Raw genomic sequence first — 144,179 nt, forward strand, 5'->3', positions numbered from 1 at the left:
TAACTCTGTCAGTATACTCCCCTGACCTGCTATTAGTATTGATGTGAAAGCACCTAAATGGCTCCATCCACTAGAATTTTTAGTCTCATTGTGAGAATAATAACCTTTGGAAAAAGGCAAAAAAAAAAAAATGAGGGGAGAGTAGAAGGAAGGAATGAAATATGTGTACTTCTCATTGTGGATATTTTCAACGTAAAGTCATCAGTCCTTTCCTCCCATTTCATTACTCAGCCCAAATGCCATCAAGCCAAGTTGAGTGAGAATTGCATACAAGGATGGAATTACCATGGCAACCAGATTAAAAATTTGTTTCCCTGCTGAGAATTTAGCTCGCTGAATAATACTTTGTTTTTACCTTTCTGGAAAATTAGATGGAAGGTAATTCTGGAACTATGCATGACCATGAAGAGGTTCAAGCTATTACTTGGCTTACTTTTCCTAGAGCTAAAAAAAAAATATTAATAATATATAAATATAATAATTTTGGGTCCCCTACAAAATAAAATACAGACTTTCAGGCGGCTAGAAATTCAGACTCTTATGATCTTTAAGTCACCAGTGTTCGGATGATATTTCAAGTGCTGTTTAGTTACTTATTGAAGCCCTCAGTTTTTGAGGATTAGGACATGGGGTTGTGAGCAGGAGCTCAAAGAATCATGATATTAGAGAGCATGAGCTGGCCTTTTGTTTCCAGTGAGTTGGTGGAATAGACCCCCTGACACATCTTCTCATTACAGTTCTCTAAAACACTAGGAAAATGTTAAAAATTTTAAAAAATCATTTGATGTGTATTTAAACATAAATTCTCCTATAACAACTAATAACCTCCCCATACACACACACACAAATAAAGTGCTCATTATTTTAAAGATTTCAGAGAGCTATGGACATAATGTTGTCTAAGGAAACTAAACTGCAGAGAGCAATGATCTCTTCCCAGAGGAACGGAGATCTGTCACCTCTGAGAGGCATTTGTTGAGTGGGTACATTAACAGAAGAGTGAGCCTGCCATAGGCAGAGGGATCAGCTGGGCAGAAGAGAAAAGAGTACACTTTAAATGGTTCTGGAATAATTAGCTGTATATATGAAAAAAAAAAAATAAACCTGAACACTTTCTCATACTGTCCACAGAAAAATCTATGAGATGAATCATAGACCTAAATGTAAAAATCAAAAAGTATAAAGCTTCTAAAAGAAAAATATCTTTATCATCTATAGATAGGCAAAGACTTCTAAACACATAAAAGCATAAATAACAAAAGAAAAAATATGTAATTGATGTTAACACATAAAGAACTTTTATCAAAGGACACATTTAAAAGAGTAACAGATGAAGAAAAATATTTATGCTATATATACCTGACAAAAAAGAAAAAAGATGACTCTTATATGAGAAATCATATATATATAATAAAGGATACATTTTAAAATAATTTTTAGATACATTTACATATGATAAATGTTTTTCATATATGTAATCTATAAATCAATCAAAATACATAAACAACTCAATAAAAATTGGCACAAAACACTTAAAGGCACTTCACAAAGGAAGATATACAGTCCATGATTATAGATCTGGGAAATAGAATAGCCCATAAGATGAAACCAATTTTGTCTCTTTTAAGAGTACACTAATTAAAATCAATTTCCCTTTGCACTCTACGTGGAGAAAGGTCTAAGCAAACATAGACTATGGGCTACTTGATAGTTTAAATCAAATAACTTACAGATGCACAGTGATTTTTTTCAAACTATTTTATTTAATACTACTTTTGAATACTACCTTTTAAGGTGAATATCATTTTTATATTGTAGATGTGAAAAGTCAGGCTTCAGAATACCAAGAAATTTCTCCAATAAAATAATATTAATTAGTGTTGGAGACACAAGCCTCCAGCTTCTAATTTTAAATTATATATACCTTTTACAAAATGTTTGCTATGTTCTAAATTAAGATGAGTTGTCAGGAGTGAATTTGATGCTGCATTCTGAAAGCCTTCCTTTTTATACTGGTTTTAGTGAGCTGTACTTGGAGCCGAAAGGCAAAAAGAACCTTCTGTTTGTGAAAGAAGGAAACATAGCAAGGGATTTTAGAGCGTTAATTCCCAAGGCTGTTCATAGCTGTGTTTGAATTCCATCTCCACAATTTGGATGCTTTGGACTTTGGAATAAATTACTAAATATATATAAGTTTCAGTTTCTTCATCTATGAAATAACAAGAGTATATTTGATACAATGATACATGCTTTAAAGTGATGCACAAAAGTATGAGTCAACCATAGAAAAAAAGGCTGGCTATTGTTTAAGTCATTAATAAGAATTGGAATAAGGAGCCAAAGGGGCATGGGAAGGGAGATTCTTGGAGCTACTGTTTCATTGGAAATCTGGGTTCACATAAAGTATCTCTCTGAGAAGATGCCTCAGGAGAGGCTTAAGAAACTTGTTATTTAGTACTTGGGGAAACCTTTCCACCCTACTTACTGTTATCATCTTGATTCATGCTCTTGGGCTTGTTTGTTTTCCTTTCCTGCCATTTTGGCATTTCTCATGTTTGATGCATCTCACACCGCCAATGCACTTGACTGCTCAGCCTATGCATCAGGGAAGGATTATTTATTATAACCACTCATTTTTGTTTCAGTACATCTGAAGTCAAAAGTCTACATGTGCACCAGCATACTGATAGATGTATATTAAACAAAGGAGGGACTTCAACAAATCGAGGCTTCTTCCATACTGTATCTGCATAATTTAAGCAAATTGAAGGTGGTGGATGTTTCCCATAAATGTTATCAAGATAAGAACTTCCTTAGACTGTACTATTTTTATTCTGTAGAAGCAGTTTAGGTACTTAATTGTATTTCTTTTTCTCAAGAAGAAATTGAAGAATTTACTTTTGTCTATAAAACAACCTCCAATAGGAACCCTGAAATTGCCATATTTCAGTTATAAAATGAATTGTTTTTTAAGTAACTCATATTTGTTTTACATTCCTGTATGTCTTGCTCATCTTCAAAATACAGACTATTTCATTTAGTCCTATGGAACAATCAGATAGATGCATAGTTCCTGCATATGCAGCATTTAATAAATGCTGAATGAAAGTTTCATTTAACTAATAGACTAATTATTTGATTAAGCTGATGATTTTCTCTAATTTAAGAATACCAACTTAGGGGCACCTGAGTGGTGCATTGGGTTAAGCTTCTGACTCTTGCTTTTGGCTCAGGTCATGATCTCAGGGCCCTGGTCTCAGACTTGTGAGATTGAGCCTAAGTCTGCTTCATGCTTAGCAGGGCGTCTGCTTGAGATTCTCTCTCTCTCTCTCTCTCTCTCTCTCTCTCTTCCTTTGCCCCTCCTTCTCATGCTCTCTCTATTTCTCAAATAAATAAACAAACAAATCTTTAAAAATAAAAAAAGAATACAGACTTAAATTGACTTATTTCGGTATCATTGAAAACTGACATGAACTAGAAAAATAAACAAAATACATGACAATTTTACACTGCCTCAATTCTAGTAAGTGCCAATTTCTTTTAGATACTTAATAAATGAATGAATGAAAAAAATATACACATATATATTTTGCAGAACATAAAGAGGATACTAGTACCAAGTAATGTGTACAAGTATGAATAACTAATAGCTTCTTTAACAAAATAGAGACAAGTTTGCTAACTATTCTATCATTAATGTTAAATCACAATTATATGTAATTAATATTAAAACTTTCAGAAGCCTATAATTTATTTTTAATAATTAATTTTTAATTTTGAAAATGTTTACTGCAAATGAGATCTTCTGTCAAAGATTCCTTATATGGCTACAACTCTTTGAAGAAGAAATGCTTATGAAAGGAATATCCTGGTTTTAGGGTTATCAATAGAAGAATGATAAAATTCCCTTTCTTGTTCTCTCCTGTTGTAGCAGTTAGTTGGTATTTGGTCTTTCATAAGCCACATGACTGACTAACTTCTTTGATCTAGCCTTGCAAACATATATATTCTAAGGATGCAATTATAGTCAGTGAATATATAAAGATAAAAACAAACTATGTGTTGTAGAAAGGAGATCATAGAGAAGTATGTAAAAAAAAAAAACATAATTTAAAAAAAGGTATTTAACTTTTCTTCTACTCTACTCACAAAATACCTTGCAAAGTTTGGACACAAATTAGGTGACCTATATTAAATATTGATTGATTCATCTTTAAGTCTAATACTATTTTAGGTTTAATACTACTTTAGAGATGTTTATTAGAATTGGCATTAAGCTCCCTCTTGCAATTGAGTTATCCTTCCTTATTCTTCTCTCTCCTACTCAAAAATCAAAATTTTATTTGAACCCAGCAAGATCTGAGCTTCTGTGTTGAAAGGAAGGAAGAAATTTTCCTCAGTCCAAAATTCTTCTGCCTGGACTAAGAATTAAATTTACATGAAACATTAAAAGGAGAAGAAAAGTTTTATTATGTGTGTATAAAGGCCCAATGATGAAATTGAAACCTAAAGAAATGACCAAGGCAGGCAGTTTTTCTATTTTTCAGACAGACAATAATTCTATAAGAAATTGACAGGACAAAAAAAACTTAACTTTGAGAGCTTCAATTACTAAGGAGTTCTAAACAGCATTTGGTTTTGGGCAGTAAAATTACTTTAAAAAAAAAAAAGGTTTTTATACATATAACATTCTCAGCCTTCCATTTCCTACCTCTGGTGATAAGGATGTGTAAAGGGAGGGTATCTTTCAGGAAGACAGAACCCTTCTTTACACAGGCTCCCTTGAGTAACTTTTATTTAAAATAATCAATATGCCAAAATGGAACATTTTCAGTGGGCTGCCCGTACCCCCTACAAGGTCACACCAGAGACTAAATGCCAAGGTGAATGTACCAGTTGGGAAGATGATTAGAAGTTTTAAGAATCTACTTCTTTTCTATATCTCAAAACCCAAATCTAATTGTTTATTTCATTCATTGTGCTTTGACTATTCATCATTTGTGGTTATTAGCAAGTGAAACTAGGCTTACATGTTATAGATAAAAATACATTTATCTGGTTTTGAACCCAGTGTTAGTTAGTGACAGATCAGATTCAAACATTTTACTGTTCCATTTAACTTATTAAGGGTATTTTAAGATAATGTCCCCAAGTACTTATTGAGAGTTAAATTATGTCCCTAGATATTTATTAGCACTTAAATTATTTGCCAGCTTCATATCTTCATAACCCCTACTTAAGTGCCAAATCATTATCATTTGGTTCTATCTCTACTGAAGCTACAAGCACAAAAGTACACAGAGAGCAGAAATATAAACTAAATCCCTAAATTAAGTGTTAGCTCCAGGGCGCCTGGGTATCTCAGTGGGTTAAAGCCTCTGCCTTCAGCTCAGGTCATGATCTCAGAGTGCTCAGTGGGGAGCCTGCTTCTCCACCACACCTACTTGTGACCTCTGCCTGTCAAATAAATAAATATAATCTTTAAAAATAAATAAATAAATAAATAAATAAATAAATGTTAGCTCCATACTTGTCAATACTAATGACTCACTTAACATATCAAGACATTGTTCAACAGTTACGGTGGGTTCCAATTATGCTATAGCTTGGATAATGAGCTAGAAAATTACTAATAAAAGATTTTGGCATACATGGAAACAATGAATGACTTGAATAGCCACATAAAAGGGTGATCTTTGGCAAGAACATATTCTTCAACTTCTAATTCTCATATTAGAATTAAATAAAGATTTCCAATGCATTTAACCTGAAGACATTCAATTAGATAATCAATAGAACATTATATGAACATCTTACTACATAGTAGCCCTATGATGGTGATTTAAATAAATAGTAATAGAGTATGGTTGAAATGACTACAGCTTTAAGAATTCTTTAGACAAGGTATGCAAGTTTCCTGCCTGTCATATTTATAAATAAACATTGAATTGAATTGCTTTTATAATATTTCAGCATTAGATGACATTTATTCCTACTTGAGATTTCAAATGAGCTCAAAGAATGACTTCAGAGTCAAGCCTTGACCATATAAATATAAGCTTTGGGACAAACAAGTAGATTTCCTCTCTCTGTCACAGGATTATATATTTTGTCATTGCCAAGCAAAAAGACCTTGCATATGCCAGTAGAAACTCTTTTTGTAATGGTGACCTTATGTGCTTTTGACATCCTCTTTCCATTTGATGAAGGGAAGCACTCAAGTCAGCTTTGGAAGAAAAAAGCCTCATGAATAATAGCTTGATACAAAATCTTCAGATCTAGCATATTATGCTGTGATAATCAAACCCCCTTGATTTGCATCATCTTTTGATTTAAAGTAAAGCCTACACACCAGAGAGAAGATCAAACTCTAGCACAAGTTATTCATTCAATTTTTTGTCTTCCATATGGTCCTTGCATAAAGTGACTGTTTCTTGCTCTCAGATTTAAACATTCTCTCCATTTTTCCATTAACTGATAGAGACTCAAGCACATTATGCATCATATTCTGCACTAGGTACACTTGCTTTTACTATTATCCATAATTATCTTAGCTAATTATTACAATTCTCATTTTACCAATTACAAAACTCAACCCTGGTCTGCATCTTTCCTGGGAGCTCTCTGATCTGCCTTTTGGGAAACTCTCAGTTTATATAATTTTGGAGGAAAGTAGTGAAGAGATTCTTTACTCTTATGATCAAGGTTCACAAATCATTATGAGGTCTCTAGTAACTCCAAGTCTTGTGCAAGAACATGGGGAGAATTGATAATCCATCCTTGCAGTGGCAGTATCAAACCGAATTCTTGTTGACATTGGCTATGATTCTTGCGATACAATGTTTCCCACACTTCTCATCTCCCTTTTGCCTTCCACCTATTTAAACTGACTTCTTGGTCTCTTGACTGCTGAGACAAATTAGAGCTAATGTCGTAGGTCTAAGGAAGGTATAACTGTTCCTAACAATGCATAGCTGGTAAGGGCAGAACAAAATTATGCCCTTAGATCAATTCTGATAGGGAGACTAGTTCTGTTTCCCTTATACCAAAGTTTCTTTCTTCTGATAGCTAGAGTCTGAGTAAACATATATATTTTTTAAGCCAATAGCTCCTTTTTATTTGGTGTATTTAGTATGTACAAAGTAGAATGCCACTTTTATTACCTGACCAAAGAAAATCTATATTTTCCTATATTTTCTATATCTTCAAATTTCAGTCATATCTTTAGAAGACATGAATCTAAATTCTTGAAGAAAATATTTGTTTTAATTTATTCTGTAATTACATAACATGCACAGTAACTTTAAGAAGTTTATGTGTCTTTCAGCTGAGGCCAACTTCATTTGAAATACCTATCTGTTAAGCTTCTAGAACTTTCAACAGTTCTAATGTTTTGGGTACATACAAATTGCAGCATCTTAAATGTATTCTATTTCCTTTCCACTATTAATTTGATCATATTACAAATTCATGTTCACTAAAGGATTTTAATCCATTCAAATTCAACAAGATTTCTCCATCCACACAATATTTCTTGATGTAAATAAATTCCCCTAAAGTAGGGACTACCAAGTCTTCCATCTCTCCAAAAAAGAGACATGGAAGCTTAATCTAGTACACACTTCCTAAGATTTCTGAATTAACAAATGCATTAAAACGAGCATATATCAGGGCCTAAAGGATCTGTGAAAATAGAATTAGTCTCGTAAAATGACAATAATCATGATTCTCACTTCTTTTGGAAGTCTAAGCTATATGATTACAAAGAATGTCTAACTTAAATTTAGAAGACTTAGCAGTGAATTAACTCAAACCTGAAAACTTTAAGTATACATTGAAACAAAGGTTAGGTTATTATAAAAAAAAATCAGATAATAGATTATAAATAAGTAGACAGATAAATAATGTGAACAAATCAGATTTTCATAACAAGGTTACAACTTCCAATTGACATACTAATGAGTTTAGATTTTAGAAAACTATTTATATACTTGAATTACCAGTAAGCATTTTAGTTTTATCCCAACATTTCCCCAAAAAAATCACTTCAAAATTTATTTTTTATATTTCTAAAATCTACCTTTTTTTAAAAAAAAAGATTTTATTTATTTATTAGACAAATGGAGATCACGAGTAGGCAGAGAGGCAGGCAGAGAGAGAGAGGATGGGAATCAGGCTCCCTGCTAAGCAGAGAGCCCAATGTGGGGCTCAATCCTAGGACCCTGGGATCACGATCCGAGCCAAAAGCAAAGGCTTTAACCCACTGAGCCACCAAGGTGCCCTGCTGAAATCTACCTTTATCTGAAGTTTTAAGTCCATAAAAAATGACCCTGTTCCTTGAACATAAAACCACAATTATTTATTGAAACCTATCTTGCAAAGAATGACTTGGATCATGTTATCAGTCTAGTTGCTGCCCTTGAATTGTAGTGATTATAAACCACAATGGTCAAACTAGTTAAATCTGGTTCTATTTGTGAAGAAGGTAAGAATTCTCAACAGCTATGGAACTCCTCAGAATTTTTTTATGTTTCATGTGTCAAAATTTTGTTTTCACCTGAAATTAAAGATTATATAATATACTAAAATTTGGTAATCAATATCACATTTTTTAAATTTTTTTAAAGATTTTATTTATTTATTTGACAGAGAAAGATTACAAGTAGGCAGAGAGGCAGGCAGAGAGAGAGAGGAGGAAGCAGGCTCCCTGCCGAGCAGAGAGCCCGATGCGGGACTCGATCCCAGGACCCTGAGATCATGACCTGAGCCGAAGGCAGCGGCTTAACCCACTGAGCCACCCAGGCATCCCAATCAATATCACATTTTAAATAATCATCATTTTATGCTTTGGTTAGCATTTGATCAGATTTACATAAAGTAACTGAATTTCTCTAAAGTTGTCTCTTGCTCTTTCTTTCTTTCTCTCTCTCCTTTCCCTTTTTCTTTTCTTTTCTTTTTTTTTTCCTCTTTCCCTCCCTTTCTTCCTCCATCCCTCCTTTCCTTCTTTCCTTCCTTCCTCTCTTTCTCACTCTCTTTTTTTCCTTCTTTCAACAGCAAAATTACATGTTTATCATTGATTAGGTCTATGTAGAATAAAACACCAGGTTGCCATAAAATTCACAAATTTGTACATGTCAATATAAATGATCAATACCCATTAATTGCTTCAAAATATGTTGCTTTTCTTAAGGTACTTTTTATTTATAGGCTCAAGAAATGGTATGGCATAAAGTAAGCTGTAAAACAAAGTAGTTTGAAGAGGTATATATTTGTATTTAAGATGACTATGTTAAAGACATAGTTAAAAGGTATATATTCCTGTTCTGACAACAACTCCTTTTAAGGAATGGGCTAGCAATAATCTCTAGTTTATACATTGAATCAAGCAATTTTCTTGAATGAGAAATAAGGGAGCAAGAGGTAGCAAATTTCAAATTTTTTCATCAAGACACTTTGTTCAAATTGTTCATGCTGTACCTTCGTGTCTAACCTTCCTGAATTTAGTACGACCCCTATGAATGCCATGTGATGTACAAACAGGTACAAACTTTTCTTAGTCTCCTTCCAAAAACGTTAAGATATGTAGGGTAACTGTGTGTTACAAGATGTATCAATCTGTACAACTGAATATTTCCCCCTAAATCCCAAGCAATACAATGCCTCACAAGACTGGAATATTTTACTAGCTCAGTAGACAAGGTGAGCTCAACACCCTGTCTCCTTGCTATAAAAATGTTTTGTTTTTTAGTTTCTCCTCCCATTAACTGGTGGCATGAAATAATCAGTCATAATCCTTAAATTTCAATTTATTCACACATCACCTGCAAATTAAACCCCCAAGGCTGAAATGAATAGAGACGTGCCTTGCCAATACAGAATAGAGAGACCTAGTATGTACCATGTATTGTGTATTTAGTGAATGGAATTTGTAGCAGTTGTATCTAACCAGTTCTCTTCTCTTCTCTTTTCTTAGTTGTCTTCTAGGTATTCCAGATCTTTAGTGAAATTGGTTAAGTCTTTATAGCCTTTTGTTACACATTTTGAAAAAAAGAACGTGGAAGATACAATACTGCTTTAAAGGAAAGCATGTAGAAATGGTTGAAGGACTATGTGGCACATTGTTGGGGAAGAGGGAGTGAAATCGAAGAAAGACCTAAAACATCTACACAAACTAAAAGGTGGTCGCAGATAAGATTTATTGGCACGTTCCACAGAGGCTTTGAAAATATTTGACAGAGACTGTATTGAAGTTGCGTGAGTACTTAAGCAAATACTGTTCTTAGAATAATGCTTGACACATAGTGAACACTATGTATGTGCTAGCTACTCTTAATATATTGTTATTTTTATTAGTATTATGTTTATTCTGGAGGTCACCTTGTATGCTCAGTTTGCGCCTGTGTCTGTTTGTCTTGTTTTTTTGGATACTTAAGTAATGGGGTACCACAGAAGACTGGAAAACTTAGACACACTTAGGCTACACATACCATAGAGTATCACAATTTCTCCCTCCTAAACTAGCAAATTCTACATTTACAGAGATTAAAAATGTGTATGTATTAAACATATACCCACGCATATAAATAAAATCATGAAGTGGGTAAGAAAAATGATCTATGCTAGAATTGTAGTCACAGCTTTAACCCTCATGAGATTTGTGCCTTGTCAAAATAAATAAATACCAAAACGAAGGGAGGGAAAAAAAAAAAAAAAAGCTCTTAGAACCTTGGTCTCTGTCTCATAGGCCTATTGTGAAAGTTAATTACATTAACTTAATAAAATCCTTTTTATCCGTGTATTCATTTATTCATTAAAAATTAATTATTTTCGTGGCAAGCATTATCCTAGGTACAGGAGATAAAATTGTGAAAAAGATGATGTCTGCCTCCATGGAGCTTTTATTCTTGTCTTTAGGAGATAGAGAATAAATCAGTAAGTACACATAAATAGACAATATAATTACAAACTGTGGTGGCACTAATAAGAAAACAAATAGGCTTATCTGATAAAGAGTCATTAGAGTGTTTCAGGAAAGTAGTTCTGAGGAGGTCGCATTTGAACTGGAACTTGAGAGATGAGTAAATGCCATCCAGAGAGAAACACAGAAAGTGTCAAGAGTCTGAATGTGGAACAAATTTGACATATTTGAAGATCAGCAAAGAAATAAGTATGCCTCGAATGAAGTGACTAGTGAAGGAGATCAGATGGGAGATGGAGGCAAAAGACAGAGCATTTATGAACCTTACAGAGTTTGATATTATTCTGAATTCAAGGGGAGCTACCGAGAGGCTTAATGAGAGCAGTGGTGGGTGACGTATTTGATTTTCTTTTTAAAAAATTACTGGCTACTATAATGAGAAAATATTATCAAGAGACAAGCACAGAAGCAGGGAGACTGGCAAAAAGTCAGGGGTTAACCAGTCATGTAGTAGCACTAGAGATAGAAGTAAAAGAAGTCTATCTTAATTTTGGAGTACGAACGGGATAAATGGGTGGCTTATGAACGATGAGAAAAAGGAAATAAAGATGACTCTGGGTTTTTTAGCTTAAAGATCTCAGTAGGTGATGCTACCACTTACAAAGGTGGAAAAATCTGTGGGAGGAACACGTCTTGCTTGATATAATTCATTTTGATGGGGGTTGGTAGGCTTGAAGACATAACGTCGCTGTACTTATGATGTTATGCTTCAAAGAGAAGATGACTCTGGCACTCTAGGTTATCTTAAAAATGATGACATGGATTTGGGAGTCAAGAAAAAATTGCTAATATTCTAAGTATAAAACTGAATGAGATTGACTAAGGAGATTATACAGAGAAGCATGATTAAAAATGAATTTGGGACCATTTCAAAATTTAGAGACCAACTATAGAAAAAGAGAAAAACAAACAAACAAAAAAGAATAAAACAAAGGAGTATCTGATAAAAAAAAAAAAATCAGCAAACTGGTAACATGCCAGAAGTGTTTTTAAAAAGTGAAATAAGGGTACCTGGGTGTCTCAGTTGGCTAAACAACTGTCTTCAGCTCAGGTCATGATCCTGGGATCCCAGGATTGAGTCCCATATTGGGCTCCCTGCTCAATGGGGAGTCTGCTTCTCCCTTTAACCCTCCCACATCTTGTGCGCTCTCTCTCTCTCATATCCTCTCTCTCTCTCAAATAAATTAATTTTAAAATCCTCTAAAAATAGTAAATAGTTATTTAAATTTTTTTTAAAAAGTGAAATAAGTCAATCAGAGGAAGACAATTATCATATGATCTTCCTGATACGAGGAATTTGAGAGGCAGAGTGGGGTTTTGGGGGGTAGGGAAAGAAAAAATGAAACAATATGGGATTGGGAGGGAGACAAACCATAAAATACTCTTAATCTTACAAAACAGAGGGTTGCTTTGGGGAGGAGGGATGTGGAGAGGATGGTTGGGTTATGGACATTGGGGAGGGGATGTGATATGGTGAGTGCTGTGAAGTGGATAAGCCTGATGATTCACAGACCTGTAACCCTGAGGCTAATAATACATTATATGGTAATAAAAAATAATTAATAAAATTTTTAAAAAGTTAGTATAAGATAAATGAGAGGAAAGTGTGATGTAAAGTTTAAGAGGACAGACTGCAACCAAGATGTCTGGATCGTAGTCCAGTCTCCACCAAGCAGCTGGGTGGTCATGGGAAAAATATCTTCTCTCTTGTGGTACTCAATTTCTTCTTCCATAAAGCAACCTCAGAGTATGGTTGTGAAGATTAAATGAACTAATATACCTGAGGCACTTAGAACACATTGGGTACATAGGAAGCTCAGTAGAAGAGTTTGCCCTTAAGAAAAATATGAAAAACTACTTAAGTGCAGCTGAGAGGTTAAGAAGAGGATCTGATGATGACGTTGACTTGTGGTTTGTCAGCATGGTGGTACTTGTTGCATTAATGAGAAAACTTGAGCTGAGCAGCAAAGGTATAAGTAAATTGGAGTGGGCTCAAATGTGAACAAGAGGTTATTAGTTGAAGAAATTATATGTAGAAAATTCTGCTGAGGCGTGTGTGTGTGTGTGTGTGTGTGTGTGTGTGTGTGTATACACGCATAAAAACAAGCAACTAGGTGGAGGCTGGAAATGGGTTTGGACATTGGGCTCAAAGAGAATTTTTATTAGATGGTAGACATTAAAAGAAATTGTGAACTCTGGAGCAAAGCCCTGAAGAAGAAAATAAAATACCCATTACATAGTAGGCTTTCAGTAAAGCAGATCTTGTTTTCTCATCCATGTATGTTATCACCATTAATCACCAAAATATCACTAAGTCAGTATACTTCCAAGAGCAAACTTAAGAACTAAATCTATGCTGTATCAAGTTAAATGAGAAAGAATAGATCAGCTCACATCACTGAATTTCCCACGTAGGACAACTTCAGGTATGAATCAAAAGTCATATATAGGGGTGCCTGGGTGGCTCAGTGGGTTAAAGCCTCTGCCTTTGGCTCAGGTCATGATTCCAGGGTCCTGGGATTGAGTCCCACATCGGGCTCTCTGCTCGGCGGGGAGCCTGCTTCCCTTCCTCTCTCTGCCTGCCTCTCTGCCTACTTGTGATCTCTGTCTGTCAAATAAATAAAATCTTTTTTTAAAAAAGTCATATATAATGACATTAAATCCCTCTTTTTTTGTTTCCATTGTTCATACATATACTCTCCAAGTCTTATGTGCTCCCAACATAGAGAAGGTAGAGAAAAAAACATGGTTGTCTGGATTAACAATTCAAGTGAAAACATTTGCAGATTTGTGACTTCGCTGGCTAGAGTCCCACACCAATCCCGGAATGCAGTCAGGAATATAGAGGGTTTAAAATGGCCAGCGTAAGTTTAGGGACTTCAGAAAAGGTGGAGTTAATACTGAACTCAATGAATAAAGAGTAAAACACATTTATTTTGGAAGGGAGAGGCATGATTTCCAGAGAGGTATTGGCAGATCAAACAAAACAAAACAAAAGTTCATCTGTTCCAGCCGTTCAGTAAAGAACAGTTTGTCACCTTAGTTGTACTCTCCTGCCTTCTTTAACTTGGTTTGTGATGCTTGAGGTTCTTTCTTAGAGTGACTAGAGTTCATGTCACCTCACTCTTGCTATTCCAGTTGTAGATTACCAGGGCTTTGGCCCATTGACTACTAATCATTATGCATCTGAATTCTAGGTCTTTCATAAACAGTGTTGTTTTTTTTTTTTTTTCCTCTCCCTTTCATTATTTTCTCTCCTTTTGTTTTATATGGTTGATGCTTCTTCCTCTACTCAGTAATTATCCTTGTTTTTTGAACTCCATCCTGATGAGTTTCTATTTATTATTCTCTTCTTGCTTCTCCCCTCTTGGCTGCTAACTTCCTCTCTCCTATTACATTTTCTAAGGACTACTCACTTCTAAGGAGAAGGTACCTCTCCTTCGTCAAAGTCATACCCTTTGACTTCCCGGTCAATAATTTCCCTGAGTCAGTAGAGACTTCGGTCTACACAAGACTAATTTTTCATGTTTAAACTACCAAAAGAAATTATGCATTTCATGTGTGAAGATCACGATTTCTCTGTTAAAGAGCTTCAAGGGAAGGAAACTTCCACATCCACTTTGAAGGGAATCTTTTAGAATAGAAGAGAATTTCCTTTAACTAACCTTTCCTATTTTCTTCATTTTTATACGTTCTACTGTAACAGTAGAAAACAGGGAGTCTGCTTTGTTTTCAAGGCTTGGACAGAAAAAAGTTATCCTCTTTTTGCTGAATATTCAATAAATTTCTATGACCTCTCTCTTCTTCAGTGCTCCAGTATATTCCTCATGTAAGGGGAATGCTGGTGACTGCAGCTGGACACAGGCTTCACATTAAACTTTCAATTTCTGGTCTCTGCAAGCGACTCAGACCCGTTCTGTCCAAAGGTCAAAGTACTGTCATTATGAAACAAAATGCTCAAAAATACATTAAATAACTACCTCAAAAAATACACAGTTGGGAAAAGGTGTTCAGCCTATTTCTGGGTCGCATTTACATTCTCTACAGGGTAACCCCAGTCTTATATTTTTAGTATTCACACCTTGTGATTATATCTGACTTATGATATCATGGTCCTCCTTTAAAGCAACTTGCCAAAAGTGGGCTTTTACTGATTCCTCAGTTGGGGGTCTTTTTAAATGTAAGTCTGCCTTCAGTATAGTCTTAAGGCATTTATTCATTTATTCAGACTTACTCAGATAATGTGCCTCCAAAACCTCTTTATGCACTTAATAGAAGACAGGAAAATAAGATATTATCTTAAAGTATATTTACGGAAGGACGGTGAGAGAGAAAGATGAAAAATCTCTTGGTGATTCACATCTCTTCCTATCCCTACCAAGGACACCTTCTCTTGTCCTCTGCTTATCATACCCTACGCAAAACCTCCTCTGCTTATCCCGCCCTAAGATAATGATTTGCATTAAAAAATTATTAAAGCATATATGCTCACTTTTACCTCTTCCCACCTTCTCTCAGTTCCTGACATTAAGGGAACTATAGAGAAGGTTACAGTCCAACACATTTTTACTTCAGCTCCCCAGAATTGACAGAATAAGGGAAGGATGGTGGAATATGCACGCCCCCCAACTGTGAGACTCCAAGAAGTCAGTTCTGTGAAAGGCTTGAGAGAGCATGGGCCTTGCCATCAGGAATTCTTCAGACAAGATTGCCCTGTTCCAGACTCAAGGCTCTGTCAATGTAAATGAGTCTCTTTGACGGAGGCGAACAGGATCTCTTGTAGAGGCATTTACAAGATTAACTGATGTGCACAGAGAGACAGATTGGCAACTGGGAGTTTCAGGGAGACTTCTCTTCAACTCTGAAAGGCACATTATTTATATCTTTCCATATCTGAAAACTAGATGTATCTTAAATGTGAAGATACTTAAAAATATATTAACCTATTTACTTCACTTGCTTTTCCCTTTAATATGTACAAGAGGGATACATAATAAATCAGCGTTCAAGTGAATCTGACCCAGCTGATTTTATAAGAATAAAACAAAAATTCTAAATAATCATAAAATTTATAGTTTAATATATTGGCAAATTTTTCATTGTCATTGGCAATTAAAATAATAATGCAGGCTTCTAGGGAACAATTGCTAAGAATAAACTGGTGTTCACATCCTACCTTGGCAGAATATTAGTAGTGTTTGGGACAGGGGTGTGAAGGTAAGATATTACAAAGGTTTTAAGGAAGGGCTTAATTAGAATTGATTAAATCAGTGTATAAGAGTTGAAGATTAGTAGACAGATTGAAGCAGGGCTTTTTTGGAAGTGAGCCTTGAAGAGTAGAGAGTAAAATTAGCTATTGCTCTGGGAAGGGGATATATACTTTGATAAGAGTAAGATGAGTTATATAGTGTTCAAAAATGGATTTTTGAAAAAGTCTGGAAGCAAACAATTAATTTGATCCTCACTGGTAGAACTATGTCATAATTCTTAAACAGATTAGGATTATAACATGCCCAAGTAGTATCTTCTTAAATTCCTCACTTATACCAATTTTTAAAAACAACAAACAAGCAAAAAATAGATATATAATTAACAATATTAACATATAATAATATATAATTATATATGATTAATATATATAAATATATAATATTAACAATAATATTTTTCTTATCATCTTCAACCTAACTAGACAATCTTGCTAAAAATGAGTGGGGGTAGAGTAGCAGGCAGGAACTGCAATTTTTATACTTTAGGCTTAGCTAACAAGGCGGAGAACACAGTTACTGTCATATATCATGTCCAGCACCCTTGCACCCCAAAGTTTGGTTGGGTAAAATATTTCTTTTTTTTTTTCTTTTTTTTTTTTTTTTAAGATTTTATTTATTTGACAGACAGAGATCACAAGTAGGCAGAGAGGCAGGCAGAGAGAGAGGAGGAAGCAGGCTCCCCACTGAGTAGAGAGCCCAATGCAGGCTCAATCCCAAGACTCTGGGATCATGACCTGAGCCGAAAGCAGAGGCTTTAACCCACTGAGCCACAGGTGCCCCAGGTAAAATATTTCTTAATGGTACAGCCTTTTATGTTCATATACCTTCCAGATAAGTCAATATAATGATGAATTTACTTAGCAGGACTAAAAGATAGTGTTAAAAACGAACAAACAAACAGAACTGGTCCAAAATGGAGTCACTTCTGCTAACTCCTACCAAGGACTGATACCTAACCCCACCGTAGTAGTGACTTCTCCCAGGAGTGGAATTTTAAACCAGTCAGTCTGGAATTTCCTGATCAGCACCAGTGAGGTAATCTGCATGATTAAGGCACCTGCCCTTTTCCCCTTAGGGAAGGTGACCTTATCTGAACCAATCCTTCATTTTCTTTTGCTAATAATGTTCTTGTCCTGCCTGTTTCTGCCTATAGAAGCCTTCCATTGTATACAGTTGCTCAGAGTTATGTTCTATTTGCTAGACTGGATGCTGTTGATGTGTGAATCTCTAATAAAGCCAATTAGATTTTCAAATTCATTTAGTTGATATTTGTTTTTTTAACAATATTAAGCAGGGCCCTGATGTTTCAGGATTTCTTTTCCTTTAGTGACCACCGTTCTTTGTCATGTCCCTTCAAAGAATAAAGAGGTAGACCAGAGGAAGAGTGATGGGCAGCAAAGCAAAATTTATTGAGCAACAGTACAAAACTCCCAAAAAGGAAGGGGATCAGAGAAGGTTGTCATGAGATTATTGGCAAACTGTTTAAATCTGATTAACCTTCCATGTACCTGTTGCCCAAACGGGTTTTTATCCACTAGCTCATCTACCTATCAGGTAGTTGTTCACATGGAAAAAGGAGGAGGGCTCTTCCAGAGTAATGTAGGATAACAGGATGGGGTCTTTTCCCTTTTAAGGGTAGCTTCCTCCTTGAACAGGAGCCCCTAGCTCCCACCTGCATTTCTTTTGACTATCCTCCATTACTGATAATGTCAGAAAATATTTTGATGGCTCTGAAGGTTTTATCATTCCTTCCTATTATTGTACTGTAGTGAAGGGGAACAGATTTTGCCACACCAAAATATACCTCTTTGGCATAAGGTTTATCTGGAGTTGATTAATTTTGAGAAAGAGACTCAGGAGAAGCTCAAAAAACCAAGTAGAAGTTAACCTTCTGGGGGCGCCTGGGTGGCTCGTGGGTTAAAGCCTCTGCCTTCCGCTCAGGTCATGACCCCAGAGTCCTGGAATTGAGCCTGCATTGGGCTCTCTACTCAGTGGGGGGAGCCTGCTTCCTCCTCTCTCTCTGCCTGCCTCTCTGCCTACTTGTGATCTCTGTCTGTCAAATAAATAAAATCTTAAAAAAAAAAAAAAGAAGTTAACCTTCTGTAAAAGAAATTTACATTTGTGAGGGAAATCTCCATGTATAAGATTGTCTCCCTCTCTGTACTAGGAAAAGGAGAAGGACTAAATCTCTAGAAACTCTTGTCAATGGAGAAGACAAGAACCTAAATTTGCATCACAAATTTACCCTTACTTACTGTGCTTGTCCTGATAACCTTCCATAACTGAATCCCTGACTCTCTACAACATCTTCTTTTATCATTAGCTGGTAATGGTATTTAAAGTGGTGGCTTGGACCATAGCAGAGAGTTACTCATTTTCCTGGGCGTCTCCCATGTAACCAGGAGTATACATGTTATTAAACTTCTGTTTGTTTTTCTTCTCTTAGTTACCTTTTTTTATTATGGGGGAGGGAGTCCTCAACCAAAACCCTATAAATGTAGAGAGAAAATTATTTTTTCTCCCTCTACACTACTGTCAAACTGTCTACTCTTGAAAGGTTTCAAGTTACGGAAACTCTGAATGTTAATCTAAGCATCGAAATGTTACCTTGATCTCCCCTTCAAAGACATACTTGAGCACTGGGCACCTACAAAAGTGTCCAAATAATTATTCACTTGACACTCAACGAACATTCCAATCTCTTTATCTTAAATTCTAGAGCATATAAACATTAAGAATAGCACCATAGAATACTAAAGATTAAAGACAAGCCTAAAGGTTGACTTTGTAACAGAATTACAAATTCTCTAGGGTGTAACAAATGATGAAAGGAAAACTCTCTAAAGGTTTAACATGCAAGGGAAGCCATTTTAGATTACTTCCTAACTCAGCATGACTGTATATAAACTTTGTTCAAACCAAGAGCCCAATTTATTGTCTACCATTTATGCATTGTACATACGCTTTGTGAATGAGTAGTCTAAAGGAAAACTCTCTTGTCCTTGAAATATCAATCAATTCTCCTACTACCTACATTCCTTTATGATAAAACCCATGATTCCTGCCTATATATTAATCTATCATCTTTTGAACTTCTATAAGATGCAAAAAGTACATATGTCTATGAAAACCATCCATTCCCCAGAACAATTTCTTCCCTGTGAAGAACGTGTTTCTCAGGCACCTGTTTCAACCTGGGTTCAAATAATAAACTCTCTTTCTTACTTTTAGTGGTTCTAAAAGGTTTGTTCATTTTGTGTCAACAGAAGTGGGAAGCAGAAAAGGGACAAAAGGTGTTTTTTTTTTTCCCTCAGACACAACTTACTGTTGAGCAAACATTCCTCGTTCATCTAATTAAAATTTATTGAGCTATTATGCGGCAAGCATAATTCTAGGTGAGAGTTTTACATTTGGGTGCAAAATAATCGAATTTCCTGTTCCAGGATTTTACATTCTGAGTCACAGAGAAAATAAATAATTGGGTTACTATATAAGATCACAGATGGTTGTTAGTGCTATAGAGTGAAGAAAAATAATGAAGGGAGATTAAGAGAAAAATGATGAAGGGAAGGAAACCAGAAAGAAACTTTTATTCTATATTTCTTTCCCTGTAAATTTTCTTTTCTCTAATCTTTCAGTTTTCACTAAAACTGAATATTCCTCCTGAACTAACCCACCAGTTGTCTGAATATTTGGTTTTTATTTTTCATAGCTGTGTCATTTAATTTTATAGTTTAAGGAAATTTCTCAACTTTTATCCAATTTTTTTTCACTAGTGAATGTTATATTTTTAATTATTAAGGACACTGTTTTACTTTGTGATTGCTCCTTTTTCATTTCAGTCTATTCCTGTTTTATGATGCCATATCATCTCAAATTTTTTCTAAAAATATTGTATTTACATATATAAAATATGTATATGTATGTATTTAAATTGTGCTTTATGAATTATTTGTTTTCTTGTCATCAATTTTTTTAATTTATTGACTTAGATCCTGATATTTTCAGTCTTATTTCCAAATAATGTTCACTTTTATTCATGTTTAATAACAAAGTACAAGGTTAGTTTATTAATTTAGCTCTCATGGCAGGTAGAATAATGGCTTCTGAAAGATGTCCATGTACTAATCCATAGAACCTTGAATATGCTATAATACATGATGGCAAAGGGGAATTAAAGTAGCAAGTGTGATTAATATCGCTAATCAGCTGAGCTTAAAGTATAGAGATAATCCTAATTTTTCTGGTAGGTCCAGTGTAATTATAAGGATCCTTAAGAGTAAAAGCAGAAGAGTATCAGAATGATATAGGATAAAAAAGACTTTACTGGCCATTGTTGACTTTAAAGGTGGCAGGGTGTCATAAGGCAAAGATTTCGGGTGACCTCCACAAGCCAGAGAAACAACAACAATAAGAACTAGTCAAGGAACCAATCTTCTAGAGCCTCCAGAAGAATTGCAACCCTGTTAACTTCTTGATTTTAGACCACTGAGATCCATTTTGGACTTTTGACCTTAGAACTGAATGATAATAATAAATGTGTGTGGTTATCTTAAGCCATCAAGTTCATGGTAAGTAGCAGCAGAAGCAATAGAAATCTGTTAAAGCAATAGAAATAGAAATCCTCCACTGGAGTTTCTCTATGGACTTTCTCTATTCATCTTCAGATCTTTTACTGAAGAGCATTGTAGGTTTTAACTTTTAGGTGGGCAGGAGACAGACAGACTAAATTATAAGTGATTCTATTCTCAGAAGCTAAAAATCTACACTAGATATTTGTTAGCCTGGTCCAAGTATATCACTCAATTTTTATTTTTTTTTTTTAAGATTTTATCTATTTATTTGACAGACAGAGACCACAAGTAGGCAAGAGAGGCAGGCAGGGAGAGAGAGGAGGAAGCAGGCTCCCTGTGGAGCAGAGAGCCTGATGTGGGGCTTGATCCCAGGACCCTGGGATCATGACCTGAGCCGAAGGCAGAGGCTTTAACCCACTGAGCCACCCAGGTGCCCCGATATCATTCAATTTTTAAAGTATATTGTTCATTTTAAGTGGACACAAATATTGCTATTGCAATTACAACATGAAAATAGAGCAGTTAAAATCCATTTGCATAAACATTCTATAGATGTTAGCTAACAGTCACTAATTTTTAATCTTTGATACATTCTATCTGCTTTTTGTTTTTAGGAGTCACCAAAATTTCCAATATTCTGATGTTCCATTCTCCATGTCATTTGTTTAAGATTTTATTCCTATTTGTACATTTTTACTCTCATTCAATGGGATTTATATGTGGAAAGATAGAATGTAAAGGCATATACCCAACCATCCAACTTTCAATAGAAACTAAATTTAGCTCTTATATTCTTTTCTTTTTCTAGAAGTAACCACCTCTAGAATGAAAACTAATAGCTGGCTGTAAGAGCTCAAGAGTGGTTGGAGTTTTTTGGACCAGATACTATTCAGTGCTCAGAAAACAAGGCGAAGTATCTTCTCTAGGCTCATCAATCTAAAGCAAGTGCTTTTATTACAGAATATTAGCATCAGAAGAACTCTTGTGCCTGAATAACTAGCCATAAAATGCAAGGCTTCTGCCTCTCCTACCCTCACTCTGAGAGCGCTGCTTACAGATCTCTCTACATATGCAATTACCTACGGATCATGGTTTGTTCTGCTGTGTCAAATTTCCAGTCCCAATCCCTGCCATTTTCCTGTAGATTCTATCTCAAAACAATGGCTACCCATCTTCATCCTGCATGTGCCACCTGGCTTTGAAATGACTGACCTGTCTTATCCTCTATTATTCTCGTTTTTGTTACAATGTTTAAGACTTCCTGAAGAGAAGTGGTGGTCCTCTTAAAACATTACTAACTGGCTGACTTTATCACAGCACTTATAATCAACCAAGAGATTGCCTGCACATAAGAATAAAGGCGTTTTTAAAAACACCAATAAAATGTTATTCTCAACATTTCTCCTGATAGCAGAGCTCTAAGTGATGGCAGATTAAAATAACTCTATTGAAAGGAGGACTACACTAGCAGAGTTGGTCCAGAGTTTACAAACACAATAAAACCTTATTTAGATCAGTTTTCTCCGTTACACTAGTTCAAATAAAAATTTCTTGACTTTTTTCACATGTTTTCACCCATTTTTCTGGATGCTGAGTATTACATATATACTTGCCTGAGAGCATTCTCTGCCCAAGGCAAGTTTTTCTCCCAGTGGGCCATAATATCAAATTCTAGAATGAACTCATTCACGTGCCTTGAGACCTCTGAAACCAAACATTCCTATGAACACATCCCACATTGACTGCACTTTGCAAAAGAATATTTACTTGATCCAATCAAATGGGTACAAGTAATTATAAGCAAGTAAGATTTGCTTACTTGCTGAAAATTTGCTTACTTACCCTGAAAATAAACCAGCACCTTTGGCCTTTTCAAACATTTAAAGAGCCAAATCCTTGATTTTCAACCATGTAAAACCTGACAGATTAAGTCTGCCTGCCTGTCAGAGAACAACCTGGGATGTTAGAACAATACTTCAGAGATATGCCTTACATTGTGGAAATGTAATTGATATTCAAGCTAGTTAATAAAATAACAGATATGCTAATTTCTACACAAAAATGGCATTGCTAATTAGTCTCTTAAGTCAGACCATTTAAAATGTAAAAATGTATATGCATCTTTCCTGCAAAGTCTTTGCAGGATGGAAGTCATTATCTAATGACTCCAACATATGGTGAAGGTACAAACAATATGTTGGAAGCCAACTTTTAGAACAGTGTAGAGTGAGAGATCACTGCATACATAATAAGTTTAATTTTTAAAGGAATACTAATTAGATAAGGATCTAATGAAGGGTACCTGATTGGCAGCACCAGGGAAGAATGTCCCTGCTGTTCAAACTTAATGCATAGTTATAGTTCTCTCTTATGGGGGATTAAAAAAAAAAAAAAGAAAAAGAAAAACAGAAAGAAAGAAAGACCTCTGAAAGAGAGGTCAATGTCATTCCTTGCATAGGTGTTTCCAATAGATCTCATACTCAGACTGAGCATACAGATGACGGTAAGGGCTAACAAGAATCTTTGCAATATAGTAAAGAGTTACAATTCATTGGCCTTTTACTGTATCTGGCTGTAATGTCATTGAAGCCATTGTTATGGATTTGGACTATGTAATTCTAAGAAATTTAGGACAGATAAAAGCAGTGTATGTATGATGTGTAAATACGACAGGAAGGAGAGAGAAGCTGGGTAACTGAAGAGAACTGACAAATAGTAAGGCCAAAGAACCTTGAAGTATATTCAAGGATGTATGACAATTGTCAAGAAGTGCCATTTCTTGGAGATACATTAATCAGTTCCCATTATTTAAACTTGTCCCTATTAAATACTACAGAAAAAAAAAAAGAAAAAAAACTGTCATGAGAAAGTAATGTGAGAAGCCTACAACTAAAGAGATTACCCTCTTGAAGGCAAGAAGCCAATTTCTATTAACTGTAGAAGGAAAGAAAAAAAGAGTAGCAGTTCTCTGTGATAGGAAGCTGATTGCACAAGAAGATAAAAATTCGGCAGTTGCAAAACCCAGACATGCATCTGCTGACCGGTAATGGCTGAGTAAGCACGTGACATTCGAATGACTGTACTATCCGAATGAGCACATATTGTTATGGGGAGTCAATAAAGTTTTAAACGTGTATACTGTGCTAATAATAATTTAAACCAACTCTCCCTCTTCAATCACCATGAAGTAATTTGTTTCAGCTAATGGTATCCTTTCTTGTGGAACTGATATCCTAAAGAAAAAAAATCTGGATTGCTGCCGTATCTTTAAGTGGATACACTTAAAATCAGCAGTGTTTCTGGATCTACATTAAACATCAGAAAACTCTAAGGACCCCTTCTCGTTTTCAGTAACAATAGGTAGTCATGGTTCGCCCTCTTTTTAGAAGCCACGTGGGTTGTGATTAAAGATGACAAAAAGAACCATTGGTAGCGTGGTTTGGTTACTGAATCATTTTAATCACATCTATCCTCTTTTTTCACTTGTCTAAGAGAAGTAGTCCTTTCTTTACCAGTGAAGACCTGTTCTTATCCATAATATTACCTTTGTCTCCAGAGTAGTCCGTGACTTTTAGAGCATGACAGTTTCATCACAGTTTCTCAAATTGTATTTTTTTCCTTCCTTTCAAGAGCAGAGCAGGTGATTCGTACCTACTTCTAATTGGAAGTGAAGCTGCTATGTTACCTAACTATATTTGACAAAGTGGACACTGTGATCCCGCTAGAGTTAGAAATCTAATCCCTCCCCCTCCTTTTTTTCCTTCCTTGCCGGATACAGATACTAGAATTAGATGCCTTATTTTTGGAAATAAAGGAAAATCGTAAAAGATGAATTCAGAAATAGATCTGAAAGGGGATTAAGAGCTCATAATTCATAACATAATTGATCTACTGCAAAGATTTTTTAATTGATGTGAAAATGTTTAAGAATTTTCCACCTAGAACGAAGCTGGGTCTTATGGGTCTTCTGACACAGTGATCCTCAAAGTAGATCCCAGAATTAAAAAGCTTTATTTAATAAGTGCTGGATTTTTAAAATTCCTTATCAAACAATCTTTATTTTGGTTTTCCTATCAGATTTACCCTGGTATCTTGTCTCTACTTCGTTTGTTATTATCTCTGAAAGGGAATGTATTCCTTTTAAATCATAACTAATAATTATTTTATATTAATTCATACATCAGATTTTTATCAGTAGATGTCTAAAAATCTAGTCACAAAGTAGTTCACAAAATGGAGTATCCTATCTCCCAATTTTAATACTGCATTGGGGGATCAATATAAGTAATAAATGCTATTTTCAGAAAACAATCTGTGTTATGAAAAATTAAAATAATAGAAGAGAGACTGTGTGACAGGTGACATTAACACGAAGTCTCTCTGGGGAGGTGATACCTGAACAGCATCAGGAATGACCGAAAGAATCAAAGATGCAAACATCTAGAGAAAGAGTAGTTCAAGCAGGCAGATAGGAAATGTAAGTATTAAGAGACAGGAATGAGCACGGTGTGTCCCAGAAACAGAAAGGAGGGTAGAATGACTGAAAGTTAATGAAAGAAAAAAGAGAAAATGTGGAAGACAAGGATAGAGAATCAATAGAAGCCGGATCTTATAGGCTAGGTTTAGGAGGGATCCTTTAGATGAAGTGTTTATCATTCCACGAAAATTGGATGCAGGGCTAGGGATTAATTAAAAAACCTTATTATTCTTCTGTGTCCTAGACTCTAGAGCAGAAATAAAATGAAGAAAGAAGAACATAGCTTAAATATCTGCTATGTACGAAAACGTATTTGGCTTATGACTGGCTTTAGATAAATACTTTAGAGAAGGAGCAATTTAAATTGATTGAGATATTAAGAATTTCCTTCTTCCCTCATGACTTTCTTTTATTGTACCCTACCTTTTGACTGGTCTCATTTATTCTATTTAATTTTTCATTTTGGGGTCCCATGCTACAGTTCTAGTCAAAATTCCCAGCAACAGGCATTGGATTACTGCTGTTTCATTAGGACAATGTATTCCAGAGAGTGAACGTTCACTCAGTCATGAGAGTAGCTGTTAAATTTTCCACTGACTAAAGGGGTTTTTGTGCTAAGTGGGCAATCTTCTCAAAAATTCAAATCCTCTGTCTACAGCCAGCTCAAAGAAATGGTCTTACCGGCAGGGCCTTTCTTATCACTTCTTCATTGCACATTTTACCCTCAAGCCAAGAATCTCCATTCCAGCCATGTGCAAGTAACCCCCCACCAACATACTCATGGCAAGTGACTGCTATTGTGATACAGGTAAAATAGCCTTCAGAAATAAATTCGCACCCTGGAAGAAAACCAAATACTACTCTGATTTGGGACCACTGGATCGATCCTTTCTCTCAAACTGGGAAAGATCACATATTTATTTTTAAAGATGGAACATCATGGTGTGTTTTCAAAATGGATTTTGAAGTGGCTGTGTGGGTGATTCCCCTGACAGTATGTGACAGAGAAGGCTTTGTCAGTTTGAGGTTTCATTTCAATATAGGCAGACTCTTAGTTCTTTGCGGTAATTGTTTGGGGAATCATACACCATCTGTAGGATTTAGTTTTTATTCATTATTTTTATAACAAATACATTGCATTTGTTTGCTTACTGTGAAATCATTTAAATGCTATGTAATGAATGGATTTAAATGTTAAAGCCCATTTTCCCTTCCACATGGATCACCCGTCAATCCTACTATCCTCTCCAGTGGTAGCCGTTAGTTACGGTTTGACGCTTCCTTCTAGATCTTTTCATATACACCCACAAAGGCATTTAAATACACACACCCACACATACATACACTGTTTTATGTCATTATTTTTGAACATCGATTGGAAAGGTTCTCTGCTTCATAAGAGCACATTGTGAAGATCTATGAAAGTGAATACAAACTTTGTTTAAAATTTAGCATCAAATTTCAGGTGTGGATGTCCCAGAATTTCATTTGTTAATTAGTTATCCTTCCATTGGTAGACATAAGGAAATGTTTTATGTTTTTCTTCGGGGAAGATTTCTAACTTCATGCTTTTATGTAATTTTTTTCACTTCACTCTGAATTTCTAATTCAGTGGTAGTAAAATGATACTTATAACTCATACAGATTTCACATAGCAGATCTGCAAAAATATATCACCCTTTACTAATACATGTTATAAAAATCTTATTGTAGAAATTCTGTATCTCAGTTATTTTAAATTTTTCATAAATATGCTTCTTACAGACACTTTTTTGTTTTACTAATGTTTCATGGATATAATGAGTTGGGCTGGAAATATGTACTACTCTTTTACACAAGAATTATTTTACATCTGTTACTCTAATGTCCAGGTAATGGAAGATACAGGGCAATTCATTGAAATGAGAGGACATTTTGTTCAATTTAGCAGCAAATGGAGAGGTGACATTCTCCCAACATTTGCCAGGTAAATGCCAGTCGTCTATTAAAATAAACATAGCTAATTAATTATGAAAGTAAGAAGGCTATATAATTAATATTCCAGAATACAGAAGGGAAAATTTATGTGCTACACGATCTCAGTCACCGGAAAAAAAATGAGTCTTAGGGTTTTGTTTTTGTTTTTGCAAATACCTGGCTTGGTACAAAGCATAGGCATGAGTGCATAGCCCTCTAATAAAAATTGAAATGATTATAGTAATAATACATTTAAATAAAAAATACATATTATGATATAGAACTTTTATTAGATATTTAAGGAACGGCTTATACTTTCTTTCCTATCCCTTGTTTTCAGGTTCTCTGCATCCACAATAACCACCCATAAGAGAAAGTTTTCATTTATTTTCCGAGAAAAAAAGATGTAACAATATTAAAATATATTCACTCATATATACACAAACACATAACCAAACACATACACACACAAATCAAATGTATGTATATGGTTAAATGTGTGTATGTATTAATATTCCTCATAACAACCCCATCAGAGAAATGTTATTAGCTCATTTCTTAAATGAGGAACATTAGTTTGGAAGAGAATATGATACTGGCCCCAAATCATATAGGTAGCTATAAGATTGAAATACTATAATTCAGTCTGATTCTGAACCAAGATCTCACCGCCACTCCACTATACCAAATGCCCACTTGGTTTAAAAGTCTTTGTCACAGAAACCATTATAATCAAGAGCTAAACCAAAGTAACTATAGAGCAAGTGATATTGGGCTGATAGATGAAAATAAACTGGAGGAGACACACAGAAATAGACTTCTAATCACAGTAGCCTAAGTATTACTAGTGAGAAATTATTAGAATTACGTGTGTGTGTGTGTGTTTGTGTGTACATCATCCTAAGACTTCTCTTCCCAAGACCTCCTAAGACTTATTTTTCCACATTTTTCTACATTTTTATCATTCAATCTTCACTGTGACCCTGCATGTCAATCTCCTAGGACTAGTATAACAAGATACCACAATCTGAAGGGCTTAAAACAAAATAAATTTATTCCCTCATAGCGCAAGAAACTGTAAAATCTGAAATCAGGTTTTCACCCAGGTGTCCTGCTCTCTGGAGGCCAGGGGAGAGAATGCAGTCTTTGCCTCTCCCAGCTCTAGTACCCTGGTGGTTCCATCACTCCAGTCCTATCTCTTGTGGTCACACTACCTCACCTTCTTCATTTTTTTAAAGATTATATTTATTTTATTTGACATAGAGAGATCACAAGTAGGTAGAGAGGCAGGCAGAGAGAGAGAGAGAGAGAGGAGGAAGCAGGCTCTTGCTGAGCAGAGAGCCCGATACGAGGCTCTATCCCAGGACCCTGAGATCACGACCTGAGCTGAAGGCGGAGGCTTTAACCCACTGAGCTACCCAGGCACCCCCACCTTCTTCATTTTATATCAAATATCTCTTCCCATATTCTTATAGGATACTTGACATTGCATTTAGTACCTAATCAAATAATCTAGGATCATCTCATCTCAAGATTCTTATTTTAATTACTTCTGCAAAGACTCTTCTTCAAAGTAAGATAACATTCATAAGTTCTGGAGATTACAAATGAACATCTCCATTTAACCCATTAAGTAGGGAGGTAGGTTAAATTATCACAATTTAATGTGGATGAAATTGAAGTTTATTGTAGTTGTGACTTAAAGATTTCATAGTTTTTCTGTGGCAAAATCAGGTGTAAAGTCTGCATTTGTCAAACTCCAAGCTTATTAAATGAAATGCCTCCTAAAGGTTCTGATCACCACATAATACCAATGTGTGTTGGTGGGGGCGGGGTGAGGGTGAGGGGTGGCTGCCTCACCAACAAGAGATTCTTGGACACCAGCTGAGTGTCCTGCAATTCAACTCAATTCTGATACCCTCTACCTGGAGATAGCATCACATCCTAGTCCTACAGTACTGTCCCTCCCACCCAAAGACACTTCAATTGCCAATCACAAGTCCAGATTGTTACCTGTGCTTCTGACTGATCTGCTACAGGTTAGATGGTCCAAAAACCCCTCCTCAGGTTTGATTAATTTGTTAAAGCAGCTCACAAAACTCTGAGAAACATTTTACCTACTAGATTTCTGGTTTATTATAAAAGGATATAAAATGGGAGAGATGCATAGGACCAGGTATGTGGGAAGGGGTGCATGTCCTGTCCAAGCACGCTATTCTCTGTCCATCTGCATATGTTCGCCAACCCAGAAGCTCTCCAAACTTCATCCACTTGGGTTTTAAATGTTTTAATGAAGGCTACATCATATAAACATGGTTGATTCTATCATTGGTCATCCATCACTGATTCAATTTCTTGCTCACTCCCCTCCATGGGGACTGAGAGTTCCAACCCTTTAATCACATGATTGGCTCTGCTGGCAACCAGAACCCCCAATCTTTATATGGTTACTTTATCCACATAATAAACTACAACTTTATTGTTCTCATTGTAGCAGATTCCAAGGGTTTTTGGAGCTCTGTGTCAGGACAGGGAAGAAGACCAAGTACATATTTCTTATTATAAACCACAATATCAAAATCCTTATAAAATATTTTATGTATGTGTACTTATTTTTTTAAAAGAAATTGAATATAGGGGTGTCTAGGTGGCTCAGTCATTTGGTGGTCTGCCTTTGGCTCAGGTCATGCTTATGTAGTCCTGGGATCAAGCCCACATTGGGCTCCCTGCTCAGAGGGGAGTCTGCCTCTCACTCTCCATCTGCCTTTCCCTCAGCTTATGCTCTCATTCCTGCTCTAATAAATAAATAAAATCTTTAAAAAAATGGATATATTCTTGTTCCATAGATTGGATTAGTCTCTGCAAGTTAATTCTTGGGGTGTTTTGAAGAACTGATGATGATGACAAAAGGGCTATCTTTATAGCCCTATTGAGTGATCCCATTAGTGACAACTGGCTAAGTGTCTATTGTCTAGAATAGTGATCTCGGACAACATAAAGTCTATTATAACACTAAAAGTAAAGTCACTTCCATTATTTCACTTTATCATTATTGCAGTTTTACAAGAAACTGGATATGTCTTTAACTTTCCAAGAGCACCTTCACAATACATTTATAATGATCTATTTTTTAAAATTCCTTTAAAAATTGAACATATGATGGGGCGCCTGGGTGGCTCAGTGAGTTAAAGCCTCTGCCTTCGGCTCAGGTCATGATCCCAGGGTCCTGGGATCGAGCCCCACATCGGGCTCTCTGCTCAGCAGGGAGCCTGCTTCCCGCCCCCCTCTGCCGGCCTCTCTGACTACTTGTGATCTCTGTCAAATAAATAAATTAATTAATTTTTAAAAATTTGAACATGTGAAAAAATTTTAATCATAAAATAGTTACCCTTAAGTACTGATCAGTTGTTAATGCTGAGCTATTACTTAGGCTGAAATGCAGACAGTAGGCATTGACACAACCACATACATTGTTAAAACGATAAAATACCTCTGATCGGGCAGATAAACAGCCAATAACCAAGCATCCAAGCGTTGCCCATCTGTCTGCCTCAGATCTTGATCCATCACTTGGAATTCCCCAAGTCTACCCAATATTCAGAAAACAAATTAACTGACAGCAGCAGGGGCTTGTTTTCTGCTCAGCTGCTGTCACTGCTGAACAGCTGTTAAGCATTTTGAATATCACCCGTCAATAATAAATAGATACATATATAACATATAGACGTGTCATTTGAGTTGATCCCCACAGGCTCCATACATTTCTTAAGGACTTTATTTTTTGCTCTTCTTCATGTCTTCTACATGGACAACGGTTCTACATGGACAACTGTTCATAAGTCATGCAAAAGGAGGAAAAATAATTTCCCTTATACCCTTCAAGGTTCTTACGCAAGATGCCCCCCAAATAAAAAATGGATTAACAGGAGAAAAACAAATTTAGTTATGTAATACCCAGAGGAACCCCATAGACAGATGAGACACAAAGAAGTGACCAGAACAGGAAAGTTTTATACCTTTTAGACAAAGAAACAATACATTTGTGAAGAAATGGCAAGACAAAGGGGTTTGGGCTAGAGATCGTAAACTAGTGAAGAAATAACAATATTTGCTTTGTCATCCAGGCCCTATATTCCCTGTCTCTGGTGAAAAGGAAAGGTACCCTTCACAAGTGAAATTCATCTGCTTTCAGGCGGACAAAGGACTACCAGATTGTCCTTTATATGTTGGCTGTTTCTAAGTTTATTTCCAAAATAACCAGTCTGTCAACATGGAATATTTTGGAGTGACATACCTCAGAACCCCTATAGCCACAGTACCAAAAATTACTATTTCTGACATGTAGTAAAGATACTATTATTTACTAAATAAAGGAATGCCTAGAAGATAGTATCTACCTTAAAAAAGAACCTATTGCCTATCCTTATTCACTTAAGATTTTTATTATTATGTATTTGTATTCTTTTTCCTTTAACTTATGTGTCCTCCTGACAATTTTACTATTCTGAGTGATTCTTTTCTGTTGTAATTCACATTTAAGCCTAAGTGCTTATTTCCAAAGCACTGATATTCAAAGGAGATATTCTGGAAGATTGATTCTATGTCTTTATTTAAAATTCTTTTATCAACAATTTTGGTTTAATGGATAGAAAAATATGTGAACTGGCAAAAAAAGAAAAAAAAAAGAAAAAGAAGAGCACTGGGTTCACAGTGTTCAGCAAATTAATGCTTGTCATGTGATGAGCACATGAATACCATCAGCAAAGCCAAACAAAAAGGATGCAATTTTAGGTATGTGGTCAACATATCAATAACTGGATGATGGATTCAAAAATATTATACTGTGTAATCAACAAAGCATTCTTGTTGTTGTTGTTTTTTTTTTTAACTCCACCTTCTTTGTAAGACTTTAAGATCCAAGGAAGCTTCCCAGAGAGAGAAATCTATCCCATCCTTGCCCTTCTTTTCCCCAAATTTGTTTCCATTAATAAATAACTTAGAAGGTATAAATCTCACACCACTAACCAGGTATAGAAATAAAATTATCCCTCCCCCCATAATTAATTTTAATTTTTATTATTATTATTTTTTTTTCAGCTTCAGCTCCAGCAGGATTTGAGAATTTAGTCTTGGTGTGTTCAAGGACTAGCGACTGAATGTTTTCCCTTGCCTCACACTGGGTTTTAGTCTAAAGTCTCTTGGAGGCTCTTTGGTTGCTAATGAATGCACTGGGTAGGAAGGCAGCTGTCTGGTCTTTGCCACCTCTCCATGATGAACTATACTGAGAAAAACATTGTTCCTTTAACAAACATTTCGTCCACCCATGTAAATAACTGGGACAATCTATGTTTTACTTGCTCTTTAATCATTAGTCTGTAACTACATTCTTTTTCCTCAAGATTGTATTTATTTATTTGATACAGAGAGACAAGCAGGCAGAGCGTCTGGCAGAGAGAAGGAGAAGCAGGCTTCCCATTGCACAGGGAGCTGGTTGTAAGACTCCATCCCAGGACCTTGGGATTGTGACTGAGCTGAAGGCAGACTCTTAACTTACAGAGCCACCCAGGCGCCCCTACAGCTACATTCTTGACCACAGGCCTCTCATCTTGGCTCACTCTTGAGTACTCTGCTTTTCTTGAGCACTCAGGTAACAACACATCACTGTTTTTACACTCCACTGTCCAGGGAATGCTAAGTGTATCAGAGACCCATTGACTCCATATCTAATTGGGTCATCTAATCTCTTCCTGCTCTGAAACCATGACTGGTAGGCAGGTACTACGTGAAGTTGGCTAGCTTACTGGGTTCTCCCATGTTGTCCCCTGCTTTTATAGCCTTCGAGCCTATTTGGAGTTTCCGTTACCTGTCAAGAGCTTCCATTTCACCTCATTTGGAAAGCAATTTTCATCTAACATGGGTCAGATAGTCTTTGATAGGTTGTTAAAGGCAAAAATATAATCTGAATCTTGCAGGACTTAGGAAAATGAATCCCAGTAGTTAAAATTCTTGCATTTTCCAGTTGCTTTTTCTGCACAAAACTATTATCATGCTATTTGTCTCAAAAGTCAACCTAAAAACCCCAAAACATATGGTGATGGTTCTATGAGTGTATACATTTGTCTAAACCCATTGGACTATGCACTTAAAAAGAGGACATTCAGGGAACTTGGGTGACTCAGTGGGTTAAAGCCTCTGCCTTCAGCTCAGGTCATGATCCCAGGGTCATGGGTCCTGGGATCAGGGTCCTGGGATCAAGCCCCACATTGGGCTCCTTGCTAAGCAGGGAGCCTGCTTCTCCCTCTCCCACTCCCCCTGCTTATGTTCCCTCTCTCACTCTGTCTCTTTCTGTCAAATAAAAAAAAAAAAAAAAAAAAGGACAGTCTATCTCATTTAAATTATACCTCAATAAAGTTTATTTTAAAAAACAATAAAAACTCAAAATTTACCAAGTCTCTATTTCTTTGGTATTTTCTCTCAGTCAATTAGCAGAGAATACCCTAAACACCATCTTACTGGCAGAGTGTATTAATTGAATAAGAGGATGCAGGAAGGGGGAAAAATTCAAAATAATATCCTATAGGATATTAATAACAGCAATAATAATGGTGATAAATACTAACACAGGTTCCTACTCTGTGCCAGAAAACACAGTATTTATATCAGCCAATCCTCACTATACTTCTATAAAATCACTCTATGATTAAGCTAGATTTTAAGAGAACCAAGTTCTAGGAGACTAAAAGAAGTATGTATGATCTTGTTTGTGGTGAGGAGTGATTTAAAAGCCTACAGTCGAATTTCCAAGTCCTCACTCTTAACCACTAGTCTACACCAATAGTTAAATGTACTTCTTCTGGTCAAAGCTATGATCATAATACAAGTGCAAACGGTATTGGTCGTGTGATGATGACGATGATATGGGAAGGATACGCTGAAACTGGCCATTTTTAGCATCGATGTCTGTCATGCTCAGTGTCCAATCTGCATTTACTCATTTTCTACTCCCAAAAGTCTTATGACAGTATTATTTGTATTTTCTCCATATTAACAATGAGAAAACGGAGCCTCAGGGAAGGTAAATAACATGCTTACAGTCTTACGGCTAAAAAGTATTAGGAGTTAGATAGGATTCAGCTTTGTTTGGCATTAGAGCTCACTCTACTACTTTGGTTCAATCCCGTCAATAGCTTGCTTCTCTCTCTCTCTTAAAAAAATAAACATATTATTTCTACTGTTGCAATGTTTGGTTCCTGTACCGAATAACTTAACAAACATTCCATTATTGTGATTCATTTGGGATTGTTGACTAAATAATTAAAGCCACTGATTTTCAAGAACAGTACACACTGTCATCTTGCAAAAAGAACTAACCCCTTCTTCAACATTGGTTGATATCAATACCTTCGCATCTATATCTTCACATTCACCTATCCATCTCTCTCTTATTTTTCTCTCTCAATAGATTTGTTCAATTTATATGTTATTTTTATTTAAGGTAACATGTGAAGATAGGATGAAAAGCAGGTAGATAAGAGCAGTAATGTTTATAGCTCACTTTTGTTCCTTCTCACTACCAGTTGAAAATTAATGCATTATAACCCCTTCTTGAATCCACGAATGCACATAAACTCACAAGCAATTATTTACTAGACTCCTGTGGGTTCTTAGTACTTAGTGTGAAAATACATTGCTCTACAAATTCAAGAGGTTCAGGGGAAAAGGGAAATGAAAGGCTAATGGAATAACTTCTGTCATGACATTCAGAGCCTTGCATGAAATCCATTCTGGAAGCGAAAAAATTTTGGCCAGCGCTGAAAGACCAAAATAATATGAAATAAGCAGGAACCCACAATTGGACCTCTAGGGTGGACATGTGTATTTAGGACTGAGGAATTAGAAAGCCCTTGAGGGTAAAACAAGGAGAAAAAGGAAAACTCAAGAAACACAAGATGAGCTTTAATGATCTCCAGACAGGCATGAAGCTAGAGGCAGTGGTAAAGCTCCATTTAAAGTTGTATTTTCAGAGTTATTTTCTTCAATACTGCTTAACACTGTAATTTTATTAGCCACTGGACTGAGACAAAGATGACTTCAGCAGCTCAATGTAAACTGAGCATATCTTAGCAACTCCCATGGAAAGTCACCGCATTCTAAATGACATGCTGCTATAGACAGCATCAGAAAGAAACATAGTTTTGCTTTAGGGAGAAAATCATGCTCATCCAAGAAGATTGAGTATTTACATATTATTGGAAAGTTCTCTATAGCCTCAAAGGTTAAGACCCTTTTCTTTTTCCAGTAGTTTTAGAGCAATTTGTAACCCTAAAAATATTTAAACAATTTAATTTGCTTCAAAATGTGAAACCCCACAGGGATACATGGTTTGTCCAGCTATCGCGATTTACATAACAATATACTGACTATATAAAGAACATAGGTTTACATTGTGAAGTTAATTTTGTTTATTTTTTTAAAGATTTTATTTATTTATGTACTTGTCAGAGAGACAGAGAGAGAGCACAAGCAGGCAGAGTGGCAGGCAGAAGCAGAGAGAGATGCAGGCTCCCTGATGAGCAAGGAGCCCGATGTGGTACTCAATCCCAGGATGCTGGGATGATGACCTGAGCCGAAGGCAGTGGCTTAACTGAGCCACCCAGGGGTCCCAAACAGTATTTATTTTAAATAAATAAGTTTCACCTGTGAAACACTAATGCAAGCACCCTAGTGAAGGGGTGATTTGCAAAGGCAAATTTGTTCAACTATTAGTGGAAGCAACCGAACAATAGAGGGTTCAACGCTTTATTCTGGGATATAGAAATCAGGCAATTCCCAGGTACCCCATATTAGATCATACTAGTTCTTTTGAAATTCAAAACAATATCCAGGGTAAATTAGAATTATAGGTTTATTAAAGTTGATACACTTTTCTACTTCATCAAGCCGTGTCATCATTTAATGAAGCTGTTAGGGTACAGAAACTGTAAGAGTAACAGGGAGAGGTGGCTGGTGGCCCCTGAGACATAGTGAGAAAGGGAAATTTTCTGTTTTTATGACGTTGACCTTTGACCGCCCAGGAGCCCAGTAAGTATATGAAGCAAATAGGATATGTGGTTGGAACATTTAGGTAAAATTCTATCATGTTCAGCATTTTGAAACCAACACCTAAGCCATCAAATTGTACAATGCACCCTATATGCCACTGCAGCTATGCAGTATGTCAGTGCTCAAGGAAAAAAAAAAAAAAAACACAAACATACAGATAACATGACTCACCTAAGATATGGACTGTTAAACTTATGAGGCCCTAGAGGCCATAGAAGGAAACTGCATTTTTATTGCTCTCTCTTGCAAGGTTTTCTTTATTTATACCTTCCTTTTCTTCCAGACTGGGAAAAATTTAAAAAATGGAAGTAAACTATCATGGTCTCATGAATCCTTATGCCCCCTTTAAATCTTCATAAATAAAAGAAAACAGATATTTCTCAAATAAAAATAGCACTTCAATAAATAGTCAAGGGGAAAACAGAAATATGTATCCTTATGAAATTATTGTTTTATGTTGAAACAACTTTTTTCCTTTCATCATGTAATTACCTTCAAGAGTCTAATGAAGAAAATATAAAAAATGGCACACAGTTGCCACAGCAAAATTTTTTTTCTTACATATAGGCAACTTTTCTTCCGTTTTCCATTTCCTTTGTTTTGTTTTTAATAGGATAAAAGCCTTTCTAATAAATGCAATTTTGCAATTTCACTAGTCCCAGTTTCTAGTTTTGCTTCATTATAATGAATAAATTTGAAAAAGGATATATATCCCAATAATGGAATATGTTCATACTTAATTAGTTGGTGGCATTATTTTGAAGACACAATGCTACAGACAAATATAGTGGTTTCCTGCTTCATGAGGTAATTAATAGTGTTGTTTATTGTTCTGTAAGTTTCCTCTTTTGTCAGACATAATTTGTTAAGTAAATTAGACGCTAAAATGCATATGGACTTAACAGATACCAAATAATAAAGTATTATCAAGGATTTAATGATACAGAAATAGCTCTGGGAAAAAATAGTTATTCTGATGCAAATAGTTGCTATGGTGATAGCTTGAAATCACTGTGTGATTTTTTTTTAAATATATTTTAAGAACATGTGAATTTTACTAACATTAAAAAAAATCTAGACTATACCAGATTTACCAAAAACTAAAAATAAATTTAAAAACCCCCCTAGCTTTGTTTTTCCAAGTTTTCATATGCTTCTATTTTATATCAACCATTTGAATATCACCTTATCCCACCAGGGAGATGTTTACTCACAAATATGAAAATCATATCAAATGGAAGAAGAAATTCATGTATTACTTGGGGTAATTGGACTAAATGAACTTTGTATCATAACCAAAACCAAGGCCATGTGATTTATATATATGATTGTATATATACATACATATATATATACACACATGGATATATATATATATATATATATATATAAAATTTAATAGATAATAAGCAGGAAAACTAGCAGTGTCAAAGGTGAGATTAATCATTAGAAATTCCTACATAAATTATGAAGTGTAACTAAAAGCTCCACAATGACTCAGTGTCAAATATACAGTATATACTCAACAGTTTGTTACATGAGCAAATTAATACTCTAATTATGCCACTTATCCCACCTTCATTTCAATAATATATGTTGAATCCCTGATCTATATGTTTTCAGAAATATCTCCCCACAATATGTAAAGTTTAAAACAGTAGAAGACATATTATCCAAGCCTAATGAATTATACTCATGGGGATACAAATCCTAGTGTTTAAAAGCAAGCATTACTTATACAAAATAATAAAAGACAATGGATGATTATCCATTACTTTTCAAAATGCAAGGTGGTATTTCTTAAGTCAAATGGAGACTGTTGGAAAGGTCATCTAAAAATACTGCTCTACAAAGAGGAATGATTCAGTGACTATGTCAAATGAGTTAAATTAAAATGAGGCCAGGGATGTACTCTCATATATTGGTGCTTAGAATGTCATCAGTCATGACTTTTTGAAAGAATAAACAGATGAGAGGAGACTATCTTCATTCCCTTTCAAATTTATTTCTCAATTATTTTATTCTATGTTATCAGTCATCAATAGATGACCCTCAAATAATCTTGAATTACTAATGATTGGGTCAGATATCTCTGTGTGTGCAAATACATGCACAAACACATACGTATAGCTAAAACACACACACACATAGCTAACCTTCATTCATAATATTATCTGGCAACCATTTATTTAACTGTTTAGAATCTACCTATCACATTCTGATTGATTATTTTATCTCTGTAGTAATTCCGAAACACGTCATAACTGCATTTTCAGAGGCTGAGACACTGAAGCAAAGTAGAAAAGGGTCTGAATCACGGTAAGGACTCAAATCCAGGCTTTTTGATTAGAGACCTTACACACTTGCAAATCTCATATTTTCTTTCATGTTGCTTCAGTTTCACATATTGTATTTTATGATTTGAACATTTACTCCAAAATCTCCTGTGCCTCTTTAACAAAACCACTGTGTAACAATCTTTTAGACAGGTACCAATATGTCTGAGTCAGTGCTGACATGTTGCTGATTCAGTGACAAGTGCTGAAGAGTTGTCCAATTTGTGTGAAAGCCTATAGTTCTTGGTCAATTAGGCAGTCTACCCAAATCTTCTCAAAAAGATTTATTATTAAAGAAAACAATATTGTTATTAATAATAAACAAAAAATTACACAGAAATAAAAATTTTGAGATTCTAAAAATTTTTATTAATTGAAACTTTTTCCTTTTACCTTGTACAATCTCAAAGGCAAGCCTCAGATATGGTGTTTGGGGTGAGAAAGAGGTGAGACTAATTTTGAAGAAGAGAGGAAAAAAGCAATATTTATTGGATATCTAATATGTGTTTTTCATAGTGTTGAGCTTTTCTCCACCATTAACCTTTGAGGTATTAATTTGGATACCCATTATACAGATAAGGAGAATAAATGGGGCACAGAGAGACAAAAGTCACTCAAAGTATCATCCGGTTAGTAGGTAACAGCCTTGAGATTAAACCTAATTTTTTTATATATATATTCCAAAGCTCTTACCAACATAGCACACTCACATTTCATTATTTACAAAACATAAGTGTGTGCGGTATGTGTGTTGGGGGGTATGTCAGAGTTGTTTATAATCTATTTAATCTTCACAATAATACTGAGAAGTAGGTATTTCAATTATCATTCCCAATTCATAAATGAGAAAATTCAGTTGCAGAGATAATTATGCTGCTAATAAGTTACAAAACAACTAATAAACATTCTCAATCTATTAAAAAATGTTGATTTCTGACCAAATCTGGAATAGTAACATACAAGAATGCCTAAGGTTTACCAACTAACAATAAGCATAGACAGAGCAAGATGGCAACAAACAGCAATTTATTAAGTTTACATCTTGATCTAGAAGGGTTTTTGTGAATTTATATTTTTATAGTCTACAGACATTTGACATTAAAAAGTGAACAAAAAAGCTGGAAACACACTTTTCATTCTTTCTTTTCCTTTTTCCTTTCCTTTTCCTTGTTTCCTAGAAAACGTTTAAACTGATTTCTGATATACTTCTGCATATTTATTCATTTATTTCATGTTCAAGATATTAGGGATATGTAAGTGAATAAGTAAGTGAATGTGGTAAAGGTAGGCTCCTAGAGCTTACATTTTCAACAGAAACAAAATAAACAAGTAAATAAATAACAATATATAGGATGTTAGGTAGCTATTTATGAATGGAAATATACTAAAAGAGAGAACATGGATGGTGAAAGCCAGAATGGGGAAAGGATTGATGCAAATTTATGTATAAAATCCTGAAGATGACCTGAAAGAATGTGGTGGAACAATGCTTGCAGGTGTTTGAGCAGATAGTTTTCCCAAGTAGAAGGAATAGCAAATTAAAAAAAAAAAAACAACAACTGAAGAACAAGGAGAAACACAGAACTCCCTGAGTACCAGGAGAATGAGCCAGAGAAGTAATTTGGAGGAAGACAGAGCTTATAGAACCTCATAGGCCATCTATTCAAGTTTTCTCTGAGTGAGACGAAAAGACAATGGAGTGTTTCAAGCAGAAATATGTCACCTGAACATGTTTTAGAGGATCCATTCTGGCTGTTAATTAAACAAACAAAACAAAGAGTTCATTTGAGAGAAGATAGTGACTGGAACCATGGGAGTAGTGTGGAGGCTGTGAAAGGGAGAGATGATGACGAACCAGCCAAGTTAGTGACAAGGAGGTCATTAAGGAAAAGTCCTGGGTGTGCACTGTCTTGGAAATCTAGTGAAGGAAGTATTTCATGGGGAGCCAAACTTCTCGCCTTTGCTTTTTTTTCCACAATGTTCTTTCTCCTGTATTTTTCCACGTCGTATACATGTATCCACCTTATAAGACTCAGACTAAATAAATTCTCTGCTTCATGAATTGAATAAATTCATTATGCTCAATAATTCCCTCTGTGTATTTCTACTAATAGCACTTATAATACTTTATTGTATTATCTCTTTACCTGTTTATCTCCCTCTATGAGACCATAAGCTCTTGAGAGAGACTCTTAAGCCATCTCAGTTTCCCCTCTGCCTTAGCAGAGTACATTAAACATGCCAGATATGGAATAAATATTTTGATTAAATGAATCAATACATGAAGTTAATAATTATTAAATAACTAAAACTCTCAACCCTCATAAACCTATAATCATGATAAATATAGATGACCCACCAAATTGCTGTAATATTGAAACACCTTTGTGTTACAACAGAAATTTTTAGTTATAGGTGTATATTTAAATAAGACACATACATTTAATATATGATTTAATCAGTAGTTTCCAGATTAATCTGTACTAATCACTACCTCATTTTCCCATTTGTTATTTTATAATTGTCTTAGACTACCACAATCTCTCTCATCTAAATTTGTCAAGAACTTACTCTCTGTATTGCTCACTTCACTATAAATCATGTACTGCCTTATGATCTCTCTTATACTGTTGTATTAAATAAGTTGAAATAGTTGAAGGGACTTAAGAGGTACAAACTTCCACTTATAAATGAGTCCCAGGGAAATAATTTCAGCATAGAGAAAATAGTCAATAATATTGTAATAACACTGTATAGTGACAGATGGTAACTAGGCTTATCGTGAGGATCATTTTACAAAGTATAAAAGTATCAAATCACTATGATGATATACACCTGAAACTAATAGGTTTTGTTTGTCAGTTATTAAGAAATGTTAAGAAAATCCAGGGAGAAATCCAAGGAAACTTCACAGAAAATGTGGGATCTGATTTCTATCTTAAAGGGTAAGTTAAAGTTTTATAGTGAAGAATAGAAATAGGAGCATTCTTGTCCAAAATAGCTGAATATGCACACTAACTGGGTATTAGAGTAACTAGGCATATTTTAACATGACAGGAGCAATATAACATTAAACTAAACCAGTTTTAATTATCAGTTGAAATTAGGCTCAATTTATCAGTCTGTCACCCCCCCCCCCAGCTGTGGTACACACAAAATAGTAACTGGAAAGCCTTCAAGCTAGTTGACCTAGTCCCTAGTTCAAGAGAAATATGTGACCCTTTAGTATCTAATATTATCCTGAAAGACGTTATCTCATTCTTCAGCTAAGATCACGTGCATTAGCACATCAAGAAACTGATATTAAAAGGCTTAAGTGATAGAGGTCTCCCTAGTCATGAGAAGATAACTTGTATATCTTAGCTGGAGAAAAGAACATGATACAAGATGGGGATGAGGAGAGGCGACAGCAGAAGATCCCCCTTTTTTAGGCCTATGGCAGTTGGGAGAAAATAAAAAGAACAGGTAGGCCAAGATGTCAAAACTAAACTACTGATTTCTGCTCTCTGAGCACCTGTTTGGTAGATATGGATAAGTATACCAGCTAGTTAAGCCTGTTCAGGCAAGACATAGTGATCGAAGTTTAATGATAAGGGTTTGAAGATAGAGGTGATTAGCCTTGATAGTTGAAGGCCAAACATCAGACCTGCAGGCTAGAGAGATAATGGCTGGATCTGGAAGTCTATAGACACTCATTGGTCAGGTAACAGGGGAGGGAGATCTAGCAAGCCACAGGAGATTAGAGGACAGTTTATTTCAGCCACAAATGCCAACAGGACAAACAACACACAGGTGGACATGGAATGAAGTCCCAGAGATCACGAAGGTATTATGCCAAGGATTGTGACTCTTCCGTTATTGAGAAAAATTCCCTTCATGGGGATATCCTATACTAGAGAAGGCAACAGGTGACTCTGAGGGAGGCTGAACACTGGTATCACAAAAACTAAAGGCTTCCTGAATGGAGTATTTAAGTGATAAAATCAGACAAAACTTTAAACAGGACTGGAGATGGTAACTGGATTCCGTAGCTTTTCTTCCTGTTAATGAAAAGGATGAAACTTAATATAGGGAGTAGGGGGAAGATTCTTTTAGGGCTGGATGGATCATGAGAAAGTGATGACTAGAGGTCAACCTGTTATAAAACAATAAAAAGGAAAATAATAGGGTAACTAAAAGAGGGAAGGAAAAGACAAAGGACGTTAGTTAGTTGTTTGCTTACATGTTTGTTCATGTAGGAGGCTGAGAATATCTGTATACTGAAAGTTCAAGCAAGAGTCAATGAAGAGAGATTGATAATACAAAAGAAACTCTTGGGACTTCGTACCTGGAAATAATAGCTAACACCCAACCTTTGTTGAGTGGTTACTAATGTTAGGTACGATTTGAAGATTTTACATGTATTAACTCATGTAACCATTACATCATCACAATCAGCAGATCAAGTGGCACCCAAAATTATCTATATTTTGTAGAATAGGAAACCGAGGCACAAAGACAAGGGTGGCAAGATTGGACAGCCCTGACCAATATTTTTGTTATTACTCCATAAAACACAGCCAGTGTTGATGCAATGTATATCATCAGTGCATGAGAAATGGACAGTTCCATAATAAACATGTCATAGACATACTGGAACAACACTGACAAATGAAGGTTGACTCCTGATGTCAGTTTCCCAGCCAACCCGTGACATCATCGTAGTAGCACAGACACAACACTGAACTTTTATATATCATGGAATTTTATATGTTATTATATTAAGTGGCATTATTGCAAGTTGGATTCTCTGGGAGCTAAGAATGCAGGATGTTTATTCAGAAGTGCCCTTAGGATGACTTTGTGGAAGAAAGGAAAAGGAAGCAGGACCAGGGAGAAATAACTGTAAAGTTGTGATGCAGGTCTCATAACAGCAATAGCTCAATTCATAGGAAGTTCTAGAACTAAGATGACCTTTCAGAGGTGTCCCCACTTGGGACGAGATGGCCTAAACTCTACACTCCTGCGTTGGTCATTGGATCTAGGAGCTGTGTGACTTCAGGCAAGGGGTTAATATTCAAGGGCTTACAGCACCTTCAAAACAGGGCAGCAAGCCGCACCTGGGTGGCTCAGTTGGTTAAGTGCCTGACTTTGCTTCAGGTCATGATCTTGGGGTCCTGGAATCCAGCATCCTGGAAGTCTCCCCACTCAGTGGGGTTCTGCTTGTCCCTCTCACTCTGCCCCTCCCCTGCTCATGCACTCTTGCCCTCTCTCTAATAAATAAAGCAAATATTAAAAACAACAACAACAAAAACAGGCGCCTGGATGGCTCAGTGGTTTAAAGCCTCTGCCTTTGGCTCAGGTCATGATCCCAGGGTCCTGGCATAGAGCCCTACGTCTAGCTCTCTGCTCAGCAGGGAACCTGCTTTCTTCTCTCTCTCTCTCTGCCTGCCTCTTTGTGTGCCTCTCTTCCTACTTGGGATCTCTGTCTGTCAAATAAATAAATAAATAATCTTAAAACAAAAACAAGAACAGGACAACAAATCTCTCACTGAGGGGGCAACTGGTAGTACATTACAGTGTCGGCCACAGACATTTATAGAATTGAACTATATAAAATTGCTATTTCCACATTTCAGAAGGTATCAGATACTGGCTATTTCACATGATCCAGATTAATATATAGTATTTAATTTATGCCTATATTGCTTTATGTAAAAATTAGAAGGGTGATCTATAGTCATTTGTAAATGGCTAGGGTAGGGTAGACCAAATATATTCTTAAAGGGTTGCAAATTTGAGAAAAAAACCATCATATCGTTAAAAAATGGCAAAAGTGTTTTTGGTTTGAGCCTTGAAACAATAAACATCTTAAATTTAAAAAAATAATAATAAAATAAAGGGTCATATAACTAAGATTCTCAATGAAGTGCTAACAGCCTAGTAAAGATACCTAGCTTGTGCAGGCTCTAAAGGAGAGAGGATTTTATGCTATTACATTAAATGGCATTGCTATAGGTATGATTGTTCATATGTGTAGATATATTCCTTTTCATATCTGTTCTCATCTAGCACCTGGTCCTGAAAATTTCACATAGCAAGGGCTCCATAAATGTAAGTTAACTTTGGATAAAATGTTGGTTAAGCAGCTGCCTTCGGCTCAGGTCATGATCTCAGCGTCCTGGGATCGAGTCCCCCATCGGGCTCCTTGCTCGGCAGGGAGCCTGCTTCTCCCTCTGCCTCTGCCTGCCTCTCTGCCTGCCTCTCTGTCTGCCTGTGCTCGCTCTCTGACAAATAAATCAATAAAATCTTTTTAAAAAAAAATGATCTGGTTAGAACATTATCCATGTGTACTGATAGGTACAGACCGGCGAGTACAATGTGATATAGTAGAATAGCCACAGAACTTGAGTTTAGGACCCGCTGTTTTTAGACTTGCTTATACAACCTCACTGTTGGGGATATTAGCTTCTTATTGCTGCTATAACAGGTCATCACAAATTTAGTGCATTAAAACAATACACATTCATTGTCTCAAGGTCAGATGTCTTCAATAGATCAGCAGGACTGCATTCCTTTTTGGAAATTGGAGGGGGAATCCATTCTGAATTTTCTGGCTTCTAAATTCTGCTTCTGAAGTCCTAACTCTCCCTCTCTCACTCTGCCCTCCTGCCTTTCTCTGAGTAACTCAGAATAATGTGACCATCTCAAGTCCTCTATCTAACCATCTCTGCAAAGACCCTTCTGATTTCAACAAGATTTTTTTCAGGAATTAGGATGTGGACATCTTTGGAGACCCAGTATTCTGTCCACCACACTGGGTGACATGGTGCAAACTGATTATCTTTTTTGAAGGACATTTTATTTCATTTAAAGTATTTATTTATTTATTTATAGCATAAGCAGGGGGAGCAGCGGGCAGAAGGAGAGGGAGAAGCAGGCTCTTGGTTCAACACAGACCCTGATGTGGGGCTTGATTCCAGGAACCTGGGATTATGACTTGAGCTGAAGGCAGATGCTTAACTGATGGAGCTACCCAGGTGACCCACCGATTATCTTTTTTGGACTCATTTTCCTTACCTGGCAAATGAATAAAATCCCTCTCCCCCCACGTTAGAAACCCCCCTAGCATTCTGGGCTTATGAATTTATGGCTAATAAATAGCAAAAAGTGCTTTAAGTTTTCTGCTTTACAGAATTAATATGATCTAAGAAGGGACACGTCACATTGTGACGTGATAAAGAATAGCAATGGCAGCAATCAAGATATAAATACTCCATAATGGAATATTAGCTCTAGAAAGAATTGAGAACGGTGATTATCCTCCTCTCTTCTCCCACCCCTACATGACCTTCTTTTGAGTATCTAGTCCTTTCTGGATGTCTCATCAATCACATGTCCAACTCATATCTGAAGTATTACAAACTCCAAGATGCATCATACTCCAGAATATGTTACAAATATATTTTTTTATAATTTTAGCCTAATCGAAGTATCGTTGACACGTAAAATTTAAGACACTTAAAGTGTACCCTGTGGTGATTTGGTACCTGTATACATCATGAAAGAATTCTCCCACTGAGTTAACACATCCATGTCCACCACCTGTCATATGCATCTTTTTATAAAATGAGAACATTTGAGTTCTACTCTCTTAAGTTTCAATGATACAATACAGTGTTATCAACTGTAGTCACAGTGTTATACACTAGAACTCCATTCTTATTCATCTTACAACTAAAAGTTCGTACCCTTTTACCAAACTTTTCTTATCCCTCCCCCCCACCCCCCAAGTCCCTGGCAAACACGTTTCTACTCTCTGTTTGTATGAATTTGCTTTTTTAAAAAAAAGATTCCCCATATAAGTAATAACATGCACTATTTGTCTTTCTCTGTTTCTCTGTATGGCTTATTTCCCTTAGCATAATGCCCTCAAGGTCCAGCCTTGGACCTTGTTACAGATGCCAGTATTTCCTTCTTTCTCATAGCCAAAAAACGTTTATAATATATCAGCAGCGGGAATTGCTTAGGCACACATGTCTGGAAATAATCAAAAAGTTACATTACTTTTCATGTAAGTGTCTTCTACATGTGAGTTTGCTAACAAGGGTAGAACTACAAGTTGTTGCTGTTTTAATTTGTGTGTTTGAGTGTATTGTGATTGTGGTTTTGTCATTCCAGTGGCCATCAGTCTTCCTAACATCTTATTCCTAACACTTTTTTCCACAAGGACAGTTCTTGGAGTTGAATATTCGCTGGCTTTCTTTTTTTGTGAAGTAAATTATTTCTTCTACCTTCAAATTGGAAAGAAAACATTTTTTCCCCTTTGACTGAAAAAAAATGTTATACTTCAAAAAGGAGAGAAGCAATTTTATTCTTATCTTAGCCCATTCAGAGAAAAATACCAGAGACCCTGTGGCTTAAGTAACAAAATTCAACCTCACAGTTCTAGGGAATGCAAAGTCTCAAATCAAGGCACGATCAAATTTCATATCTGGTGAGAACCAGCTCCCTCGATGGCCATCTCTCCACACGGAGGAAAGGGTGATGGAGCTCAGCACCCTCTCTTTTATAAGGGTATTGCCATATATGAGGGCTCCAGCCTCATAACCCAAGGGCTTTACCTCCTCATACAATCGCATTGAGGATTAAGTTTCAACATAAGAATTTTGGGGCAGACACATTTTGTATATGGCAATTCTAAAATCCAGGTGAACTAAAAAATGTCTCTTGTTAGTAGGTCTTTGGTATAAACACTTACTTGCTCATTCATGCTATACTACCATGTGGTAACTGGGCTTTCCCATAAATAAGAACTGTATTTTTGACTTGGTGACTAATAAATTAAAGGTGGCTTCACAAAGTATTCATTTTTTTTTAAAAAGATCTTATTTATTTATTTGACAGAGAAAGAGCATGAGCAGGGAAGGGGGCAGAGGGAGAAGCAGACTCCCTGCTGAGCAGGGAGCCCTGACAGTGCCTACCCAGATCTCAGAACCCTGGGATCATTACCTGAGCTGAAGGCAGACACTTAACCAACTGAGCTACCTGGGTGCCCCAAGTATTCAAATTTGAAATGAGAATTCATACAACGTGTTGCTTGCCACTCCTTACCACCAACTGATCTTTTTTTAGAAATTCCCTCCAATCTAATCCTCATAACCTGCCTATTAAAGCACAATGACAAAAAAGGAATAAAAAATTAAAAAAAATAATAAAACACAATGACTGTTGGCCAATATGCATATGTCTTCTACACAGGTATAAAATACTACACATACATATTACTTATGATCTATAACATTGCAGACAAATAAATAAACAAAAAGGCATCTATGATTTTAATCATAGGTTTTCTTTTCATTGTCATTTCAAGTCCTCAGAAGTAATGGAGTTCCACAATAGTATATAGACCCCTTCCTCAACTCCCAATTTAAGATGTATCCCTACACTAACAAAATGATGTTCCCTGAAATGAAGGAGAAATGAATATAATAATAAGATTCAAACTGGATGATGAATATACTTAAAACAATTTTGCTTTTGTTTGAATTTAATTGGTTTTAATTACACTCTGCCTTGCTTTATCTATCAGTGATGCTTTGAAGTCAGACTTGAAAAGAGAATGCTGAATTATTCTTTTAAGAATATCCTGATGCGTATATCAACTCCAGTGAATTAGGAGTTTTCTCTCTCTCAGAATAATAGATGTCCTACGACATTGGAAATGCAATTAAATTACATATTAAATGCATCCTATAAACTAACTGAATCCATCATGGTGTCTGATTTTTGTGGGTATCAAATAGCAAAATGAATCAAAGGTTACTGAACAAAAGTGACATTTTTCAAAGTTTTTCCTGATGTTTTCTAATTTCCTTTTTGTGCCTAATTTTCACGTAACATTCTGATTAAAGCACCTTATAATGTGTTGTCTTGTAAGTTTCTTGTCTTGGGACCCATTGCTCTTAAGATCATCTTTTCCTTTTACGGTGAAGATGTACAAATTAATACTTGCAGTTGCATAGCAGAGAAACCCTGGTGATGACTTTGGATATAGGCATTAGTAAGTCTTATAGTCTTTGACAAAATGTCTCCCTGACATTTTGAGGGGAGCCTTCTCTTAGTCTCTAGTCCTACAAGCCATTACATGACTATCCATTTAATGAAAGGTCTTATCTTCTAAAATGTAATTGGGCCATCAGTTATTAAAGCTACACAAAACAAAACGATAGGAAAAAGACCCTGCGGCAACAATAGCCAAACTGTGGAAAGAGCCAAGATACCTTCAACAGATGAAAGGATAAAGAAGATATGGTCCATATATACAATGGAATATTACTCAACCATCAGAAAAAATGAATACCCAACTTTTGCATCAACATAGATGGGACTGGAGGAGATTGTGCTGAGTGAAATAAGTCAAGCAGAGAAAGTCAATTATCATATGGTTTCACTTACTTGTGGAACATAAGGAATAACATGGAGAACATCAGGAGAAGGAAGGGAAAAATGAAATGGGAGAAATTGGAGGGGGAGATGAACCAAGAGAGACTGTGGACTCCAAGAAACAGGCTGAGGGTTTTAGAGGGGAGAGGGATGGGTGAGCCTGGTGGTGGGTATTAAGGAAGGCACATGTTACATGGAGCCCTGGGTCTTATATGTAAACAATGAGTCTTGGAACACTACATCAGAAATTAATGATGTATTGTATGATGACTAACATAACACAATTAAAAAAATATGTATATATTGCTGTTGAGAAGGGTCTCTCACCTTCAGAAAGGGCACACCTTTCCAATTACCACAATTCCTCATTTTTCTTAAGACCTTATTTATTGGTTTGAGAGAGAGAGAGAATGAGAGAGAGAGAGAGAGAGGGCATGAGATGGGGGAGGGTCAGAGGGAGAAGCAGATTCCTGCCAAGCAAGGAGCCTGATGCAGGACTTGATCCGGGGACTCCAGGATCATGACCTGAGCCAAGGCAGTTCCTTAACCAACTGAGTCACCTAGGTGCCCCCAGTTACCACAATTCCTACCACAATTTACGTCCTCTCTAACACTGAGAGAGAATGCCAACCGCCACTTGTCATTTTATTCACGGCCCCTTTTACTTCTCGTATATTACTTCTCAGACTTTGTAAGCATCGGAGTTTATGATCCCAGGTTAATACTAATTAGTCATTCACAAATGCATCAGGAAGGAAATAGTAGCATGCTCCAAAACTTGAAGTCATATATTCTGAGAATGCAACAAGACATAATTCAACTGGGAATGTTTTTCATTCATTCATTCATTCATTCACTCATTCTCTTATTTATTCTTTCAATATTTATTGACAACCAGCTACATACCTGGCACTGTGTTGGTTATTAGAAACTATAGTAAAGGAAGTGAGATAAAACATACAAACTTGATAAAGGACATAAAGAAAAGCACAGGGTGCTATGAAATCACATGAGAGAAAATGGAGTTTTTAAAAGAGGGAAGAAAATCATCCAAGTCCAAACATAACCGAATTATGAACATGTGACTAAAGCATGATTGTTGAAAACAGATAGAAGAAAATGCTATAATAATAGATCTGAAAAAGAAATTAAAGATGCACTAATACAAAAAGAGAACATTTATTATAGATCATAAAAGATACCATAGATGAAGAACTTTGTTTATGCCTATGAAAGGAGGTAGAATACATAATTAATTATATATATATATATATATATATATATATACACACACACATATTTATATATACACATACATATAGATACAATTATCATTTGGCAGGCACTGGATTAAATACTATGATATGTATCATCTAATTCTCTTAAAAACCTTATGAAGCAGATTGTATTATTCATGTTTTAGAGATGAATTCATTGAAATTTAGAAAAGTTAAACTTACCATAGTTTATACAGCAAATGGCAAGATCAGGTCTCAAACAGAAATTCTCTGATTCTAAAATAAAAGAATAAAACAAAAATAAAACATTTCATCAGAGTTTTCCATGACCCAGATAGAATATCCCTCAAGATCATCTAGTTTGCTTTGTTTAAAATCAGACCCATCAATCAACCTCCTACCTAATTTTTCATATGCTCATGGAGCCTTATCCCAGAGAACATGGTGCCCTAGATAGTAGACATGCATTACTGTCCATGAAAAAAGCACCCTGCATTTTAAATTCCAGAACTGGCATTTGTTTATTTAACCACTATTGTTTGTTCTTGGATGCGTGAGTTGATAGCACAGAGTTTAATCAACTCTGGATGGACCAAAACTGAGCTTCGGGGGCTTGTGAAGTTTGAAAGTACTGGGCTTGTTGTGAGCTCAGCAAGTGAGAGTCAAACAGAAGAGGGGAGAGTACACAATGCCATTTAATTACCTGTAAAGACTTTTCAAGCATGTAGCTTTCAATCTGCAGTTAAGTTGGCTTGCTGTCCCTTTGTCCTGCTGTCCCTTTGTCCTGAAGTTGACAGATTGCTCCATGCTGTTGCTGGGGTAACTGAGCAATCACTGGGCTTCCTACAGCCCAGATTCTCTTTCTGCATGTTGAAGGGTGGTGGGAAATGCACTCCTTATACAGCGAAATAGCTCTGAAAAGTAGAACCAAAAAGGGGCTCAGCCATGCATGCTACTTTAGGCTCCCACATTCTCAAGAAAGCCTTTACCTGCTACAGTTCACTTAAAGGTAGAGGGGGCCACATGGACCAGATGAGAAGGAAATGAATTGTGCTAGAATCCTGAAGGAGCCTAGAAACAGATGATCTCCCAGCAGCTTCAGATAAGTACCCGGACTTGTTCAATATCTAGATTTTACCCTGTGAGAGTCTGTGCAGAGAACCAAGTTCGGCTCATCTGAACTTCTTACCTGTGGAAACTGTAAGCTGTTAGATGAATGTTATGTGGAGGTGCCAACATTGTGGTAATTTGTTACCACTGCCCCTTCTAGAAATGTGGCAGACCAAACAAGGGAAAGTCAGCTGGAGGATCATGACTGAGCAGGCTACCTACCATCCTTCTGCTTTCATTTTACATATATTTTGGATATCAACCTCTTACCAGATATATGGTTTGCAAATATGTTCTCTTACTCTGTAGGTTGTCCCTTCACTATGCTGATTGTTTGTTTGCTGTGCAGAAGCCTTGTCATTTGATGCAGTGCCATTTGTCTAATTTTGCTTTTAGGCATGTGTTTTGGGGGTCCTGTCCAAAAAACAATTGCTTATACCAATATTAAGAAGCTTTTCCCCTATAGTTTCTTCCAATAGTTTTAAGGTTTTAGGACTTACATTTAAGTCTTCCATCCCAGTTAAGAGAGCAGGCCTGGCTCTGGGGGGTTGGAAGTCTGGGCCCTTCTGAGCTGAACTAGAGGCTGTGTCTTCAGGAGCCTGACTGGCACTGGGTGGGCCAGGTACCTGGGGCAATGGGACTCTGCCTAGAGGTTAGATGTCTGAGACCCTCCTAGTGCTGGGGCAGATCAAGAGTCTGGACTATGAGGGTCTGGTACCGGTGTCTGGGATGAAATCAGGTGCTCATTCCTTTCCCCTCGATCTATGGGGAAACCTTCTATGCTGCCTGCCCAGATTTGGGGGCAGGGGGTGATTGGGATAATGCAAAACTGCTGTCCCTATTCTCTCAAATGTATCTTTTCTTGTTTCCGCACTCCCCTTAAAAGCTGTAATCTCTCACCTGGGTCCTTAGACCTCATGGAGGGATTTTCATGCATGGATAATTGTTTAAATTAATGTTTCTGTGAGAGGAAGAACACTGGAAACTTCTATCCCACCATCTTGCTGATATTTTACCAAAAATTCTTCATAGAATCTACTGTTTTAGTTTTGGGAAACTTATATTTGGACTCCAGATCAGAAATATCCAAGTAACTTTATATAAGGAAAAAAACAAACAAAAAAAAAGGACTTAGCTATTTGAATTCCAGACTATAGATATATGGCTAATATTATTGTTATTATTTTAAATCTCTAAGGTGACATGTCTGTCAAGAGGGGGATTTAGGTGTTTTCTTAATGTGCACTTGTTGATAAAATGTGTTGTGCATAGCAGAATACCTGGGGCAACATTATGTTTTATTGATTGACTCAATTATGTTGGCACAGAAAATAAATCTTTCACAAAAGAGATATTTACTGTCCCATCTACAGAAAGCAGAATCAAAAGGATTAAAAAAAAAAAGAATCAAAAGAATTAGCAGCATTAGAATAACTTTCATGGACATCATAGAAAAGAGGATAATACATTATATATATAAGTCCAAAACAAATTTCTTGAGCATCATTTCTTTCTGATAAATACAGATACATATTTTAAAATGACTTACTATGCTTTATCTGATAAAACAGTCTATTCTCATATAGGAGGTCAATATAGTGCTAATAAATTAATATATATTTGATATATTTGAATATATCAGGTATATTTTATAAGAATATTTATATATATCAGGTATATTTTATAAGAATATTTAAAATTCATAATTCCTTTCGTCAAAACACATAGATTTATATGAATATCTGAGTAAGGTCCCTAAGTCAAATATGCAGATTAAAAAAATAATGTAGATACAATAATTTCCATTATTGATTTCTTTTTTTCTTTCTCTTAATGGAATTTCACTAGCCAAAAGTACCCAGAAAAGATGAGATATCATTAATCAGGACTTTAAAAAGTAAAATATGTTCTTCCTTCATTTATTCCCATAATGTAGTCACATGAAGAATGCTGTAAGTATTTTTAGCATTGCAATTCACAAAATCATGATGGTATATACATGGATTTACAACAAGAAATTATGATGAAGAGGATAGAAAAGATACGCTGTGACTTCCAACTAGAGAAAACACCAAGAAAGAACAACAAAACCTCAAATAAGAGAATAATAGAAGAAAGGAAGGAAGCAGGAAAGTAGTAAAAGGAGTGAAGACAGAGAAAGACCAAAAAAAAAAAAAAAAAAAAAGGAAGTCCTATCCTTAGAATGATAATGGTAGATATGTGATACTCAAAACTTCAAACATTTTGAAAGTCATGTCAAGGATGAAAATAATATTGTACCTAATCTTGTAATTAAACTAGAGCAGCACATGAGATGTTTAAGCCCAACAGAATCTTTTCTGAACAGTTTTAATAAAACACTTAAAAAATCCTTTATTCTAAAACAAGCCCAGAGGTTGAAAATGTACATAGGTTCAGCAACATAAGAGCAAAATTCAGATTACAACCATGCAATGCACCATTACGGGACATAAACATGTTTGCTTACATTGCAAGCCTTAATACTACTAGGTATGTATTTTCCCATGTGTCAGTGTTTCTGTCAGAGAAAGAACACAGAAGGAAACAGAACTTTGTAACAGACCTGGAGCCCATAATACTCACACAGAAGTAAACTATTCATACTTTTTTACTTGATTGCTATTTTGACCAATAATATGTATGTAAACAGTGCCTGGCTGGGAACAGATTATAAATTATATAGATAAGAAAGAGTTGTTTTTTTTTTTTTTTTTTCTCCTGTGCAAATTTAATTATCAATTTATCAAGACTCTGCAAAGAAATAGGTTGTGGTAAATATTGGTGGAAAAGCCTGACCCAGGTAAATTCAAAATGAAAGGGGCTAGGACAGGGGGAATTAGGATTATATACTGTAGAAAAAAAAAAAAAATTTTTTTAATTCTGGCTTTTTAAATTTTTATGCATTCCAGAATTTCATGTTATAAAAAATAAGCCTCTATAAGTCAGAGTTCAAAGAAGGAGAACTCACAATTATTATGGCATGAGGGATTTATTGCAGGACTAAGAGGTTACATAATTATTAAAGAAACTGAAGAAATGAGGGTCAGAAAAGAAAAGGTGGAGGCTCAGAGAGAGGTTCTTTTTAAAATTTTTTAAAAGATTTTATTTGAGAGAGAGTGTTTGTTAGCAGGAGCAGTGGGGAGGGGCAGAGGAAGAGGGAGTAGCAGACTCCCCACCCAGCAGGAAGCCCATTTCAGAACTCAATCCCAGGACCCTGAGATCAGGACCTTGACTAAAGGCAGGTACTTAACCATCTGAGCCACGCAGGCCCCCCAAGGAGAGGTTCTTAAGCAGTCTTCCTTGATCACTGATGTAAGAGGACAAAAACATATGTGCGACTACAGTAACCAGCTGCCATAATGGGTTTCAAAGGAAAGCTGGTTTCAGCTGCCCATGAAGGGCTGTTGCCTCTCTGTCTGCTACTGAGCCTGGTGTTGCTGGCTCTCTACAGAGCCCTCCGCAGAAAGAAATGGGGGGAAGAGAGCACAAGAAGGAACCAGCCAGCACCTCTTCATCTGTCTCCTGTCACAGGAAACACATCTGAAACACCTGAGGGTTTTGCTTCTCTCCCTTTTTGCACAAATAACACCAACAATTTCTCATTGAGACAACTTTACCTGCGACTATTCAGAAGTGATTTGAGAAGCCTTGTTTCCACCTTAGGCAAGTGGATATAACAAAAAACTCCCACAAAACATCATAGGATAATTTGCTTCCTCACTTTCTTCTTTGTTTTTTTGTTTGTTTTGTTTTGTTTTTTAACTCTTCTTAAAAAAATTAAACTAAATATTAATCACTTCTAAATATCAGGACTATGTTAGGTGCTCAGGTATACGGATAAGCCATATATACAGATAGTTACTCACATCATGTAATTTAGTATCCAGTTTTGTGCCTTACTTATTTGAATCCAATCTCCAAAGTGGTTTGCAATGCACAGGGCAGACCTACCAAGAGAATAAAACCAAGGGTAACATGCCCAAATACTTTCAGGGACCGACCACATAACTAGAATGTGTCAAGACTCTTGGCATAATATCAGAGAGAATAAAGGGGTTTTAGGAACTCATGAGTATCTCTAAGGCTTTCTAGTATAAAGCTTACTATGGTTTCTAAAATCTGCAACAGGGTAGAACAGTATCCTTTGTATTTTCTATGTTAAAGAAAAAAGATAGGAACTAAAATCATCAAATATGATACAGTTTCTTTGGATACCATGGTTAAAATTATCCACGAAGGGAGCCAAAAATTGTGGCAAAATATAAATTTTGGCACTAGACACAAGATTGTTACAAGCCCGTCATGAGAATATTTCTACAAACTCTATCAATAAAAGGATGGAAAGCCTTCCTTATGTATTTAAACAGTATTTGATGACAAGTTAAACCAATTTAGCAAATTAAGGGTGAAAAGGCATAACACACTTTTACTACCCTCATTTGACCGAAAAAAATCATTAACTGTTCCCATTACCAAAAGTGGTATTTCCTCTACCATATGTTGAAGCATGAAATTGGGATGCAAATCTCTCTTTGCTTTCTCTTTTACATTTACTTTCTGCCTAGTGATCAGATCCTTCCAAGTCTAAACAAGGGACAATGTCACTTTTTAAACCCACAGGCCTCCTGATGGGGAAAAGAGAAAAATCAAAAAAATGTTGGTTCATAGATTTGCACTTTGCCATTAAATCTTTGACAGTTACCCAGGACCCTCGAGGGGGAGGAAAAAAAAATCCTAGCTTTTTGTTTACAGTGAGAGGTTACTGAGGTGGAAAAAGCTATTAGGATCCAAATAGGGAGGTCCGATGTCTCTTACTTATTCCATGGGGCCTTGACTAGATCTGATTCATAGTCTAGTGGGTTGGCCTTTTGTGGCCTGCTGGAAAGCTATGAAAGCCTTGACAGCAAGAGTGACTGCATCACAAATGAGCCTTGGAGCACAAAGATATCAACTAGTGTGGGGCCTCTCGTCTCCATCTCAGTGTCCCCTGAGACTGACTTTATTATGAAAACTCAAATGCGCTAGCTTCAGGTTCTCCTTTCTTCTTGATTCTATGGTGCCTGCCTTGACTGGCATATTCCTTCTACCTGGAGCTTCAAGGGGCAACCGTCTTTGGTTAACACTCTTTGTTCATTTTCTCATACTGATAGGCTTGAGGAATCTGTTGGCTTTATCTAGAGTTTGTGAATGGTATCTTGATACCGATTTAATTTGTCCATCAGAACCCTATATAATCCTCCAACCAACTCAAATACAGCCCCACTCCCCCACACAGGGTGGTTTCTGAAGAGTTATGGTCAATTTACATTTACAAATTGGGGTGCCTGCTTGGCTCCATTGGTGGAGTGTGTGACTCTTAATCTCAGGGTTGTGAGTTCAAGCCCCACACTAGGAGCTTAAAATAATAAACTAAAAAATTTACATTTAGGATGTCTTCTCTTTCTTGAGAGGGCATCATTAAAAGTTAATTTTGTTTACAATAAATATCTTTATAATTTTAAAGGAGTACTAGATTTTGTTACTGTTAAGAAATGATGTATAAAAATTTTATATTTGATAAAAAGTCATGCATAAAATGTAAAAATAAAAATTTACCAAATCCCATCATGAATAACCATTACTGACATTTGGTTAACAATGCCCTAACAACTTGTCTATGCCTATATACACATGCACAAGGTAGAAGGAGATATATACTTTTAAAGTAGCAGCATACATTTAGTTTTACTTAAATGTAACCAAGTGAGAAGAAACTGAATGGAACCAAAGATACATGCATGACTGAACTCCAAAAAAAATTTTTTTCCTCCCAAGAAGACAAGTTGTTCTTGTCTTAGTATAATATTTTAGTGCCTATTGATACTTTACTATTGAGAGATGATGACCATCTTCCTTCTATTGATCTATTATTTTGTTATTATATTAACTATATCATTATTATAGTTTATAATGAAAACACTTCTTGAAAATTCATTTAACTTGGCATTGAATCACTTCAGTGTCTTTCTTTTTATCACAATTCCCACATTCTAATCTTTCTCTTTTTCATGTAATCACTGGGTAGATTTCCTCAGGTGGTTTTGTGAAGACAAACATGTGGGTGCTGTAGTCCTGTAGACATTCAAATATGAGAACATTTTTCTGTTGCCCTTATCATCTAAGGCCAAATTGACTATATATAAAACCAGTGGACCAAGGCGCTTGGGTGTCTTAGTCGGTTGTGTCCAACTCTTGAGTTCAGCTTGGGTCATGATCTCAGGGTCTTGAGATCAAGCCCTTGGGTCAGGCTCCTCACTCAGCAGGGGGTCTGCTTGAGATTCTCTCCCTCTTCTGCTGCCCATCCCCCTGCTCGTTTTCTCTCTCTCCCTTTCTCTCTCAAATAAATCTTTAAGACCCATGATCACACTTTTACCTTCAGAATGTTATGTTACTTTATATTCTTCCTTCAGAGAATTATAAGACCACCCAAATCCATGCTATCCAAAGCAGTTTACAAATTTGGGGGTATTTTTCTACTTGTATATTTAAGTGATATTTTCCTTCAAATTTTATTAACTTTGCCAAGATATATCCTGCTGTGATTATTTCTACCAATTTCTCCCAGAACATAATTGTTGCTTTCAACTGAATATATAGGTCTTTATGTTAGAAAAGCTTTATTTTATGTTCAATGGGGTTTTTTTTCTATTTTTCTTAGTAACAATGTCGATGTGGATAGACTTTCCTTTGCCCCCATGTAGTAGCCTCCTTACCGCTTTTAAGTCACCATTCTTTTCAATTTCATTTACTGTATTGTCCTTAGACCACATTTATATATAATCAGTTATTCCTTAAGGTTTGCTAGTTAGCTTTACATCTCCTTTGTCTTCTCTTCTTGAACCTTTATATTTTTTAGCTCTTTTTGAAAATAACTTATATTGTCTATAATATCTGAGACTATGGATAATATTATGTAATATGTGCTCCTCACTTGATTTTTTGCTTATGTTCTTTCTCACTTAAATATGTCTATTTTTTTGCAGATTTTATTTATGCAGCTTTCATTTTATGGGACTCATGTGTGTCTCTTTATATTTGTTAATATTCCTGAAAAGGCCCACCTGCCTGCTAAGGAATAATTCAAGGATGGGGCACAACAGTGAGAAATCGTTACTTGGGTTTGTTATCTCAGACACCCTCACCCAGTATGTTTAATTGTTACCACCCTGGGAAGGATAGCATATTTCCCTTCGGTTTTCCTGTTTAAGAGTTCAGTGTCATTACAGCAAAGCTGGTTCCGAATCTATGGATTTGATTTACTTTTTAAAGATTTTATTTATTTATTTGACATAAGAGATCACAAGTAGGCAGAGAGGCAGGCAGAGAGAGGGGGAAGCAGGCTCCCCACTGAGCAGAGAGTCCAATGTGGGGATCAATCCCAGGACCCTGGGATCATGACCTTAGATGAAGGCAGAGACTTTAACCCACTGAGCCACCCAGGCGCCCAGAATCTATGAATTTGAAGGTGGTACTCATAGCCTCTTCCTTCTCCATCCCACATTACTCCTGATGTCCCTTCAGCTAGAACATTCTGTCATAGATAATAAAAGTAACTTTTTTACATGTTTTGCCTGTCATCTCACCTCTCATCTGACATTCTGTCATACTGAACTGTACAGGGACATAGTCCAGCTTCCTGGTGGCTTCTCCGCAGCCTTAGACCATCTCCTTAAATCAAAGCATCATTGAATATGCATTTTAGGATGAGGCCATTAACTTTACAGGACATCTGTAGGCTGCCTGCCATCCTAGGCACCATGTGTAAGCTCTTGGAGTGCTTCCTCCTTACACACATTACCTCATTTAGCAGATGTACTTCAGGGTTACTGACCTCAGGTTATGGCATTTCTCTTTGTCAATTCCTCTGTATCTCTCGAAGTTTTCTTTATTACTTATGGTAGCATTTAAAAGAAACCAGTGGAGGGGCACCTGGGTGGCTCAGTGGTTTAAAGCCTCTGCCTTCGGCTCAGGTCATGATCTCAGGGTCCTGGGATCGAGCCCCGCATCGGGCTCTCTGCTCAGCGGGGAGTCTGCTTCCTCCTCTCTCTCTCTCTGCCTACTTGTGATCTCTGTCTGTCAAATGAATAAATAAAATCTTTAAAAAAAAAAAGAAAGAAAAAAAAGAAACCAGTGGAGTAAAAAGTCCCTATTTGATGATCATTAACTGAAAATTACCTTAGTTATTTTCAAATGGAAGAATATAAATTTACACACACACACACACAGAGTCTTATGAAATATAGACTTCTAATTTAATTCAATTCAATCCACATTTACTGGAGATATTGTGTGTTTCAGCTACTGGAGATAGAAAACTATATTGAGGAATGAAATAAAGGGAGAAGAAAGTTTTGCAAAAGACCAACACACACAGTTAACAGGGAAGGTAGCTCTGGAAAGGCAGAAATGTTGCAGAAACTAGATTAATATGATAGCACCTACTGGGAAAAACAGTAGTCGTATCTATCTCTTTCTGTATTAAAGTATTTATTGCCATGTGTATCTCCAGTGAACATTTTGCTTGGTAGGACCCAGCAAATATATTGCTTATAGGTCATGAAATAAGAAGACACCAGTCTGGGCAGAGTGAGGAGAGATGCTACCTTTTATTTGAGATTGCACTAAAGAATAATTCTAGCTATTCCCAAACCTTCGCACACCAAGGAGCCCAGGGTGAACTTGGAGGCTGATTACAACCAGTTCATTTTCTAAGTCTTAGTGTCATCACAGACTATGGAGTAAGCCTTCAGTATTTGCAATAATAAAAATAGTCCACATTTACCAAGTACTTCTAATATATAAGGCTCTGTTCTAAGCACCTTACTCATATAGTCCTTGCAGAATTACTTGTGAGGTCAACACTATTTTGATCGTCATTTTATAAATTAGGAAACTGAGGCAAGAGAACTTAATCGGCATAGAGCATTGAATAGGAAAATGACAGAGTTGGGATAAAAAAAAAAAAAAACAAACACATTGATTTTAGTCACCTTGCTAAACAATCTCAATTTTCCCTGATGTAGAGAAACTGTCCTTAAGCCCAGCTAGTTTTCTTTGTTGTGGGTACATCCATTTTAAAGTACCATAAAAATTCTCAACTCCACCCTAAAAAAATAGAAGGAAACAAAATACTCGTAACACTTCTGTATGAGGTGAGTTTACAGGCCAATGAACAATTCTACATTCCTCTCTCATTCCTTTGTTCTATATTGTGTCATATGTCATATGTGTGCACAGTCCTTGTCACACGTCTTGAGGCAGCTAGTCTCTGAGACTTAACTTCTTGACAGGAGGACTTTTCCAGTCCCCTATGCAGTAGCAGTAGGCAGCTGGGCACAATAAAGTTACTCAGCCCAAATAAGCCTTTCTTCCTAGGCCCCCAAGTACCATGTATCAACATTAATATATTCTTACATTATTTTCCCTAGAATTGTATTATTAGCCAAATTTTTCTCAGTCAGAAGAAGTGAGAATTTCAGATATTAAATCTTTCACTCATCGTAGAAATACAATCAGTCTTGTTGAAAAAATCATGAGTGAATAAATGAGTGAACAAAGTGAATGCTTTGTTATAGAAAGAAAAAATAAGCTCTGTGGCAGATTGGATTTTCCAAAGAAACAGCTGGAAGAAAATTTCTAGTCTCACATGCATTTCTGTAAACATGACGTGTTCCCTCATGTTATATGAAGCAGAGTCTGGGTATCTTCCCTCAGACAAAAGTAGGTCTTTGTGATTGTTCTGAGAGATTATGGTAAATATCATGTTATGAGACCTCTAGTGTTAAGTCTCAATAAGGAGTGATAGAATCTACCTGGCTTTTTCTCTGGGAACACTCATCCTGGGAGTCCAGCCACCACAGGGAGAGATCACATATAAAATGTTCAACCAAACATTCTAAAGTCCCAGAGAATTAAGGTCCCAGAGAGCAACTGCTTTTAACTGCCAATCATTTCAATAAGAAAGCCCTCAAGAGAACCCTAGTACCACTCGTTTTATCACAAACTGCATAAGAGATCCTGAGAGGGAACCACCCAGTTGAGCTTAACAACCACTTAGTAAGAAATGAGAGAGGCTGACCTAAGGTCATCCCCCTGCTGAGATTTTTGCATAGAACACTTTTCTCTACAATAGAGCTTTGCATAACTATTGCTATCATTTTACTATATAAGCAGCTAAGTTGTGTCCCATTCTTCTATGAAGCTAACAGGATATTTGTATCATGCTTTGATGAATAAGCAAAGAAAAAAATAAATGAATTATTTAAAAAAAAAAAAAAAAGACTTTGGCAGGTTGTATTTTCCAAAAATTTAGTGTAGTAAGTTTGGGATAATTTACTGTGCAAAAATAAAGATAGCACCTCTTGATTGACTTTAAATATTTGTTTTCCATTGTCATTAATGGAAATTCATTAAAGAAAAGAAAAAGAAAAAGAAAAGAGAAATCAACAGCAGAATATTGGAGTTTTCTTCCTGGCACTACTATTTTTTATTTACAAAAATGGGGACTTAACTTCTCAAAATGATAATGTTATGATTTAGAAAACTTTAAAATAGTACCTGATCTACTGTTTACCCAAAATTTTACTGTGTACGCCAAGTCAGCATTACTAGGTAGATGATAAATAGTAATTATTTATTTTTTTTTTTAAATTTTTTTTTTTTAGGTTTTTTTTTTTTTTCCAATTTATTTATTTTCAGAAAAACAGTATTCATTATTTTTTCACCACACCCAGTGCTCCATGCAAGCTGTGCCCTCTATAATACCCACCACCTGGTACCCCAACCTCCCACCCCCCCACCACTTCAAACCCCTCAGACTGTTTTTCAGAGTCCATAGTCTCTCATGGTTCATTTCCCCTTCCAATTTACCCAAAAGCACATACCCTCCCCAATGTCCATAACCTTCCCCCCTTCTCCCAACCCACCTCTCCCCAGCAACCCACAGTTTGTTTCGTGAGATTAAGAGTCACTTATGGTTTGTCTCCCTCCCTATCCCATCTTGTTTCATGGAGATTCCTCAAAATGTTGAAAATAGAACTGCCCTATGACCCAGCAATTGCACTACTGGGAATTTACCCTAAAGATACAAACGTAGTGATCCAAAGGGGCACGTGCACCCGAATGTTTATAGCAGCAATGTCCACAATAGCCAAACTATGGAAAGAACCTAGATGTCCATCAACAGATGAATGGATCAAGAAGAAGTGGTATATATACACAATGGAATACTATGCAGCCATCAAAAGAAACGAAATCTTGCCATTTGCGACAACATGGATGGAACTAGAGCGTATCATGCTTAGCGAAATAAGTCAAGAGGAGAAAGACAACGATCATATGATCTCCCTGATATGAGGGAGTGGTGATGCAACATGGCGGCTTAAGTGGGTAGGAGAAGATAAATAGTAATTATTTGCCAACATTGAAACTTAAGAAATTTGACATAAATAACTAGATTTCTGGCTTCTTTTTCATGAAAGTGGGTAGAATGTTTCCATCAGTTTGACATAGGGCTGCAACTCCTTAAAGTTTCTTACATCTAGTCCCTTAAATTCATTGTAGAACTTCTGTGTTATGTAGACACTTGGTTTCTGACCCAATCATTAAAGCCACATTAGACATCATTTTTGTTCCACTGGGGAAGTCCTCTTACCAGTTGTAACAAAAAGAGTTAATTATTTTTAATCTTGTTGCCTCAGATATGATAAAAACGGCCAAACTTGGCTTTGAATTAATTCATTCACTCATTTAGTTATTCATTCAGTCAATACTTTGAGAGCTGCTTATAGGTGTCAGACAGGTTAGGTACTCTGAGTATTAGGGCTTCACTTTGCAAATATCAGTTTGCTCCCCAAAGTCATGTTGTTCATAGCTAGAACAGGGTCCCCAGGCACAAGACTGTTCCTTTTTGCTTAAGACTGAGAAAGAATATTTCAGTGGTAGCAATGAGAACTGATCTAAGCCATACCAGTCCAATAGACTGTACCGCAATCAGCAATGATGGAAATATTCTGCTTGTGTTGTTCAGTGAGGTAGCTTCAGCCACATGGAGCTAGTGCAATTGAGAACTTAATTTCAATTAACTTCAATTAAATTTAAATAGTCATATGTGGCCAGTGGCTATAGAATTGCACAGCACAGATCTACACTTTGTTGACTTTTCCATAAACTTATGTAAAGAAGCAAACCCATAATAAGGCTACTGCTGGTATCAGTGTTCTTTTAAGACTTGGACAGAATATTAGAGATGGAGCACTGATTAAAAGAGAGTACAGGAACATAGACAAAAATGTAGGACATTGGGTAGTCATCAGCAGAAAACAGGACCGTGGAATCCACCATTCATTAAGTAAAACCAGTCGTAATCAACAGAGAGAATGAGAGAATGTTAAGGAGACCTTTTCAACATCACCTCATTTAGCTTAACTTGTTATGTGAGAAAACTGAATCCTGGTAGATACGACTTGACTAAGATCCCAACTCTAGTCTATAGCAAAACTTGGACAGAAACATATGCCCCCTGGTTCTTGATCCAGGGTCCCTGACATGAATATTTTCTGCGATTTGGAAGCATGGTCCAAATGCTTCGGCTGAACTGAAATCTGTTTATTCATTTGTTAAAGCTGTGACCAAAAAACAAAAAACAAAGAAATTGTGCACATGACACTTTTAAATACCATGATGACATTTTGGGCATTATAATTATTTTGAATACCTCACACAAATTTTAAAAAAGAAAAAAATAATAATACAGAGTTCTGATCATTACTCAGCAAATGCTGTTCTACACATATTTTTTTCATTAGAAAAATAATCTGAGAGGACTAGAGATATGGACAGCTCTGTCATATGCTAACTTCTCAGGTGAAGGCAGCTTTCAAAATACACTTCAACAGAATCCCAGAGAGGCTGTTACCGTGGAGACAGCAAGCGCTGGGAGAAGGCTTTCAGAGGAGGGTGCAGGAAGACACCCAGAGCCCTGTTTTACATGCAGAGCCGTCATTTGACTCTATTTTATGCAACACTGTTGTAATTTCTGATCATACAAGTGCAAAATGGTACCGGTTTTGACAACAGCTCTGTACAAAAGGTCAGACAGCTTTTGACTATGTTTCTTGTCTTTTCCGTTTTCTTAATCAGAGGCTGTGGAAGAGCAGGAGAGGTTCCCCTTTAGGTAGCCACAGACAATAATTTAGGCACAAATGTGTTGATTTTAATCAATTCCAATATGGGTAGCTTCTAGCTTTAACCCCTCAACCCGATGACAACAAGTGAATGGCAGGATAAAAACCATGGATCTGCTTTTATATCTGTCAGCTTCCTTAAATCAAAGAAGGCCATCAGATAAGAAATGGGTTTGTATTTATAATGAATTTTATAAACATCAATTCACTGAAGTAATATCAAACCATTTTAAAAAACATATAGGCAGAGCTCCATTACTGGAATTAAGGAAGATAAAAAGAATTAATTTCCCTACCTTGCTCTGAATTTTTTTTTGAAAAATCTCAATTTATACATCCGACTAAGCCAGACTGCAAGTCCTCAGTGGGAGGGATGCCACTGATGTATTCATCTTTGTAAATGCCTGGCACAATGTCTGGAGCAAGAAAACCACTGAGCAAATGTTTCCCAACTGGAAGACACTGAGGGACAGATACAGTTCCTACTTCCAGGGCCTTTACTATCCAGGTAAGAATTCTCTCAGTACAATTTCATCCCAACTAATGATTTTTAAATGTGCTCTCTCTGAATGACTTACAAGTGAATGAATGAACTAGAAATCACCATTCAACTTATTCACGAATCCATTCATTTCACTTAGTACCTAAACTCCAAAGTTCTCTGCTCAACAAACTCTTTTCAGTTTCCCTGATGTTCAACCCAAGTTGGCAGTGTAAAACCTGCCTTGTAGAGAAAATGTAAATAAATGGTAACTCGAAGAGAAGAAATGAGACAAAGCCTAGGTTTTGAAATGCACAGCCCCAAGAAAATGGCACTCGACTCATTTTTATTTCTCGCCCCGGGAAAGAATAGGCAGCTTAAATTTAGGTCTCCCAGGGCAACCAGGATATGAATTAACTCAGTACCACCTACTCAAGCTAATCTCTGCCATCAGAATCACGAAGGCTTCTATGTAAGAATAATGCAATAGAAAGAAGATGGCTCTGGGGTATGGTTATAATCTGCTTTATAATTTGAAAACCCCATTTTAAAAAGTAAATTTAACTCCTCACTTGATTATTGTAGCAACTGACATCTTCTGGGAACAAGAAAAAAAAAAAAAAACCACCATCTTCACATAGTAATATATCTTAATCTTGATCCTGAGAGAAACATACCTGCAAAGGAGAAGCTATTTTGGTTACAAAAGATCTTCAAACTTCTAATCTCATTTGTTGGCACACTTCATAAATTGTGAAATAATCAGGACTATGTACCACTCAGCATTTTGAGACCCTATCAACTAGTTCCCTTCAAAAGTCTTTCAAAAGTTCCTGTCAGGTACTGTGACTTTTGGAGATGGAAGACATTTCTTGAATAAAACAAGATGCATTTTTCATGTATTTATATCTCATTATAGAATTCCCATTCAAACACTAATGCTGGAAACTGTATTTATTGATTTACATGTATTTATTTGTAGTCAATTCTATTTTTCTCTATTCATAGTTCTTAGATTTCATAGATACTAGTATATAATTTTTTAACTTATTAGAAAGATAGGAATCCATTTTCCTTTGAGTGATACACCTGGAGCTGGAGTTTCAATTTCTCATTTCCTATTTCCATTCTCTCCTTTACTTCCCTGCCTTCCTTTAGATTTAAAATAAAGTGGATATGTAGATATTTATATAAAAATAAAAGGTATATAGACTTGAGTTTTTGTAAGGTATGTTTTATATAATTCTGTGTTTTTAATAAATATATATTTGCTATATGACTATACTGTATCTTTTTTTTTTTTTTTTAAGATTTTATTTGACAGAGAGAGATCACAAGTAGGCAGAGAGGCAGACAGAGAGAGAGGAGGAAGGAGGCTCCCCGCTGAGCAGAGAGCCTGATGCGGGGCTCGATCCCAGGACTCTGGGATCATGACCTGAGCCGAAGGCAGAGGCTTTAACACACTGAGCCACCCAGGTGTCCCATACTGTATCTTATGATCTATTTCCCAGTTCAGAGGAATATATATTCAACCCCCCTTCCACCGTTTTTTGTTTTGTTTTTTTTTAATTACACAGTGTACTTATGGCCAGAATGTCTTAAGCTATGTCCTATGGTCTATTTTGTAATTGCTAGAGTATAAGGTAGCACATTCCCCCCCCCCCCTTCCTCCTTTCCTCCCTTTCTACTCTTTTCCACAAAATTTCTATCAGTGAGGGGTTTTGACTAAACACAACAGAAGCTGACTGGCTGGTGGAGCAGAAAAGATTTTTCTTTTTCTTTTTAGAAGAATATTGGGAGCTTCACAAGGTTGCTGGAAGGTCTGGAGAATCTTCTTCCTGAATCTAGTCTGTGCTTCCAGAAACAATGTCCCAAAAGGGACTGCAGAGCTGGCTTTACAGGAGACCCACAAGCACTGCTGCAGCCCCAGTGAACCCCAGAGAGCATTAGAGGGAACCCTACTGAGGCCAACGCTGCCAGTCAGACTTGTCCATGTAGCCACCGGAGATCTTTCCAAGGCTGCCCTTATTTTCACTGAAAGGAGGAGCCTCTGTTGCCTTCTAGGCATGCAGAGAGAAAGTGAGAGAGTCAAAGCTATACAGAGACTAATGGAAAGAGAGAAAAAAATCAGAAAACAGAAGCCCCAGCCCCAGCATTTTTGCTCGCATTGTTTACTTCTCAAGAGGAATTTGGTGATAGTGGTTCCTACTGATGGCACTGGGATCACAAGCCTGGGCTCCACATAAAAAGGGAGGCTGGAAGTTTGAGCTCTGAGGATGCAGTAGTTTTATGTTAAGAAAGTAGGATGCATAATTTGAAATATCTCTAAATGGGGAAAAGCGATTCAGACTTAATTGGTAGCCATGAATATGAAAGATATTCCCTCTACTACCAAATGACCTGCAAAAATTGCTAAACCAACTCTTAATACCCAACAGGAAATGATAGTGCCATTTCCCTCAGGACTTCACCAAACTTCGATAGTACAAAACATTTTGACTTTTGTTAATACTGATGAAAAAAGTTATTTTTCTAATTTTGGTTAAAAAACATTGGACATCACTTTATATACTTACAAGGCTACTATTTTCTTTGAATCTTTCTGCCTGTAGTTTTTGCACCTTTTTTCTTTTTACTTAAATATTTTATTTACTTACTTGAGAGAGAAAATGAGCAGAGAGAGGGCCAGAGGGAGATGAAAAAGCATGGTCTATGCTGAGCAGGAAGCCCAATGTGGGCCTGGATCCCAAGAACCCGGGATCAGGACCTCAGTGGAAGGTAGATGCTTAACCAACTAAGCCACTCAGGTACCCCTTGCACATTTTCCAAATGGTATTTTCTTTTCTTTTTTTTTTGTTTCATATTGCATGGCAGATATTTATAGATTCTGGGTATATTTGTATTACCAGTTCTAGGAGTTGTAATCAATTCCTCACAGGCTATTGTCTGATTTAACTCTATTTATACTAATTTTATTTGTCATAAATTTTGATGTTAAATTAACCTTGCCTTTAATATTTTTTATTTTTATGATTTTAAAAAGCTATCTTGTTTAACCAAGGTGATAAGCCTATCTTCTGATATTTTTATCTAATAATTTCTTTCAAAAGTAGTTTTGCTTTGGTTTATAATTTCATCTTCAGTGCACCTGGAATTAATTTTGTAGTTAGTGTGAGGTAAGGAATTTATTTTTACATGTGATTATCCAATTGTCCTAACATTATATAATTTTTTATCCTTTAATTAAGTTGAAATGTGCACACTTACTCCTTTTTACTTTTCTTTTAAATTTCACTGAAAACATTAGATGGTCCTTCCATCTCCTTTCTACAAAGCCAGTTTTAGCAATCCCTCAGGTTTTAACATAAACTACACCTCCTCTGGGACAAATTTCCTCAATATCTAGGCTAAAGTTCTCTTTCTCCGTTTAGATTGTTTTAGAGTTTGGCCCAGTAGGGACTGCTCCTTTCCATCATACAGGAATATAGACGTAAAACATCCAGCATAAACAGAGATGTCCAGTAAGGCTTCCTGGAAGAGGGGACATTGTGGTGAGAATTCAGGGACAGGGAAACACACCCTTGAGGCAAAAGAAAAGCATTCTCTGACACTCCTTAGGTAAAATGAATGTTTGCTAATTGATTTTCTAATTATGCAGTCATTACACATAGAATGTTAAGGGTCACAATTCACCAGAGGACAATATCCAAAGAAAAATATACTAAAGCCCCTTTACTTCTATTGGGAAATAGGACTCTAGCTAAAAACAAAGTAGAATTTACCTTATTATTAATTTTAAAAAAATGTTTTACATGTTTGTTAATTTGAAAGACTTCTATATAGCTATATCTTCAAATTAAAAAAAAAAAGAAGTGTGCATATATCTCTACTGCATGTTGCTTGTGCTTGCTTGCTCTGTGGACATTCTAAGAATCTACTTCCACCTAGGATTCTGTAAATGTTTTTAATATTTACAAAGCCTTTACTTTTAACTCATGAAAGTACCAGTTACAATCGCCTTCCTTGGAAACATCATAATGCAGGATGTTGCAAAAGTAGAATAAATCATTTACCTGCTGTTCTCATATTCCTGTTCCAGCACACCAGTCTTGACAGGGGATGCCAAATGGACATTTCCCTGAACCTGATTGATCTCAGTTGTAGAGTGTATTTATAAGAAACTTGTACCAGTAACTGGAAGGGGAGAAGGTAAGCAATGACTGATGAAAAAAAAAAAAAATAACATAAAATTTAAAGGGGCAATTCACAAGTAGAACTGACAATTTAAATTTATGCTTCTAATTGGAAATACTCTTGCCATAAAAATTTGAACTATTGACAATGTTCCTATCTTGACTCTCTAAGGAAGAAAAGTTTGCTTTTTTTCTTTTTATTTAATGCAAGAGTATATTTAACGTAGAAAATACCATGATTAATTTGAAAGAGGATGAAAATGTGTTTCACCACCAACAAGAAATTAAATGTCCCTTCTCAGCCAATGTAATTCATTAATTAGCCAGGAAAATGGGTATGCAAGTAATTGCAATCTATCTTAAATCTTCTTTCCCTTATCAAACACTGTGACAAGATTACATGCATGACTGTAGGAATATGAAAAGTCTGATTTTCACAAATGGATTTTTTTTCCCTTCAATAGTGTTAACCTTAGGTATGTCCTTAAGGCCTGTATCATTTTAGAATGCAAAACTATTAAATTCTTTACAAAAATATAATAAGTCACCATTAGTTGTTTTCAAGATCTATATCCGTGTCTACGATTATGGGTACTTGCATGGTGTTTATTACTATGGTTGTTATCTAAAAATTGTCCTTGGACAAAGAGCTTCTGAAAATGCAACATCTCGTTCTCATATGGGAGTGAAGAGACAAAGTGCACACAACAACCTTTCCAGCAAACCGTCACCTGTAACAAAGGAACATGGATGAACACTATAAATCAAAGACAGTAATACAGCAGGAATGCGTAGCCCGGAAGGTTAAAAGCAATTAGTAAATAACAAAGGTGGCTTTGAGGCTATGAAGCTCACTTTTTAGCTCAGCTGGGTAATATCAGCAGTGGAGTCTTAGTCACGCTTTCAGCTAGAGATATTTATAGACAGTAATACTGGCTGTAATGCTGAGTACTATCTTTTGTGGTCTACTTGCATTTTCTCTGATTAAAGAAGGAAAAGTCTCCAAACAAAGATAAACCATGAGCAGGGTTATCTTTCAGTAATTTGAGAGCAAAAACTGTCTCATACATTGATATATTCCTGGTCTCTCTCCTAATCTCTGGACAGAGTTGATCCTCGAGAAATATTTGCTAAGTAGGGGCACCTTGGTGGCTTAGTCCTTAAGCATCTGCCTTCAGCTCAGGTCATGATCCCAGGGTCCTGGGATCCCAGAGTCCCAGGGTCCTCGCATCTGGCTCCTTGTTCTGCAGGAAGCCTGCTTCTCGCTCTCCCACTCCCCCTGCTTGTGTTCTTTCTCTCGCTGTGTCTCTGTCAAATAAATATATAAAGTCCTAAAGATATATATATTTGCTAAGTAAATACATAAGTGAAACACAAATAAATGAACAAACGATCGCAGGGGACAGAAAATCAGTCTGCACTATCCTTCAGGAATTTGATAACAGTCTTGTAACATGTGTAGATGTGTCCATTTCCTTATTTCCTCACCCACCCTTACTTCACTGACTCAGTTCAACTGTGAAGTCATTCCTTGAGCAAACAATCTTTGCTGGTCCCTGTCTACTCTTTGCTGGTTACTGTGCTATGTACCAGTGGTACAAAGATAAATGAAATCATTTTTGCATTTTTAAAGAATTTAAAAACTGTAATGTAATGAGGTAAGACTATACTAGATCTCAGGAGGACTTTCTGCAGTGGTTCAGAAGATAGAACAACGAAACTGGTCAGACGAGGAAGATTTGGAAGAGAAACTAGTTTTGAGGATGGTTAAAGTGTGCCATGTTGATTGATATGTGTGTGCTAAATAGTAGGGCATTCTGCACAGGAAGAAGAGCATGTACAGTGCCCTGGGATCTTCTGAAACCATGATGTTTGGGGAAACAAAATGCTAGGAACAAAGAAGTTCAGAGAACAATGAAAAATCTGAAACATTTACAACATGTCTATTACCCTCTTAACTATCCCCGCCTCCAAAGCATAAACATAAAGGATTAGTGTAGAACCAATGGAAAACAACATAGTCATGAATTGCAATGGCCAGTGAATGGGGCTACACTGAAGTTTATTACATTGCTGGAGTTTTTGAAGCTCACAGAGGCATGTTTATGGGGGTAAACAGCCTTACCTAATTCTAAAAGAAAAGGTAACTTACTGAGTTCCCCCACTGACTTGTCCTGTTTCTACTGTTGTTTCTTCATTTGTCACCGTTGGTTTCATCCAAGGAGGACCTTTTTTTTTTTTTTTTTTAAGTATTTCCTGTTATGAGAAGGGGTTTCATGGTTTCTTTAAACCACAGAGAAGCATTCATTTTGTGCAACAAGGAAGACTTTGTACTCTTTCACTCCCAGTGGTGATAAAAACCTCATGCAACAGACAGTGCTGCCTGAGCTGCCAATATTACAAATTTCACATCCTTTTATGTCCTGTCGTGACTTTTTTTCAGGGACAAATGTGAAAGTAAAACTCCACTTTCTACATCATTCTTATTGGGTAGTGAATATAATCCTCATGGAAATGAAGAATTAATTGCCTTTACCAACTGACTCAAAAGCTCAGGATCCTGACTTCAAAAAGAATGTACTCCAAACAGACCCACTGCCTGATGTGTATGAGAAAGGAAGCTAACAAGGAGAGAGGGACATGGCCATGAACATGTTACAGAGTTCTTTCTGACCCCAGATGAGGGTATCATGTTTTGGCATCACCTCGACTAATGCCACTATGACACATATGGTTTCCAGGCCCTTAGCTCCTGGAGAATCTGCTCCCTAGTTGTTGCAGAGTACTCTTATCTGATCAACTGTGTGCTCCCTTGGAAGGTTGGTGTCTACTATTCCATTGTCAAAACCCAGAACTGAAAATAAACTTTTGGGACTTCATCAAGATCAAAAACTTCTGCACAGCAAAAGAAACAGTCAGCAAAACAAAGAGGCAACCCACGAATGGGAGATGATATTTGCAAATGATACTACAGACAAAGGGCTGATATCCAAGATCTATAAAGAACTCCTCAAAATCAACACACACAAAACAAATAGTCACATCAAAAAATGGACAGAAGGGGCACCTGGGTGGCTCAGTGGGTAAAGCTGCTGCCTTCGGCTCGGGTCATGATCTCAGGGTCCTGGGATTGAGTCCCGCATCGGGCTCTCTGCTCAGCGGGGAGCCTGCTTCCCCCTCTCTCTCTCTCTGCCTGCCTCTCTGTCTACTTGTGATTTCTCTCTGTCAAATAAATAAATAAAATCTTTAAAAAAAAAAATGGACAGAAGACGTGAACAGACATTTCTCCAATGAAGACATACAAATGGCTATCAGACACATGAAAAAATGTTCATCATCATTAGCCATCAGGGAGATTCAATTCAAAACCACATTGAGATAACACCTTACATCAGTTAGAATGGCCAAAATCAACAATACAGTAAACAACAAGTGTTGGAAAGGTTGTGGAGAAAGGGGAACCCTCTTATACTGTTGGTGGGAATGCAAGTTGGTACAGCCACTTTGGAAAACAGTGTGGAGATTCCTTAAGAAATTAAAAAAATAGAGCTACCCTTTGACCCTACAATTGCATACTCCAAAGATACAGATGTAGTAAAAAGAAGGGCCACCTGCACCCCAATGTTCATAGCAGCAATGGCCACAGTTGCCAAACTGTGGAAAGAACCAAGATGCCCTTCAATTGACAAATGGATAAAGAAGATATGGTCCATATATACAATGGAGTATTATGCCTCCATCAGAAAGGATGAATACCCAAATTTTGTATCAACATGGATGGGACTGGAGATTATGCTAAGTGAAATAAATCAAGCAGAGAAAGTCAGTTATCATATGGTTTCACTTACTTGTGGAGCATAAGGAATAACATGGAGGACACTGGGAGATGGAGAGGAGAAGTGAGCTGGGGGAAATTGGGAGGGAGACAAACCATGAGAGAGTGTGGACTCTGAGAAACAAACTGAGGGTTTCAGAAGGGAGGGGAGTTGGGGGTTGGGTGAGCCTAGTGGAGGGCACGTATTGCATGGAGCACTAGGTGTGGTGCATAAACAATGAATTTTGGAACACTGAAAAAAAAGTAAATTTAATTATAAAACAAAACAAAACTGTACACATGACTAGGGCACACAGGGCATACCTGACACAATTGTCTTCTTAGTTTTACCTTATCAAAAACTTAAAAATCTAGATTTAAAATATCTTATTGGGCCAATAGTCAGAGGGCCCTGTGTATTTATTGCCTTTTGTAAGAACTGCAGAAAACTAGTCTCTAGTGCTGGTCTGATTTATTTTTATGTGTTTCAAGGAAAAGAATAAGATGATTGAGAAGTGGACATTCTATACCATGGTCATAAATAAATGAACTCATTTACATTTTGTAAAATAAGGATTTATCTATACTGAGAGAACTTATCTGTAGGATTTTTTTAAAAATCAGATTTTATATCACTGTGTATTATTTAAGCATTTTCTTTTAAATCTATTTGAGGCTTTAAAATAACTTAGAATTTTAAGGAAATATTCTTACAAGAAATAGACTGCTTAAGAGTTTATTTCTATGGTTCAGCCAATCAATCTTAATCCACCTGCAAAGTACATTTTTATTTTTCTTTGTTCTTTTTATTTCACTTTTTTTAAAAGGGTCTGATTTATTTACTTACTTGAGAGAGAGAGAAAGTGAGTGAGAGAGAGCATGAGTGGAGCCTAGGGGCAGAAAGGGAGAAAGAAGCCGGCCCTCCCACTGAGCAGGAAGCCAGACCTGGGGCTCAATCCCAGGACGCCGAGATCATGACCTGAACTGAAGGCATATGTTTAACTGACTGAGCCACCCAGGTGCCCCTCATTGTCTTTGCTCTTTCGGATGTGTAACTTTCAGGAGATACCAGAACAAAAACACTAAACCAATGAAGATTAAAACCAGACTGACAGTACAATTTAGGGAGGAAACTAATGTGAAAATGGAAATTCAATAGCAATCATTTAGCATAATAATTTGAGGCATTTGGTAGAGGAAGGAAGAACATGTTGTTTTTCCCCTTTCCCCAAGCTTAACTGAACACAGTTAGGAAGTATATATTCTTTTGGATGCTCTTATTGTCATGTTTTCAAAATGCAACAGGAAATGCAGAATTACCGAATTCTCCTCATACTGTTTGCCCTGTACTTCTGTGATCTAGAGACAAGTTGTGAAGAGTTGCTCTTCCCCTACCCCCAGTTTAACAGATTGCAAGTTTCTGTTTGGGTGGTCTTGACTTCTATTTAAATTGGTAGTTATCTACTACTGTAATATACTCTAGATCTGAAACTCAAAATCAGTCTCCAGGAAAAAGCTGACAAACTCATTTATTCCAAAGACATAAAAAAATCAAACACAGTTCAAAGCATTATTCTGTGGAGGGATATTTGAATTGTAATGAACACAAAAATCTACTCAAAAGCATATGTCTAATGGTGTCTTCAAAGGCAACTGGTAAAAGGACTTTGGGTGAGGAGATTCTTGGGGTTTGACTCAGTTCAATTCTCCTGCAGGCTATTTTGTCTTCCAGGAAAACCAGCCCTAAGCCTATGTTGTGGCTAACACTACTGTGCTCACCATTTAAAGCTTCATATTTTCTCCACAGAACCTAACTTAACTTTAGGTTATTTTATTTTCTCCACAGAACCTAACTTAACATTTTTTTTATAATCTTGTTTTATATCTGACTCTATTAAGAGAGATCTTACTTGATATACAATTCTTTTTTTTTTTTTAAGATTTTATTTATTTATTTAAGAGAGAGAGAGATCACAAGTAGGCAGAGAGGCAGGCAGAGAGAGAGGAGGAAGCAGGTTCCCCACTGAGCAGAGAGCCTGATGAAGGGCTCGATCCCAGGACCCTGAGACCATGACCTGAGCAGAAGGCAGAGGTTTTAACCCACTGAGCCACCCAGGCACCCCTAACTTAACTTTTTCTTAGAAATAACTAGAGGTATGGATTGGACTGTGTCCCTCAACAAGGTATGTTTGAGTCCTAACACTGGGAATTCAGAACATGACTCTAGTTTGACATGAGGTCATCATAGATATAATTAGTTAAGCTAAGGACAGAACATCCTGGAGGAGGATGGGTTCTTAATCCAGTATGACTGGTGTCCTTATAAGAAGAGGGTAGATAACCTGAAGACAGAGGCACAGGAAGAGTGCCATGTGCAGAGGGAGGCAGAGAATGAAGTGAGGCATCTCCAAGCCAACGAACATCTGGGACTATCAAAAGCTGACAGAGGCAAGGAAGCCTCCTCCCCTAGAGGCTTTGGAGAGAACATGATGCTGCCAAAATCTTGATTTCAGACTTCTGGCCTCCAGAATGACAAGACAATACATTTCTGTTGTTTTTAAATCACTCAGCTGTGGTACTTTGTTTTGATAGCTCCAGGAAACAAATACAACAAGTGATTTCTTTTGCCTTTCTGTCTTTTTTCTCTTCTTTTTCTCTTATTTCTTTTCTTTTCATTTTATTTATTTATTTAGTCAATATCTGTTTAGGCTATTCATTGACAAGGACAAGGAAAGGGATATGAGAAAACATGTCTCTCCTTCTTTTTCCATTAAAACTTTGGGAAATCTGTTGAAAGTCACATCTCTTTAGTGGTTTTCCACTATCTGTAAAAATGGTTTTAAAAAATTTTTTAACCGAGTTGCAGCTTTCAGACTTTTGAAAATAGTGCAGTTCTTACCAGATGAAATGTTATATGGTTTCTCAAAATGAGAAATAGACTTAAAAATTGCACTTTTTATTTTGAGGTAGGGAAGGGGCCCCAAATTATATTATTTAGCTGTCCTTGATCATCAGTTCCTAGCCAAGTGGTGCAATGGCAACATGATTGTTGCAGTTATTTTATTAAAATAATGTTTTCAATAATTAATATATAGTTAAGAATATATTAAGAAAACTTTAAAAAGGGCGCCTGGGTGGCTCAGTTGTTAAGCATCTGCCTTTGGCTCAGGTCATGATCTCAGGGTCCTGGGATCCAGCCCCACAGTGGGCTCTCTGCTCTCCCTCTGCCTGCCACTCCCCCTGCTCATGCTCTCTCTGTCAAATAAAAGAAACAAAATCTTAAAAAGAAAAAAAAAGAATGAGGAAAACAAAACAAAAACCCCAGTGGTTACTACTCTTCAGTAAATCATCCTGAAGTCTGGCACTCTAAGAAATACATGGCTATTTCAACTTACATAACCTGACAAGAAAGAAAAAAAAAAATTCCTTATTTTAAATATTTGGCCATTTGGTATAACAGCTGATCTTTCTGCTGAGTGAACAGGGAAGGTCCAAATCGTAGATTTAATACTAAACACAAAAATGATTTGTTGAATGTCAAAAGTTACCAGTGTATTGCAGGTACTCACTTAATCCTCCAGAGTAACCATTACTCTCCCATTCTACCACAGAAGTCACTGAGGCTGTAATTTGGCTTCTGTAATATTCCCACACTCACAAAGGAAGGCAGACAGCCAGGATTTCAAAGCCAAGTCTGAAGCATACACACGGCCATGATCGGTACTCTCAGGCTGGATGGAGAGTAGAAATCTTTTTTTGGGTCAGTTGCTTCTATCTCTCCTGTAATCAGCATTTTGTCAGGGTTAAATCTCTCCTGACAGTTCTGGGTGAGATGAGCCAAGACAATAGAGTAATCAAGGCTCTTTGCAGACGTCCACAGGAAGTACCAGCAGTGGGTAGCAGATGCCAAAGCTACGACAGGTGGTGGGTCCAACTACCTGTGTGGGGAGAGGCAGCTGAAGACACAACTCCTCTATTTTCTCCTCCCTGCACAAAGACTTGTTTTCACCTTTCATCTCTGAGGACAGGCATCATATTCAGAGCATACCTCCACTGCGGTGCTAAAGCAGCAAGCATATCCTTCCCTCGTCCCATACTTGCACATTCTATATAAAGTTATGCTCGCATGGCACTGAAATAGACATTTTTATGTTCTACAAAAATACCACTGCAAAATGGCAAAAATGCCATAACTTGAAATAGATTATCTTCTAAGATTAACTTTGCCTGAAGAACAGATTTTCCCCACACATTCATTCTAAAATCTTTTGAGTTCTAGAAAAACTGCCACTAATTCCCCACTCCTTTGATCTCTGCTGTACCCTTACCCTGCCTGTCTTTTCTAGGAAAGATGCTGACCACATGGATTCAAAGCAAACTACTTCCTAGCTACATGAACTTGGGCTATTCACTTAGAGTACCTAAATCTTGATTTCTTGTCTTAAAAAACAAAACAAAAAAAATTTTTTTTTGCTTATTTTGCTTCCCTAGTCTCCCCCTCTAGTATATAAATTTTATGACAATAACAAAAAAATACAGTGGAATCTCCATGTGCATACTATTATGTCATTTGATTTTACACACACATATGCATACATACATACACTTTTTCCTGTCAGAGATATCCACAAATCAATAATGGAATTTAAAAAAAAACACATCTACTCTTGCCACATTCCATAAGCTTTGGTGTGCTGTGTTTCTGTTTTAATTCTTCTCACATTATTTGCTAATGTCACTTGTGATTTTTCTGAGACATGTATTATTTAAGAATTTGTTTTTCATTTTCATATAATGGTGTATTTCACAGTCTTTTCTGTTATTGGCTTCTACTTTCATTTCATTGTATTAAAGGACATAATACATGAAGCAAAAACTAACAGAACTGATTGGAGAAATAGATAATTGTACAGCAACTGTTGATCTTCAACACCTCATTTTCAATAAAGGATGGAACAACTAGACAGAAGATCACCAAGGAAACAGAATATCTGAACAAAATTATAAACACATTAGTCCTAAATCAGATCTATAGAATACGCCAACCAACAACAGCAAAATACAAATATTTCTCAAGCTACACAGAACATTCTACAGGATAGACTATAAATTGGGCCATAAAACAAGTTCAAATACATTTTAAATGATTGAAACCATATGAAAGAATAATCCTTCTTAAGCAGCAGGGTCATCAAAAGGGTGAAGTGCTTCTGTTACTTCAAGTCAACATTAATTGAACATTGACTGTATTTTGACACCATGCTAGATACAGGGAATGAAGATTATTAGGGTATCTCCAAACCACAGGGACCTAATATGCTAGGGGAAAGAGGAATGGAAACACAATAAACCATGATGAATCATGGTAACTCTAAGGAAAATGTCACTGCACTGCGAGCTTAGAGTAAGAACCAGCCAATAGCCAGGAAGGGAAGGCCATGGTGTCAGGGGTGGAGAAGGAGCAGACACAGCTTTACTGAGAAAGTAAGACTTGTGAACAGTCTTGATGATCTCAAGAAGTTGGTATTTTCTAAAAGCAAACAAAGGGAAAGGGGAGCAGGGGTTGAAATCTCATGGGATATTTGGGAATAGTGGTGAAGGAATCAGCAAAGCAGTTAGAAATAATCACAGAAAGTCTTTGGGGCGTTCTCCAGACTCCAGCCTTGATCTATCCACTTGGGTTTTTAAAAGCAGAAAATCACAAGGCATAGGGAGCATATGTAGTAAGTTCGTTGGGAAAGCAAAATAGCCTTACACATTTAAAGCTCAGGTATAGTCAAGTGGTTTTAAGGTCCATCACCAGAAATACTGAGAAGTTTGGAATTCAAGACATACATCAAATATCAATTTGATTCAGCATGGTATAATTTTAAGTCACAGATAATTAAGCCTTGTCCTCAGCCTATGGAAGTGGGTAACATTGAGCATTTCAAGGGGATTCTTTGCCATTTTCAGAGACCAAAGATACACTGGTGATGATTATCTGGTGAGTTGTCACATTTCAAAATTACTCATGGAAGTACTCCTAATTACCTGTCTTAGTGTGCAGCAAATAACAGCCTTACTAAATTAGTAATGCTCAGCATGATTTAACGACTAGCCTTGACATCTAATTCCCTTCTAACACGTGAATAGAAGAGAAAAATGAGATTTTTCATCTTAAAACCAATGGCAGTCCACAACCCAAGCACTGAGTTCACCAATGACACACTCTTCTGCCTTCTAAGTGATGAAGTGATAAAGCTGATTCCTATGTGACGGTCTCTTCCGAAATAACTCTGGAGACAAGTGGCATAGCAACTTTCCCTATAATTCACAGTTGAGGCTGTAGCTGTTGAAAACTTAGAAAAGGAGATTTACCCTTCATTCAGCTAAGAATCACAATTACTGTCTTTATTAGCTGACAAATTAGCAGCCCAAATGCTCAATCTTGAGATAGACAAGAAGTAAAACACAAAGTAAAAAATAAAGACTTTTTTTTTTTTTTTTTTTTTTTTTAAGTAGGCAGCAAAACCTAGGAGGCCTTAGAGAGAAAAATTTCTAGTTCAGGTTCATGTTCTAGACAAAATGGGAGAGGGTGGGAAGAATGGACTGGGCAGAGGTGGTCTCACTTTCAGTGTCTAGTCTGCGATCTCACCCCTGGACTTTGCTTTCCACATTTCACATTTCTTATTTTCTCTAAAATAGGGACGATATTATCTAACTGACCACTTTTATTGTCAGAAGTAAATACTATTATGTGAAAGAGCTATGCATTTTCAAGGGCTTTAATATCAATATTCTGGTAATTAGGTAAAAAATTCAGCAATTTCAAAAAAGACCATTTTCACAAATTCAGTGTCTCTCATGAGTGTTTTGAGTAAAACCAGTTTTGGTTCCATAAGATTGAGAGCTGCAAAATATAATATAAAATACAACATATAGCATATTAGATATAGATAAATAGATAATAGATAAGATATGGTATAAAACAGATTATTCTAAAGTATATATGGCATAATATTTGTCTCATTTCTCTTCCTCAATTTCTTCTACTATCTACATAGTTATGTATGTTTATATATACATAACTACATATATAGTTTATATATATATATAATTAGATATATATTGGCTCGATGTTCTCTAAGACCTTTAGACACATTATCTTTCTCTAATTTTAATTTTACCACCATCCCTAAACCCACCTCTGTCCGAATATCAAAGTAGGTATTCAAATATCAATCAGGAAAGAAGGGAAAAATAAGAAAAGCAAAAAAGAAGGGAATCTGGAAGAAATCTCTAGAGAAAAAGAACTAGGATTAAAATTATGTGAAAAAAGAATGGAAGCAGCAAACACACATTGTTCTTGGTCTCCCCTGCATAAAATATTCAATCAGCCTTTCTTATAATTAAATAAACTATACTTGTTTGTAGTTCAGGTACTTTAGGACATTATTTAAAAATGAACTTGATAACAAACTGATGGTTGGGGGGAGCAGCAGGTGAAACAAGTGATGAAGATTAAGGAGTGCACCTATTGTATGAATTCCAGGGACTGCATGGAACTGTTGAATCAGTATATTGTATCTCTGAAACTAATATTACACTGTATGTATGCTAACTAACTGTAATTTAAATAAAAACAGAAACAAATCAAAAAGCAAACCAAAAAAAATGAACTTGATGTTTACAGTAAAAAAATAATTTAAATCAAAATTACCATGAGAATTTAGGTTATACAGGTAAAATACTTGAAAAATTTATGTATTTATGACCATTTTCAAAGTCCCCAATTATTTAAGTTTTGGAAACTTAAATAGAGGGCTGGTCTCAAAAGTGAGGTGTTACAATGAATAAAGCTAAAAAACCCAAGATTTTAAGAGTGCCTGGAAGATACCTTTTTGGCAGAATGGATCACTGCTTATGATTCTTCTTCCAGTGCTAATTGTGATTATTCATCAGTGAGGCTACAGAGGATATGTACTAAGAGAAATGTAGCAACACAAAGCATGGAGTTTCGCCAACCTTAAAATTTAAATAGTGCTGAGTGTAATACAGAGGTATTATGACCAAAATACTCAAAATTAGCATCATTCCACTGATGATTCTGAGCTTCAAAACTGCATGACCAATGTGCTCAATCTGTCTTAACATTTCTTCCGCAATAGCCTGGGTCATTTGGCCAGTCTCTTTGGTGCACAGGAAGGCACTATCTTTTTATCATCAGAATTAGCCCCTTTCTTTGCTCTGTCAACAAAGATATTGGACACATGGCTGTTGCCAAGTTTATAAACCTGAAATCTCTTGTAACTTGAGGGGAAAAAAAATAAAAGTTTGTTTAATTTACTCTGTCTTCTTCTCTAAGGCAATCTTACAGGGGATAGAAAAGACATCTAGAGCAGCAATCTTTAGCAAAATAGAGCAGCCTCTGAAAGTGATCAGGATCTATCATGATTTGAGGGGAAAAATTAGGAATATGATTTACATATATGAGTTATATAATTGAATTTCAAGATTTTATTTTCTATTTTGGATTATATTTCACAATGTGTTCAGTTAGTACAATAAAAATTTATATGATTTTTTATTAAAAGTATACAAATAGCCCCATTATATAAAAAGGTGTTGGACATAACTGATTATCCAGGAAATGCAAATCAAAAGCCAAGGAAACATCACCTTTCACCTGTTAGAATGTTATTAAAAAAGGACGAATGATAAGTATTGTCCAGTGTGTAAAGAAAAGAGAAACCTTGAGCACTATTGATGGGAATGTAAATTGGTACAGCTGCTGTGGGAAATAGTATAAAGTTTCCTTAAAAAAATTAAAAATAGAAATACCATATGACACAGCAATTCCACTACTATAGAGCATGGTGACTACAGGTAATAACTGTATGGTATACTTGAAATTTGCTAATAGAGTAGATGGATCTTAAGTATTCCCACCATATATTCACACACACACACACACACACACACATATATAAAAGGTAAGGAAGTGAGGTGATAAATGTATTCACTTAATTGTTATAATTATTTGACAATGTTTATATGTATCAAATCACGGTGCATACTTTAAGTGCATGTATTTGTCAATTATACATCAGTAAAGCTGGGGAAAGAGAAAATATTTGTAACATGCATGACAAAAATGTTAAAATACTTGTTTCATAATGAGTACTTACATATCAAGAAGAAATTTATTGTATAAGTAAGTAATATAAACAGCTCTAAAGAAAATTAATATAAGGAATAAATAATTTCTAGCAGAGAGAAATGAACCAGTCACTGTATTTACTAAAATTTGATTATCCTCATTAATTAAATATTGCAAATTTAAACAAAAACACAATAGCCTGTCTAGGAGATGTTGTTGAGGAATAGCCACCCTCACAATTTGGGGTAGGGGTGTAAATCTGGCCATTGTTTACATTTGACATCCTATTGTAATATGTAAATATGTGTGTCCATTAGTCATAAATTCTACTTAGAGAAATTAATCCTAAAGAAATAAACAAACAAGCTTGCAAAAGATGTCCATAAAATTATAATAATGGCAGACATTTTTTTCATTTCATTATATATGTTATCTAGCTTAATCATCATAAAATATTACAAATGATTTTTATCTATTGTTATCCCAGTTTTGCAACTGAGGAATCTCAAGATGACAGAACTTAAATAACTTGATCTATGTCACAGTAGTGGAGACCTTGAAATCAGGCTATCTCCTGAGCAGGTCTTTTTAACCAGGGAATTTTAGTGAATACCATAGACTGACCCACAGCTTCCATTCCACTCTCTTCTAAACCTTCCTTTACTATGCAGTCAGGAAAGCTGAAATACTTGTCATGTGGACTCCCCTGAAGCTAGGGTTCCTGATGCGTTAGGGTCATTTATGCAGATAAAATCCCATGGTATTTGGAAGACAGGATTCACATGGAGGCCACAGAACAGGTCCTTCCTCTTACTCTTGGCAGTGTTGGAGCACTGGTTTTTTGTTGCAACAGCCCAGGGACTAATCACTAATTTCATGAGAGTCAAGTCCTAAGACATTCACTCTGCCAGTTCAAATCTTAACAGTGTGGCCAAACTCTGGTTCCATAACTCTGTGCCTGAGCATCCTGACACTTGAATCACAGCTCAGGAGTATTTTCCTGGGACTGACAGGTAAGAAGGCAGCAGCACCTTCCTGATTCTGGAGATGAGAGCTCAATTATTCTTTCCTTAGGTCAAGAGTTCCATGATGCTTGGATTATAAATCAAAGTTCCATGAATTCAAAGGACTGCTTCCTGATGTTCAGCCTTCCAGATTATGAGAAAGATAGTCATTCTCCTGGTGGCCCCGTTTCATGATATCATTCTGGAAATTATTCCTTTAAGCCCAGTCTAGGACTCACTCTTCCAGCCATGCTAATGCTTTTGAACATTTTATTATATCATTTCAGAGACAGAGAGCACGTGATCAGGAGAAGAAGAGGGAGAGAATCTTAAGCAAACTCTGTGCTCAGGGCAGAGTCCTACATGGAGCTGGATCTCAGGACCCTGGGATCATGACCTAATTTTAAACCAAGAGTCAGAGGCTTAGCTGACTGAGCCACCCAGGCACCCCAGCCATGGTAATGATTTTGATAAAAGCCCAGAGCTTTCTCATTCCAACAGTTAAACATTTGACTACATGGTTATCCTAGAAAATGTTCTGAGTTTGGTTATAATATTTACTAATTGAAAAAATTTTAAATTAATATGATGGGGCATTGGATAACATAGGTGTTTGTAACATCCATATGATGATACAGAATCTAGTAATTAAAAAACACATTTGTATTTATTGACACAATTACAATACAGTACTGAGTGAAAAGCAGGCTACTAAATAGGATGTTGTGTGTGTGTGTATTTGTGTGTGTGTTCACATGTATTTAGAAAAGGAAGGCCATGTCATAAAATATAAACAAGCATCTTTAGTATTATTACTTTTGGTAAATCTCACTTTCTTCTATTTAGAGCTTTTTTATATTGTGGAAAATTTTAATGAGTACCATTTCTTTAATAACAATTAACAAAAATAAAAGCTATTTTCATTTTGGGCAAAACAAAGAAAAAGACATCATTACCAAAACTTGAGTATGTAGAATAGCATATGCTCACTACTCTGATTATTTTTACTCTTTTTTATATATAATTTTATATTAGTTTAATTACACAAGCCACTTTTAATTCTTTTGTAAGAATACAAGTTTTAAAAGCTAGGATTAAAAATGAATATTCATTATATACTTATTTTTAAAAGTACCACAATAGGTGTTTTCTACTTCTCTCTATATTCCCTCTACATGGCAATCTTGCCAAGTTAGTCCACATGCATGGACTGCAGAATGCCTTTTGACTTATTGCACGCTTTTATGTTCTTGGTATCAGATTAAGAGTTGGAGGTTCATGACCTGTCAAAACCCAGTCTTTCCATTACCCATGTCTCTAAACATGAGTGTGTTTATCTGTTTGTTTTTCCCTCTTTCTTTTACTTATGTGGTAAGCTGTGTAAAATAAATATTGAAGACCTGAGTCCTGCTGTATGGGCAGAGAAAAGGGGAGGTTACCACACTTGAACATTTCGGGATCTGGATTACATGGCTTGCTGAATGTGAGAATCAGTGCTTTGGACAGCAGTATATGCTGTTTCTGGAAAATACAGTTGCTAAGTGTTTAAAAAGGGGATGGGGCTCAACTTTTGCAAAATCCCCATTCCGTGTGTACTGCCAAGACCATCAAAATTTGGGCTTTCTTGCATAGGCTAGTGTAGGAATCAATGGGTAACTACAGATTCAACTTTAGCTTCATATACACATACATATATATACACACACATACATACATATATACACACTTACATTTACATGTATATTTATATATCCACACACTTTACACTGGCTGTGGGTATTTCAGAAACAAACCAAAAAAGCAAAGTAATGATAACCTTTGCCCACATCTTAAGGCTCCTCCAATTTTTTATCTAATCTGGTCTTCCTAGATTGTATTCATTACACCCAAGCCCTTCCCTACCTTTTCACTATGGCAAAAATTCCAAATTGGCATTTGCCGTTCAGTTGGCCAGAAATGCAAAAAAATCTGCTCCTCGACATGATCACAAATGTTTATGAATTGCTTAAGGTACTACTTCTCCCAGAGAAATTTTTCTAAGGTTTTGAGCTACTAACTATCTCTGACGGTCTTCCTCTAAGCACTTGAAGCTTTGAAAAGCATCACACTTAGAACCTTATATTTTATTTTTCTGTAGATTTATTCATATCCACCACTGGCCTATAGATTTCTTGAGTTAAAGGAACCCCTTTTATGAATCTTTATAGTCCTCCCTTTTCACCAAGTGCCTGGTCATAGCTGCATCTATATTTTAAAAGATTATTTAAACTCAAAAGAATGAATATCTGATAGCTGGGTTTAGATGGTAGCTGATGGCAAAATGCTGGAGTACGTGATGATCAGTATAGAGTTTCTTTGGATCACAGCCTTCTTATACCTCTTGAATCACATTACTATGTAAAAATAAATAAAAGACTAGTAGCTTTGCTTAGAGCTAAATGGGATCTTTTAGAGGATGTCATTTGTATGTCCTTCAGGAAGATCACACAAACCATCAGAGAATGATGAAAAATTAGAGGATGTCCAGAAGTAGGTAAAATTGAGGGAGCTCCAGTTTTTCCTCTTTCCCATTCTTCTCATTCCTTACACCTGGGTTATTATATTCTTTCTTATTATCTCAAATCATCTGAGAGTTTTCTCAAGGACTTAACTCACTCTATTTAGGTTTTAGTGCAGTTGATGCCATGACCTTCTACCCAATATTGATTTTTCTTTCTTCTTACTCAAAATAAGGTCAATATTTCTAAGAAGGTCATCTATCTGGAAATATACATATGCATGCATATACATACATATATATTTCCCCTGAAAAAAGGGGAGTCTGGTGAATGTAAGCAAAAACAATAGAATAGACTTCCAGAAATACTTTTTTTTTTTTTTTGGCCTGGACTCCTGGACTCTAGCTGTCTACAGTCTAGATAGCTAGAGTCCACAGCTGTTGTGCACCATTAAATAACCTTGACTATGAAAAGTACACACAAAAGATTGTAGAAGAGAAAGAGAATGAATTCTGCTGAGCCATCATGGAAGTGCTGGCTTACCTGGGAGTAATTAAAAAACTAACAAACAATAACAAAATCTACAATTTGTTTACACCCACTTTGTATTGTTGTTGTTGCTTTCTTTCATATTGTAGTCCCAGTTATATTCAAATGCAGATCTGACACTTTCAGTTTCTCTCTGTCCTTATTGGAAGCTGTCACCAGTTCCCATCATCTGCATTTTAGAGCCAATATGTATTTGAATTCTATTAAACTTTTCCTCTATTTTTCTCATTTTATTCTTGTACTTCATTTATTTTATTTTTTTCCCTACCCTTACCCAACTTTGTAATTCTTTTTAAATCAACTCTGAGTTTTCCAAACTCTTCCAAGGTAACTGTAATTTTAATGGTGATATGGTCAATTAGTTGTTTATTTCCTAGCGCCATTCACTTAAATTTTGTTCATCAGTGAAAGGATAACCTGTGTTATAGAAAAAGAATCATTTCCCTCACTTTCTCTTTTTTCCTTCCATATGAAACAGACTTTTTACTCCTGGAGAGATATTTCTGCCAAAGTTCCAGAATGTAATACAAATATTAGTTGACCACCTGAAATCTCAATTAACCAATCCATTCATCAATGCATCAAATTACTAAAGGATTTGCCTGAGGTTTTTTAAAAATATAGCTCAGGGTACCTGGATGGCTCAGTCAGTTAAGCAATCGAACCTTGATATTGATTTTGGCTCAGGTCATGATCTCAGGGTCTGGAGATGAGCCCTGAGACAGGCTCTGAGCTCAGTGCAAAGTCTGCTTGAGATTCTCTCTCTCCCTCTATCTCTCTCTGCCTCTCCTGCTTATGCTCTCCAAAAATATATATATATAAATATATATATACACAAATTTATTTAAATTTATTTATATGTATATACTAATTTTATATATTAATTTTACTGTATTCATTATGTTATATATAAATATATATTTATATATACAGTGTATGTGTGTGTGTATCATCCACCCCCGATGCTATGCTCATACACAGGCAACAGCAATGTTCACAATTTCACATTCTGTCTCAACACTAAAACCTTTGTTTCCGCCAGTCACTTCCTTGCTAGTATTTAACTCATCACTTTGAAAACCACTTTGATAAGCAGATACCTTGAGCACAGGGAGCTATAAAAAAAAGCCTAAATTTCTGTTTCAGCTTTTTAAAATTCCATTACACAGAACAGTTACTAAAATGGAAAACACGCCAATTGCTTGTAGAGGAATTTTCTTAACAGAAATAGGAGAATCAAATTGTATTTTTCATTTCGATTACTCAGAGAAATCCATGTTTATCTGTGCTCCTCCTCTAGGAAAGGCAGTGGGAAAAGCAGTATTGCAGCTGAGGATTCATTGCTTCTTAATCCTTTATTAAGTGCCCATTGTAAATCTTAGTAAGAGATTATGCACATGCCAAACCCATTTATGTGGTGGTTAAGTAGATTTGAAGACATTAAGCTGAACTAAGGACACTTCCGGAAACTATCTATAGATAGACAAGAAGTGTACCTTTTTCTGTATATTCACAACAGAAGGTCATGTGCGGACAAATTTTAAGGGGTCATCAAAGACATGTGGCTAGTTTTTCTTTTTTTTTTTTTTTCAATTTATTTATTTTTAGAAAAACAGTATTCATTATTTTTTCACCACACCCAGTGCTCCATGCAATCCGTGCCCTCTATAATACCCACCACCTGGTACCCCAACCTCCCACCCCCCCGCCACTTCAAACCCCTCAGATTGTTTTTCAGAGTCCATAGTCTCTCGTGGTTCACCTCCCTATCCAATTTACCCTAACTCCCTTCTCCTCTCTAACACCCCTTGTCCTCCATGCTATTTGTTATGCTCCACAAATAAGTGAAACCATATGATAATTGACTCTCTCTGCTTGACTTATTTCACTCAGCATAATCTCTTCCAGTCCCATCCATGTTGCTACAAAAGTTGGGTATTCATCCTTTCTGATGGAGACATAATACTCCATAGTGTATATGGACCACATCTTCCTTATCCATTCATCCGTTGAAGGGCATCTTGGTTCTTTCCATAGTTTGGCGACCATGGCCATTGCTGCTATAAACATTGGGGTACAGATGGCCCTTCTTTTCACGACATCTGTATCTTTGGGGTAAATACCCAGGAGTGCAATTGCAGGGTCATAGGGAGTGGTTAGTTTTTCTATTTAAACCTACGTCGTGGGGCACCTGGGTGGCTCAGTGGGATAAAGCCTCTGCCTTCAGCTCAAGTCATGATCCCAGGGTTTTGAGATCGAGCCCCACATGGGGCTCTCTGCTCAGTGGGGAGCCCTCTCTCTCTGCCTGCCTCTCTGCCTGCTTTTGATTTCTGTCTGTCAAATAAATAAATAAATAAAATCTTAAAAAAAAAAATAAACCTACATTGTTACAAATTATCCCAATCTAATGTTTGCTTATATTCCCAGTTTTTCAGTCACTCCGCTATTTTACCAACTTGAAATAAAAGAATGTCCACTATCTGTACCCTTGTATGATCTGTGAGCAGATAGGCCTGGTTAGCCCATTGATGGGGAAAAAAGAGAAAGCTTACATGCTTTTATCCAAATTCCTATAACACTGTGGCAGAAGAACCTGGGTGAGGATATACAGCCTGAAATCCCTATCCCTTCCATTTTACTTAGACCTGGATGCCATTTTTCTCTTTTCTAAGTGTCTTAATCAGTCACGAACACCAATGATCATTTGGCAATGACCAGGGATTGGAAAGTTTGAGCCTGTTACTCAGCTGCTGTTCAAATGTTGCATTTATGGTTTATTCTGTGAATTTAGATACAATAGTATCAAATTGTATTTATAGGAACTAGTTATTCAGGAAAAGGAAAACAGTTCTCCTATCTAAAGTAGCTGATATTGCCAGTTCTAGACACTGTCCTTAAGAGCTGTCATTCATTCCTTCATCCTTCCCGCACCTCTGAGCATCTTTTATTTACTAAGCACCATATTCAAAGCTCTGGCAATACAAACCTGACAAATGTGTTCCCTAAGGTCAATATCTTAGGAAGCTACTTCCAGTTTTAAAATTCTATTACTGTAATTATTCTACTTCAGGCATTAAGTCACAGTGTCTTTATCAGAAGAAACTAATTTCTCCCTTAAGGCAAAAGCTAGAGTTTCCAATATACAGAAAAGTGGCACAAAGTATAAAATGAATACCCATGTGCTCTTTATTCAGATACACCAGTTATCAATATGTTGTCCTAATTTCCTTTTTTTCCTTTCTATGTTCACATTATATTTATCTTTCTTAAGCTTTTGAGATTGAAATGTATATACCATATCTCTTTACCCCTATATACTTCAGTGTGTATTTCCTTGGAATAGCATATTCTCTTACATAAATACAACAAAATTGTCATGCTAATTAGTAATATAAATGTCTATCATCCATATTCTAATTTAAAAAAAAATTAACCCCCAAAGTCCTTTATAGTACTTTTATTCTTCTAACATAGAATCCATCCAGTCTAAGATCCCATATTCCATTAATTGTCATGTCTTTTAATCTCTCATCTGGAATACTTCCTTCAGCATATTTTTTTATCTTTTAGAACACAGTTTCAAATGTAGTATTGTTGTAATAGGATTTTTGACATTTTGAGTTTCTCTGATGTTTCTGAGTGGTTAAATTGAGGTTATGCATTGCCAACTGGAATACCAGAGGTGAAATTCAGTCCTTCTCAGGGTATCACATGTGAAGGCAAAAATGTCTATCTGCCTTCCTCCTCTCCACTTTTAATAAGCTTTTATTTTGGAATCATTCTAGATCTACAGAAAGGTTTCAAAGAGTACAGAGAACTCCTACATGCTCTTTTCCCAGAGCTGAAATATTAACATCGGTACTTTGCTATTCAATAAACTACAGACTTCATTTGGGTTTCACCAGGTTTTCCACTATCTTTTCTTTTCTAGCAGCAAGTCCAGGATAGCAAATTATATTTAGTTGAAATTTCACTTTAATCTGCATTGAGCTGTGTCAGTTTCTCAGTCTTTCATTATTTTTCATAACTTGGACAGTTTTGAGGAGTGCAAGGAAGATTTGTTGTAGAATATCCCTCAATTTGGGTTTTACTCAAGGGATTTGACTTTTGGTTTTTATGTTAACTTTAGTCACCTTAAGTCCCCAATTTTTCACTGTATTATTACTATTTTTTTCCTAGCTGCTCATAAAGAGTCTATAGGAAAACATCACAAAACCATGTAAAATGTGCTCTCATAAATTTAGCAACCATTGATGATTCTTAACTAATCTCTAAATGATGGTTGGAAAATCAATCATCTGAATACACTATTCTCTCCAAATTTCCCAGTTTAAATTTGGCATTCTACTGTAAGCAAGAGCCCTACCTCCTCCCGCATTTTGGTCTTTCCTTACCTAGTTATCATTGTTACAAACTAATAGAGTTATGTTTTGTGAATGGCTTGTAATTCATTATAGTCCTTAGTTATTTTGGTGCTCAAAGAGTTCAAGGTTTATCCAGAAACAACCCTTTCATGCTACTTCCAGGATCCTTGAAACATCCCCTGACAACTTCAGCAATACTTCTTTTCTTTCCAGATAAAGCATAACTGTTTAAGCTCATCTTACCCCATTACTACCTGAGTCCTAAAATCAGTCTTTCTCCAAGGAAAAGTCCTTTCTTAAATGTTTCCTATTATCAGCAAAACACACTTCATAGTAGAAACTAAATTAGTGATGACATTTACATTATTAATAGTAGTTTCTCTGTTGAATTTAGCTTGGCCTACTAAATATTAACTAGGAATTACATGCATATTTCAAGTTAAGATATCGGTCAGGACCTTTATTTATTTCCACTACATTAAAACAGCAAAATATAAAATAAATATTTAGAACCTCAAGGATAGGTGATTATGCATATTCCTGCATCCTGTTAACACAAAACCCAGCTGACCATTCACATACCTGAGATCAACTATGTTCTTGTTTTTACAGCTGTTTTCTTAAAAATATATATATATATTTATTTATTTGAGAGAGAGAAAGAAAGACAGAATGTGACTGGGGAGAGGGGCAGAGGAAGAGAGAGAACCTCAAGCAGACCATGCAGAGCACGGAGCCTGATGCAGGGCTCAGTCTCACAACTCTAAGACCCCGACCAGAGACGAAACTGAGAGTTGGATGCTTAAACAAATGAGCCACCCAGGCACCCCTATTTTCTTTCTTTTATAACCTCTTTTATATGCTCTCTGTGCTTCCCCCTCTTTCTCTGCCCCACTATGACCCTGGTCCCATTGTGTATGTCTTTTTTTTTTTTTTTTTTTTTTTTTAATTTCAGTTAGGGGGCACCTGGGTGGCTCAGTGGGTTAGGGCCTCTGCTTTTGGCTCAGGTCATGATCCCAGGGTCCTTGGATCAAGCCCCACATCAGGCTCTCTGCTCAGCGGGGAGCCTGCTTCCTCCTCTCTCTGTCTGCCTCTCTGCCTACTTGTGATCTCTGTCTGTCAAATAAATAAATAAAATCTTTAAAAAAATAAATAAATAAAGTTCAGTTAGCCACTTATAGTACATAGTTAGTCCTTGATGCAGTGTTCAATGATTCATGAGTTAAGTATAACACCCAGTGCTCATCACAGCACGTGCCCTCCTCAGTCCATTATGTATGTGTAAGACATTCTTAATTTCTTCATAGAGTGCTTTGCTCCAACCTACCTTAACAGAAAACACCTTGTATTTCTTTCTAATGACTGATACCTCTCCTCATCCCTTAATACCTTTTTGCAAATAAAAGGCATGGAAACTCAGTAATAACATGGTTCCCCATTCCCATCTCCTAACAATCATTTCTCCTCCTATGTATGTAAATCCTTCTCCCTTAAGTTCACACCAAACTTGCTTTCTACATCCTAATGTCATTGTTTTCTGTTATTTACCATTGTATCCTCACAGTCATTGGCTTATACTGACACTAATTCTATTTTTCTTGTATCTTGTATCTGTCACAACCTTCTAAGGTTTAGTGTCCAATGAGAGTCATTCTAAGTACAGTATTCCTTGTATTCTCAACCACGGTTATCAACGCCACTTCAACTTACTAATTCTCAAAAAACAAACTTATGATCTTCTCACATTTAAGTTGAAAGAAACTCTAATACTTTGGTTTTTATGACTCCTTATTTATCCTTTCAGACGTCTGTCTCACTTCCTCTCTGTTCTTCTTTCCACTTTTCTCTCTCTCCTCTCCTCTTTAAACTCTTCCTCATCGATCTAGACTCCCCTTTGCCCCTCCTCATCAACACTGCTTTGATTTTACTTCTACATCTACCCAGCTTTGATTTTAATTTCTGTCATTTCATTACTTTCCTACCAGCTCTATAGTCACTAAATGCCAACGTCCTTCCACTATGGTCACACTGAAAATTTAAACTCTGAAATTTAAATTCTGAAAAATTAAACTCAACCATCCTCAACACCTTTTCCAAAATAGAGATGCATAAAATGGCAACTCTATGTAGATTGATGCCCTGAGTATAGTACTAATAACTTATCTTTGAAACTCAGAATGAAAAAAGACACTATCACGCATTAACATCATTAACTTCTCCCCTCAACCTACAAATGTACCTACAACTTCACAAATCCTTATCCCTTTGGCTCTGTATTTCCAGAAGTCCTTCAATCCCTTATTCAAATTCTTTTCTTCTTCCAGGGTGCCTGGGTGGCTCAGTTGGTTAAGCAGCTGCCTTTGGCTCAGGTCATGATCCCGGAGTCCTGGGATTGAGTCCCTCATCTGGCTCCCAGCTCCACAGGGAGCTCCTCTGACTCTCTCCTCTCTCATGCTCTCTCTCAAATAAATAAATAAAATCCTTAAAAAAAAAAAAAACAAAAAAAAAACAAAAAAAAAACTATTTTCTTCTTCCTGTGCTCTTGACCACCCCCAGAAATGTTACTTTATTTCTCTTTGGTATTTTCAGTCTCTTTCTCTTAGAGGACTCTATACTTTCAGTCTCTAAAACTGTTAAAGGCTTTTTCACTCACCAAATATTTCCAATGAAGTCGTTCTTTTAAAAGTTGTATTTCTGAAAATAAATAAATTGGGAAAAAAAAAAAAAAAAAAAGTTGTATTCCCAACACTTTATCCTTTCCTAAACAAGCTTTTATAATGTGTGTGTGTGTGTGTGTGTACCTTTTTTTAAAATATCCTTTTCCAAATCTTTAATTCACAGACTTGACCATGCTTTCTGGAGTCTAATCTACATCAATACGGCAACAGCTCTTCCTATGGTCACCACTGACCATCTGATTGGAAAGGTGTTGATCCTTTTCCTTTTTATTTGAACCTTTAAAATCTGACATTTATGCTATTGATGGCTCTTTGTCCTTCTGTTACTTTGGTTTTTATTGCTCCTACCTTTCTGACCACGTTTTTCTTCTCCACTGAATTGTCACCTTAACTTGGTAGAAAGTACTGTTTTCCATTATTCAGTTATTAGCCTCTTATTCTCTTCTTAATCTATACTTTCTTGAGTATTTATCCCAACACTTACATACAGTTTTAATTACACCATATTCTTAACCACAAAGTACTTATTTTTAGCCTTAATCTCTCATTCAATAACCAGAAATTTGTGACTTCTGTCTAAAAGATATATCAATTTATATATTCTGATAGTACATTAATCCACTCTTTTAAAACCAAATTATTTTTCTCCTTTCCCAGTTCCTCTACTTTTACTCTTTTATATACCACATTTTAGGAATTAGAATCTTCATAGTGGCAAAATGGAATCTTTCGTCCTCTTTTCCTTCCCCAAATTCCATACTGAATCTCTCACCAACTCCTGAAAGCTCTATGTATTTCTTAGCATACATTCCACTGTAGTTCACAGTCTTGCCTCTTTACTTGTCAATCCTTCAAACCTGTTATTCCTCACCAAAATTTTAATAATGCCCCTACTCCTACTAAATATCTTGATTAATTCTACTATCACACACTAAAATACATTGATACACACTGATGTGAAACCAACTTACTGAAACCAATGTAGACCTGACCAGGTATCATTACCTTCATTCAGCCTCCTTATTTATATCACAGAAGCAGCAAACCATCACAGTCTTGTAATGGATACCCGATGTATGCAGAAGACTAGCTCTTGCCAGCCTGGTGCTTAGGTAAGCACTAATCAAGAAGACAGGTAATTCCAGCCAATTACCAACCAAAAGAGATTTTGCTTCCCTACAATGGTAGAGAGGGAGAATCTGTGGGCCCCTATGCTTTTATCACTTTCTCTGATACAAACATTTATTACTTAGCTCCCTGCTTTATATTATTATTACCCCATATAAGTCTGCTATACTATGAGAATGTGAAATCTTCCAAAACAAGGTACATTTCTTAGGCAACTATGAATCCCCATTTCTAGAATGTGTTGCCCAGTCAATAAATGTTTAACAGTTTTGAATATGATACAACCTGTCAAGACATGTGCTAGGGAAGATCATTTTTGACTACAGTAAAACATAGAGAGGTTTAGAGAAAACATAGGGCTAATGACATTAGTATTTGCTCTTTAATTTCCTATTAATACTTAGGACACTGTATTATTTAATCATGGATAGATTAATCATTTCATTTCATTAGATTTGATGCAATACAACTGGACAATGTGTGTTTAAGTGGAAATAATGGAGGAACTTTCTGAATGTAAAGCTACCTAAATGACACTTTAGTGGTTACTCAACATCAGCCTAAGAGGAATTTCAGAAGGACTTTGTTTCCCCACTTTTTCATTATTTCTTTAACTTCCTCTTTTCCTCACATATTATTTTAATACCTCTGATTTTTCCCTTTTATTCCATGTTATTCTTCCTTGTGGTAGCTTATTAGATGAGTTCCTCAAAGATTGTATCTTTGAACTATCAGCCTTCTAATAATGAGATCAATCAAAATTATTCCAGTTTAACTCATTCAATGGTTCCTCATTAATGATTTGAAAATCCCAAATGCCCTTGTATCCACTGTCCCCTCCATGTTTTCATCTCTTTGTGATTTTTCTAAGCCCAGATTCTTCATTTTTGTTGTTTTTTGTTTGTTTGTTTTTCCCTTGCAAAAGCTCTCCTGCTCATATATTATGCTCCAGACAATTTTCTTGTAGTTCCATATTTCCATGCCTTTGCACACACTGTTGCCCCTTTCTGAAATGCCCTCTTTCATGTAATAAATGGGGCGGTGTGGTAGAGTGGGATAGGGGTTGAGAAACAATGACTTTAGAAACAGATTTCTGGGGGAGCCTGGGTGACTCAGTGGGTTGAAGCCTCTGCCTTCAGCTCAGGTCATGATCCCAGAGTCCTGGGATCGCACCCCACGTTGGACTCTCTGCTTGGCGGGGAGCCTGCTTCCCTTCCTCTCTCTCTCTGCCTGCCTCTCTGCCTGCTTGTGATCTCTGTCAAATGAATAAATAAAATCTTAAAAAAAAAAAGAAAAGAAACAGATTTCTGAGTTAAACTCTTTTTAACACATCTGCTGTGAGCTTTAGTAAATTTATTCATTTCTTTGAGTCTCAGTTTCCTTATCAACAAAATTATGATAATGACAACTAAGTATTGTAAAGGTTAAAGGCAATTTATAGAAAGCATGTGCCACCTAGAAGACACTTAACAACTGGTAGTTTCTAAGTAGCCTTACATTGCTCAAGTGTTCCATTCTTTTGAGGCCTACCTATATTGATCTTCCATTCTGGTATCTACTGCCATTTTTTCACTAATCTCCAACTAATAACTACAGTTTCTCATTACACTTTTATTTGCTCTTTTACATTGATGGAAGACATTTGCTTTATTCAATTTTGCATTTCCTGAGTTTATCAGAAACTCAGTAAAAATCTCAGTGAATATCTAATGAAATGAAGAAAATTTGTCTTACCAAAATATTCAATTATAAATTACAACAAGTCATAGTGAGATACAAAAATAACAAAATGCATACCATTTGGAATGTACTAAAAATATAAACATAATTTATCATTAATTAATCAATATTTCATTGTTTAAGTGGAGTGTACATATTTAAAATACCTGAGAAGCTTTTACGATTACAGTGTTGGTGATAGCAGTTAACTCTCCTTCAGGTCAATACACTCTCACATTCAAGAAAATGTTCTTCTGAATTAGGTGAAATTGCTAATGGAAAAGACATTATTTCAAGACCATTTTCTCAGCACAAAGCTGAAATCAGATGCTCAGTTGGATCAATTATGTTCTAATTGCTCATTGCCCTTTGAATGCATGAACAATAATTTGTTTTCAATGAAAATTGCACAGGGTTAGTTAAATGGAAAGAGGGCCCAATATACAGAGGCACAAACAGTATATGCTATGATTTAACAATAAACATATTTATTTAGCTATTTAGAAAATTCATTTTTCCCATAGATACTCAAATTTTCCAGAAGAAAAGCATTTTGACTCAAAAACTAAGAATACAAGTTAAGTAGAAAGGAATCTTTTAATATTTTGACAACAGCTTTTGTGGTGGGGACAAGGGTATATTTGCCAAAACTTCTAGCAGTATTCATATTTTTTGTTCCAATTTGTTCATTTTACTTCCATTATCAATAAAATTAAAGCCCTTTATTTTATATCATGTTTTCTCTTTGGCACTATGGCAGTATATTAATGAATAAAACTTTTTTTCCTCCTCCAAAATGGGAACACTATTGACTTTTGTCATGTCTGTTTTAAAAAAATCAGGAAAAAATTAAGAAGTGTGGAGATTTATATGTTGATGAAAATGATTAATTTTACCACCAAGGAATAAGAATTGTTAATATGCCATTCTTCAACTTGCTTTTTCACTGATAAATCATGAACATCTTCATATGTCCATATATCTAAGCCAAAACATATGTTCTATTTAATAAGATTCAATGGCTGCATACTATTTAATGGATCTACTACCACTTATTGATATCCATTTGGGTTTATTTAGCTTCTCATTTTTTTTTTTAATTCCAACCTTGCACTATAAATAATCTTATTGCTATTGCTGAAATTCTTTGTATACATCTCTGCACACCTGTCTAATTGCCTTCATACGGTAGATTTGTAGAACCGGAGTTATTTAAACAGATTACGCTGCAGGACATTGGTATCTTTTGTATATAAGACAATGCCTGTGTATCTACAACTTTTTTAACGAAGGATATTCTCAATCATTGAAAATTTTAATCATTATTCTGAGAAGTAATAAATATCACATTTTAATACTAATTATATGACAGTATTTTTTTATGTCTAGAGATCAGTTTGAATATCTTCTTCATGCATCTATCAACTTTGGCTATGGTATTTGACTCATTTTCTTGTTAAGTTCTATATCTTTTTTTTTTTTTTCTGTGTTTTGTGCTCTCCAGGCTTAGAGAGACCTTTCCAAATCCATAATTATAATTGCAAAATTAGTTATTTTTTCCTAAGTGTTCTAATTCTTCATAATTCAAATGTATAAAGTATACTTTGTTAAAAATGTGAATTTCATCTAGATTTTCAGATTTATTAGCGTATGTGGAATTCAGGAGGGACTGTTCAAATATTTCTGAATTACTTCTAGAACTCTAGAACTTTTTTGAGAAATAAATTGTTGCTTTTGACCCAAGAGTCTGAATTGCTTTTCATTTCAGCATAACCTAGCCTATACTGACAGGTATGGAAACTGGTAGTGGAGTTGAGGAGCTGCTGTAACAAAGATACCCAGAAGAGCTGGTATTAGCTTAAGGGGCAAAGGAAGCAGTGAAAAACACAGTTATTGGAGACTGAAAGGATGATAATCCATGTTATCTAAAGGTGAAGTAGTAAAACTGTGATTTGGACTAAGTTGAAAGAAGTACTTATAAACATTAGCCCTAGGATAAGAGGATAGGAAAAAGAACTTAACAGCATGTGGTAGTTGCTGCTGCTTGTAGCTGATAAGCTATTAAATGAATAAGATGAACTCAAAAAAGAAAGGGTCTCTTTACAAGAAGAAATGGGAGAAGATTCATAAATAGACAAACTTTGTAGAGTCTGAAAATGTAACTAACTTCAGAATTCCAAATGAAAAGGGGTACCTGTGTGGCTCAGTTGGTTAAGCGTCTGCATTCAGCTCAGGTCACGATCCCAGAGATCCTGGGATTGAGACCCACACTAGGCTCCCAGGGAGCCTGCATCTCCCTCTTCACCTGCCTGTCCCCCCCAACTTATATAAATAGATAAGTAAAATCTTCAAAAAAATAATTCCACATGACAAAAGCTGGTAAGAACCCAACCTGGTAAGAAGGGTTCAATCTAGGATATGGGCTTTATATCAATGTTAGAACCTCTGAATAGATTAAAATCCCTCAGATAGACAAAATAAGTCAAGAAAGAAAAAGTGACTACATGTGGTTCTTCCACCAGAATCTAATGAACTATATTGAAAGAAAAAAGAAGTATGGGTAAAAATTTCTGTATTGAACACATATGCATGCAAGTCTAAAATGTCTTCCTGTAAAAGACCTGTTGGTGTGTCTGTAGGTACATGGAGATAACAGAACTCCTCTGAGAGATTTATATTGTTAACAGTAATACCATTCTGGATTAAAAGATGGTGTGATCATTACAGTGATAGCTTGGCCAACAAACATTCATACCATGAGTGAGCCAAAGAAAATGCCTATTTCTCAAAGAGCTCATCTTCTTCGAAGCCTGCTTACAGAAGCAGGAAAAAAGACAAAATTCTCTGGATTCAGAACCAAAGGCCACAAAGGAGGGATGGGTGAACCTCTTCTAAAGAGGAACATAAGCCAAATGCAGGATTATTCTCTACCCTAGCCTAAGCTACCCTGAAAACAAACATTTGTCCCAGATTTAAAAAGTTATGTCACATCAATGGGTGCTATGTCATCCTTCATTCTTTTTTTATTTTATTTTATTTTATTTTTTTTTACAAATGGTAGGTTTTATCTCTTCTATAATACATTTGGGTTATGTGGGTTTCCATTTTCCATTAACTTGCTTTTTTAGTCCACCAATTTCCACACTTCTACACTTGACATGTACAAGTACAAATACTGTACTTTAATAATACTGTACAAATAACCACATTCCCTATCATAGTGACTATATGCACCATCTAGTGATCTTGGACTAAGTAATTTTGATATTAGATAAAATTCCGCTTTATCTCCCTTGGTGAGTGGGAGAGTTTATTTTGTGGAGAGGAGAGTGAATGAAATATTTGATGGTTAGAACAGTGAACTGTGGTAATCAACAGTGCTGTTCAACAAATATTTCCAACGTTCCTCCTTCCAGGTGCTCTTGGCAGGTAAGTGGGTTCTCATGACGTTGTTTAACGCCACATGAGTGGAAGTAATATACAGCACTCTGGGTTAATGCCTGTAAACCTAATACGCACATTACCATATCCCTTCTAATTGTTCCAGTGATTAAGAGAGCTCGTGTCCAGATATAGCTTCTACAGCCTAGTTCCCTTTGTGACAAAGATATGCAGATGCTCCTTACTTAGCCCTTCCCAATGACTCGAATTAGACATATGACATGAACAAGAAAATGAACTCTTTCATTGCCTTAATCCATTGAGATTTGGGTACTTGTTTATTGCTACAACAAAAATTTCCATTCTGAGGAGTACTGCACATAAGCATCTTTTTTCCCCCCAATTATCTTAATGTCCTTTTAACCTGGTTCCTTCTAACTATGGATCTATTCTAAAATTCCATTCAAGTACACACTATGTATATTAATGTACTAGCACAGTGCCTAGCACAAAAGTAATATTAATTATATATAGATTGATTAAAATCCAGAAAGAAATTTTAATACATACTTCAGCAAAATTCTATACCTACCCCTAGGATTCTTGCTTCACATACTTTTCCTACTCTGTGGCTATGTTTTAGGGAGTTTTATAGACATTTAGTGAGAGAGATAAGTGTTTTCCTGATCTTGTACTAAACATAAGGCATTATATATTAACTAGGTCTGGACACTTATATATCACAACATAAATTATTGTGTTGACCCAAATAATAATGTTTTGGCATCCCGAAGATAAGCCTATAGAACAGAATCGAATGTATATATCTTTCTTACATTGATATTTCTATCATCCCATGCCACAGTGATTCTTGCTATGGCTCTTCTTTTCTTTCTCGTTTTGTTCTAGTTTCCATTTTACTTTTCCTACTTTCTTTTAGAAACTTTAAAATTCACTATTGATTTTAATTAAATTGCTACTAGTTTCCTTACCTCAATTAATTCATTAGTTTATTTAGGTTATTTGAGATGTTGGCCTCATGTTATCGAAACATTTAAACACAGAGATATTGGAGACAATACCAAATAATCCTTTTTGAGGGAAGAAAATACAATCACAAAAAATTGGGTGAGTGTAACTGAAATAATATTACCACCAGTCTAGAGGAAGAAAAACTTGAAAAAGATGGCCAATTATGCCTTATTTGTTTATTTATTTATTTATTTATGATTTTTTTTATTTGAAAGAGAGAGTGTGCAGGAGAGCACAAGGGACGTAGGGTTGGGTGTCAGAGGAAGTGGGAGAAGCAGGCTCCCCTCTGAGCAGAGATCCCAACACAGGGCTCAATCCCAAAACCCTGGGATCATGACCTGTGAGGAAGGCAGAAGCTTAATCTACTGAGCCACCCAGGCACCCCATGTGCTTTTTTGTTTGTTTTTGTTGTTGTTGTTGTTTAAGCTACAGATTCCTCACTCCCTCAGATGAACTGAGTGCTATTTTTAAATTTTTAATTAGGGGGCACTTGGGTGCTTAGTTGGTTAAGCATTTGTCTTTGGAGAATTTAGATTAGATTGGAACTCATTGAGAGCATTTTGAACATCATCCCTGGTGGCTTTCAGTCAACAAAACAAAGAGGCAACCCATGGAATGGGAGAAGATATTTGCAAATGACAGTACAGACAAAAGGTTGATATCCAGGATCTATAAAGAACTCCTCAAACTCAATACACACAAAACAGATAATCATATCAAAAAATGGGGCAGAAGATATGAACAGACACTTCTCCAATCAAGACATACAAATGGCTATCAGACACATGAAAAAATGTTCATCATCACTAGCCATCAGGGAGATTCAAATTAAAACGACATTGAGATACCACCTTACACCAGTTAGAATGGCCAAAATTAGCAAGACAGGAAATAACATGTGTTGGAGGGGATGTGGAAAAAGGGGAACCCTCTTACACTGTTGGTGGGAATGCAAGTTGGTGCAGCCACTTTGGAGAACGGTGTGGAGATTCCTCAAGAAATTAAAAATAGAGCTTCCCTATTACTCTGCAATTACACTACTGGATATTTATCCCAAAGATACAGATATAGTGAAAAGAAGGGCCATCTGTACCCCTATGTTTATAGCAGCAATGGTCATGGTCGCCAAACTGTGGAAAGAACCAAGATGCCCTTCAATGGATGAATGGATAAGGAAGATGTGGTCCATATACACGATGGAGTATCATGCCTCCATCAGAAAGGATGAATACCCAACTTTTGTAGCAACATGGATGGGACTGGAAGAGATTATACTGAGTGAAATAAGTCAAGCAGAGAGAGTAAATTATCATATGGTTTCACTTATTTGTGGAGCATAACAAATAACATGGAGGATGTGGGGAGATGGAGAGGAGAAGGGAGTTGAGGGAAATTGAAAGGGGAGGTGAATCATGAGAGACTATGGACTCTGAAAATCAGCCTGAGGGTTTTGAAGGGGTGGGGGGGTGGGAGGTTGGGGGAACCAGGTGGTGGGTATTAGGGAGGGCACATATTGCATGGAGCACTTGGTGTGGTGGAAAAACAATGAATACTGTTATGCTGAAAAGAAATAAAAAATAAAAATTTAAAAAAAAGCATTTGTCTTTGGCTCAGGGCATGATCCCAGGGTCTAGGGATGAGCCCCATGTACTCCATAGTCCTGGGTCCCTGTTCAGTGAGGAGCTTGCTTCTCCCTCTCTCTGCCCCTCCTCCTCCTTGTGCCCTCTCCTGTGTGCACTCTGTCTCTCTCTTTCTCTCTCACTCACTCTCTTGCTCAAATAAATAAATAAAATTTAAAAAAAAACTTTAACTTCTCTTCATATCTATGAAAAGAACCAGAATGATTCAACTAAATAATAATTATGAATATAAATATTTATATATCAAATATGTAATGTTATATATAAACATAATAAATATTAATAATTACCATATGTTTTAAATTTGGATCAATTAAGACTAATAGGAATTTTTTTAGTTACAAATGACCAAAAAATCCAAACTCACTTTAGCTGAAAATGTTTTTGTTTATTTTTATTTTTATTTTTTTACTGACATCACTGAAAAAAGTTAAATGTCTGCCCAAGAATATGTTGACAGAATCGGCTTCTATCTCTTGCTCTGCTTTGTGTTGGTACCATTCTCTGGTCAGCTCATTAGATATCCATGCCTACATTCTAAGAGCCCAGCCCATACATACTCTAAGACATAGTTTCAGCAACTGGCAGTTCTGGTCCTCATGGCCCTCATGGCCCCAACTTGGCTCATGTTCATATTCCAGAACCAGCCATCAAGACTAGTGTAGTAGAACACAATTAGCTGAGCTTTATTCATGAGACTCCTCCCTGAATGGTTTGCCCCCATTCTGAGCCCACTGCCGAAGGAATATTGGGATCTAATCAGCCAAAAAATGAAATAAGAGGGTCTGGAAAGGCAGACAGTCACCTACTACAGAGACCAGAGATTGTAAGGAACTACCTCCAATTCAAAATAATCATGGATTCTATCTATAAAAGCACTCTTCCTGTGGGATACATTGATTAAAATTCCTTTTCATTTCTTTTATGAAGTCCTTATTATAATTATTGCTCTTGCTATAGCCTTTAGCTATTTTTAATTGTTCTGTACTGGCATAAACTTAGATAGATGTAGATGTAGATATAGATATAAATATGGATTTTTTTAAACCACAAACTTAAAAAAAATGCTTTCTACATAATGTAATGGATTAAGCTTGTTGCTATGGTGATGACTGAATATAAATATCATTTAAAACAATACTCACATAAATCATTGGTGGGTACTAATGGCTTCAAAAGAAAAAAAAAAAGGCATGATGAATAGCTTGCTGTAAGTTGGTAATGAAACTGAGGTACTTGGATTGGGTTAAGATAAAAGGTAATAACTGTTCTCACTAGAAAGAGACATCCTGGGCTGCTTTATAAGTAAATGTACTTTCCTATCTCTATTGTCAGGAGAGTTGCAGGAAATCAGGATCAGTAGACCAAAGAGAGGATCTTCTTTCATACTAATTAAGAAAACATTAAATAACGTGCATAATGCCATCTTCCACATGATCAATTTGTCACTGTATCCCAGAACAAAAACATGGCTTAAACCAGCAAAATATTGGGAAAAGGAAAAAAAAATAAAAGAAGAAGATGAAGATGAAAAAACAAAGCAAAACAAAAAACATCAAAACATTGAAATCATTCTCATATTTTAGGAAAGTATGGGGTACATGCTAAAAATTCAAGGTCAGTTAAAAGGACATGTTCCACCAAAGTCAAACCTGGAGTTTGAACTATTACTGAATTTTTACAGTTAAAGATGAATTAACTTTGTTGTTAATGTTGGCACGTTCTTTAACATTTTATTCTCTGGCCTTAATAAAAAGGACGGTTTCTAAACAATTTTTAAATATTACACTTTATTTTTTGAAAAGAATTTCATCTTTCTTTTCCAAAGTTATCTAGTAGCCATGGCTGCAAAAACTGGAAATGTGAGATTGACACACTACTATCACCAGGGGTATTATATTCTAATAATCAGTGAATTACTAAGACGATAATAAACAACATAGTGAAAGCTCACCGTACAGTGGACAGCAATATCAGAGAAATTGGGGGCACCTGGGTGGCTCCGTGGGTTAAGCCGCTGCCTTCGGCTCAGGTCATGATCTCGGGATCCTGGGATCGAGTCCCACGTCGGGCTCTCTGCTCAGCGGGGAGCCTGCTTCCTCCTCTCTCTCTCTCTGCCTGCCTATCTGACTGCTTGTGGTCTCTGTCTGTCAAATAAATAAATAAAATCTTTAAAAAAAAAATCAGAGAAATCATGATGCTACTTTCACACTCAATTTTTACAAATATAGGGTTTTCACTGAAGAGAACTAAAAAATGTACCTTGTATATAAAATAGTACTAGGAGCTACAGCAGGAAATGCAAAGCAGACAAATAAAAGCCAGTATGCCTTGCGCTTTATGAGTTTCTAATCTGGTAGACAAGATAAAGTTCACATGGCAAAGACTTGGAGGGAACGTACCAGCTAGCAAAGAGGCAGATAACAATGTGCCCTTACAAAAGTCAGGAAGCCCTCAGTGTAAAAGCTGATTTTTTTTCCATTTTTCTTTTGTAGTGTGTGTGTGTGTGTGTGTGTGTGTGTGTGTGTGTGTGTGTGTTTAGGATTTATTTATTTGAGAGAGAGAGAGAACATGCATGATAGCATGAGTGGGGGGAGGGGTAGAGGGAGATAATCTCAAGCAGAATCCCCACTTAGCATAGAACCGATTTGGGGCTTAACTCACAGCCTTGCAATCATGCAATCATAACCTTATCCAAAACCAAGAGTGCGCCACTTAACTGATTGAGCAACCCAGGTGCCCCATGTTCTTTTGTCTTTAATGAAAACATAGGGTATGTATCAACTAAGAAGAAGAAAGAGAGGTTTTGTTTTTGTAGTCATTTTCACCATTAATCAGTCTCACCCTCATTTTTTTTTTCTTTACTATTTTAGCATCCCCAAATATAGTCTCACAGCCTAACTTTCCCCCCTGCTCAATGCAAAGGAAATAAAAAGTGTTGTCTATTTCAGCGGTGGAAAATTTATTTCAAACTTAAGTACCGTGGTTTGGGAACAAAGAAACACACGGACTTTACTATGTAATCTTGAGAAATGTACTTCCTTCATCATGGTTTGGTTTTCTCACTTTTAAACTTAAACTCGTAAAAGATTCCCTTGAATGTTATTTTTGTCTCATTTTAATTCATCTATTTATTCCATGAATAGGCATTGATTACCAGCTAACGGCTGTGAGCAGCGTTCCAGGTTCTGAGGATACACAGTGAGCAAGGGTCTGAATGGCATGTTCATGTCATTTATATTCTTATGTGGGGACACAGGAAAAATTTTAAAAAATACATATATCTATCTATCTATCTATCTATTTATTTATTTATTTAGTGCTTAGTGCTGTGATGAGAAGAAATGCCACAGTGAGTGCTGAAGCTGGAGGGGTTACTTCACATAGGGTACTCAGAGAAAACCTCACTGAGGAAGGAACATTTGAGTTGAAATCTGAATGGAAATAAAAGACCCAGCTGTGCATTAGATTATTATTTGAGCAGACTTATGTCTCATCCGCAAGCACTCAAATTTATTTCCCAAGCCCCTGACCCTTTCATCCAGACAAAGTCACCGAACTTAACAGTGAGAACAGAGGTTTTTTTTTCTTTGCAGTTATTCCATTATTATTCTTTGCACACCAGGTTATGATTGCAACTCATTGTCTATTGGAGAGACTTCATAATGCAGAGGGAACAATAAAATTATGACTTTGTGACAGATCTACTTGACTGCCAAGGTATGTTGTAGCTCTCCATTAATTTCATTGTTTCTCTCCTTTCTGTCTGTCATTTTGTAGGAAGCAAACAAAACTGATGCTTTCAATGACAAGCGGAGACAATGAGAGAACACCGATTTAAAAACAAAACAAAACTGCTTCTCAAAGTTCCTTCTGATCCTGGCAGTTCCGATTTCCAAAATATTTAAGGACTTGCTTGCCACTCATTACCAGATGAAGGATAAGGAATATTAAACATAATTTCTTTTTGTCTTTGGAATCTTCCAAAAATCTGTCCCTCTGGTCATTTTTCTTACAACATGCAACCTAAGAACAGGACAGAATATGAGCATAAACACACATCTCTGAATGAATAAATGGGAAAACTGCATGAAGGAAATTATGGAGAAGGAGATACACACACACACACACACACACACACACACATATATGTTTTGTTTTTTGTTTTTTATCTGTGATATCTGCATGGGATGTTTGAAAACCATGGGGTCAAATAATTACATTGTGGTCATTATTAAATAGCTCTAACAAGACAAAATTTTGGCTCCTACATGGTATGCATTATATCTTATAAGGAACAACCTGATATGCTCTCAGGATGTCCTAACCCAGAAGAAATAAAAAAGGCTAAAACTAAGGAAATACGATAATAATTAAAAGAATAAAAACAGGAAATAGAAAAGAAGTAACATACTGGAAAAAGATGAAAGGAAAAACACACTTGAAAATCTATTCCCTGAAGTGTCTAAATGAGAAATAAAATCATGAAAACGGAGAAAGGGAATATGGGATGTTTGAAGACTGTTCAATCAAAATGGGAAGTAAGATTTACTGAAAATTTATAAACAGTGCTGAGTGAAACTCATATTATTAAATACTTACTATTTGCCACATAATATGCTAAGAATATCCAAATATTTACCTACTCAACTTAAAACCCCTTGAAATACGAATTACAGTTGCATCTCAGAAAATTTAGGTGACTATTTCAAGTACCCGTAGGTGGCAAGGAATAAAAACAAGATATGAGAACATCTTGTATCTCTAGAGTTGATGCTTTTCCTGCTCTACCTTACTGTCCTCCAGTGAAAGATTCCTCATGTCTAGGACAATGAAAGCCCATTTGATCTTGTTGCCATTTTTAACTTCTATTACTTAGCTCCAATTTGGACCAAACCCTGTGGCCTCCAGAGGCACAGTGATGAATTTGACTTCCATAGGTAACCCTCCCAGAGCTCATACCTAGCAGTTTCCAGTTGAGGTAGGTTCACCTCCAGATCATTTGGATAACGTCCAAAGGGGAGGGTGAAGGTAAGGGAGTAATTTATGCTAATATAATCTATTATCTGAGCAGATTATTCAATGAGAAACAGACCAGGGCTTGGAGTCTGTTTCAGAGACTTACTTATGCTGAACATACAAGTGGTAATATATATACATTATATACATTATTATACATATAATTATAATGCATATATTGTATAATATATACAAGCTTAAATGATAAAATGAGTTTTAGTACTTTTAAATCCTTTCTAGGATAAAAATAAGTTATTTAGAGAGAAATAGATTTAAATAAAAAACAGTTTTTACAATAGGGAAAGCAAATGATGTTGACTGTTCATTTAAATATGCAACAATCTGGAGATCTGATTAAATATAGAAGAAATGCTTTGATACATTATTTAGATCAATACTTGTGTGTGTGCACATGAGGCTGTGTGTGTGTTTGTATGTGTGTACAGCAGTAGCAAATAGTATTTGTGATCAGGGCTATGAAGAAGCACTGCTTCTTCTTTTAATTATTGCTTACTTAAAAATATAGACCTTTTTCTTTAAATACAAACCCTTTAAATTTACCTCTCATTTTCTTAACTCTGTTTTCATTTACTCTTTTATTTACAATATATTCCATTTAAATATTTTCACATAAAGGAAGCAATTTCAGAAAGAAAATGAAGTAATTTCAGAATGAAAATGTAAACAAAATTTCAGTATATAAAGATGTCTTACAGATGAGAATGTGTCAATGCTGATGATGTATGATGCATTATAAACAATAATATATAGGAAAAATGTGTAAAACATAAGACTTCGAAGCATAACAGGAGTTAAACTATTCATAGAATAATGGTATTTCCTGATAATTATACTATCAATAATTAGGTTAAATGCTTGGCAAGAGCAGTAAAATGGATTAAGTAAAATAAATGACATCATTTATTTTGGGCTGCATAGTCTTGCCATAGGGTTAGATAGGCTTATTATGTAATCAAATGCAACAGTGAATTGATTCATCATTCAGTTTCCCAGGGAATCTCAACCTTATTTGTTTTGTTTTCTAATAAAGAAATGCTAAATTTTATTTAAGTACTGCTCTAGGCATAAATACACTATGTTTTAGGTACTAGGGAATTAAGATATTCTATATATCATCATCCCAGTTGAACAAATTGAGTTTCTTACCCATATGTGAGCAGCTCAACTACAAGGTAGTGAGTGGTGGTTGTTGAAGACTATAATTGGCAAAATACTGAGTTTTATGGGAATCTTGGACATGACTGATGGACCTACACTTAGGTCTGCACTGAACTTACACACTAGTCAAATGAAGTTTCTACCTCACAGGGCTACCAAAGACTGATAGTTTTACAACAAACTGTAAATGGCGGCCAAATAATGTGTTAAATAAAACAAATGTTATTGAAAACACTAAGAGATCTTTGGGATATATTCCACTTTAAGTTTATAGCAAATGCCTGACTTACCCTTATTTATTCTTCCAGAGCTGAGTAGTTGAACCTAGCTGTAAAACTGATTGGCTAGTTACTGTTGTCAATTACCCAGGATGCATGAAAAATAATAATTCGAGCTGAATAAAAGTGAAAACTGTTAATTTTAATTTGCCACCTCTGTGTTGTCTGAGAAGGAGATAGAGTTATAAAACATTTTGTGGACTAGTACATTACACTTATTTGAAATGCCTGTATATTTTTTCTCTTCTATCAGGGAAATGCATGATCTTCAAACTCAGGGAGGATGCAGTCCTGAGGAAAAAGATGACAAGGTCCTATGGATCTTGGGTGTGAAAAATAATCTATTCATTCTTGCTTAAAAAATGCAGTTAGAGGAGCGCCTGGGTGGCTCAGTGGGTTAAAGCCTCTGCTTTCAGCTCGGGTCATGATCCTGGGGTCCTGGGATCAAGCCCCGCATTGGGTTCTCTGCTTAGCAGGGAGCCTGCTTCCCCCTCTCCCTCTGCCTGCCTCTCTACCTACTTGTGATCTCTATCAAATAAAAATCAAATAAAAATCTTTTTTTAAAAAAATGCACTTAGAGATAAAACATTGGCAAATTATTCAAACCTCCCCGCCTTGCAGAAACACAGAATATTTCTTTAATTTTCGTATAATTAGTATTTTGTGCATTATTTCAAAACACATTACTAGAACAGAGGCTCTGTGAGAGAAGGATTTTTTGTTTGTTTGTTTTGTTTACTTTTATTCCCAATACCTAGACCAGAGATATGGATATTTAATAGATATACTGAAATTTAAGGAATAATAAAATAATAAAAACTGCTACTGCATATTAAATACTATGTATTTGCCAAAAGTAGTCTAAGTATTTTATATAATAGTGTTTTATTTGATCCTGACAGCTATTCAATGAGGTAGCTTTGACTCTTAATTCTATATGAAGTGAATGCTTGGAGAAGATAAAGATCTAAAATCATGTCTGAAAATTCCAAAGCCAGATTTTTTGTTTTTTTTTTTAAGATTCTGTTTTAGAAAGATCAAAAGCAGTCACAAGAGAGGGATCACAGACGCAAAGGGAGAAACAGACTCACTGGTGAGTGGAGAGCCTGATGAGTGGCTCCATCCCAGGACCCTGAGATCACGACCTGAGTCGAAGTCAGACACTTAACTGACTGAGCCACCCAACCACCCCAAAGCCAAATTTTAACCCTAGGTCTATTTGGCTATGAGCCCTGTGTTCTTAAGCAGTATGATACTTTTTGAATACTCTGCTTAATAAAATTAATTCCTTCCAATATATACCAACATTCAGCTCTGTGTATAACAGATGCACTATGTTTGCTTATGAAATTGCATTTGTTTTAATACATTTGCGTATTTTTCTAAAAGGACTTGAGATTTGGTAAGTTGTATATTTTTCTAAAAGGATCTGAGATTTGGTAAGTTTTCCTAGAACAGTGCTTTTCAACAAAATAAAATATATATTTTATTACCGTTCATCTGAGAACTACAGACAAAAATTACATTGCAGTACTACATTTTACCCATCATCTGCCCTTAATATAATTTGCAGGAACTATTAAAAAAGATGAAAATCTAAGTTGTACATCCAGCATCTAGACAAAATGAAATCACAAAAAGAACTTATAAAGGCAAATCGTAACCCACTAACTTCCACGCACTGGAAACTTTTTAGAAAATACATGACTTAATCCGCCAATCACTTGACAAGAAAATATTACTACCCTAAATTTCTCCTTAAGAAACTTTAGAAAGCCCAGCTAAATAAGGCCACTTGGTTAGTTAGTGTGCAACACTTACCCCATTTCCCTTGCCACCGAATCCAAATGCCATTCTTTCTCAGCTCTACCAACCCCTCACCTGCACAGGGAACAACCATCACTCACATTGTTAGCCACAGAGAACAGCTACACTGGAGACTCCTCCGTTTGCCATCTTCCTAAATTACACCTTCTGAAACAGTTATGACAGAAATTGGCTTATCCTTGGTGCAGTTGAATATTCCACAGCCCTCCCAACTTGTGCCAAGGGTCAGGGGTAGGTGAGGTAGAGAAGAAGGTGTGGAGTACTCATCATTTCTCACAACACTACAATGAAGTGATTAAGTGTTGGCTACCCCAGACAATTTTATTTCTGTAGCCGGACTCTTTGGCAGTCATGTTTCAAACACATAATTTCATGTCACAGTAGTCTCTCAGTTCAAATGTATTTACTTTTGCCCTAGGCTTACTTGTGATTTTTCTGTTGGTTTGTTTTTTACTCATTTTTGCTTTCTCTGAAGGTGATGAGGAAAGATTATTCAAGAGGCTGGGCTCAGACTACACAGGGCAAAATAGTTCCACTTAGGCACATGGTGAAGAAATGATTCATAAGTTATTTTGTTAATCAAAAAATCATACCACATTTATATCTTAATTTGGTAGTCCTTATTAAAAAGCACTTGGGATTTTCTCTGACTTAGGCAGCATATTTGCTAATTCACTGCCACAAATCTCTTCCACTAAAATATATACGGAAGGTGATGAGGGACAATAAATGCACATATAAAGGAGGTGACATTAATCATTCCTACAACAGGAAAGCTTTTTAAAATCTTTCATATCTGACTTGCCTTATTCCCAATTCCCCTTGGCTCAAAGGGGGAGAAAATGGGTCAGTGGACAAAACACATGCTTGAAACTGATCCAAAATGTTACTTTTTGTTTTGTTTTCTGTTTCTGCTTTGTCTTGTTTGCTTTGTTTGTTTGGCAGAGGTCACTTTGGAGAATTTATGCCTTCCGATGACTGAAAGTGACATTTAAAATATTATCAAGTTCTCTCTGTCATACAAGTTGTTTTATCAGTGAATATGTGCATTTACAAAATAAAGTACAAAATCTTGAAAAGGACACATGCACACACACATACACACACGAAACACAAACACAAAAGTCTCTTGGTACTCTGGCTCCTGCTTCATATCCTCCCAAAGTATTCAACACTTGTTTTAACCTTTCCAAGCCAGTCCCTTGGGAAAGGAGTAAGGTTTGTACAGTCCTAAGCTTCCGCATCAGCTCCTTCCCCTATCAGTTCCTTCCACTGGCTAACTCTATTCCATGTGAAGGCTCTATGAGAAGATAATCCCAGCCAGAAAAATCTTCCTTAATGCCCTTAAGGAAGTTAAAGCACGGGGCATACCACATTTATATTTCTATAGCACCCTAATATAACACTTTCTTCTGATAATGTGTTTTTTTCCTATTTATGTGTTTCTCTTACTTACCAGATTCTAATTAACTTGAAAGTTAAGAACTATTTATTGGTTTTGTGTGCATTCATAGTTTTTTTTTTTTAAGATTTTATTTATTCGCAGAGAGAGAGAGAGAGATCACAAGGAAAAAGAGAGGCAGCCAGAGAGAGAGGGGAAACATGCCCCCCACTGAGCAGAGAGCCAGATGCCAGTCAGATCCCAGGACCCTGAGGCCACGACCCACGTGGAAGACAGAGGCCTGATCAGTTGAGCCACCCAGGTGCCTTGTGTGCATTTATAGTTTCAGGTAGAATCTTAAAGAATGCATGTCCCAAACTGAGTCTGAATGAATAAAAGATAAAATATAATTTTGCATGTCTTTATGTGGGAAAATAACTTTGGATGGGAAATGTTTATGCTCATCAATATCCATTTTTCTCTTCTTTTTTCTGTAATAATTTCCCACTCTAATTAGGTGGGCCTGTTAAGACTAAGTTCAAGCAACTGAACTTCCAGGCTAACCTCTAAAACCTCTAGTATGATTCTTCCTCTCTCTCTATGCTCCTCAACCAGCTGGGGGGAAATGACCCAGAGAGAGAAGAAAGCAAACCTACAAAACAGTAGGATCCTGGTTCCCTGAATTAGTCAGTGGAGAGAATCCAGACCCATAAGTGACTTAATGAAAAGAACAAGGCTTCCTCCCTGAGTCAATATAAAGCTGATTGATTTGGCACATGATGTGAGAAAAGTAAATGTCTGTTGTGCGAAGGTATTGAAATTTGAGGGCTGCTTGTTTCAGAAATTAGACTAACATAATTCCTTAAAAGACATTTGGAACACTGCAACAAGATAGGCAAGTGAATTTTATATTAGGGAAGAATAAAATTCTTGCACTGCAAATTTATCTACATTACTTTTCTTGATCATTTATTCTCATTCTAAATTTTTCATTTCAGGCTCATTTATTATGTCAGTGACCTGTATGTGAAGGGCTTGGCATATTGAATGGAATCAGGAAAGCTGTTCAGGAGCACAGAGCCAATATTCTATTCTAATAGTCTTTGACCTAACATCTACTTTCAAGTGGTCCAGGGAGACAGAAAGGTGGCTTGTAGATCAGTTTTTAATGACCGTGTCAGATTTCTTCCAACCCGTGGTAGAGGACTCATCAAAGGTAGTAGACCAAATGTAATATTCTGGCTTCATACCTATAAAATATCCACTTGCAGTACTGCACAAGAATCCCATTGTCTTTTTCAGTAAGTTATTATTCCCCTAGTTTTCTGTTTACATGATTTTTATAGGGCTTTCTTCTAGGGTTCAGGGATCGGGGCTATAGATGAATTTGTTTTCTAAACTCTCAGCAAACTAATTGTGTTAGTTCCTGAAGATAACTCTTTTTTTTTTTTTTTCTTTCTTAGAGGCACTCATGTTCACTTGGGTTTTCTTGGGTTTTTGTTCTGTTTTGTTTTTTTTTTTTTAAATCTCAGTTTAGTTCCTTCATTTACAAAAAGGACCCAGTTAATTGTTAATACCTTAACACCCACTGTGTGGTTCCCATCCTCATTCTGGAAGAAGAGGTCACACCCTTCTCTAGGGGGACCTCTCCCCTCCAGTCCCTCACCCACTCACCTTATCTTTCTCACACAGGTGAAAATCACTTGGAGCGATGCTACTGTAAGGATTTTATTGCTGAGACAAAGAGCATAACAGTAATAAATACTGAGAATTACTGTATTAGCCGGTAATAGCCCAATATCATACATGAGCAGGAAGGGATTTCTGTGGGTCACCCTATCATCCCAGGGTCCCACAAATGCATTCATGAAGAGTTGACTTATTCAACCTACACATAGCATTGCCATATTTCAGACTAGACTATCAGCTCTTTTGAGTAGATTTTAATAAGTTACTTGGCTAAAGCAGTATGTACCAAAAATATGCAGTAAAGTTAGTCTTAAAAGTCCAGATTGCTAAAAGCATAACTAGATGCCAAAGGAGACGGCAAAGAAAGGTATTTATATAGATAGGTAGATAGGTAGGTAGGTAGATAGATATTAGGTATAGATCAAATAGATAGAGATCAGATAGATACTAGATAAGAAGGGGGGGAATCTCTGCATTTAAATGAAATACACTTAGTTAAACAATTAAAAGTTGCTTACCAGAACCTCTTAGAATTGACTTTGACCTTGTTTTTTCACAGAACAGTTCTAATCTATCTGCAATCCTGACAGCCCAACCTTTAGAATGTTTTTTAGAATACAGTTACTTACCACCTCTCCCAGTTTTGCTCTAGTCCAAGCTACCACTCTAGCTCTCCCCTATTGTCACCACAGTCCCTAACTTGCTTTCTGCTTCTACCCTGGATCCCTATATTTTATTTCAACATAGCATGCAGAGTGCTCTTGTTAAAATGTAGGTGAAGTCTGGAAATTTCTCTGTGCAAAACTTTCCATGACATCCTGTATTAGTCTCCTGCTGCTAATGTAACAAAACATACCTGTAATGGATCAAAACAACACAAATTTATTATCTTATAATTCTGGGTGTCTCATATGAGGCTCACTGAGGCTAAACTTGAAGTGTCAGCTCCACAGGAGAATCATTTTCCTTGCCTTTTGCAGTTTATAAAGGCCCGCTATACTCCTTAGCTTATGTTCCCTTCTACCATCTTCAAAACACATACTCTAACACCTGCTTTCTTAGCCAAACATTCTTTTACTGACTTTGACACTCTCACCCCTTGTAATACCCTTTGCGATTACATTAGGCCCACCCAAATAATCTAGGATAATCTTCCCATGTCAAGATCTGTAATTATATCTGCAAATTTCCTTTGTCATATAAGGTAATAAATTCACAGGCTCCATAGATTAGGCTGTGGATAACATTGGGGGCCACTATTCTGTGTTATGATATGTCCCCCCATCTCAGTCAGATTTTAAAAATAAAATAAAATCCTTACTGTCTGTCAATGAATTAAAGCCTATAATAGTTCTGGCCAATATGTGACTTGAAATACGGCATGGCTGATATTGCAAAATGAGAAAGAATAAACTATTCAAGAAATGGTGCTGGGCAAAATTTGTAATTGGCCCTTGACTCATGTCCTACAAAAACATTAATTTCAGATGGTATAAGGATTCTTTTTCTAGACTCAGGAAAGGGAAGATTTTTTTGAGATAAAATGAGTAATATGTGCAATATGAAAGAAAAATAAACACAACCATATTATGTTAAGAAGTTGTTTCTTAAAAAGCATGTAAAAAATAATGAAGACAAAACCACAGGTTAGGAAAATATACTTACAACATACAGAACTGACAGAAAATTAAATCTAGAACAAACAGAACTATCCCTGTGAATCAACAGAAAAAATCAGCAGACAAAGCAGGCATCTCAGAGAAAAAAAAGTTAAATAAAAACTACCAATAGAAATGTGAAAAGATGTGAGATTTCAGTAGTAATTAAGGACATTCAAATTTAAATTATGAAATTTCATTTCCTCAAAATGAAAATTAAGAATTCTAACAATATCAGGTATTCAAGAAAACATTGAGCATTTGAAAACTTTATGTTCTGCTGGTGAAAATGCAACCTGGTAGAATATCTGTGAAAAAAAGAAAAATAGCAGTGTTTTATCAAGTTGATTGTGCATGTGCTGAGCAACCAGAAATTTTACTTTAAGACATATAATTTAAAAAGTTACTTTTTATATATATATAAAAAGATATATATAAATATATATAATATATATATTTATATACATATAAATATATATTATATATATTTTTATATATTTATATATTATATATATAAAGTTATATATTGAAAGAATATTTGTATTAACACTTAATGTAATAGAAAAAAAAAACTGGCACATAACCTAGATGTTGGATAGGAAAATAAATTAAAAATGCAATTTTTACAGAATAAAATATTATTCAGCAATTAAATAAACTACAGTTTATCATATAAACTGTAGTTTATATGTAGTTTATCATATAAACTGTCATCAATATGAATAAATGTGACAAACACAATTTCATTGAAAACAAAATAATTCAGCTCTATGGTCAACTAATTGTCCACAAAACAGGAAAGAATATCCAATGGAAAAGAGACAGTCTCTTCAACAAAAAGGTGTTGGGAAAATTGGACAGCCACATGCAGAAGAATGAAACCAGATCATTCCCTTACACCATACACAAAAATAAACTCAAAATGGATGAAGGACCTAAATGTGACAAAGGAATCCATCAAAATCCTAGAGGAGAACAGAGGAAGCAACCTCCTTAACCACAGCTGCAACAATATCTCCAAAAGCAAAAATGAACTGTTGGGATTGCATCAAGATAAAAAGATAAAAAGCTTTTGCACAGCAAAGGGAATAGTCGATAAAACCAAAAGACATCCAACAGATTGGGAGAAGATATTTGCAAATGGCATATCTGGTAAAAGGTTAGTATCCAAAATCTATAAAGAACTTATTAAACCCAACACCCAAAGAACAAATAACCCAGTCAAGAAATGGGCAGAAGACATGAATAGACATTTCTCTAAAGAAGACATACAAATACGCACACATGAAAAAATGTTTTGCCTCACTTGGCATCAGGGAAATACAAATCAAAACCACAATGAGATACCACCTCACATCAGTCAAAATGGCTGAAATTAACTAGTCAGGACATGACAAACATTGGCGAGGATGCAGGGACAGGGGAACCCTCTTACACTATTGGTGGGAATGCAAGCTGGTACAGTCACTCTGGAAAAAAGTATAGAGATTTCTCAGAAAGTTAAAAATAGATCTACCCTACAACCCAGCAATTCCACTACTAGGTATTTACCCCAAATGTCTTATTTGAAAGGGCATCTGCACCCCAATGTTTATAGCAGCAACGTCCACAATAGACAAACTATGGAAAGAGCCCAGATGTCCACCAACAGATGAATGGATAAAGAAGATGTGGTATGTGTGTGTAAGTGTGTATGCATGTGTGTGTGTGTGTATATATTCAGATGTGGTATATATAATATATATTCAATATATATATAATATTTCATATATTATATATATAATTCATCATATATACATATAATCCAGTCATCAAAAATATTTTATATATATAATGAAATATATTGTATTATATATATTATATATATATATATAATTGAATATTACTCAGCCATCACAAAATGAAATCTTAACCATTTGCAACTATGTGGACGAAACTACAGGTTATTATGCTAAGTGAAATAAGTTAACCAAATAAAGACAATTATCATGATTTCACTACTCAGCCATGATAAAATGAAATAAATCTTAACCATTTGCAGCCATGTGGATGAAACTAGAGGCTATTATGCTAAGTGAAATAAGTTAACCAAAGAAAATTATCATATGATTTCACTCATATGTAGAATTTAAGAAACAAGGCAGAGGATCATAAGGGAAGGGAGGAAAAAATATAGTAAGATGAAATCAAAAAGGGAGACAAACCATAAGAGACTCTTAAGTATAAGAAACATACTGTGGGTTGTTGGTGGGAAGGGGATGGGACGATGAGGTGGGTGATGGGCATTAAGGAAAGCACAGAATGTAATGAACACTGGGTGTTATATACAACTGATGAATCACCGAACTCTACCTCTGAAACTAACAATACACCATATATTAATTAATTGAACTTAAATAAAATAAAATTTATTTTTTTAAAGTTTTTATTTATTTATTTGACAGAGAAAGAGATCATAAGTAGGCAGAGCAGCAGGCAAGGAGAGAGGGGGAAGCAAGCTCCCTGATGAGCAGAGAGCCCCAATGTGAGGCTCAATCCCAGGACCCTGAGATCATGACCTGAGCTGAAGGCAGAGGCTTAACCCACTGAGCCACTCAGGCTCCCCAAATAAAATAAAATTAAAAAAAAAATTATATGATACTAATTTTATAATGCCCAAATAAAATAAATTATGTAAGGTATTAATTTGTATTAATATGTATGTGTACTTATAAACACAAACATATACTTGATCAGACAGTGAAATTATAAATATAAAATTACAGGGGCACCTGGATGTATTAGTTGTTTGAGCATCTGCCTTTGTCTTGGGTTGTGATTTTGGGGTTCTGGGATAAAGCTCCTTATTGGGCTCCCTGCTCAGCAGAGGAGTCTGCTGCTCCCTCTTCCTCTGCTCATGCTCTCTCTCTTGCTCACTCTCTCTCAAATATATAAATAAAATCTTTTTAAAAAATTGCAAATAATATTTACCTCTGGGAATAGGCAGAGAGATGAGGTAAGGGAAGAGCACACTGATAAACTCAATAGTAAAAGGATATTTTAGTTCTTAAGCAAAAAGTGTTTGATGAGCAGATGTTCAATATATACATTGAGTCATGAACACAGAATAGGGCATAATAAACAAGTTAAATAGTTAAATGTATCCAAAATCATTCCTGTTCCTGTAGTCATGAGAATAGATTTAAAGGGACAAGAAGATGGTGAAGTCTAGGGTAAAAATGGTGTGCTCTGGTGGTAAAGTGAAGAGGGATAAATGCATTTGAGAAATATTTTGGTGATAACACTCTTTAGGTGTGGGATGAATGCATATGTTGAAGGCAGGAATGTATTAATATGGCCTCCTGATTTTTTTTTTCCTTGAGCAGCTGTTTTAAATGAATGAATCAATTTAACTGAGATTCAACATCAGCTCACATGTTTCCTCCAAAAAGACATATTTTCTATTCCAATCTAAAGGGGCTGTGCCCACCCCTACAGTCACTCCTAATTTACCTCATCCTGTTTTACTTTCTGTACAACACTTATCACTGTTTGAAATCATCTTATTTACTTAGTTGTAAACATGTTTATTGACTTTCACTTCCTGCTTAAATGTAAGTTTCCTGACCAGAGGGGCCTTGTTTGTCTTGTTAAACACTCTCTTATAAGCATCTGACAGAAGGAAAGGTATACAGGAGGGGCTCATACATACTTACATGAACTCAAGAAGGAAAACAAAATGGCTAGCAAGGAAGAAAAAAAAGACAAAAGATAGGATAAAAAGGAAGGAAAGAAGGAAAAAACGAAGGAAGAAAAGAAGGAAGGGGGATGTAACATATTAGAGAAGATTCAAGAATTCTCTACTTAGTAAAGATACAAGAGGATATTATAGGCACAGAGTAAATTTACTCTTCCTCCTTAAAAGATTTTAACAGTATTCCATGGTGTATAGGTCTGTGCATGTGTGCAAGTGTACATATACGTGAAAGTGAATTTGTGCCTGAATGACAAATAACCTTTTCATAACTTCTTTTATTTGAATTGTCCTGCTCTGACCAATTTTTCAAATTCACATCTGTATGTCAAGTATGGATCTACAGTGGAATCATGATACAAGTTTGCTATTATGGTTAAAGCAACACAAATATGTTGAAATAAGAGGAGGATCAGGTCATCAGATTCATAAGCATCAGAGATCTTCCCTAGGTTTTACTAATAATTACTGAATACTGGGATACCAGTAATCATGAGGCATAGGCAGAACTGGCAGAGTTCTAAGACCATTAAGGCAGCATCAAAGTACATTCTGGCACAGATTAACATGTGATCACATCTTTCTCTAAAGGGAGCCAGTTTAGTCATGGATCTGCCATGGTTGGGCATATTCAGATAGCTTACACAAACTTCTGCATCAAGACATACCCCATCAATTCATATATTCAGGGTGTGTTTACAATGAATGATCCTATACAGAGCGTAGGCATGCTGTTAAAATGATTTCATAGACAAGGAATCTCCTGTCAAATAGTCTGTTTATCAGAAGCTCTGTCATATGCATGTATCCTAATGACACTCTCTGTCTTTCCTTGAGTAAAAAGCCCATGGATTGCTGTTTCTTACCTATTTTCTTCCCACTCAACCCTCTGACTTTGGTCAGTTTCTAATTACCACATATTTGTCAGATATCTTTTCATCCTTCAACAATATTTTATACAAAAGACAAAAGTCCCCTACACCCTAGCAATGACCAGCATTTAAACCATTCAATTTGGAGTAGGGATCCCTTTTTTTTTTTTTTTAATTTTTTTTTCTTTTTATAAACATATAATGTATTTTTAGCCCCAGGGGTACAGGTCTGTGAATCGCCAGGTTTACACATTTCACAGCACTCACCATAGCACATACCCTCCCCAATGTCCATATCCCCAACCCCCTCTCCCGAACCCCCTCCCTCCAGCAACCCTCAGTTTGTTTTGTGAGATTATGAGTCTCTTATGGTTTGTCTCCCTCCTGATCCCATCTTGTTTCATTTATTCTTTTCCTACCCCCAAACCCCCCACGTCGCATCTCCACTTCCTCATATCCTCATATCAGGGAGATCATATGATAGTTGTCTTTCTCCCTTTTTATAAAATATATTAAGTATAATAATACTCCTTCACAGGTTTGTTTGTTTTTGTTTGTTTGTTTGTTTGTTTTTACCTCTCTCAGTAGTCAGGTTGTCTTTTTTCCCCCTCTATTATTTGTGTATGACTCTTTTTATACTTGAATCTTTTCATACCTGTTGATGGAGACATTTTCCTGCATAACTGTTCTAAGGGCAAACTCACTTCCTACTTTGTCCATTTGATTTCCACAGGTATTATATGATTTGTGGAGCTGGTAAGACTCTCACAATAGTATCTAATCTGAAAATATAAATGCACTACATAATTGTGGTAGAGAGATTAATGTAATGTTGTTATACTACATATCAACTAAAACAACAATAAAAGTCTATTTCTTCCCAAGAAGAAAGGCTTTTTCCACATACCACAAATCTAGTGACCGGGTCGTGATTGGAGAACCTTTGGCATGTGAAATCCTGTATTCATTAATACGTTTTATAGATGCTAGCCACCAGCTTCCAGATCTTACGTAGCACCCTCTCTTTGTCTCCCACAGCAATGACAAGATGTTCTTTCATTTTTATTTTTTTCTTTTCCTTTTTTTCCTGTGGAATCCCAAGCAGTTGCACCACAGGGAAAATAACTTCCCTTTTCATGTGTAGCACCAGGTCCTTAGAGAACAATGCCAAAGCCAACTGCCCCGTGTTCCTGCCTAATTTTACTAACTTAACTAACATAATCTAACTTAACTAACCTAACTTAGGCTTCACATTGTGCTCCTTTCCATGCACCCCCTAGCTCAGCTCTTCAGCACTCCAGGAGCCTACTCCAGGATGTCTCTCGAGACATCAGATCCCATAGCGATGAGAATAGACTGGATGATATTACAAACTTCCTCCTCAGGTTGTTGATGTGTATGATTTCATTAAAGTCATTATTAGCTCTTTCACTTGCAACCTGCAGACTGCAAAGTGAATGACAGCTGAAGTCAACTATGTGCCAGATGAGCAATCACATTTTTCCTCCAAATAATCCAGATAAAGTTTTTAATGTACAGTTTGGAAGTCAGGGGTATCTCAATTTCTCTTGTCCAGAGAAAACGGATCTGAAGGTATGTTTCTGGCTTATCTGCAGGTTCTGTGGAAGATTTTAACTTATTTTTTATAGTGTTCAGGTATATACTTTGGTTGTTCTAGCTCATGTAAATCTCAGAAATTTCATAAACTGGCCAGCTCTAAAATTTTAGTTGGAGGTATCAACTATTCCCCATTAGCCATATTGGTAACTCTATTCTTTAACTCCCTATAAAGAGGCAATGAACATGATGTCACCAATGGACAACACCAACTTGCACTTAATGGGTAGCAAGCCCAAGTGCCACTTTCCTACATAAGGCAATTCCTTGAGAAATAAAATAGTGCTGTGCCAAATGGTAGACATATACTATGTTCTATTCCATAGGAATGAAAATTGTGCTTGGCTGGACTCCAAAATTCAAATGGAAAAGAAGGTGTTAGTTAGCCTACCAGTCTTCCTTGGTCTGTTGTACTCTCTGTACTTCCTCTACTGTATCAGTTATAGCTAAAGCATTTGGAGGAACTACTTAGTTTAATCCTTGATCATTCCTTATTGACTTGGTGAACCATATTCTTTATGCATTAGTTAGGGAGGACTATTAAATAAAGAGTCAGTGGGATTCCAAATTCCTGACTCAACTAGTTTCTTAACCAAAGCAATGGCCAAATCACCTCCCAAAGGCTCCACCTACTTATACCATCTCACTGGGCATTTCCACATTCAGACCATAATAAGAGCATTTATTTCATCAAACTTCTTTTTTAACCTTAGGTAGTTACACTATTTAAGGAACATCTTCCAAGGAACCATGTCTCATAAATTCAGATTCCATTTTGTTACCCCTAAGCAAAGCTGGACAAGGCAGTTACAATCTGTTAAGGCATCCCCAAGGATAGGACACTCCAGCTAGTACCTACCATTAAGTATGTTTGCCAGCAGTTCTATCATTAATCTGTTTACAAGGATATTTGAGTGAGTCACCTGCTATACAATCATTTCCTGCTGAAGAAGTCAGCAACATCATTCATCTTTTGAGAGTCAGTGTCCCAAAATATCATTTCTTTTTTACCCAAACAGCATACCAATAACCTGACAAATGATGCCCAAAATACTGAATGAGGTATTATTAGAGCTAGTTTCAAACCACTTGCTGACTGACAGTTGCCTATCCCCATTACTCTTTTAGATCACTATGCATCGAGTCTCTGCAGAGAAATTTGGACTATTTAGACTCAAAGTTAGAGTCTTCTGTGGAGCGCAAGCTGAGATAATTTCAGAGTGCATGAATGATGAGTCATATGTGGGCAGACAACAAAACAGGTGAGAGTAAAGTCAAAGCAGATTCTGCTTCGCCTGCTTTTAAGGATACACGTATCTCTAATATGTCACCAGGGATTTATAGGAGCTCCAAGAGCTGTCTCCCCATTTTGACAGCTTTCATGTCTTTAGGGGAATAGAGGTTGTTTGTGGGCATAAATGTAACAGAAGGTCAGGTTAGAGATATAGCTCCAGATAAAATAAACAACATTCAGTATAAAGCCCAGCTAAACCATCTGAAGATTTCTTATTTTAGACCCAATGGTTTGAAATGTGTTCACTGACTATTAAACTAGATCATATTTAATTATATCTCATTACTCTGTAAAATATATGGCATTTAGAGTGATTGAGCAACATACTGTACAATGAGAACTGAGTATCTTTTTCTATCTGTGAAATTTTAGACAAATGTTTCACATAAGCATTGTATTATTCTCCTTCATCACATTATAAATAGTTTTGAAATTTTTTTTTGGTGTCTTATCAGGACACAAACTTAATATTGACTAAGAATGGAGAAAATTTTAGCTGGATAATGACATATATATATATATATGTGCTTTATAATGACATAAAGTAAATAAAAATGAGACCGTTCTCTGGGACCATATCTTTTTTTTTTTTTTTGCTTTAAGTCCCACTTACTTTCTACTTGTTATACTGATTCCCTAGAGGATTAAATGACCTTCTGACAAGTGAATGCCTAAATCAGTTGGAATTATTAATGATAGCTATAGAACATTTAACTTTTCTTATAAAGGTGTATTTATTTTAGATTTAAGTTATTTTCTTAAAAATGTAAATTTTGTGAAGACTAAGTCTGCATGACTCACCTCTTCATCTTAGAGCAGTGCCTGGCACATGGTAGGTGTTTAAAAAAATTCTATGTGAATGAATAACATGATAGAATTATGTGAACCTGTTCATAAGACATTGGGCATGCTCATGAGAAATATGTTTAATTTTTTAAAATTATGCCAAGATATATTGGATAGTCAGGGTGAGGTAGAAAATTGTATAGTGTTGATTCAACAATATTATTTATTGCTCCTTATGTAAATTACATTAGCAAGCAGGGCAGCACAGTGTCCCAGGGTGATATATTGATTTTTTTTTTTTTAATGTTTGATCTATTAGTGTCAGAGTTGGGCTATTTCATGTAAATACACTTGGCCTTATACACTAACCCACAATTCCAGTCAGATTTAAAGACCTACAGCCAGAGAGAAACAAATAGCTTTTCAGTGAAAAAAAAGAGCTTATGGGTCCTGATTAACACAGTGCTATTCAAAGCATTCACAGAGATGTGACAGAGAAAAGACTTCAGAGACCACCTTACCCTACGCCTTTGTTTTTCAGGAGAAACAGATGCCCAAAGACAACTGATTGTTTTTGAAAATGCCAAAATCTGTAAGAGAGAATTGAAAGAAAAACAAAACAAAACAAAACAAAACAAAACAACAACAACAAAAGAAACTGACCTAAAAATTTACATGAACCTGGGACGCCTGGGTGGCTCAGTTGGTTGGACGACTGCCTTCGGCTCAGGTCATGATCCCGGAGTCCCAGAATCAAGTCCCGCATTGGGCTCCCAGCTCCGTGGGGAGTCTTCTTCTCCCTCTGACATTCTCCTTGCTCGTGCTCTCTCTCATTGTCTCTCTCTCAAATAAATAAATAAAATCTTAAAAAAAAAAAAAATTACATGAACCTAAAAAGTCAGAATTTTTCTTAAAGATTTTATTTATTTATTTGAGATACAGAAAGAGCACGCACAAGAGACCATGAGTTGGGGTGGGCAGAAGGAAAGGAAGAAGCTGACTCCCCATTGAAGAGGGAGACTAGGGGTCTATCCCAGGACCCCAGGATCATAACCTGAGCCAAAGGCAGATGCTTACCTGACTGAACCACCCAGGTGCCCTGGGATTTTTTTCTATACATGAAAATTTCTCTTAATTTTAATACAAGCAATCTTGAAAAATGTAGCTTTTACATGAAATTCTGTCTCGGGTAATTTGTAAAGTTCAGTGCAATTTCAAGTTACTGTATCCTTTGGATTAGTAATGAAAGTACAATAAGTGCCATTTCCTAATATTAATACATCCAAATGCATCTAAAGGCATTTCTGCTGCCACTTAAGACAAAATGGCTTATTTATTTATTTACTTACTCATTTATTTATTTTTACTTGACATACATGCTTCTTCCTGAACAATCTCTAAGAGGTAATTTAAAAATCTTCTTTGGTCCAACAAGTTTTATCAGTTGTGAATTCTGATTCCTTACACTTTGTTTATCTCCACACCACCTCTTAAATCCACATTGCCATTTGGGTGACTCAGATTGTTAAGCAACTGCCTTTGACTCAGGTGGTGATCCCAGGGTCCTGGGATAGAGCCCTAATTTCCCTGCTCAGCAGGGAGTCTACTTCTCTCTCTACCCCTTCCCCACTTGTGTTTTCTCTCTCTCTTTCTCTCTCTCATTCTTAAATGAATAAATTTTCCTCTTCTAATTGGCTTCCCATCACCATTGTTATCCCTACTTTCCTTCCCCTCTCCAAATAGTAACAAAGATGATTTAGTTAAAACAAAGATAATGCTATGTTACACCCCTGCTTAAAATTCCACAATGGCTTCCTGTAAAGCCCTGACAGGTCTTTTTGTTGTTGTTGTTGTTGTTCCTTTGTTTGTTTTTTATGATGCCTGACTTAAGTTTTTTTGTTTGTTTGTTTGTTTGGTTTTTTTTTTTAGATTTTATGTATTTATTTGACAGAGAGAAATCACAAGTAGATGGAGAGGCAGGCAGAGAGAGAGGAAGGGAAGCAGGCTCCCCGCTGAGCAGAGAGCCTGATGCGGGACTCGATCCCAGGACCCTGAGATCATGACATGAGCCGAAGGCAATGGCTTAACCCACTGAGCCACCCAGGCGCCCCCTGACTTAAGTTTTGATTGCCAACACATTCACTGCAAAGAGGCATCCACTTTAAAGATAGCTATCTCAAAGAAACACATTGCTAACCTCTAGATAAAATGTCAGGCTACCTGTCTCCCACTGTTTTAGCGATCTTGGTTGATTTCTCTAACTGACCATTTGGGCCACTTGTCTTTTCTTCTCCCATATTTTCAATTCCAGCTCTTATGTTTTATATTCCCCAATAAAGACTGAGCCCATATAACCCTAGGCCTCCACCCTCAACCCCAATAAAAGTAGAACCCTTAGTGTGTGCACACACGTGGGCTCTCTCTCTGCATGTGACCCTGCTGTGTGACCCTAGGTGTATTGTGCTTTGCAAGTAATAAACTTTATATCCAGGTCTTTTTTTTTTCAGAGTTTTCTTATGGTTCCTGCTGAAGGGCATTTCGCAATCATAAAAAGAAGCACAAGAGTAGGTCCAGTTGTAACAATGGTTTGAAAAGGGGAGATATCTATGGGAAATTAACACCTTTGAGCTCTTATTCAGTAGCAGGCTTTATAACAGATGTGGAGTATAAGCAGGAAAAAAAATTGTCTTAACCCTACTTCCATGTATCTTATAATTTAGAGAAGTAAACTAATACATATTTATCATATCTCAGTTCCCCCTTCTCCTTAAAATGGTAGCTACAAAAAATAATAAAATATAATAGTACTTCCTGCATTATTCTAAGGTATTCACTTAAAATAGTGCTTTGTACATACTAAGTGTTCAATGTCTCTTGGCTGTTATAACGTGTGGTGATAATAGTATTAAAATTGTAATGAAGGGGAGCCTGGGTGGCTCAGTCATTAAGCATCAGTCTTCAGCTCATTTCATGATCCCAGGGTCCTGGGATCCAGCCCTGCATTGGGCTCCCCACTTGGCTGGGAGCCTGCTTCTCCCTCTCCCTCTGCCTACGGCTCCCCCTACTTGTGCTCACTTCCTCTTTGTCAAATATATAAATCAAATCTTTAAAAAAAATTGTAATGAAGGTGATGAAGGAAACAAATGCAATGAGGTTAGAGCAGGAGGTGGCTGGGATAGAGGGGAGATGTAGTCTCTGTTGAGGTATGGCAGTCTGTTTTGGTTCCCTGAAGAAATGACATTCCAAATGCAATCGCAATGATGAGAGGGACTAACAAGAAATATGTTTCAGGAAAGAGACACCATATATGGTGAAAGCAAAGGAAGAGCTTATGATCCTTGAGGAACTAAAAAGCAGCTAACATAGCTGGACGGTAGCAGCAACAGGGTAGAGGGCATGCAAAGGGGATGTGGAGAGAGAAAGTGCATGATTGCCCTGCCTTCTGGGCTAAGCATAGGGTTTTTAAAAACCTGTTCTTATGATTTTATTGTGAGCGCACTGGCAGACCACTGGAGGATTTTATATAGATGAAAACCATACTCTGATGCATCTTTTAATGCCTATATCTTAGATGGATAAAGATCTTTGGAAGGTGGTTCATAGGGAAGCAGAGACCACGTCAATATATAAATGTGTGATGAATGAGATCAGGATACTTAATGGTTCTGCAGACCTATGTGTCAGCTTTACTGCAGCAACAACCCCCAAGTCTTAGTGATTTTGAAGAACAAAGGAGTATTTCTTGTCCCCATTCACCATAGACTGCTTATCTGTTATGACTCTGATACATTCTAACTCTGTAGCCCAGTGTGGGTAGGCTGCAGCTTCACTCCACACGTCTTTGCATGTCACCACCCAACCTTGAAGAACAACCCCCAATGGGACATGCTTACTCCTATAGTGCAAGGCAGAAGCAGAGAATAATAGAAATACTCTAGGACTCTAAACATTTCTTTGCCAGTCGGCTTACTTTCCAAGGGTGGAAGTAAGTCGCAGGGCAAACCCAATATTCATGAGGCAAAGGAGAAGAAGACATCATAGGGGAAGTAGACATCATAGACAATCACAAGGATCTGAAGTTGTCCCTAAGAGAAAGTTGCTGCTCTATAATGAAGTCTCTGTTCTGTCTCTGCACATTATCTTCTTCTTTTAAATGTTTATATCTTCCCCCCACACCCCATGGCAGCTTTAAGCGGGGAGTACTCCTTTTTGTGTGGAAAGAATAAGAACTCATAAAAATCTCCTCATCTCTATTTATAAACTAGTATTTAGATGATATGCTTTACAAAATAGTTTCAAGTTGTCATCCTCAGAGTTGAGAGACATCTCAGTGGATTTCTATGTACTAGCAAGAGGCAAAAATAATAGCAATAAAAAGAGCGACTACTGTTCGCTGGATGATTACTATATGCTAAGCATTTTGTGTACATTACTTCATATCCACATTAAAACCCAGTGAGGGAGGCATTTTCTCCCTTTTTATGATTGATTCAACTGGGGTTTGTAGAGTTCAAGTTATTTGCCTGAAGTCAAAGGTGCTGAAGGATGAGCTGGAGCCAATCCTGAGTCCAAAGCCACTTACCTAAAGTGCCACCAGCTTCTCTTGTTCTGCATCTTGTATGAACATGAACAGATGCTCTGGAGGAGAGGCAGAAGCATCACAATGAATGTGCTCTTTACTTGGGCTTAGTATGTGGGCAAAAATGCCTATTTCACTACTATTTGTTTCTTTTGTTCTTTCATGGTAAAGTTTAAGTATGCTGTTTCATAATTAAGATACCCACTATTCATTAAACATTAATTTTGAGCTCTGACAAGTTACAGAAAAGAAATTTTGAAACAAATTTCAGGATATAGTGAAAAAGAATATGATTCTGATTAAAGGGTATGTCTGAGATTTGTGCAAAAGAATGAAATACTCTGACCTTATTGCAGAACATGCTCTTACATTAGTCTACACCTAAGTATCTTAAATACCATAATTCTAACATGTAAATCAGAGATGATCAATGAATCAGATAAGATCTATTCAATAACCAATGTCTAGATATTTCAAAACCATGGCTCTACATGAAGCATTTTCAAATGGTTAAACAGGCATTTTCCTGGATACTGTTTACTCGTCTGGAGCTCTGTTTCTACTCTGTCTCTAAACTGACCTCCTGTTACATATCTGCCTACAAACCACCTCCATTTCCTAAAGACACATGAGAGTTGCCAACAGAAGGCACTGCTCTAGGAGTGCCTATAAATCCCTGGTGACATACTAGATGGGAGGTTTTTTTTTTTTTTTTTTTTTAAAGATTGTATTTATTTATTTGACAGACAGAGATCACAAGTAGGCAGACAGGCAGGCAGAGAGGGAGGTGAGTGAAGCATGCTCCCTGCTGGGCAGAGAACCCAACGTGAGGCTCCATCCCAGAACCCTGAGATCATTACCCGAGCCGAAGGCAGAACCTTAACCCACTGAGCCACCCAGGTGCCCCTAGATAGGAGTCTTTAAAAAAAAGGTGAAACTGAGTCTGCTATGACTTCACTATCTCCCGCTTTTGTTGGCTGCCCCCATGTGGCTCCTCATTCATGTGCCCTCAGATGGTCTCAGCTCGCTCTCCACAGGACTTAACTCCGAGCTGAATAGTAGAAATTTCTCTGGCTACTGGCTGCATGGTAATCATAAGGAACAATAATGGGCCCAGGCATCTGTTGGTCAGCCAGAGATTTGTTATCTCATTATAATCTTTTGAACCACCCACTGAGGTGTGATTGCCCTCATTTTTCAGATAAGGATACTGAAACTCAGAGAGTTTACATTTCAAGCTCAAGGTCAATGGGCAATAACAACTGCCCAGTGGGTTGTTCCAAAAATTATAATGTGTTAACAAATGTATAACCATATCTGGTACTTCGTATATCTAATCCCCTCTTCTGAAGAAACTAGAAAGACTGCCAGCAATCCACGGCTAACTTACCATACTTTGCTGCCAACCTAAATACCTTCAACACCCTATCTTTCAAGTTTAACCATCAACCTGAAAATGTGAGGGCTCACCCGCACATAAAAGATAGCAGTGATAAATATGAAAAACACCTACAGTTATAAATATAGTCATTTACCTTGGGAGAAAAAAATAGTGACTATCTTTTTGATTTCTGCATTCCTAAGGGGATTTTGCATATTGATAACATCAATTTTGAAAGAACTGCATGGAAACTTATTGCCAAGTCAAAAAAAAAAATAAATAACCCTACCAGATTTATATCTATATATTTCAATCAGTTTTAACCAGGCTCAAGACAAAGTTCTTTCAGCCAATATGGTGGGAAAGAAAATTTAACCCATGTTTAAAATGAGTTATGCAAACACTTCTGGTTGTCAGAAAATCCTATATTTGAATTCTCTGCATTCCCACTTAGTTTTGAGCCCCACTTTTAATACTATTACAGTTACAGTATGAAGGAAAAATTAACAGAATATACCTTTACTTTAATTAGAACTATTAAATTTAGAGCAGAAGCCAGCCTTAGATTATACTTGAAGGTTCCTATTCTTGGTTCTTATTCACCCCCACAGGGCTTGCATGTGGAGGGCCCATGAAAAGGCTTCAAAGAGTTCATGAATCCCTGAAACTTTATAAAAATATATTTGCATATTTCTCAGTGTGGGTTTACAGCTTTCATTAGATTCCAGCATGGCTGGAAAATAACCAGGCACTTGCTTTCCACAGCACCTGTGCTAATTTAGAACCTCAATTAGCATTTTTAAGATGCTAAATCCAAGGTGCAATATCCAAATGTTGGTGCCATAAATGGATATTCCAGTGATAACAGTTGGAGGAAATGCTTCTACAACAAATAAACTCAGAATCCAAAGAATCTTTAAGGATAATCTATCCACCCCATGTAGTCTTTACTTGATTCCCCTTTTGTTCTTGACTAACAAATATTTACTTTTGCACTATTTATAGAGAGCTTTAACTGTGTGAGTAGTTTATTGCTTTAGGCAGCGGTTGGTTAAAAAGTTAATATAAATAATGAACACTGTCGGGAGTGACAGCCCAAGAAAGAGCCGCCAGAAATACGACTCCTCAAAAGAGAGTAAGTGGCTCTCTCATGAAGCACTCTGCTTTTTCCAAAGTGGATCATTACCTCCGATGAGCAAATTACTGACCAACTTCAAAATCCTCTCCAGTCACAAAAAATTGGTAGCATCCAATCCTTTCCTCTAAAAATGAAGAAAATGAGTATTATCACATTTGAATGACTTAATCTTTCAACTAAAGCCAAAATTTGCCTCCAGAAATCTCAAATTCCAGATCATTTGGTGTTTTTACCACACTGAAAGAATTTATCATGGATGGATCTAGAGGGTAAGTGAAATAAGGCAGTCAGAGAAAGACTCATACCATATGATTTCATTCATATGTGGAATTTAAGAAACAAAAGAAATGAACAGAGGAAAAAAAAAGAGAGAGAGAGAGAGAGAGATACACCAAAAAACAGACCCTTCAGAGAACAAGCTGATGGTTGCCAGAATGGAGGTAGGTGGAGGGATGGGTGAAATAGATTATTGGGACGAAGAGCACACTCTTTGTGAGCATTGAATCATGTATAGAATAGATGAGCATTGAATCATGTAAAGAATAGTTGAATCACTAGATTGTACACCTGAAACCAAAAGAAGACTGTATGTTAACTATAATGGAATTTTTTAAAAGAAGCCTTCATTGACTAACTGATTTTTGCCTGATAGCTTCTGTGTAAAACCCTCCAATGACTAGTGCCCTTAAAATAAGGTAATTCCAATGTTGTTAAATTAAGGGTAGAAGGCGGAACAAAGTCATGTAGTTTCTCCCTCCACATTCATCACATGCTTCTCCACCCTGTTGCTGCTACCATCCATTACATTAGACTCTTTTCAGTTCTTCAACTCTTAACAACTTCTTCATTTTCTTTGAATACAGGGTCTCTTTTTCCTGGAACATGTTTCTCCTCATAGTCTCAGTACTGGCTCCTTTTTATCATTGTGATCTGTTTGAATGTCCGTTCTTCAGAGAAGGCAAAGCAGACCACCGTACTTCTGTAGATCTTTGCAACTGCCCTCCTCCCTGGCATTTTCCCCTATTATTGCATTGCTTTACTTTCATTCACTATCTTCATCACAATTTGAACACACACTCCACTAAGGTAACTGGAATTTCTCCACTTGCCCATCTATCCACTATCAAGACAGATGCTGCAATGATAAAGTTGGCCAAAACTAACTTTTCCTCACAGTTTACACTTAATTCTCAAAAATTTTATAAGTAAATTAAAATTAAAAATCAGAAAATGTATATGGGGAAGAGATGCTGTTCAGATAACCTCAAATTAAAATCAATATCATCAGTAGTTTTAATATTTCATACCTTCCATTGCATTCCATTATGCAAGAACGAGCATAATGTTTAGCAATAAATAATTAAACCATAATACTGTAAGTTACCATAGTGATAAGGAATGTTTAATAATATAACCCTAATAACATACTGGGCTCCTGTGGCCCACTAAGTGTAAGGCACATTTAACAGTTAGTTCACAGCCAAAAACAAGTGAACAGTAAGTCATTATTTATCTGCATTTTAAATGGTTACATAGAATTTGATTTCAACAAACATTTTTACATATCCGTTCTTTTTGTCCCCAATTCTCTTTTAAGCATTACATAAACCAATCTCCTAAAATCCCTTCATAGGATAGCCTAGGAATTTTTTGGTCTCTCTCTCTCTCTCTCTTTTCCCTAGCTTTTCTCGTCATGTGCATATTCTCCACAGATAATTTTTTTTCCCTTTGTTAGTGTCTTTTTCTCATTCTCTTTCCAGTTCACAATTTTATCATTGTGTCTCCTCTAAACCTCTATTTCAGCATCAAGCAACTACTTGAAAATGGATGCTTTTCCTTAGAGAGATGAGGATCAAGAAGGAGGCTAAATCCTACTGGACAAACACTAGTGATAAAGGTCAGAAAATCTTCACGGGTCTTTATTTCTATATACAACTCACACTCATAAACTGTAATGACACTTGTGTTTCTGAAAAAGGTCTTCATTTTTATTCCATAAGAAGTCAGAAGACTTAACTCCTTTTTAAAGAACAAGTGGATTATGGTCTTGTTTAGTTACTCTATTGTTGGTGCATGGTTATACCTTATAGATTACTAAGGTTGTGGGCAAAGAGTAGGTAATTATGAAATCAAAACAGGCATAAATGTTTCAAGAGAATATAAGCAAGACAAAAAAGAAATTTTGGAGATACAATATACAATCATGAGAATAAAACATTGAAATAGAGTAAAAACTATACAGATTTTTTTTAATGAGAAAAATGGTGAAATTTTATGCAGTGCCAATTCACTAAGAATACACTATGGTGAAAAAATATATAAATATGGTAAAGGATTAGACATCAGTGAAAGATAGATCAATGCCCCTTCATGTGTGTATAAAAGCAACACATGGAGAAAATTTTATAAAGAATCTTAAATATAGTACCCAAGAATTGTCCATGAATCCTCATACTGATATTGAAGACTGAGTACTGAGCATGAAAAATATTAACACCCAAATGTATCATAGACAAATTTCAGAACATCAGTGACTTAAATAAACTCTTAATTGGTCTGTACCTAGCTTAATTTTTAAGCAACAATATATTTTCAGAGGCCACTAGAGCATACCTTCAAATGTTGATAAAATCTCTGGAAATCTAGAATTAAGATCAAGTGAAACAATCATCCAAGAGTGACATCAAAATAAAGACATTTTCAGATAAACAAATACTAAGAGAATTCACAAGTTACAGACCAAACTATTAAAGCTAATTCTTCAATAAATGTGAACACAGAGGGAAGAGGAGAGATACCAACAAAAATCATGAACATCAGTGGACAGAATATTTGACAAATGTAATTAACTAAAAACTGAAAAAAAAATAATGTTTTATGTCCAGAAAATATTAAAACTAAAATTTAAACAACATAAAAACCCATAAAAAACTGTTTTAGTTTGTATTTAAAACATGATTTCTGGAGGAGTAAAAAATGCTTAATAATTTTAAATTTTTGAAATAAAAATATATGGTTAATTATGAATGCTAAATATATGTAACAGAGTATATAGTGATAAATGTATAAGAATTAAAGCTAATTTTTCAGCTAATGTAGAATCTACACATGCACACTTTTATATATATTTACATATATATTTTACATATGCTCATATATATGCATATATTTTTACAGAGAGAGAGAGAGTAAATAGAGATATAATCCACTTTGCTTCCAATAAGCTTCCAATGCTTCCAATAAGCAACGTGAAAAATACAGAAAGAAGAAATCAAAGCAATAGGGTGGGAAAGAGAAGCAAAGAAACCAAGGAATAAGATTGCTGATTACTGATTAAAGAAAAGGAGATTAAAAGATACAGAATAATAATGTCAAATGAGAAGGGGTGAGGGGGAACCTGGGAGGCTCAGTCAGTTGAGCATCCCACTCTTGTTTTTGGCCCAGGTCATGATTTCATGGGTTATGGAATCAAGGCCCACGTTGTGCTCAGCAGGAAGTCTGCTTGAGATTTTCTCTCTCCCTCTCTCTCTGCCACTCCCCCTATTCACACGCTCCCTCTAAAATAGATAAATTTAAAAAAGTGAAATAAAATGAAAAGGGGTATATGGGGGGCTTGGGTGATTTAGTCCATTAGACCTCCAACTCCTGATTTTAGCTCAGGTCATGATCTTAGGGTGGTGAGATCAAATCCTGCATCATGCTTCACAATGGGCCTGGAGTCTGCTTAAGATTCTCTCTCTTCCTCTGTGCCTCAGCCCTCCTCTCTCTGTCTCTCTTAAAGAAGAAAGAAAGAAAGAAAGAAAGAAAAGAAAGAAAGAAAAAGGTATATAAATCCAAACAGAACAGAGATTTAAAAGCCACAGCAGTACTTATATTATATATTGAAATAAAAATATATGGTTAATTATGAATGCTAAATATATGTAAATTTTTACATATACATAAATTTTAATTTATAATTAAAAATTTTAAACATTTTTTAAAAATCTGCTAATTTTCTGGAAAATTCTATATTACCAAGAGTGATTCATGGAGAATTAGGATTATAAATATATCCATTAAATTATTTGTCAAAATAGGGGTGTCTGTGTAGCTCAGTTGGTTAAGCATTCAACTCTTCATGTCAGCTCACATCATGATCTCAGCATCCTGAGATCAAGTCCCATGTCAAGCAAGTTTCTCTTTTCTTTTCCATCTCCCTCCACCTTTCCCTCCCCCTGACCATGCTGTCTCTCTTAAATAATCTTAAAAAAAATAAATAATTGCCAGGATGCCTTGGTGACTCAGTCACTTAAGCATCTGTTTTTGGCTCAGGTCATGATCCCAGGACCCTGGGAGCAAGTCCCTCATCAGGCTCCTTGCTCAGCAGGGAGCCTATTTCTCCTTCTGCGGGCCACTCTGCGTGCTTGTGCTCTCTCTCTCTCTCTTCCTCTGACAAATAATTAAATAACATCTTTAAAAACAAATGAATTACCAAAATATTTATGCCTTCCCAACACAAAAGACCAGGTTCCAATAAATTTGCAGCAAATTTTGATAAAACATTAAGGAATTCTCAGCATCAGTACTTGAAGACAGTATAGTAAGACTTAACAATTCTGTGGGAAAATTATTTTCTATTGAGAATTTAATACAGGGACACATTATCAATCAAGGATAAAGAAAAAATGATTACATACTTTAAGGAACAGATATTCAAATCATGCCTTCCATACAATCTCTTTCTTAATATATATATATATATATTTTTTTTAAAGATTTTATTTTATTTATTTGAGAGAGAGAGACAGTGAGAGAGAGAATGAGCGAGGAGAAGGTCAGAGAGCGAAGCAGACTCCCCATGGAGCTGGGAGCCTGATGTGGGACTCGATCCCGGGACTCCAGGATCACGCCCTGAGCCGGAGGCAGTCGTTTAACCAACTGCGCCACCCAGGCGTCCCTCTTAATATATTTTTGAAGCAAATATGGATACTATGTACTGAACATCTTGTATACCCATTACTCAGATATCACAGATTTGTTGCCTCTTAAACTTGCCGTACCTGAATTTACTCTTGTAAATAAAATTATGCATTTAGTTTAACTCCTCTATACAACACTTCACAATGCAGTTCTTATCCCTTTTTCCTCAAAGTTAAGAACAGCCCGAACTTATCACAACCAAATATGTTTGGATTTATATATAAAATCATATAATGAAAATCTAAAAATAATATTACTCCACATGTTTATATAAAAGATATTCATTATGGATCCTCTCCAACTTGTCTTTTTTTTTTTTTAATATGTTATGTTAGTCACCATACAGCACATCATTATTTCTTGAGGTACTATTCCATGATTCATTGTTTGCATATAATACCCAGTCCTCTATGTAATCCGTGCCATCCTTAATACCCAGGGCAGGGGGGAAGCAGAGAGAGAGGAACTAGCAGATGCCCAGCTGCAGGGAGCCCAACATAGAGCTTTATTCCACGATCCTGAGTTCACGACCAGAGAGGACACCAGGGGTAGGAGGCCTAACTGACGGAGCCACCCAGGTTCCCCAGCAACTTGCTTTTTCAAACCTCTATTTTTAGATTTTTCAATATTTATACATGTAAATCTTGCATTCTTGTTTTAACTGTTTTATAGGTTCCAACCTAAGAATGCACCAGAGTTTATTTACTTATTCTTTTCTCCTTGGACATGCTGAGCATTTCTTTCTTGTATGTGTCTCCTTTTGTATAATAATGACAACATTCTAAATTTTCTACATCATGCCAAATTGCTTTCAAAAGTAAACTGACCTTTTCATTCTCCTATAAGTTGTATATGCATCTGGGACTTGGTGTTGTCATATTTAACTCTGTGTCAATTTGAAATGATGTGAAATGATGGTACTTCGGTTTGCATCTTACAAATCAATAGTTTGGTTAAGCCTTTACATGTTTCTTTTCAGGTCTAGAAAGCTTTCTTATGTGGCTATTTAAGATTATGTTTCAGCAAAATCAAACAGTAAGCCAAAAAAAAAAAAAAGAATGACAGGATCAGAAAGCACATAGTCTGTTATAAAACAGTTGTAAAACAGTCCTAGGGTAACAACTGTGGGGGCATGGCCAAAAAAATTTTAAAAAAATTTAAAAATACCTGATAGATTATCTTTGTCTTTATGTTTCTCAAAATTATAATGAGACAGTACAGATTTCTGAAGGAAGATTGAAAAAAATGTTGAAAAAGTAATAGGTACATGGGACATTCAGTCTACTAATAAAATAGGAAATAATTATTAACTCAAGGAAAATCAAGGGCTATAAAAGATCTGGTCAAAGTAACTGGAATCGGGATGCCTGCATAGCTCAGTCTGTTAAGCATCTTCCTCTAGCTCAGGTCATGATCCCAGGGTCCTAGTATCAAGTCCCACATCGGGCTTCTTGCTCACCCAAAAGATTTTTCTTCTGCCTGCTGCTCCCCCTACTTGTACTCTCCCTCTCTCTCTGACAAATGAATAAATAAAATCTTAAAAAAACAAAACAAAACATAACTGGGAAGTAAATGTGGTTTGATTTCATTGCTGCCCAGACCCCACCTGAAGAGATGGGCTGGGAAACCAACATTGCATTGGTTGGCCTGTGGAAAGCCTTAAAACCTGAGCATTTCAAACCTACCCTGCCTGCGCTAGTGGAGGCCTTAGGATACAATCTGTGCAAGGTGGGTGTCTCCCATGCCCTGCGTACAGCATGCAAGCCAAAATTACTTCCAGGTGAAGGTCACTGGAAGCATCCAGAGGCCCCCTATTCACTAGTCCCACTGAAATAAACAAAAGATGACAGTTCTGGTTGGTACTGGGGCCAAAAGTACTGCAATATATGATAACCTTAGAATTTTCCTGGACCCTTCAGTGCCATCAGTGGTTACAAAGGACAAATGACTATCACATTTTGCTAACTGGAAGTTCTCCATGAGAAAAACCTCCAAAAGAGGTTTTTCTCTTTTTAATACCAGATAACATTTGAATGGTGATATCCTACAAGGTCAAACTCTGTAAACCTTTATTGGTGAATTCTGCCTCTGGGTTAGAATAATCAAAATCAGTGCTGAGGGGAAGCACCAACTGGGAACCAGTAAGTCTACCACTCCTTTGAAAAGTGGTAATTTTCAACCAATATGAACTGACTGGAGAACATAAAGAAATAGTAGAAACTAATCCAAAAACTGTACCAAGTGGATATTTCATGCCTCACCTACCGTGTTTTCCATGGCCTGGTGTGGTCAGTAAAAAAGCCACATGATTCATGGTGGATGACCAAAGACTACAAAGAATTGAACAAGGTAGTACCCCTCGTTTAAGTGGCTCTGCCTGACATTCCCACCCTCTTAGATACTTTGGTCATGGCCCCAGGAGTACTCCAGGTGGTACTGGACTTACCAAACACCTTTTTCAGTATACCCCTGCCTGCTGAGTCAGAGATCAGTTTCCCTTCATGTGGAAAGGGCAACAGCAGATCTTTCAACAGCTTCCCCAGGACCCACAATATGTTTTGAGATAGTAACCCAAGATCTGCCCATGTTTTTCTTCCCCACTTGAGTCAAACGGAGCCATTACTTTCATGAAATCATGTTATCATTGAAGACTTGTTCTGCAATAGGACGCTGCAAACTTTGCTAGAACATGTATAAGAGAGATGAACAGTGAAACCACAGAACATTCAAGATCCAGGCACTGCTATAAAGTTTTGGTGAGTCATATGGCCAGGTAACATCTACATTGTCCCCAATACGATAATTGAAAAGATGTAAGACTATCCAACTCCTGAGAATGTAAAAGAAGTGCAAGCTTTTGTGAGGATTTAAGGGTATTGAAGTACTTTTATTCCTTAGTTGGCATAATGCTGTCATCCCTTTATATTGCCTAGTGTCAGAAAGGTACATGTGGGACTGGGGATCAGAGGAACAAGACTCCTATGAGAAGGCAGAATAGTAGTGAAAGCAGATCAATGCTTTGGGAATTTCCACAGCAGAAATATTGTTTGAGTTAAATGTATCTGTGATTCCAAAAAGTATGGGTTGGGCATACTTACTCTGAGACAGCAGGAGAGAGCACCCCAGGAATATTTGTCCCATTTCTGGAAAAGGGCAGAAACATGATATGCCCACCATAGAGTAATAACTTCTAGTGGTGTACTACAACACTCCTTCAGGTACAGCCTCTCACAAAAGAACAGTGTATTATAGGAAGAAATTCCCTGCCTGCCAAGGAGTGGGTTGAAAACACGTTCTATCAATCTACCTCTTTTATGGCTCAAGCTCCTACATTGCCTAAATGGCATGCCTATTTGCAACCGAGGAGCACCCAATCCACCAGCCCGCTGTCTCTTGAACTGCAGGTGTTATTAGTCTCAGTAGTGTATGAAGATCCTCCAAATTCCCCTGCCTCTATTCTTGTGGTGGCTCCTGTGGCCTGTAGAGTGAGAATAGGGTAAATTCCTAGATGGCTATATATATGGGTCCAGTGGAGGCAGTCCATCCACAGGAGCTACAGCCACTATTCAGTCTAACACTGACACCATCTGGATAAAAACAGGAATGAATCACTGTAATCACTGGGCTGAATGCAGAGCTGTTTGGCTGGTGATCACCCATGAGCCCTGGCCATTAACCCTTTGTACTGACAGTTGAGCTATTCTAAAGGGACTAATCTTATGTATTGGACAATGGGAAGTGGAGGGCTGGATGATCATGATTCAACCATTATGGTGTCTAGATATATGGACAAACATTTGGGTTCATCTGCAAAAGCCTGAGGCAGTTCTGTTTCCAGATCCCAGCTCCTAATACACTAATACCCCATGGCAAATAGGAAGCTGATGCCCTAATTCATGTACAAGCCTTAGCAACTGATCCATTAACAGATTCAGCCAATTGAGTGCAGTGAAAGAGTGGCCACCACAGTGCCCAAGTGGTATGCCATACTGCCAAGTGTGCTGTATAGCCTTTGAATTACAGTGACTTGACTGATGCAGAAATAGTATGTCTGATGTTCTTAACAATGCCCAAGGCACCTGCCAAAAAAAGTTTGGAATCATCTGCTGGAGTTCCCAACTGGTAAGGAATTGGCAAATTGATTATACTGGCCCACTCTCTCTAAGAGACGGTTCTAAATATGCTTTGGTTTCTGTGGACACTTAATCTGGCCTCACCCAAGCTTTCCCATGTCACCACACAAACTGGGGAACAAATTAGGAAATGTAGAGGGTGAATGCCTTGTACAAAAACCCTCATCAAATGAAAAGTGGTTGGGGGTCACATTTCAAAGGTTGTAATATCTAAGACTAGGCAAAAGAACATGACATTGAAAAAGGTTCTATTGCCCTCATAACCAGCAAGCAGGAGATTGAGAGAAGGACAAATAAAATATAAAAGCAACAGATGAGATAACTAACAAGTAAAACCACTTTGACTGGATAGACTGGGAAAATACTATCCCAGGCTTTAATACATTTGAATGATCAACTGTATGCAGGGCCTGTTCCCTCATATGTCAGACTGGGGACCCCTGCCAAGACACCCAATACCATGAAAGTATGAAAGACAGCCATTGCCCCAAGTCTCCCTGTGGATCGATATATTATGCTGTTGAGAATACTGTGTCCTATTACACCTGGGAAAGAAGTAGTCTACTGGAATTTACAATGGGATGTCCCATTGGGATGGATGGGTTAGTTACTTTGTACCCCTAGGTAAGTGAAATATTAAAAAAAAATAAAATCCAGTAATAATTAATCAAATATAAAGTTTGACCACTAGGGCTATTTTTTGTTTATTATAAGAAAATCTGTGCATATAGACACATTGTGTATAAAAATATGTACTCCATCTCAATACATAAAAACAAAGACAATCTCTGAGAAACTCTGCTAGATGATTTAGAAATTTACTCTGATAATGATAGCATTGATAATAAAGAAGTATATGTAAGTTTGAATAAAATTATTCTCATTAAATGTGACTGGGGAAAGTTATCTCTAAATTAATGCATTTACATAATATTGAATTAATGTACACATTTAATAGTAGAAAGTATTTCATTGATCTCTTCTACATTATTAAACATCCAAATTTGCATGTTCATAAAAATGGGAAACTTCATGTTTGCAATTTCTTTTTGAGAAATGTGGGCCACATGATATTTAAGTTTACTTTATATTTAACCATTTAGGGCATGATGTTTAGGATATTTGTTTATTATTTGTTTTTATTACCAAATTAGATCTCTTAAGGACAAATTAGTTTGCCTAGTTTTCATTTTTTTATATATCTTTTTTGTCATTGATGATTGTGTTTCTGACATGAAAAACTGAAAAATGATGGGCCTGGGAAAGTTTTCTTTAATAATTTGATGGTGTCATCACACTCACTAAGAACTGCTCCTCAGTAAACTATAAAAGGTGAGAGAGAGAGGTCTGAGTGAAGAGATTTTCATACAACTTTTCAAGGATTCCTTGCCTACTCATTTTGCTGTAAAGCAAATCCCTCAATTATGAATCTATAGCTACCAGCTAACATTCTTTCTTCTGTATGTTGAATTTCAAACAAGGTTGTCTTTCAGAAATTTCATAGCAAATATCGAGGAAGTGAATTCATAACACATATTGTTTACTAGTCATTTTTTCACTGCTTTGTTTTCTATTAAAAGAATAAATCATTATGGGTATGATTGTAAGATTTAGCAAATAAAAATAAAGGGTACCAAATTAATTTAAATTTCAGGTAAAGGATGGGTGGAACACACTTATACTATATAGTTGTTATTCTTTTCCTGAAATTTAAATTTAACTGAGCTTCATATTTTCTTGCAAACCTAATTATGCATCACTGCTAACATAAGCATACCTCTTTTTCATACACTATGTGTTTAGTCTTCCAAACACATACGCACACACAAACACAAACAATAATAAAATAAAATTTGTTGAAATTTAAGGGCAATCCAAGGTCTAAATGATTTGGAGAGAAATAGACAATTGAGAAAAATATGCTACCTTCATTACTGATAGAACTGATACTGGTTTAGTTGGACAACAAATAATGGCATTTCTTGTAGTGAATCCCAAATGTGCAATAACAGTTATGAGCAACCTTGATCAATCATGAGATATCAAAACTTCTGTCTTAAAATGTAAAATAAATAAATAAATAATGTATTATTTCTGTCCAGTGCTAAGTCTATGAGGCTAACATTATTTTGCCACTGTTTTGGGCAGTGAAAGCAACCTAGCTCTGAAAACATATAAGAGATGGTGCCCTTGGTCCCATTGCCTTATTCTCAACCCACTAATCCAGACACTGTTCTTATCCATAGTAATAGATTCTCAGAGATTTGGAGTATTTGGGGTAAATCTTATTTGCAGAAAACTAGCATAGTAAGGAGAACAAATCCTACTTGATATATATATATTTTTTCATTACACTCCTTTATTGCCATATATTATCTCTCAAATGAGTAGGCCAGGCTACATGTTCCCTACATTCCTTTCTAGATAAGAGTTGAGAATGCTAATATTCTCTGTACCCAGTGACCTCTGTCATCATCATCAATGTCAGTTTATCATATGTTTTAATGGGATAAAAACATTAAGCATGAAAAGCACCTACTTATGTGAGTGAACTATAGTTGAAACATCTCTATAAAATACAAGAAAAACCTAATAAAAATTAGGTTAGGTCCTTAAGAAATATTTGATAGTATGAAGTTATTCATCTTTGTATCCCCTGCTAGAACTAAGAAGTCCAAAAATTTCTGGCTAAAAAAAAAAAATAATAAAAGACTGTGAGAGAGGGAAGCACTTGGTTTTGTCTGTCACATGACATTTGCTTTAAAGAAAGATCCAGAGTAACTGTATCAAACTTTGAAATATATGAAAGTAGAGAGCTGAAGTGTGAAGTCAATCACTATATTCCAACATATTTTCTCTTAAAACTGCCCTGTAAACCACCACAGTTTGGATTGTATCTTTGCTCATACATGAATTACTCTAAGTGGTAAGCTGATGGGGTGGGAAGAAGGCAAAAGAGAATGAAAATGGGACATTACTGTATCACTGTAAGGAGATGTTATTTCTCTCTTCATTTCTTCCATTTTGGTGAGTGAAAAATAACTGTTCTTTTTTCCAACTAGTCATAAAAGACCAAGTTGACAATAACCAACTATTTTGATTTCTGATTTCTCAAAATCAAAGCTGTTGTTTTTTTTTTCTTTTTTTCAAATTACCTATGAATCTGTAAGTGACATAATTTTTGACAGTGTTAATTCTACCTGGAAAAAGGAGTCACGCTATTGTTTCAGTGGTGTTAACATGGATAAGCAAAAAAATAAAAAATAAAAATAAAAAAATACTTGTAACCAATGTGAGGTCACATATAACTGAGAAAATTCTTACCTGTGAAATTTAGTATATGTAAGTGTATATATATAGTCACATAAATACCAAAGTCACATAAATGTCAGCAATTAAATTTATATATCAATCTCTCAGCATTCAAAAGATATTATTTTGAAGTATATAATTATAAAATCAAAATAATCACTGCAAATAAAAGTTTATGTTTAATTGAAAAAGAGGCAAATCATGGACACTCAGTTTTATCCAAATTGTTCATCCCTATTCCTCTTCTTCCCCCTACCCCACAAATCTCATGCAAGGAATCCTTTCCTACTTTTTCCCATTGAGGGTTTTAAGCTTTGCCTTATGCTTTTTATCTCCCCATAGCTTATACTCTTGTCTTTCTCTCCCTTTTTCCATTTCTTTGTTAAAATCCTATAGCTTTGCTCCCTACACAGTCCCTTTGACTAAAAGACTTTTTCCTAAAAAGTCAACCCATTGCCCTCTTTCAAAATAAACCCTTTCTTTCATGGAGCTCTGTCTGATCAAATTGGAGAAAAGAACATTTTTGTCTTCCTGTTCAGAAGACCCCATAAGCAGTTTGCTTTATCCCAGCTTCTGGTACAAACAAGCCTTAGTTCTACTTAGACACAATGAAAAGAAAATAAGAGTACTGTTAATTTATACAAAAGTTGCATTGTTTTTCTCAATTACTGTTTAAAACTTAGACATTTCATATTTCTATAAGCAATTATATTTTGAACCATTCGTGCACAAAATATTTAAAAGATTATCATTATTTTACAGCTAGTAGGTGAAAAGAGGGTAGAAAGTAGGGAAAAAAGGCAACTGACTGTCTAGTGTTCTGGTAAAACCATATCTTAAATTCTAAGTTGAATTACTCTCACTTTTGGAACATTGCTATTTGATATTTCTCTTGTCACCATTATAAACATTTTGGCCAATAGATTTTGCTTTGCATGTTTTGTGTTCTCAATTAAAGACAAAGGACATCTTGGGGAGACTTCTTTTATTGGCTGAACTTCCTGA

This window comes from Neovison vison, chromosome 7, assembly GCF_020171115.1.
Source record: "Neovison vison isolate M4711 chromosome 7, ASM_NN_V1, whole genome shotgun sequence".
Taxonomy (NCBI): Eukaryota; Metazoa; Chordata; class Mammalia; order Carnivora; family Mustelidae; genus Neogale; species Neogale vison.